This window comes from Pituophis catenifer, unplaced genomic scaffold, assembly GCF_029215685.1.
Source record: "Pituophis catenifer annectens isolate HBS135680 unplaced genomic scaffold, rPitCat1.0.hap2 SCAF_1, whole genome shotgun sequence".
Taxonomy (NCBI): Eukaryota; Metazoa; Chordata; class Lepidosauria; order Squamata; family Colubridae; genus Pituophis; species Pituophis catenifer.
The window spans coordinates 21,965,636-22,107,580 of NW_027256881.1; the positions used below are offsets into that span (position 1 = coordinate 21,965,636).

The 141,945-nt window shown below is 41.8% G+C and overlaps 7 protein-coding genes across 11 annotated transcripts; 3 read left to right on the forward strand and 4 right to left on the reverse strand.

Annotated features, from left to right (window-relative positions):
• Positions 1 to 719: 719 nt before the first annotated feature.
• CAD (carbamoyl-phosphate synthetase 2, aspartate transcarbamylase, and dihydroorotase) lies at positions 720 to 42,471 on the reverse strand. The gene is made up of 44 exons (XM_070932166.1): positions 42,339 to 42,471; positions 40,088 to 40,227; positions 38,744 to 38,873; positions 36,088 to 36,230; positions 35,304 to 35,445; positions 34,714 to 34,885; positions 33,836 to 34,021; positions 32,189 to 32,301; positions 31,833 to 31,975; positions 30,526 to 30,657; positions 29,216 to 29,449; positions 28,279 to 28,500; positions 27,236 to 27,424; positions 26,749 to 26,873; positions 26,296 to 26,429; positions 25,152 to 25,264; positions 24,773 to 25,026; positions 22,899 to 23,145; positions 21,349 to 21,447; positions 19,042 to 19,266; positions 18,146 to 18,328; positions 17,667 to 17,885; positions 16,672 to 16,839; positions 15,921 to 16,103; positions 15,397 to 15,501; positions 13,413 to 13,664; positions 13,140 to 13,221; positions 9,889 to 10,055; positions 9,095 to 9,259; positions 8,716 to 8,847; positions 8,288 to 8,489; positions 7,873 to 8,063; positions 7,091 to 7,231; positions 6,850 to 6,936; positions 6,554 to 6,695; positions 6,387 to 6,431; positions 5,257 to 5,411; positions 5,069 to 5,143; positions 4,766 to 4,978; positions 3,432 to 3,557; positions 3,181 to 3,336; positions 2,981 to 3,082; positions 2,062 to 2,156; positions 720 to 1,319 (listed from the first exon to the last, which is right to left on the reverse strand). The coding sequence occupies exons 1-44, from the start codon at positions 42,421 to 42,423 to the stop codon at positions 1,217 to 1,219; spliced, it is 6,717 nt and encodes a 2,238-aa protein (XP_070788267.1). The 5' UTR covers positions 42,424 to 42,471; the 3' UTR covers positions 720 to 1,216.
• Positions 42,472 to 46,075: 3,604 nt separating this feature from the next.
• Positions 46,076 to 53,557, reverse strand: ATRAID (all-trans retinoic acid induced differentiation factor). Of its 3 annotated transcripts, none has more exons than XM_070946738.1 (8): positions 53,369 to 53,557; positions 53,163 to 53,287; positions 51,438 to 51,509; positions 50,410 to 50,481; positions 49,757 to 49,878; positions 48,039 to 48,139; positions 47,124 to 47,271; positions 46,076 to 46,394 (listed from the first exon to the last, which is right to left on the reverse strand). In XM_070946738.1, the coding sequence occupies exons 1-7, from the start codon at positions 53,459 to 53,461 to the stop codon at positions 47,167 to 47,169; spliced, it is 690 nt and encodes a 229-aa protein (XP_070802839.1). In that variant the 5' UTR covers positions 53,462 to 53,557; the 3' UTR covers positions 46,076 to 46,394; positions 47,124 to 47,166. The 3 variants fall into 3 exon arrangements, with proteins under 3 accessions (XP_070802839.1, XP_070802831.1, XP_070802821.1); XM_070946730.1 differs by having other exon boundaries at positions 46,076 to 46,465; XM_070946720.1 differs by lacking the exon at positions 46,076 to 46,394 and having other exon boundaries at positions 46,479 to 47,271.
• Positions 53,558 to 58,474: 4,917 nt separating this feature from the next.
• On the forward strand, positions 58,475 to 85,614 carry SLC5A6 (solute carrier family 5 member 6). Its single transcript, XM_070946749.1, has 16 exons — positions 58,475 to 58,572; positions 68,413 to 69,019; positions 71,581 to 71,646; positions 73,230 to 73,281; positions 73,532 to 73,599; positions 73,770 to 73,924; positions 74,071 to 74,211; positions 74,578 to 74,707; positions 75,123 to 75,211; positions 75,313 to 75,425; positions 75,526 to 75,593; positions 78,018 to 78,104; positions 79,635 to 79,807; positions 81,706 to 81,809; positions 82,651 to 82,772; positions 84,603 to 85,614. Exons 2-16 carry the CDS (start codon positions 68,690 to 68,692, stop codon positions 84,777 to 84,779), a joined length of 1,875 nt encoding a protein of 624 aa, XP_070802850.1. The 5' UTR covers positions 58,475 to 58,572; positions 68,413 to 68,689; the 3' UTR covers positions 84,780 to 85,614.
• A 6,068-nt stretch (positions 85,615 to 91,682) lies between these two features.
• On the forward strand, positions 91,683 to 96,943 carry PREB (prolactin regulatory element binding). Its single transcript, XM_070946761.1, has 9 exons — positions 91,683 to 91,940; positions 92,807 to 93,014; positions 93,235 to 93,452; positions 93,638 to 93,718; positions 94,991 to 95,115; positions 95,194 to 95,367; positions 95,869 to 95,941; positions 96,220 to 96,370; positions 96,480 to 96,943. The coding sequence occupies exons 1-9, from the start codon at positions 91,806 to 91,808 to the stop codon at positions 96,572 to 96,574; spliced, it is 1,260 nt and encodes a 419-aa protein (XP_070802862.1). The 5' UTR covers positions 91,683 to 91,805; the 3' UTR covers positions 96,575 to 96,943.
• A 2,170-nt stretch (positions 96,944 to 99,113) lies between these two features.
• Positions 99,114 to 110,175, reverse strand: ABHD1 (abhydrolase domain containing 1). The gene is made up of 9 exons (XM_070946776.1): positions 110,001 to 110,175; positions 105,506 to 105,666; positions 105,211 to 105,390; positions 104,998 to 105,043; positions 104,387 to 104,499; positions 100,659 to 100,832; positions 100,460 to 100,508; positions 100,183 to 100,348; positions 99,114 to 100,107 (listed from the first exon to the last, which is right to left on the reverse strand). Exons 1-9 carry the CDS (start codon positions 110,070 to 110,072, stop codon positions 99,869 to 99,871), a joined length of 1,200 nt encoding a protein of 399 aa, XP_070802877.1. The 5' UTR covers positions 110,073 to 110,175; the 3' UTR covers positions 99,114 to 99,868.
• A 6,531-nt stretch (positions 110,176 to 116,706) lies between these two features.
• On the forward strand, positions 116,707 to 124,722 carry CGREF1 (cell growth regulator with EF-hand domain 1). The gene is made up of 5 exons (XM_070946791.1): positions 116,707 to 116,783; positions 116,951 to 117,022; positions 117,779 to 117,849; positions 121,505 to 121,629; positions 124,271 to 124,722. Exons 1-5 carry the CDS (start codon positions 116,707 to 116,709, stop codon positions 124,634 to 124,636), a joined length of 711 nt encoding a protein of 236 aa, XP_070802892.1. The 3' UTR covers positions 124,637 to 124,722.
• A 1,603-nt stretch (positions 124,723 to 126,325) lies between these two features.
• KHK (ketohexokinase) lies at positions 126,326 to 140,057 on the reverse strand. Of its 3 annotated transcripts, none has more exons than XM_070946802.1 (8): positions 139,937 to 140,057; positions 139,319 to 139,435; positions 135,341 to 135,475; positions 129,812 to 129,884; positions 128,637 to 128,783; positions 128,065 to 128,153; positions 126,903 to 127,060; positions 126,326 to 126,662 (listed from the first exon to the last, which is right to left on the reverse strand). In XM_070946802.1, exons 1-8 carry the CDS (start codon positions 140,026 to 140,028, stop codon positions 126,577 to 126,579), a joined length of 897 nt encoding a protein of 298 aa, XP_070802903.1. In that variant the 5' UTR covers positions 140,029 to 140,057; the 3' UTR covers positions 126,326 to 126,576. The 3 variants fall into 3 exon arrangements, with proteins under 3 accessions (XP_070802903.1, XP_070802913.1, XP_070802922.1); XM_070946812.1 differs by lacking the exon at positions 135,341 to 135,475 and adding an exon at positions 135,547 to 135,681; XM_070946821.1 differs by lacking the exon at positions 135,341 to 135,475.
• Positions 140,058 to 141,945: the final 1,888 nt, after the last annotated feature.

The following is a 141,945-nucleotide window of genomic DNA, read 5'->3' on the forward strand; positions in this document are numbered from 1 at the left end:
GTAAAAAAATTTGATTTCACCACTGTGATACAGTTTCAGCTGTTTTCATGCAGTATCATGCGTTCACATGTGTTATCAGGATGGGATTATAATCATCAATAGACTTGATAAATCTTGAAAACTGTCACACCCTTGATACCTGTTCTTGGTTAAAATAGCACACCTTAAGAACCAGTGAGTTTTGTCAGCATGCTGCGTTTCCTTAGCACAGGAACTCAATGGGTAACTGTGGGCCAATTATTCTCTCTTAAACCAGCCCACCCACTCCATATGGTGCAAATAGTTATTGTGGGGAGAAAAGAGAGGAGAGAGAGCTTGGATGCCACCTTGAGTTACTATTTGGAAAACAGCATATGACTGCATCTAATGAATCAATCAGTAATACATTTTCTTCCTGTTTCTTGCATCAGTGAGTCATCAATTGTGATTCTTCTCTTTTTCTACTTATAAGGTAAGGTTATATCCTGTTTGCCCTTCAGGGATCCAATGTGCTGCTGTCCATCCAGCAATGTTTACCTGCCTACCTATCTGCCTGCCTGCCTTTCTTTGCAAGAGTTTCTCGGGGTATGAAAGGGTTACCCTTTCTCCTTTCATTGATTTGCAGTAGGACATGTATTCAGTTTATTTTTGAATAGTCCCCCAAAATACAAGCAATCAGCACAGGTTGTATTCAATACTTTTATTTTTCTTTAAAAAAATCCCAAAGGCGTCAGTTTGGTTCACAGATGAGAAGAATGCTCACATGATAGCCAAGTCTGCTTTCTCAGCCTTGGAAAAACAATTGTAGTGGTATTCTGCATAGCCACTGACAGACAAATAGCCCCCCGCCCCTCCTTTCGCCAATGGATAGGATCCAAATGAGAGGAGCAGCAATTTGAGAGAATTCGGACCGACCAAAAGTAAAACTAAGAACGAGGAATTGTATCGGACAAAGCATCTCCCTAGCACAAATTCCAGAAACAGGGCTGTGGAAGACAAGAACCGAAGAGAAAGAAAAAATTAAGCTACCTTTCCTGAGCTTCTGATTTTTGCTCTGCACTCCTGATGTCCTTGGCAGAAAGCCTGCCCCACCAAGAGTATTATTTGGTCTTTGGTAGCACAAAGTGAGCATAAACCCAGTCAAATAGTATCAACTTGCATATGAGGTGAGACAGCTGACCGAGGGACCAAAATTTAATCCCTCTTCATGTCCAGTCTGGGCTGCAACAGACAAGGATCAGTACCGACCAAGCACGGTGGCCAAGAGTGCCATGCGGATATACATGCCGTTCTCTGCCTGCCGGAAGTAGGCTGCCCGGGGATCCGAATCCACCTCCACGCTAGAAAGAGATGCCAAGATAAGGATTATCATTCACCACCATCAAATTTACAGAAGCTTTCCCTCTCCTCCCATGCCTAGTCTCGTAAAAGAGACCGTTGCTTTATTCAATAAGAATGGTAGTTTGATCAAACAGAAGTGCTTGTTTTTGATAGGACGTTCTGAACTAAGGGTTTTGATGTCCATAACAACCTTAATAACCCAGGAGTTTTAACTTGACCAGAAGTAACATTTTGTTCCACTTTTCAGATGGAGATAAATCAGGGGTGAAATCCAGCAGGTTCTGATAGGTTCTGGACAACCGGTAGCGGAAATTTTGAGTAGTATGGAGAACCGGCAAATACCACCTCTGGCTGGCCCGAATGGGGCAGGAATGGAGATTTTGCAATATCCTTCCCCCAGGAGTGGGGAGGTATGGGGATTTTGCAGTATCCTTCCCCTGGAGTGGGGTGGGAATGGAGATTTTGCAGTATCCTTCCCTTGCCATGCCCACCAAGCCATGCCCACCAAGCCACACCATGCCCACCAAGCAACGCCCACAGAACTGGTAGTAAAAAAAATTTGGATTTCACCACTGAGATAAGTGTGAGCTGCTGCTTACCATTCCCCCAGCATCAAGGATTGAGCCTTTTGTGCATACAGGCTGGGTGGAAAACTCCTGGAAGAAAGTCTTACCCAAGTGTAGCATATTTTGTATTTCAGGAGAACATAAATGAGCTGAGGTAGGATTAGCTCCTTCGCACCTGATTTCATTGACACGGGGCATTGGATGCATCACCACCATCTTCTTCTTGGCCCGGGTCATGATATGCGGTGTCAAGATAAACTGCCCAAAACACTAGAGAGAAAAGACTTGGATGAGTTCTTGGTTGTTAGCAGCTCTATCCCATGCTCAGGGGAACTGCCCATTTCTGCAATGCCACTTTTCAGGTGGTTTCAAAATACTCAGCCCTTGTGTTGCTCCAAGTAGTCAGGATCCAGAAAATGAATTTAGCTAGAGATTCCACATTTTGAGCCCTCAGAAAACATGGGTTCAACCTAGTGGTGGGTTGCCCCCGTTCGCACCAGTTCTATAGAACCAATATAAAACCGGCAGGAGGCTCTGCCCACCGACCCCGATGTCATCAGAACGCTTCTGCGCATGGCCCCGCTGCAAACCCGTAGTAAAGGTAAGTAGAACCCACCCCTGATTCAACCCACTGAAGTGACCAAGCCTAGGATTTGCCAAATTGACATACAAACTAGGCAATTTTGTATGTTTCTCAAATAAATTAAAAAAATAAATGAGGTCTGAAGCAACATAGTAAACTGAAACAAATTAGCCTAGTATGTTTTGTGAATCCAACATGTGTGTCTTTAGCTAAAAAGCAGGATATCTTTCTCAATAAAAGGGCAAGAACAGGATCTTCTCTTTCTTTCTCTTCTACTAGAATATATTCTGATGCTGAGGGGAAACATAGGATCTTGTCGCTGCTGGTTGGGACAACAGACATATCCATATAGAGTTATTTTCTGAGGTTCAGAAAATAATTCTGGGAGCCATTTAATGATAGCTTGTTCAAGAAATGAATGCTGAAATAAACCAGGATTAAGGGCAATGTGTGAATCTAGCCATTTGGTGTAATGACTTGGAGGACAGTTCATCTGGGTGCTTTCACCTACCATCTCATATTCCTGGACTGAAGCAAAGCGCTCCTTCTGGATGCGAGTCATGTAAAGAACATCTGTGTCTGGTAGAGCCTCTTCAATGTTCTCAAACTCCTCCTGGGAAAGAAGAGCATAAGAAGGAAGCAGTCAACATCAAGATCCAAGCAATGGAACCAAGAACCCATGATGGTAAACTCCCCCCTTCCCATCTTCACCTGCTTGATTCCCTTGGAGGCTACGAAGTCGAAGATATCAGAGGGCATGCGCAGGTTGGGTGGAGTGACATAACGCAAGCTGACACGGTACAAGGTCAGAAGGCGGGCGAGGGAGTGGACCGTGCGCCCGTGCTTCAGGTCTCCCACCATGGTGATCTGGAAAAGAGGGAAGAAGGTCATGAGGCTTCCTGATCTGTGGAAAGTAAGCATGCAGACAAAAGTATTGGAAATAAGCCCACAACTTTCCTTACCGTCATGCCGTTGACAGTACCCAACTCTTCACGGATGGTGAAGATGTCCAGCAGACCTTGAGTGGGGTGTTCTCCAACTCCATCACCTGCATTGATCACAGGTTTGCGGCAATGTTTGGCAGCCAACTGGTATAAAATGGGAGGGGAAGAAGCCATTAAAGTGAGCAGCTGATTCATTTCTTTATTCAGTCACTTCATAAATCCTTTGTGGCTTCCATGTATTGTTCTTAACCAGAAACCAGCAAATCTGCCTCAGTGATTCCCAAATATTTTCTTCTGGGAAAACTCAAACTGCCAGGAATCATCTCCCTAAAGTCACAGATGGTGTTTGTTGCGCACTACTACTTTTAAACTCAACCTCAGGTCTCCATATTTTGGTCATGCTATCCAAATTTCCACCCACATCCAGCTACATTCAGCAGGTCAAGCTTCTCCTTTCTTTCCAATATTATAATTTTAATGATTTGGATAAGACTATAGTCCATTGAGACCAAATAATTGATGCAGTTGGCAGAACCATGTTTTCCCTACGACTATATGAATTGTATCTAGAGGAAAAACTATATTTATATTTAGCACAGTGCGTAGAAACAGAGAAATAGATCCTTGCTGCTCACAGATCAGATGATTTATTGGAAGCCAGAAGGTGAGATCAAGCAGTCCAGAGAAGTAAAAACAAAAAACAAAACACAGCTTCTACAGAAGGTGTTTTTGCAGGCATCTTGAGAACCAGATGCTTGAATTTACAATCAATAAAATTGGTCATGGATTTCTGAGGCATACATTTAAAAGTTAAGAAAATGAATGGCCTCTATCATGAAGGCAAAAAAACAAACCCAGGTGAGAAAGGGAAGGGGAGACAGGATTGCTAGTTTCTCTGAACTTGTATCATACCAGGGGTCAGCAACCTGCGGCTCTGGAGCCACATGTGGCTCTTTGAACCCTCTGCTGTGGCTCCCTGTCACTCAAAATATGTGTCACAACTGCCAATGTGCGACACCGCCGGCATACAATTTATTGAGCTATTCAATCCCTGGTAGGCCAACCATGGATAAATCGAAGAAAAGTTTCAGAAGAAAACAGAACTACATATGAAGAAATTCAACTACATAGTTGAAGAAATTCAACTACATATGCTAGTTTTGTGGCTGCTCAAGAAATAGTCAGGCACGGGAAGGATTTTGTGGCTCCTGGTGTTTTCTTTTCTGTGGGAAACGGATCCAAATGGCTCTTTCAGTGTTTACGGTTGCAGACCCCAGTACCATACCATGAACATAACCCACCATCACTTCTTCATCATGCAACCTCTTCTTTAATCCCTTGCCCATCTTTACCTCCACTGCACCTGGCTGGGGGTGCCTCAGAACAACAACGTCAGCATAGCAGGTCATGGTCTGGACTGAGTCTGCCAGAGATTCTCCCTTTTGGCAGGATGAGGTGGCCTCGGAAAAGGGGAGCACAGAGCCACCCAGACGATACATGGCTGCAGAAAATGAGCTGCTGGTACGTGTGCTTGCTTCGTAAAACATAGAGGCCATCACCTTTCCCTGTGCAAACGTAGCTCTGGTTTAGTATTGCTGTTTTTCCTGCCCTCCCCAAATCTCATTCCCATTGTCCCAATTCAATGTTTCCCTCACCTTGAGGATGTCAAGACTGCGCTCTTTTTGCACCAACATGCGCAGATTGTGTGCGACGTTAAACAAATGAGACATCTGAAAAAAAAACAGGAGCACGTTGTGGAGAAGCAGCTTAGGAATTTGAGTACAGGAATTCCATGAGCACAGAGACCAGAATGTAGGAGGGGAAAAAGCTAGTATGCAAATACCTGGCCCTTTGTGAACTGTTTGACTGACAGTATATGTTGCCCCACAAGAGGATGGAGTAATGGTGAGGTTTGAGGATGCGGCAGACTCTGAAGAGATGCTTGCCTGGGTAAGGGGCCAACAAGGTATAATGGGCCATCCTGGACCATGGACAAGTCTGAAGGGATAAAGAAAAGATCAGTACTTCAAGCAGAATATGCAAGAGAAGATGTAAGGGATCTGTCTCTGTCTCTCTTGCCTTTTTCTGATCCTGCTCTATTTTTGGGGTTGTTCCTCTAATTCTTTCCTTTCATAACCTTGCAAGCCTTAATTCTAAGCTATTATCATTCATTAGAGTAACCAGGATAGAAGCGACTGTTTGCCCAAACCCTACATGGGCACAAGTCTCCCGCTAAAAGAAGGAGAGGAATCAATTTTTCGGCTATAGGACAAACACCAGCAGAATAACTCTTTAGAACCTGAACTTTTAAAAAGGCAGAGCCAAATGGTGTTTTGCCTATATTCAGACTAGGTTCAATTAACTGATGCACAAGCAAAGTATAAGAAATAATCAAACCTGAAATATTATTTAAAAATTAAAATGTCAATTTTGAAATTTGATCATGGTGGCTAAACTATCTTTGTCAAATGAGATAGTAGACAGTGGGATACATTTAATGGATTGGCTTCATAAGAAGAGGAATAAGATTGTTTTAACCAGGCCAAGATTAAAAAGATTATTCTAAGTTTATAGAAGATTTCTACTAAATCAATGGTTTTGAACTAGTTTGTCTCTCATTAGTTGATATGCAATGTTGCAGGGATAAAACATACCTTACTGTTATAATCAACATTTAAAAAAAATATTAATGCAATTGGCCCTTAATACCTTGACCTCCCTGCCTCAGAGTCCCATCTGATATAAAATCCAAAGTGGAGTCCCTTTCTGGTCTTGTTGTCTATAGCAACCAATTTTGCCCCTCCCCATTTCTCCTTCAACAAACTTGGCCCATGGAGAAAGGCTGTAAGAGACTGAAATCTACATGGCCATATCTAAATTTAAACAAGCAGCTCTTTCCCTAAGGCTACTTAGAATAAAAAACCTGATTTGAAAATTAAATCACAGAGAGAGGGTATAGCAGAAAGAACTCACCTGGCTCAGGCGCTTTTTTGATAGCTCTTTCTCTGAGATCATCAGCTAGTCAAAGGAAGGGGACAAGAATTACGGACTAACAGAGACAGCTTGCCATGGCTCAGCCCTCCTTCCCTAAACACCTGCCCCAGAAAGGAATCCATTCCAGGTACCCTTTCATCCATCACCTGGCAGCCCAGGATCTGAAGCACGATGGATGCGGGGGGCCAAGTAGAATCGTGCCTCTCCCACTGGAGCAGCTCGCCGAGGACTAGATGCACGGCCACGAAAGATCTCTGTTTGCACAGTGGTATGAGGACGCTCAGGTGTCTGCAAGATGAGAGGAACTGAGCCACAGAAATTTAGGGAATAGTTTCCCTTTTCACTAACAGCATCTCCCAAATTTCCCACCTTTATCCATTTATCCATCTATTCCCAAGCATCCTCCTCCTTTGTCCCTTCTTAGTTGGGCTCCAGTACCTACCTTCAGGATCTCTTTGGCTGGTGGTGGGAGAGGTACTGAGCATGGCCACTTTCGCACATCCTGCCCGTAACCTGGGGATACGAGAACCTACACAACACAAAACGCTCACATCAGTCCTAACCCCTTTGGCATCAAAACTTCATAAAAAGGAGGTAGCCAAAAGGCCCATAGAGGATTCCTTTAATCAGATAAAGGGAATATATTTTTTTCTACACTCATTCCTCAGCTGCTTTGTATTTACCTGTCCGTCAATATAAGCCACTTCTCCACGGAGAATAACACGACGTACAGTCCCCTTCACTCGCATCCCTTCAAAAGGAGTCCACTGGGATTTACTGAAAGCTGTATGGGTTGGCACCAGCCACTCCTGCTCCAGATCCACCTGCCAGAAGATATAACAACTTAGAAAGATCAGCTGCTGGTATTGATGGTGAGAGGTCTATGTCATGGAGTAGGCAGTCATGGCTTTGTGGCCAAAGAAAGCTTTCTAGCAATAGTTTTTCTGACAAAAAAGAGTTAAGGCAAGGATGCCAGTTTGGACAGGATTCTTAAATTCTCTCCTCAAGACCAGGGGTGGGTTGCTATGGGTTTGCCCGGGTTTGGGAGAACCTGTAGCTAACGTTATGGCTCGTTTGGAGAACTGCCAAATCCCACCCCTGGCTGACCCCTCCCACCCTGCCCCCCCCTCCCAGGAGTCTCCATGCGGCCCGTTTTGGATGCGAGGTAAGTGCAGGGCCCGCGCAGAGACTCAGGGAGGGGGGAAAACAGGCTTCCCGGAAGTTCTGGAAGGCTGGAAATGGGGGCCTCCGGAGCCTGGGAGAGGCAGTTTTCGCCCTTCCAGAGGCTTGAGGAAAGCCTCTGGAGCCTGGGAAGGCGAAAATAGTCCCCCACTGTGGTGCAGGAAGCCAACTAGGCCATGCCCACCATGGCCACGCCCACCCAGCAACCAGGCAGAGAACCCGTTGTTGAAATTTTTGAAGCCCACCCCTGCTCAAGACCCTTCTCCCACAACAACAGCCCCACCTCAATGTATGTGTCTTCCTGTACAGGGAGTCCAAATATGCGCCGAGGATTATCATAAAGGCGCTTGACAATGTCTTCCACAGTGAGGCGTCCTTCAGAAACTGCTGTAAGCAACAGAGGCAGCATAGTCTCCAGACCTGGGAAGCCCGGGGGAGGTTCCTTTCCAAGCTTCTCCTCTAATGTGTGTGGAGCTGGAAGTAGAAAAGGAAAGATATGGCAAAGGAAAAGCTTTCATACTGCAGCTGTGCCAACTGGTACTGGGTATAATAGGCAGGCTTGCCTTCCCTGCTTCTAGTCCCACACATTCTTCTGAACTCTCAGAAATAAGAGGATGGGGCTAATAACCATTGAAACCATTTTTGGACATGTCCTGATGCTGAAGCTTTCCAGCAATCTAAACTGAAACCACATTTACCATGGTCTGTAGCAAAGCAGTCAATGGTGTCCAGGTTGTCCCAAAGGGCCTCCATGTCTTCGCGAGTGCCCAACATGGGGCGCACCTGACCCCGGCCTTCCCCAATACGCCTCAGATCTTCCTGGCAGAGAAAGAGGTGATGGGGAGCCACCTCACAGGTCACCTCAATGCCCTTCTGCTTTGCTGCTTTGATGATCAGGATCTGTGAAGAGATGAAATGTTACCCCCGGAATTTTCATCCAGATTCATATCAAGGATTTTAATAAAGATACAGGAAGTCTTGCAAGTCACTTACTAGTCATACCAGAGATTAGGCTCTATTTGGTTGGAAGAAGAAAAATCTTAAAGAGACTTTCTTGTTTTTGGTTCATGGACCTTCCCTAAACTTACACCCTTATTCTTTAAGCTTTTTCACAAAAATTACTTACCTCTTCCTTGCGGGCCACATGGCAGATGTGGACAGGACGCTGGTATAGCTGTGCCACCATCAAAATGGCTGCCACTGTCTGTTTCTCAGCGTGTGCTACAATTGGAAGGTGCTTGGGCCACTTTTCAAAGTGCTGGAGTGGTTTGGAAAGATGAAAGATTAAATACAGTGGATAAATATGCACTAACCTAGGGCAGAGATTGTTTGAATGCCTTCTAATAGCCTACCCATTAAATTATTGAAATATTGGCAGATGGGATAGTAGAAATTCTATTTCAGGGCTGCAGTAAGGGAAGAGAATAAAATCTTCCACATCAACACAATTTCCCCTTTCTTGCTAAGGAAACAAAGCACCAGAGATCGAACAAAATAAAACACACCTCCATCCAGAGAGAAACATTGTCCATCTTGAGGTCAGAGAAAGTGTCATTCAGGTACATCTTTAGACCAGCAGCAGCTCCAGCCACTGGTCCCAGAGAGCCAGCATTGTCAGATGAAGCTCCAACATACAGTGCAAAATCACAGCGGGCTCCAGCCTCAGCCAACTAGAGGTAGGCAAGGATGGAAAAAGAAAAAGTCAGCCTCAAAAGGTGTGACAAGTTTACTCTCCTTTTTAGTATTTAGATTACCAAGGATATACCAAGCTGAGAATTGCCAAACTCAGAACAGCTTCATCTTGACCAGAAGAGCATTCAATAAACACATACATAACAAAATGCGTAACAACAACAAAGTATTCGTCCAAGCAACTATCAGACCATAATTTGAAATGCTTGCTGAGAAATGCATTAAACATTTCCATGCTGAAGTTTTGCTAGTTTTAATGTGACTACAGGTTAAGTCTCCTATATCATGGGAAAGACAACTTTCTTCTAGATGGTATAGGCAACATGATTTTAATAATTAATTCCACTTATAGCAATTAAATTATTTTCTTGACTGGTATTGCCTTTCCATTTGATTGCAAACCGAATTGGTAATATTCCACTAATTTAACAAAAAGAACATCAGAAATAGCAGCAATGTGCACACTGAACAATCTTTCCTAATACAAAGGACAAGTAATAAAGGGCCAGATATCTTTCTTCAGAAGTCTTTTGCTACTCTGGAAACCACTATCAAAAAGTCTCATCTTTCCCTTGCCCCCATTAGTCACAATCTGGGCAGCCCTTACCTTCTGCACTAGGGCAAAAGAACTGGTATCAGTGATAGCAGGTGAGGTATTTGGCATCGCACAAACCATCGTGATGCCGCCAGCTAGAGCAGCAGCTGTACCAGATTTGAAGTCTTCTTTATGGGTGGCTCCCGGTTCTCTCAAGTGCACATGGATATCTATTAGACCTGAAGGAAGAGAAAGAGGAGAAATCAGTGGGGGAAAAGGACTATTCTTGTTTTTGATCACACAGTGATATTATGCTCAAAGCTGCAAACTCCAGTTGACATCAGGAAGGGCATCCGGCCAGTAAATGCTCAGCTCCATCCAGTCGCTCTGACTCTACTCTGAATTAAGGGGATTACAGGGTCATAAAAAGGGAGCATTGTTATGCTCACAGGAAACCATGCGGATGAAAGGCAGGCCTATTTCAGACCCCCTTTAACAGAAGATCGCAAGCCTGAGGATAAACTCCTTTACACAATGCGTGTGCTTTAGAGCACAATAGCTATGTTCACAGATAAATAATAATAATAAACTATGTTACATCTGAACATGCAATACACTGGGTTCCAGGAGCACACTGAATTAAAAAACAGTCAATCTCATTTTAAGCCAAATCTAGCCTATTGTACAAACCCAGATATTTACTATAGAACACTGTAAATGTGAACCCAGAGATCTCACTTTCTCTAAGGTTCACTCCTGAAAACACATGTATAGGGCTGCTGCTTGTATATCCCTACACACATCGTGTGAATGCTGTAGTTCATGTGAAGTGTGTAGTTTCTGTATATCTCATGTCCACAGTATAGGTGTACCCACCCTGAAGCCAAAAATGATTATGGTGCCCTAAGGACCAAAAAAGGAATACTCTGCAGCTCTCAAGGATTGAGAGAGCCGGTTTGGTCTGCAACCTTAAACACTCAAAAGAGCCATTTGGAACAGTTTCCCACAGAAAAGAAAACACCGGGAGCCACAAAACCCTTCCAGTCCCTGGCTATTTCTTGAGCGGCCACAAAACTAGCATATGTAATTGAATTAAACATTCTGTTTTCTTCCGAAACTTTTCTATTCTTGGATTTATCCACGGTTGGCCTACCGGGGGTTGAAAAGCTCAATAAATCGCATACCGGCGGATGTTGCACATTGGTGGTTGTGACACATATTTTGAGTGAAAGGGAGCCACAGCAGAGGGGTGAAAGAGCCACATGCGGCTCCAGAGCCGCTGGTTGCTGACCCCTGGTCTAGTGGTTAAGGTGCCAGAATAGAAAGTGGAAGACTGTGAGTTCAAAGTCCCGCCTTTGCCATGAAAGTCAGCTGGGTGACTTTGGGGCAGTCACTCTCTCCCAACCCAATACACCTCACCAGGTTGTTATAGGGAAAACAGGAGAAGAAAGGTATGTTGGATATGTTCTCCACCTTGAGTTATTTATACAAATAATAAAGGTGGGATACAAATAAATAAATGAAAATAAAGTTGAACAAATTAAATTCTTACACTTTCAACAACTAGGAAAGTCATTTTCTGTTTAACTCCTCTGAGCTCATTCATACCTTTTAATAGGGGAAAATGTGGTTATTTTCAGTCAATCTCTGAAATAGGAATTTCCCATGTAATAAATGAACTCAACCCACAATCAATGGAAAAACCTGTGATAAACTGCATCTGCAGTCAATAGGTAAACCAGTAGGTCCAGTGGTGAAGGCACCAGGCTAGAAACGAGGAAACGGAGTTCTAGTCCCATTTTAGGCATGAAAGCCGGCTTAATGTGGTTTGCTTAATGACTGTGGTGAGGGGTCCTTGGTGCTCTTTCAGCTTGCTTGTTTTTTTGCAGAAGTTTCATTACCCAAATTAGATAATATCATCAGTGCTAGTAAGGGCTCCTTTCTAGCACTGATGATGTTACCTAATTTGGGTAATGAAATGTCTGCAAGAGAACACGCACGTTCAGAGAACACCAAGGATCTCCCATTTCAATCCTGAGCTACAAATATTGTCCTTTATTGGTGGACTGTGGTGACTTACTTTACAACCATTGTAAAAACTGCTGTAAAAATGAGTCTGGTCACATGGTGATTTGACTTACGATCGCAATGACTTATCAAAATGGCAGATACAATTGTGATCGTAAATAGATGACTGCTTGTAGCAAGTTCAGCTTTCTTGTCTATCAAGCTCTGGACCTGAACTCAGCTATAAATCACAGATCCCCGACTTTACATAGTTTAACTATGTTGTTCATCTTGAAGTCGACAGAATCTCTTAGACTCTCATCAATAATATTTATTGCAATTAGTCTGAAGCCATATTAAATAGCTCATAGCTATTTTGTCACCTATCCCCTCTCCTTGGACTCAGGAATCTTTTTTGTAATAGCCTTGCTCTCCATTCTGGTTCTCAGGGGCTGGCAAAGGAACAAATCCTACCTCGCAGGGCTCCAAATTCAATAAGTGAGCCTTTCTAAAAAGGCAAAGATCAAGTTGGAGCTGCTGATATAGTTCTACAGAGAAATTATTGAGTCTGTCATCTGCACCACTATAACTGTCTGGTTTGGTTCTGCAACCCAACAAGACAGACACAGACTTCAGAGGATAATTAGAACTGCAGAAAAAACAATTGCTACCAACCTGCCTTCCATTGAGGACCTGTATACTGCACGAGTCAAAAAGAGGGCTGTGAAAATATTTAGACCCCTCGCATCCTGGACATAAACTGTTTCAACTCCTACCCTCAAAACGATGCTATAGAGCACTGCACACCAGAACAACTAGATACAAGAACAGTTTTTTTCCCGAATGCCATCACTCTGCTAAACAAATAATTCCCTCAACACTGTCAAACTATTTACTAAGTCTGCACTACTATCTGCACTACTATTAATCTTCTTATCATCCCCACCACCCATCTCCTTCCACTTATGACTGTAACCTTATTGCTGGTATCCTTATGATTTATATTGATATTGTTTCCTGATTGCTTATTTGTACCATATGGCTATCATTAAGTGTTGATTCTTGACAAAAGATTCTTGATCTTTTCTTTTTATGTACACTGAGAGCATAAGCACCAAGACAAATTCCTTGTGTGTCCAATCACACTTGGCCAATAAAGAATTCAATTCAATTCAATTCAATTCAATTCAATTCAATTCAATTCAATTCAATTCAATTCAATTCAATTCTATTCTATTCTATTCTATTCTATTCTATTCGCATTCTTTTCTCTAGATAAATCTTCCCCCTATGCAAGTGCTCCAACTTTGATCTACCTGGCAAGCGGATGAGTTTCTGTGAGGTCATACAGTCCACATGCATCTTCAACGGAGGGGGCCCTCCAATTTGCCCGAGAGCCTAATGGAGAACAGAAACAGAGAAAAAGAGAAGGACTCAATCTCTCAGAATAGCAAAGGACATCCCCCATCCAACAGACACACAATGCACACTAGAGATCTGAGCATTCTTCTGAAGCTGAATCCCATGTTTCTCTTCATCACCGCCCAATCCCTCTCCAATTCATCTGGTCATTGCCACCCTTCACAAACCTCAACAAAAAGCTTGGTGCACTTGATGTCTATGATGAGGGGCACTGAGTAGTCAACTGCCAGCCGTCGTGTTCGGTAGCCCTTCGTGACAAATGAAGACAGCCTCCTTCCGCCAGAGTTGCGCATCGATAGATTGATCACTAAATCAAAGTGATTTTCAGCCAAATAATCCAAAATGCTGCGCTGTTGGTTCTCCTTGCATGGCATTTCATTGCCATCTGCCTCTTCAAAATGCCAATCCACAGCCATCACCTGCCACAAAAAGAAATAGCAAGCCGCCCTTTAGCCATCAGGATATACAACACTCAAGACAATGCAAGAGTGCCAGTCATGGTCTTGGCAGATTAGCCCAAACAACTGCAAAATAGAGACGGAGTCATCAGAACCTTTTGTGAGTCACACATTCCATAAGTTATATAATGATGGCTCTGAAGTACAAATGTGAATTAGGCTGGAAGAACCTGCAAAATTGCTTAGACAAAGGGGGCTAAAGCATTTTTAAGGCCAGAATGTTCACATAACATTTGGAAGCAACTCAACCATCCCCCAATTCATTAAACTATGAGAAGGAGGAGATTCAGTATAGACTTATAAGATTCTGTTATTTTATTTTAACTGATCTCAATAGAAGTAGTTTTAGCCTTTTTGTGGAGATGATTTCCTGGTCTGGTCTATCTAGTGGGGCTGACTGTATGTAGCATTGGGTTACATCAGTATCACCTTGTCAAGGTCAATTCTGCCCATCCAGTCTGAACATCACAAAAGGTCTACTGAAAATTTCTCCTTCTTGGGAAATACACGGAACCTACATGAGGCAACAGGCCTTCTCTGAAACAGCCTATATACCAGGTGGAATTCAAATTTTTTTACTACCAGTTCTGTGGGTGTGGCTTGGTGGGCATGGCAGGGGAAGGATACTGCAAAATCTCCGTTCCTACACCACTCTGGGGCCAGCCAAAGGTGGTACTTGCCGGTTCTCTGAACTACTCAAAATTTCTGCTACCGGTTCTCCAGAACCTGTCAGAACCTGATGAATAGCACCCCTGCTATATACTATGGGATGGGTTATGCTTCCCTATGAGGTACATGTAGCATCCTCTCTCCTTGCTTTTCCTTCCACTGTGTGTTTGGTCTTAAATGAATTGCTTAATGTAGGCATTCCACCTTGTATACAAGTTTTGTTCCATTTTGGTATTGCTGTTTGCTTGTTTAATTGTTTTATTTGCTTGCCTTATTGTATGCTGCCCAGAAACTAACAACTGGGGCAGTCTACAAATATTGTAAAAAAATAAACATACTTCCAGAATTCCCAACCAGCATTGTGGGAATGTATTTATTTATCACATTTCTAAGTCACCCAACTTCAGAAGAACTCTGGTTTTAAAGATGAATTAATTATTATTATTATTATTATTATTATTATTATTATTATATTATTATTATTATTATTATATTATTATTATTATTATTATTATTATTATTATTATTATTATTATTATTATTATTTCACCGGCTCAAGGTTGACTCAGCCTTCCCTCCTTCTGAGGTCAGTAAAATGAGGACCCAGATTGTTGGGGGCAATATGTTGACTCTGTAAACCACTTAGAGAGGGCTGTAAAGCACTGTGAAGCGGTATTGTTATTAGCTGCCATGTTTCCCCGAAAATAAGACCCTATCTTATATTTTTTTGAACCCCGAAATAAGCGCTTGGCCTTATTTTCGGGGAGGTCTTATTATTTTGGGGCGTGTGGAGGAAACCAGAGGAAATGAAGGGGACCGGCTGTGCATGTGTTTAAATATTTTCAGGGAGGGCTTATTTTCAGGGCGGGTTTATTTTAGTGCATGCACTCAAAAGCCCGATTGGGCTTATTATCAGGGGATGTCTTATTTTAGGGGAAACAGGGTATTAGCCTAATTTTTAACCTAATTGACCTGCCTTTGTAGCAGAAATACCATGAGGTGTCATGACCATCCATATACCTACCTTAATGCCATGCTCTGTATAAAAATCAGCAGTGCCCAGACTGGCATAGAGATTATAGCCCAAGCCTTCCAGGGTACGCACTGTGGACAGCAACTCACTCTTATTCTAAAAGAGATGTGAATTAAAGAGGCAAGGCACACTTGTTCAGACTTCAGACACATCATAAGCATGTTCGCTCTTGCTATAAGCCACCTTCCCCAATCCTTCCCATTGATTTCTTTGCATTCTTGCAATCTCTGCTCTCTCACCCAGTTCCCAAAATCCAATCTTACCACCATTTATTACAACAAGAATACTTGGGTTATTTTTCATTCCATATAAACCCTTAAAGCAAACCTCAAAATAATCTAGAAGGGTTGTAAGAAACATTACCAGTTGTTCTGCTATTACAACAAAAGCATAGATAGTGGGACATTTAAAATTAGGAATGTTTAACCTGAAAAAAGGCTTGGAGATGGTGACACCAAGAAGACTATTCTGCTTTTCCTCCTGGCAAAAGTCATTACCCTTTCCACCCAACTGACCTTGTAACTCCCAATAGTCAGCAGGATGTTCTTCTTGGGAATCTTGAAGCCAGTGCTCAGCATGGCTTTCAGGTAGGCCTCACAACGATTCTCCCCAAAGCAGGCGACCTCACCTGTGCTGGTCATCTCTACCCCCAGCACCACATCGGCACCTGCCAGTCGTGAGAATGAAAACTGGGGCACCTGAGTAAGAAAACAAGAGAACAAAATTAAACGGTCAAGTCATTCATATCCCAAGCTATGACTGTTCTAAGAAGCATAGAAAAGGTATATCAGGGCTGAAATCTTCACTATCTACTGTATATGAATGTGATTCCCTCTATTAAGCTATTCAGCTGCATAAAAGTAAAGATAAAGATTCCTCTCGCACATATGTGCTTAGTCGTTCCCGACTCTAGGGGGTGGTGCTCATCTCGGTTTCAAAGCCGAAGAGCCAGCGCTGTCTGAAGACGTCTCTGTGGTCATGTGGCCAGCATGACTAAACGCCAGAGGTGGTCCCTATTTTTTCTACTTGCATTTTTGTGCTTTTGAACTGCTAGGTTGGCAGAAGCTGGGACAAGTAATGGAAGCTCACCCTGTTACGCAGCACTGGGGATTTGAATCGCTGAACTGCCGACCTTTCGATCGACAAACTCAGTGTCTTAGCCACTGAGCCACCACGTCCCTCTGGAAAAAGTATATCAGGGCTCAAATCTTCACTGTCTACTGTATGTGTATGTGATTCCCTCTATTAAGCTATTCAGCCACTTACCTTGACACCAACAATGCCTGTGCCTGTCATGAGTCCAACGGACTCCACCTCTTCTCCCATGATCACTTGCGTGGCCAAAGCTACTAGGTCAACACCCAGCGTCTTGGAGACAAACGGAAAGGATCGAGAAACTCGCACATTGCATTCAATCACCTTCAGCTGGTCATGCTGCAGGAAAGAGAAGCAGGTTGGCAGGATGGTTCATGGAGCACCAGCAACGATAAGAGGGTGTTAGCTCCAAATTATACTAGAGACTCTAATCTACATCACATTTTTCACATTAACATTAGAAGATATACAGTACCTTTCAATTAAGTAAGATCAATCTCTGTTATTGTTCAATTAATAAAGAAAAGTGTTCTGACCCAGCTCCCCAAACACGACAAACCCTCTGAAGTTAACTCAAAGATTCCTTTATTAGGAGCCCTGGCAGCCCCGGAAAAAAGTTTCTCTCTCACCGCAGGCTAACAAGTCTGTCCAGCCAGGAGATGAATAGTTGTCTACCACATATTCATCTCCGCCCCCTGCCTTTTATCCCCAGAGCTAGGGTGGGGCTTTGCTAACAGTGGTGACTCTTCCGTCCCAAGGATCGGCCTACAGATTTCCACTGCTCTCCTCTCTTCAGAGGAGAAGGAACTGGGCCCAGCTGTTCCTTCTCTTCCTCATCAGCCACTTCCAGACCTGGGGGTTGTTGACTCTCCATCTGAGGGCTGATGGACGGCCCAGGCTCCGCCTCTCTCTCTCTCTCTCTCTCTCTCTCTCTCTCTCTCTGCCAGCTGCATTTCCTCTTTCCCCTCCGAGCTCTCAGGTTGCCTTGATGCTGACCCTGACTCCCACGCCTCCTCCTCCTCTGATTTGGCTGCTGGAGGGGCTGGCAGCCAACAGGCCACAACCAAAAGTCAAACACACAAACAGCATGTGTGCACACTAGAGCTGAGAAATCTGATTTAGTCATGACTGCTAGACTGACTTCTCACTTCCACTTCCTATATTACCTTGGCAATGAGTTGGAGGTTGAAGGGTCCTGTGACTTGCAGCTCCTGTCCGATGGCGTGCACAATCGTCTTGATCCGCTCCAGTGTCTTGGGTGTAATGTCCTGTGGGGGCGTCACTAGTGTGGCATCCCCTGAATGTACACCAGCATTCTCCACATGCTCGGAAATGGCAATGGCCACCACTTGTCCATCACAGGCCACAGCATCGACATCTATCTCCTGTTGGGAGGAAAGTACGAGAGCCTCAAACACCCTGTCAATAACACCTCCCTTGTGCCTGTCTTCCTGAATGTCAAAGAAAGCAGGGTTTTCCTGATCACACAAAGAGTAAGCCCCTGGGTTGAACAGATGAGCATCATGGGACTGCTTTCAAGGGTGACCTCCCGCTACAGTCCTGTGCTTGTTTTGATCAGCTGAGCCCGTCACATCATCCAAAGTGACTGTTTGGCATGCAAAACCCACCCATCAGCCCTGCCCACCTTGGCCTCTTGGATGAACTTGGAGATAACAACAGGCTGCTCCTTGGAAACAGCAACAGCGTTGCTAAGGAACCTCTCCAGGTCGTTATCCGTGTAAGCCACGTTCATGGCCGCACCGCTAAGCACGTAGGAAGGACGCACCACACAAGGGTATCCCACCTTGCAGCAGAACTGCTTGGCTGACTACAGGGGAGAGATATCAAAGGGTTACAAAGGCTATATCTGGAGCAACAGCCCTTTGGTCTCATCTTTGGCCATTGTTTCCTTTGCCAGTTTCCCAGGATGTACCAGAAATTCCCAGCATCAAATCATCCATATCCTCCCTTCCCTAAAATGTGTAAACAGGTTAGTTCCAATGACCAACAGACTTTAATTTCCTTTCTTACCCTAAAGAGCCTTGGTACTACAGTGGTTTAAAGCACCCTGTTATTAACACAGCTGCCTGCAATTTACTGCTGGTTCGAATCTCTCCAAGGCTCAAGGTTGACTCAGCCTTCCATCCTTTCTAAGGTAGGTTAAATGAGGACCCAGTTTGTGGGGGCAATAAGCTGACTTTGTATAAATATACAAAAGTATGAAGGCTATTGCTTAACGCACTGTAAGCCGCCCTGAGTCTCCGGAGAAGGGCGGCATATAAATCAAATTAAAAAAAAAAAAAAAATGCCAGTCTGCCGTTCATTACATTAGCAATTAGAAAAAAGTAAAACTTCCAAAGAGGTGGACACTGGGAATTTGCTATACTTCCTCATATACTTGCCGTGACAAAACTAGCTCTATAGCTCCTTGACTTTACATGGTTTAAATGGAAAGAGACCTAACTGATGGTGGTCTCACTTTGAGGATTGCCCCCTATTCCCACCCACTCATTCTCTTTAGTTGGAGCACCTTCTATTCACCTCCATATCTGAGAGCTCCTTCCAGAGAGGCTGGCTGATATTGATGGTATCCAGAAGACGGGAGAACTTGAAGCGGTTCTCAGCGGAGTCAATGGCTTCGGGGGAAGTGCCCAGGATCCGGCACTGCTGCCGGTGTAAGGCCATAGCAATATTATTGGGAAGCTGGCCCCCCATGGACAGAATTACACCCTCAGGGTTCTCCAGCTCATAGATATCCATCACCACCTGAAGAGCAAAATTGAGAATGGGGAAGAAAGGTAGGAAAAAGAGGATGCCATATGATACTTCCTGGAGTTGAGGACAGGCTCTGCCCCCTCCCAACATACCATATTTTTCGGAATGTAAGACGCACCTTTCCCCCCCTAAAAGCGGGTGAAAATTTAGGTGTGTCTTATATACCGAATGTAGCCTCACCCACCCACTGGCCCCCACCCTTTGGCCTCTGCCTTCCAGCAGTTACCTCCTTGCTGCAAGCGGAAAGAAACAGCTCCTTTCAGCTTCAGCACAGCCTAATTAGCACAAGCTGATTGGATTGGCCTCCCGACTCTCAGCTGTTTTGTGAGGGCCTCTGCTGCTTGCTGCAAGGAGGTAAATTGCTGGAGCAGATTTTTTTTTCTTGTGCTAATCAAGCTATGCTGAAAACGAAAATGAAAGTAAAGCAAGCTGTTTGCTGCAACGAGGTAAAATTGCTGGGGGGCAAGGCAGATTTCTTTTTCTTGTTTTCCTCACCAAAAAAGGTAGGTGCGTCTTATAGTCTGGTGTGTCTTATACTCCGAAAAATATGGTATCTTTGCTTCAGCTCCAGATACCTTTTTCTTGTGGCAACCAAATAAAGAGACAACTGCTGTCTCCCTTATTCTGTCTGTTTGCTGCACCACACCATCCAGGTAAATTACACTCCATTTAAATTAATCAATCACACAAACTCAGTCCAGTGGTAGCAATAATGGAGTTACTGCCAAGGAAAAAAAAACTTTCTGGTTCTGATTCTACTGTAGACTTTAAATGGGCACCAAATTTGTTTCTGCTTTTATTATATCCTGCCTGAAGGAAAGTTGCCCCAAGTGGCAACTTATAAATAACTTGGAAGGCAACACACATTGACCCTATTTATTGGCCAAAGAACAGAGGCCTGCAAGAATAAAAGACTGCATCTGCTTCCCAGGAAGACGACCATAACAAGGGGAGAAATGGTTAGAGGAAGCTTGCCTTGCCTCTCCCTGCCAGATGTAAAGAGCTCCCCGAGCTTCAGCTGACACTTGGTATATATTGATTCATTAGTCACAATAATTCTGGGCCTATTATTAAAAAAAAAAAATCTGTTCAGGAAAAAACTCAAGGAATTCAAAATGGCCGTTCAGGAAATGCAGTTGATTGCCAATGCATTGCAGACCATTGCTTCCTTGCTTTGAAGCCTATCCTCCTCTTTCTTCTTGAACCTTATTATTTTGAGGCCCTGAGCAGAGCCTGATCCTTTCTGTGGTCGTAAACTGCTTGACAGAATATTCTTGTCTAAAAATCAAGAAAGAGGACAGGTGTAAGAAAAATGCTGGTGTATTTGTGGAAGGGTGGTGGGTTGCTACCGGTTCGGTCCGGATCTTGCGACTTGGTAGTAATGGTGGCAGGAGGCTCCACCCAACCGCCCGGACATCATCACGGATGCTCTGTGCATGCGCAGAAGCACTACACATGAGCAAAGCGAGCACATATGAGCACGCATGCACGCTCCCGTTGCGAACCAGTAGCGAAGGTAAGTGGAACCCACCCCTGGTGGGAATGGGGACATAAGTGCTATCTTCAAGGGAAGAAATGGCCATGTGAGTAATATCTGAAGTAAATGATTTTATTTCCATCATTTCCATTCCCCACACAGCAGCAGACTCAGAATTCACTGATTTGAGATGTGCTGGTAGAATCTTTCATGATCAGCATTAAAGCCCATAGACCACAGGTGTCAAACTCGATTGCATCATGTGATGTATTATGACGTTCTTTGCCTTTGTGGAGCCGGGATGGCCGTGGCCTGCACGCAACGCATCCAGCCTGCCGGCCGCCAGTTTCACAGGCCTGCCATAGACTAAGGTTCCTAGAACATCTCTTAAATATACATAGCTTAAAACTCAATGCTGTCAAGAAAAGATCAATTCATCCTAGAGTTCCCCTATTGTTTAGCAGATACTGCTGTGACTTCTATTTCAAAAGAGAGAGCTGAAAACATACTTCTGATTACCATTCCCATGCCAAGAATCCTTCCCTTTTTAAAAACCAAATCTTAATGCAGCACCAGCCCAACCATATAGGACCCACCTCAAAGGACATTTCATCAAAATAGAGCCGGTCACACATGTCGTAGTCTGTGCTTACTGTCTCCGGGTTGTAGTTCACCATAATGGTTTTGTAGCCCATCTGTTGGAGAAAAGCACATGGAGCTTACATCTCCTGAATTCACACCTATAGCAACATCTGCCTCATTATGGTTTTGGGACTCAACAGGTGATTAGCAATCCACAAATCTGCAGGTATATTCAGTGACCTGCCATTACTTCAGAAGAGTTATCTGGAGCTGATACTTCATGCAGTCATTTGGATGTTGATTGCATGAAACACTCCAGTAGCAGACCACATGGCCGCCTTCTACCACTATCAGACATCCTATCACCCATTTAGAGAAGAGTGATGCAATGATTGTGAATAGCAGAGGAGAAAAGGCATAAGGAGGAACTGAAAGCTCTGAATGATGACATGGGGTGTGGCACGAAGGCAACACAGGCAAAGAACTGGAATGAATTCCTTTATTGGCATGGCCTGGAGAAAAGCTCTCCCACAAACCTAAAGATACTCCAGTCCCAATGCTGTAAACAGAATGACTGCAATCAATCACTCCAGCAGGGCAAGATAATGAGTCCCAGACGGGAAGAATAATCTCAGCAAGACAAGATAGGCACACAGTAGCACAGCAGTAATTCAAACATTCCGGAGGGAATGCCAGGAATGCAGGCCGCAACTCTCAACACCAGATTAATTCAGCGTTTGTGCCTGACAAACGCCCCTCCCAACTGCTTCTCCTTTAAACTCCATCCCCAGGTGTGCCTTGTGAAGGGAATTGGGGCCCTTTCCTTCCTCGTAAGTCACACAACCCACGTTGCTCTCTTCTGCGTTCTTTCCTGCGTGCCCTAGGATGGGGGTGGGGTGGGCCTTGATCTTCATCTGAACGCCCTCTCCTTTGTTCTACCTCTCCCCTGCTCTGCCCAGCCTGACTTTCCCCTTCCCCAGTTTTCTCCACAGCCAACCACTCTCTCGCTCTCTGTCAGCTGTTCGTCTTCCATCTCAGATTCAGACAGGGCATGACACTCTTGTGATAAAAGGCTAACAAGGAAAACTCAGGGGTGAAATGCTCCTGGTTCGGACCGGATCGCTTCCAATAGCAAAAATCCCTGCCCCCTCAGCCCAGCTGAGCCGCGTGATTGTTTTTTTTTTTTACTTTTAAAAGCATTTTTTCTTTGGCCAAAAAAATGCTTTTAAAAGTATAAAAAAAAAAAACACCTCTGTTGATTGTGTGGCTCAGCTGGGATCGTCCGCAAAAAAAAAATGCTTTTAAAAAAAACAAAAGCCTCTGACGATCAGGCAACTCAGCTGGGATCATCAGAGCCTTTTAAAAGCATTTTTTTCACAACCTCTTCAAGAGGTTGTAGAAAAAATGCTTTTAAAAGTTTTTTTTAAAAAAGTTGGCCACGCCCACCCAATCACATTACCCACCACTACCAAGCCACACCCACAGAACAGAATTTACATTTCACCACTAGGAAAACTCCTAACACGGCTAGGAAATGCCTTTGAAAAAGCCTCCAAGCATTCACCTTGCGCAGCTCCTGGATGCACCCAACAGCACACCAGTCAAATTCCACACTGCTGCCAATACGGTAGACACCAGAACCAATGACCATGACATGTGGTTCAAGGAAAGCCAGGTCATGCTCGGTGCCATTGTAGCTGAGATACAGATAGTTGGTCTGGGCTGGCCATTCTGCAGCCACCGTATCAATCTGTTTCACCACTGGTAAAATCTTCAGGTCATGGCGCATCTTCCTCACTGCCAATTCCGTGCTGAAACAAAACAAGCTTTTGTTTTTAACGTTTTCGTGTTTTACAGGTAGTCTTCGACTTACGACCACAATTGAGCCCAAGATTTATGAGTTTGCCCCATTTTACGACCTTTCTTGCCAGAGCTGTTAAGTGAATCATTGCAGTTCTTGAATTAGTAATATGGTTGTTAAATGAAACAGATTTTCCCATTGACTTTGCTTGTCAGAAGGTCGCAAAGGGGGGGTGAGGGGGTCACATGACCCCAGGATCCTGCAAACGTCATGAATTAGTTGCCAAGCATCTGAATTTTGATCATATGACCATGCTGCAACGGTCATAAGTGTATAAATGGTCATAAGTCACTTTATCAGTGATGTTGTAACTTTGGTCACTAAATGAACTGTTGTAAGTTGAGGACTACCTGTAATTTGTTTAGTTTTATAGTTTTAACATGATTTTATCTGTTTTTTGGTCTCTGATAGGGAGCCCTCCAGAGTTGGTTGAAAGATGGGTGGCCATATAAATGTTTAAAATGAATTAAAATAACAAAATAAAATAGCTGTCTTATGTTGAGTCAGGGTACTGGCTCCAAATAACAGATGTTTTCCAGGACTTCTTTCAAACAGACACTGAACTTCAGATTTTACGCACAACTGCTAAATTCAGTTAACGTGATAGCTTATGATGTGAATCACATATTTATGTGAATCAAGCTAAAACAATGGCTGGGTTCTCACAACGTGCTGAATCAAAACTAGCTACCTTATTTTAGCCTGGACTCAGCATATTGTCAGAGAACAAGCTACCAAGGGACTGTTGTCTATTGGCACAGTCAGCATTACAGCTTTTCCCCACATATCTCATCCCTCTTAATGGTCTCCATCCCTACAGCCTGTTCTTAGTAAACAGATGGTATTAATTTGCTTCCAGTTTTTGATGAATGGTTGGGACCACCTAGACCTAGAACCCTTTGGGCAAAAGTGGGATTCAGAAATTTTAGCAACCGGTTCTCTGCCCGGTTACTGGGTGGGCGTGGCCATGGTGGGCGTGGCCTATTCGGCCTCCTGCACCACAGTAGGGAGGGGGATTTTGCCCTCCCCAAGCTCCAGAGGCTTTTCTTGAGCCTCCGGGAGGGTGAAAACAATCTCTCCCGGGCTCCGGAGCCTGGGAACGAGCCTATTTCCAGACTTCTGGAACTTCTGGGAGGCCTGTTTTCTGCCCTCCCCCCCCAGCTCCAGAGGCTTTCCTTGAGCCTCTGGGAGGGCCAAAATGGCCACTCCCAGGCTCCAGAGGCCCTCTGGAGCTGGAAACGGGCCCATTTCCAGACTTCTGGAACTTCCGTGATGCCCATTTTTCACCCTCCCAGAGCCTCCACATGGGCATTGCACTTACCTGGCATCTAAAACGGGCCATGTGGAGACACCTGGGAGAGGAGGGGCCAGCCAGTCCTTGCAACTATCGGTTCGGCGAACCAGATGTAAAATTAGCATCTGGTTCTCCCGAACCAGTCCGAACCGGCTGACTCCCACCCCTGCCTTTGGGTTACTTTTTATTTACTCATACAATAACATAATATAAAACAACAAACAGTCAAGAAGCCAAACCAGTTTAGACAAATGATAAACATGCCGATGCTTTGATCTTGTACCTGAGCACAGCCTGAGCCACCTGCTTATCTGAGAAGCCCAACTGCTTGGCCAGCTTCAGGACATGAGGTGGCATGGACCCCGGCTCTGCCTGGCGATATGATTCCAGGCAGAGTGTATGATCAGTTATGTTTTTCATCTTGTGCAGGAACCAGCGATCAATCTTGGTGAGCTCATAGAGACGCTCAATGGAATAGCCGGCCCGTAGTGCAGCTGCTAACACAAAGATCCGCTTGTCGGTGGGAGTCTCCAGCTCCTGCAGTGATGGGGAGGGAACAGAAAATTGTGGACAGCACAGCCCTGAGCCTTAGTCCAATGGGACTGGGGACAGCAGCTACTGGAAATTCAGCATGTTTTCATCACCTCACCAGGAAGGCCTACCATGTCAGAGACTGGTTTTACTGTGGGATCAAAGCCCACACAATTCTCATCCACCATGCGAAGTGCTTTCTGAAATGCCTCCTCAAAACTCCTTCCAATGGCCATGACCTCACCTGAAAGAATGACAAGAACAGCAGTAAATTTACCCAGGGGAAAATGACTAAGTTTAGATTTTTGTACTAAATAAACAAACAAACAGGGCTTCTTTCAAAGGCAGATAAAATTAGCATGTAGAAAGAAACACGATTCAAGAATGAGGAATGAACAGGCCATAACTCAGGGAATGCCAGGATCACTCAAGCATTGGCATGTCTTTTTTTTTTAGAGACACCCACAACTGTGTCTGCAATATAGTCTCAAATCCATCCTAAATGTTTGTGTGTGTCAAAAAAGGGGAAGTGGCAGAAGTGGTGTCAAAATCAAGTCTTGCCTCTTTTGGATATGCATGTGATATTAACACATGTTTAAAAGGGGCCCAACTGTCTGGGATTTTTGAAGGAAAAACGTAAAAAATAGAACATAATTATCAACCTCAATTTATAGTTGGCAGTGGAAGAACAAAACCAATTTGATAGTATATATTACTACATAAGGTAAAGGTAAAGTTTCCCCTCACACATATGTGCTAGTTGTTCCCAACTCTAGGGGGCGGTGCTCATCTCCGTTTCAAAGCCGAAGAGCCAGCGCTGTCCAAAGATGTCTCCGTGGTCATGTGGTTGGCATGACTAAGCACCAAAGGCGTATGGAACGCTGTTACCTTCCCATCAAAGGTGGTCTCTATTTTTCTACTTGCATTTCAAACTGCTAGGTTGGCAGACGCTGGGACAAGTAACAGGAGCTCACCCCGTTATGCGGCACTAGGGATTTGAACCGCTGAACTGCCGACCTTTCGATCAACAAGCTCAGCGTCTTAGCCATTGAGCCACCAAGCCACCCCGTCCCTTCTATATTACTACATAGGTAAGAAAAGAGGAAACGGAAAAATAGAAGATTGTCAGCTGATGGAACACCCAAATCATGATATCCGAATACCTAGTCTGCTGCCTGAACCACACAAAGCACAAATGAAAATCAAACTTGATTGCAAGGTTGGAGCCTGACTCCAATATGCACTTCTCACCATATTCTTCCTTTCAACACTCACCCACACTCTTCATGGAACTGCCAATCTTAGTGCTCACACGCAGAAACTTGCTGAGGTCCCAGCGTGGAATCTTGACTACACAATAATCAAGGCTGGGTTCAAAGCAGGCTGTGGTGGAATTAGTGACTGAGTTCCTGGGTTGAAGTGAAGGGAAAGAGAAGGCTAAGATGGAGAGCCATGTATCTCTTACTGCATCTATGATCAGCATAGTTGCCGTTCCTTTAGAAAGACTGTATAAGAGATGGCAAGAATCCAAGGTGGCAACAATGCTAAGACACAATTTATCAGTCACATATTTTAAGCAAAATTAAAAATACATAAGGGATTGGCTCCATAAAAGCCGAAACAATATTTAAGCAAATAATCTGTTGACACAGTGGCAGCAATGAGCAGGCAGACCCCTCCCCAGATAGTTCTAGCAAAGCAATGCACCCCAGAGCATGCAGGCATTACCTGAGGATAGGCAACGGGATGCCCAAAGCCAGCTTAGCGGCAACATAGGCCAAGGGGTAGCCAGTAGCCTTGCTTGCCAGAGCTGAACTCCGTGAGAGCCGAGCATTCACCTCTATGATGTAGTACTGTGGGACAGGAAAGAGACAGATGCAGCCCAGCCAATATTTCCACCATCCTTTAGGATAGCAAGCAGAATGAGAAAGTTTCCATATTTCCTGGGAATGAATGATGTCTCAGGACAGAGCATGTGGTTAACAGGCAGAAGGTCCCAGGTTGAGTTGAGCTAGGAAAGATTGCCTTGAAACTCTGGCAAGCCAATCCTAGCCTGTGTTGACAATACTGAATTAGGGGGACCTGATCTGATTGAGCAGAAAGCTGCTGTTAAGCAACTGCCAAGTAAGCTCACAGTGTCAGCATACACTGCTCAACAAGGACAATCAGGCATAGGTTCCCATACATTTGTAATCTCAACCCAAGAGCATCTCACCTGCTCAGACTCAGGATTCAGTGCATACTGAACATTACATTCTCCAATGATCCCCAGGTGACGAACCACTTTGATGGCTGTAGTGCGCAGGAGACTGTATTCCCTGTCATTGAGTGTCTGGCTGGGGGCCACCACTATAGATTCACCAGTGTGGATGCCCAATGGATCCAGATTCTCCATATTGCACACCTGTTCAGGATTGGGAACCGAGAAAGTCAGCTAGATGAGAAGGTGGCCATCATTACTGCTGCAATAACAACCTGCAAATCCATGCCTCCAAGTTCTTAAATCCCAAGTTAGGTCTCGTGCCTCACTAACTATTGTTAAAAGATCCTTCATCATGATCCTGTTTTTTTGTCTTTTCATTTTGCCTTTCACTGAGGCAGTTTACATTTGTTTTTAACTATTCCAGTTAGAAGTTTTTTTTAATCTCTCTGCTCCAAATCAATTCCTTGCATAGATACGATTTGCAATGTGCTTGTTAGCAAATCTAGAGGCTAAGACCTGTCTAGCTACCTTGGACACCCAGCAGCAAATAGCAATCTGCAATCAAAAATTGCCAAGGGACGCAGTGGCTCAGATGCTGAGCTTGTCGATCAAAAGGTCGGCAGTTCAGCGGTTCGAATCCCTAGTGCCGCGTAATGGGGTGAGCTCCTGTTACTTGTTCCAGCTTCTGCCAACCTAGTAGTTCGAAAGCACGTAAAAAACGCAAATAGAAAAATAGGGACCACCTTTGGTGAGAAGGTAACAGTGTTCCGTGCGCCTTTGGCATTTAGTCATGCTGGCCACATGACCACGAAGATGTCTTCGGACAGTACTGGCTCTTCGGCTTTGAAACGGAGATGAGCACCGCCCCCTAGAGTCGGGAATGACTAGCACATATGTGTGAGGGGAACCTTTACCTTTACCTTTAATCAAAAATTTGGCTGCTTAATTTTAATGTAAGAAAGTTTTGCTCATCCTTTTTCTGGCACCCAAAACAAGCTTAAATGTGCCCTTCTGGTGATGAACCTCCCTCTACCCCTTTAACCCAATTGGCTTACCGTGACACAGTTGTCATAGGCATCACGCACCACCTCATACTCAATTTCCTTCCAACCCTTGAGTGACTTGTCCACTAGCACTTGCGAGGTGTGGGCAAAGGCCTGGCTCACCAGTGCCATCAGCTCTTCCCGTCCATTTGCAAACCCAGAGCCCAGCCCGCCCAACGCATAGGCTGAGCGCACAAGCACTGGGTAGCCAAGTCGTTCTGCAGCAACCTGTGCCTGTTGGGAGAAAACATTTAGGAAATCCATTATCCCTAGTGGTGGTGATCAGAAGACATCTCATGCCTTTGGCCAGCAATTCTGGCAGATCCAAGTGGCCAGTATGAGGTTCACTTCAGAAATCCTGATTTCTTTTATCAGAGCCTTGGTGGCACAGTGGACTAAAGTGCTGTTAAATTAGCACTTAAGCTGCCAGCTGCCTGCAATTACTGCGAGTTCAAATCTCACCAGGCTCAAGGTTGACTCAGCCTTCCATTCTTCCGAGGTAGGTAAAATGAGGACCCGGATTGTGGGGGCAATAAAATGACTTTGTATAAAAAAGAACACCGCTTGGGGGGGCCAAAAGCCCTACTAAGCAGGTATATACAAAAGTATGAAGGCTATTGCTTAATGCATTGTAAGCCGCCCTGAGTCTCCGGAGAAGGGCGGCATATAAATCAAACTAATAAATAAATAAATGAATTAATTAATTATCAGTCAGAGAAAGTTCCTAACTATGTTTCACTGAAAAGTGAACCAGATTCTATCCTGCAAATCCAGTCCTCTTCCCATATATTCTTACATGGATTCTTCTATTGTTGGAAAAGAAGCACCATGTTTAAGAGGATGTTTTACTCAAGAGCTGGGTCCACTGGAACCTGAAGGAGAACTCTACCTCCACTGTCTTGGGTTCCCCCAAAAAGAGGTATGGCTATAATTAAGCAGAATGACATACTTGTTCAATGGAGCAGGCAGCCTCACTAGGTGCCACATGTTCCCCTATCTCCTCCATCTTCTCCACAAAGACTTTGCGGTCCTCTGTCATCTCAATAGAGGCCACAGGAGTGCCCAGCACACGCACATTGTAGCGCTCCAGCACCCCAGCCTTAGTCAGTTCCACACCACAGTTGAGTGCTGTCTGTCCTCCAAATGTCAGTAAGATCCCATCTGGGCGCTCGTTCTTTATCACCTGACCATAGAGAAGAAAGTGGAAGACTGAGAATGTCCCCCTCACTCAGTTCCAGTTAGTTCCAGTTCCACTCAGTCCCACCCCTGAATTCGGTAAGGAAAGTAGAGAGGTTTCCCAATCCCCCTAACTGTTCAGGTCAGGGATGAAATGCTCCCGGTTCGGACTGGATCGCCCGATCCGGTAGCGATAGCAGCGGGTGGTTCGGACAACCGGTAGCAAAAATCCCTGGCCTCCCCTATGCCCAGCTGAGCCGCACGATCATCAGAGGCTTTTTTTTTACTTTTAAAAGCATTTTTTCTACAACCTCTTTGGCCGAAGAGGTTGTTAAAAAAATGCTTTTAAAAGGCTCTGACATCCCAGCTGAGTTGCCAGATCATCAGAGGCTTTTTTTTTTTTTACTTTTAAAAGCAATGCTTTTAAAAGTAAAAAAAAAAAGATTGCGCACCACAGCTGATCACCCCCCCCTCTCGTGCGCTGTTCTACTTTCTGCATGCCTCCTTTTGGCATGCACTGTGTGCGCACACCTCGCATTTGGTGCATGGTGCGCATTGCGCATGCGCAGCCAGCGAACCGGTAGTAAACCAGTTCAGATTTCACCACTGGTTTAGGTAGTCCTCGACTTGCAACCACAATTGAGCCCAAAATTTCCATTGCTTAAACAAGGCAGCTAAGTATATTTTGCCCCCGTTTTATGATGCTTTTGCCACAGTTGTTAAGTGAATCATGTGGTCATTAAGAAAAACCTGGCTTTCCCCCACTGACTTTGCTTGTCGGAAGTCAGCTGGGAAGGTTACAAATGTTGATCACACGACCCCAGGACAGTGCAGCTGTCATAATACATGCCAATGTCGGATTCTGATCATGTGACCATGGGGTTGCTGCAACGATCATAAGTGTGAAAATCGGTCAAGAGTCACTTTTTTCAGTGAAGTTGTAACTTCGAATGGTTACTCAACAAAAGGTTGTAAGTTGAGGGCTACCTGTATGTTAGGACATTCATGGTTTCCAAGTAGAATAGGAATATTGAGTGGTAGATGAGCAACAAGGAATCTGGGGGAGGGAAATGGTAAATTCACCTGGGTAACATAGTCAGGAGTAATGGGCAAGAAGTAGACCTTGTCAGCCAAACCTTTGGAGGTCTGAACAGTGGCAATATTTGCGTTGATGAGCACCGTCTGGATATTCTCTTCTCTCAGAGCTTTGATGGCCTGGGAGGGTGGGAAGTGAGATTATGACTGAATAAATTGTCATCCTTGCAACACAACACCAGTCACGTCAAAATATGCACGTAGGCCTGACAATGTAGTAAAGCCACTCACAAGGCAACACCATCAAAACAAAAAATGTATTAACCAGGTCTATTAAAGAGTTAGCAGTTGAATTGGCACACCATGGGAAATTTGGCTAATGTGAATTTGGGCCCAGTGTGTTGGGCAAACTCAGTCCATTTGGTTCCTTTACAGTTACTTTATGGCTAAATATATTATGCAAAACCAGGAAATTAACTGTTGTGAATTCAGTAATCAAGATAAATGTGTGAATACAGTTTTAGAATGAAGACATAGTTCTTTTTTGGGAAACTAATTTGCTGAAATAAACCATGATTAATCCTGACCCATTGTCTTCTCTTTTTTCACTTTCATGATATGAACGGACAACAAATGCCACCAAATTGTTACTGTCTACCCATCTCCTTTTCTTCCCTTTCCTTGTTCCCATTGTTTTCTCCGCCATCTTTGTTTTGTGCTTCTTGTATTGTTACTTTTTAAAAATGTTTTTAACAATTTGTAAACCATCTAAAGTTACTGGGAGTTATGAAACATACATTAAAATAATACTGACTCAATAGGTGGATAAAAAAGCCAGGTCCTATGTAAAACCATAATAATGATAAAAGAAAGCAAATATAGTACTAACAGTAATGGATGCCTTGGGTGCAATCCCAAAATATCTTGAAAACCATCAGCACTGACAAAATCACCATCAGTCAATTACAAAAGACAGATTTACATGGGACAGCTTACATCCTGCTACAATACCTTTAATACCATCAAAATAACTTCTGCCTATCCCAGATCCTTGGGAAGGACTCAAAAGAGGGATAAAAATGTCAGATGCAGTCATCTGGCTGACTGTGCAACTAACTATAATAATAATCCTTGCTTCTCTATGATGCAGCCCAAGGTGAACTGAGATCAGCTATTGCCCTGTATCAGTACAAAAGAAATGATTCCTCCATAACAAAAATACCTGAAGCACACCAGTGACTTTGCCATCAACAAAAGCCCTTAATTCTTTTTGCTTGTGCATATTCCACTCAACCCGCACTCCACTTTGCAATTTTCCCCACTGCCTTTTGACTTCCATTTCCTCACTCACTCACCTGAGAGCCAGAGTAGTCAAACTCACCTGCCTGCCCTATAGAAAGGCCCCCAGAGCCCAGGATGAGCACCTTGTGAGGGCGGGGCAGGTTGATGGCAGGCAGGACTTTTGAATCGTGCAGGCAGTCCTGCAGTCGTTTACACACTAGAGGTGGGAGAGAAGAGAAAGGGATGCCCGGATGATCACTGCAGTAATTTCAGCCCATATGTGGACCCACCAGAGCTTCGACCCTGCCAGGAAACTAGCAAGCACCATATAGAAAGGGCACAACCTGGTGACTATACAGGGCAGCATGGAGGTAAAGCCAGGCCTGTATCTCCAGGCTTGCAGAAGCCAACTCAGTTACAGAGCTCCCACCTGTTTTAGGGCTCTGCCCTCCAGCAACGGTGTCCTGCACTGTCTCCAAGAAGACATCAAAAAGACATTCAAGATCCATCGGCCCCGCATTGTGCTCTGGGTGGAATTGCACACTGGGATCAGACAGGGGGAGAAAACAAGGAGGGAAATGTTACAGGTGCAATCCAAGCCCCTTAAGACAATGCAATGCAATGCAATACCATTCTCTTCAAAGGGACGCGATGGCTCAGTGGCTAAGACGCTGAGCTTGTCGATCGAAAGGTCGGCAGTTCAGGGTTCGAATCCCTAGTGCCGTGTAATGGGGTGAGCTCCCGTTACTTGTCCCAGCGTCTGCCAACCTAGCAGTTCGAAAGCACATAAAAAATGCAAGTAGAAAAATAGGGACCACCTTTGGTGGGAAGGTAAAAGCGTTCCATGTGCCTTTGGCATTGAGTCATGCCAGCCACATGACCACGGAGACGTCTTCGGACAGCGCTGGCTCTTTGGCTTTGAAACGGAGATGAGCACTGCCCCCTGGAGTTGGGAATGACTAACACATATGTGCGAGGGGAACCTTTACATTTACCTTTACCTTACCACTCTCTAGTAGTCTATCAAAATTCTTAGAGCAGCTCTCCTATAAGAAAAACCTACAACAGTTGGGGCTGTTTATTTAGAACAAAGGCAGATAAGGGGAAACATGATGCAAGGCATACCAAAGTGTGCACATTATGAACCCAAGGTGAGAATTCCAAGTCTCAACAGAAGTAAATGAAGGAAGATTTTTGGCTGATAAAAGAACCTGGAATTCTTTGCCATCTGGTGTGGAGACGGTCTTAGATTGGAGAAACTGATGGAGGACTGGGCTACTAATGGCAACTAGATCTGATAGCTACTTCCTGTCTTTGATCTAGTGATTAAGGTGCTAAAGGAGTAGGGGAATCTGAGTTCTAGTCCTGCCTTAGGCACATAAGCCAGCTGGGTGACTTTGGGCCAGTCACACTCACTCAGCCATAGAAAGACAATGGCAAACCACCTTGGAAAACATTGCCTTTAAAACTGCATGTAGTTGCTAGGAGAACTTGACAACACACACACAAATCATAACCAGCACACCCTAAATATCAAATTTTGGGATGCAACAGTGGAGAAGAGAATCACATTCCTCATAATGCTTGGAGCTTCCTGAATGCACCAGCTTGGTCACTATACAATACAGAAGCGTGGAAGAAATGGACCCTTGAGCTGATCCAGAAGGCTCTTCTTAGGTCTTCTGTATGGGTCCATCAAATCAGTGGTGAAATGTAAAATTTGTTATTACCAATTCTGTGGGCATGGCTTGGTAAGGGGTAATGTGACTGGGTGGGCGTGGCCACCTTTTTTTTTTCTTTTAAAAGCATTTTTTTTGGCCAAAGAGGTTGTAGAAAAAATGCTTTTAAAAGTAAAAAAAAAAAAAAAGACTCTGATGATCGCGTGGCTCAGCTGGATGGGTGGGGGGTGGGAACCAGGGATTTTTGCTACTGGTTCTCCAAACCACCCGCTGCCATTGCTACTGGATCGGGAGATCCAGTCCGAACCGGGAGCATTTCACCCCTGCATCAAATCAGAATAAAGAAGGGCGCCCCAACTCACTTGTTTAACCACTCATTTTCTCTTGCTTGCCCTTACCTGAAAAATGGCTTTGACTCGTGCACCAGTCCCTCGTTAGAGTGATCATTTGCATTGGTAAAGAGAGGAGTCCAGCCGGATGGCAAGCTAGCTGGATCTACTGCAAAGCCATGGTTCTGCGATGTGATAAAGCAGCGCTGGGATCCCTCATGCAGGCAAGGCTGGTTGTGTCCACGGTTTCCGTATCTGAGGAGGAATTCGAAGGGGAATAAGGTTTAACTTAGGAGAAAAAAAAATTATTCCTCTGTTTCAAGCTACAGGTAGTCCTCCATATCCACCCAGAATCTCAGTTGTTGGGCGAAGCGATTGTTAAGTGAGAACCACATGACTCTTTTGCTCAATGACTGCCATCTTGGCTGGGCCCAGAATGTTGGCATTCGCTAGCATTTAATGCTGCTGGAGGGGAAAACACTAGCAAACACCAGTGTTTTCAATAAATTTCAGGTCTGGTCTTCCATATGTGTGATGTCATATGACCGGGACAATAAGAGTGCCGGCATGATATTTTACAACAGCCAGACATGCTTTATGTTAAATGACCAGTCATAAGTTGAGGACTACCTAACATTTACTATAGTACTGAAGAATTAGACTGCTCAACATCATTGAAGAGGTATCTATTGGTTATTTAAGAGCTGTGATGGCGAGTGGTTAGAATGCAGTATTGCTGGCTAACTCTGCCCCACAGCCTGCAATTTGATCCTGACAGGCTCAAGGTTGACTCAGCCTTCCCTCCTTCTGAGGTCAGTAAAATGAGGAGCCAGATTGTGGAGGCAATATGCTGATACTATAAACTGCTCAGAGAGTGCTATAAAGCACTATGGAGCAGTATATGCCTAAGTGCTATTGCTATTTCAAATATCCACACAAACACTTACTTCATCTTGTAAGTCTTAGCTCCAATGGCCAAAGCCAGCAGCTGATGACCCAAGCAGATGCCAAAGATGGGCTTTGGAGTTGGCAATTCCAGCACACGGTGCAGACTGGAAATAGTTTCTTGGCAGAATTGTGGATCTCCAGGACCATTGCTAACAAACAACCCGTCAAATTCTGGGGGAAGAAATGAGGTACCAGAAGGCATTATCCATTTATTTATTTCATTTTTATCTTGCCTTTATTACTTTATAAGTAATTCAAGATGGTGGACACATGTAACCCTCCTTCCCCCTCCTCTTTTTCCACACCATTCCAACCCTGTGTGGTGGGTTGGGCTGAGAGCGACTGGCCCAAAGTCAGCCAGTTGGCTTTCACGCGTAAGATGAAACTAGAACTCACAGTCTCCTAGTTTCTAAATCAGCACCTTAAGCACCAGACCAAACTGGTTCTCTTTATGACCTTAACTGTTATTACTTTTCCTCTTGAACTAGCCACTTGGGCTCCACAAGCATGAACATTCTTTGCTCCGAAGCTAAAACAAGCCACCTATCTGGAGCTGTGAACTCCATACTCATCACTCAGTTATGCTTACCCGTACTATCCAGATGATGATCCCAGGGCACCACAGTAACAGCTGCCCCACGAGCACACAGGCACCGGATCTGGTTGTATTTCAGGCCACAGTCAATTGCTGTGATTCTCACAGACCCACCAGGGTTGAACAAGCGAGGTTTCTATGGAGTCATAAGGGAGAAAGTAGGTATGCTGAAGTTTATAGCACAGTGGCCAATAAATCACACTTAATCCTATACCTCTACTGTTAATGATACAGATGAAGCAAGAAAGGAGTGATGGTTTGGAAGATTGTAAACTCTTGGGATAATCCCCTTCCTCCTTAAACCCCTCCAGTCATGCATGGCTTTTCCCCAAACAATGCATATCTAATTTAAATTCCTGTCCAAGTATTGGTACAAAGCAGAGGTGGAATCCTGCAACAATAACAAAACTGATTGGTCTTTATGCTTTTAATTGCTTTTATTACTGTTGTGAACCACCCATAACCTTATAAGTTGTGTGTCTATAGAAACCTTATAATATAATAACTTTTTGGTGCAGAAAGGTTCTATGAAAGAACTGAGCCACTTGGAAGCAGTAGAGTGTATATTTTTAGGCAGCAGGAGGGACCATTGAATCAGAGAACTTCTTCTCAAAAATAATTCATTACAAATAAGATGTTAAATGGACTTTTATTTTTTTCCAAACGCAATAGTTAAAGAAACCCCTCTCCTATTCTGAATGTTATACAGTATCTCCATTGCTGTTGCTTGCCACCTCCAATTTGCTTCGCCCACATTGTCTCTTCCCTTCCAACCTACTTTCAGTGAGACTTCCTTCACCAAGTTCCGTGTGTTTGGATCGTCAAATGGCTGGTGTGAACTATGGACACCCTCTGGTATCAGTTTTCCCAGCATACTCCCTTTTTCCCGGATCCGCTTGGTTAGCGCTCGTGTATCAATTCCTGCAGGAGAAATGAACTGTTAGAAAGGATGGACTATATCAGTAGACTATGTGGTTCTGTGATCACCGGGAGAATTCACAGACAGGATAATCTCTATTTCTATCTATGCTGAGACTACCTTGGGAACTTTGGAACAAACGAACTATCTTCATATTTTGACAGTTATCAATAATGTTGATTCTATCACAGTTTTGCTTCCCTGTATTTCTAATGAAATACAATTATGTGGACAAGTGTTCCATCTAATCTGTTAGATGTCAAGCAAGGGGATCCAGTTTAAGCCTTCACTTAGTCATGGAGTTCAGTGGTTAACTTTGGGTCACTTACTCTTATTCCCAGCAAAAAAAATCAGGAAGAAACCTTTTCCAAATAATAGACGTTATTAAAAGCCATAAGCTTTCATGAGCTGCATCTCACTTCATTGCAGAGTGGCTTCATGGATGCAGGTAATCTATCTCACATGTAACCTGCATCCACAGAGCCAACTTGTCTTCTTCTCCCAATTTAAATCCTATATCAATCAAGTCCCATCTGACGGGAAATGTCAGAAAAGCCTATGTCTTTTAATAGATGTTGGTAATCAGAAAAGGTGCTATTGTACTGCTTCTGATTTTTGTTAGTACAGGTAGTCCTCGACATACAACAGCTCATATAGTGACCATTCAAAGTTACAACAACATTGAAAAAGTGACAGGACCATTTTTCACACTTGGCAAGGGACTCATATTTATGATGGTTGCAGTGTTCTGAAGTCATGTGATCACCTTCTGTGGCCTTCTGACAAGTAATCTCAATGGGGAAGCCTGATCCACTTAATAACCATGTCATAACTTAACAACTGCAGTGATTCACTTAACAACTATGGCAAGAAAGGTCATAAAATGGGGCAAAATTCAATTAAATGTCTCACTCACAATTGGGCCCAATTGTGGTCATAAGTCAAGGCCACCTGTATAGAGTGACACAACTTCTCCTTCAATCTCTCAGAGTAACCTACTTCCCCAGATTGTTGCTGCAAAGATAAATTTTTATCTCTGTAGAGAGAATGGAAGATAACCTTAATGGATATGTGCAGAAGCTGCTGCCTAGGAAAAGGGGGCTGAAGCAATTTTAAGTCCAGAACATCCAGATAACATCTGGAAGCAATTCAGACAGAAGTCTCTCTAATTCACTGAACTAGAAGGAGGAGGATTTCTCAAACTGCATCCAACTCTAAAAGCTATGAATCTTCCAAATGTCAGCAGTCCTCCAGCCAAGGAGTAAATGGCTAAAAGAATCAGTCTGTCCACTCTTGGACTCTTAAGTTTGCAATTATTCACAAAACAGAATTTTAATGAATAGTATTATCTTTTCTAACTTCCTTGAAAATTCATTGTGGGAACCCAATTTGTTTAGTTCATGGTTCAGTGCAATGCGTGAACTTAAAAAAAGTGAGAGATCCAGTAATCATGTGAAAATGTTATGGGAATGTAATCAGTGATTGCATAATGAAGAGTTCATTCATTCATTCATTCACTCAATTTGTATGACTGCCAGCCAGCAATCCTTGGCTGACAGGATCCAGAGCATGCCCATCCTGCCATATCGGATTGGGCAGATAGAAACAACTGAAAAAAAAACAGGATGACCCAGCCCCAATTATGATGGCCTTTAAAGATGACAACTAGCACCCTGAATTGCATCAAAAGCACACTGGCAATGAATGCAGTTCATGAAGTACGAGTTGTTACATGTGCAGAGTAAATAACACCATTTACTACGACTGCTGTTGCATTTAGCAACAGTTGAAGCTTCCAAATGCTGTTGAAAGGCAACCTTAGTTAAACTGTGCTGCAGGAGTCCAGATGGGAAGTTACAACAGCATGAGTGACAATGAGCAGAGACTCCTGATCCAATGTACCACTCAAACATATGCAAAGGCCTTCATAGCCACAGCTGCCACCAGCTCTTTCAGCAGGAGCCATGAGTCCAAGAAGACCCCCCAAGAAGATCAGGTTTTTCTCAGACAATGCTATCCCATTCAGAACCAAAGGTGGAAAATCCCTGAAACTGAAAGGTCCAAATTCACAACAGTCTCGCTTGGTTGAGCTAAAGCCTGTGGTGCCCCATCCAGACTTCACAGCCTCCAGGCACTGGAACAGGATATCCATAGCATCCATTCAGGTGGCTTGGGATAAAATTATAAATCTGGATATCATACTGATGATACTACCTTACCCCAAACTGTCAGATCACCCCACCCAATAGCCCCTCAGGTAGATATTAAATGGGAAGGGAGAAAGGACTGAGCCTTCCAGCACCCCACTATGGCTTTCAAGGAGCACATAAGAGAGATATTGCAACTCAACTTGCATCTCACCAGGTCCTCTAGAGGCAAACCCTAGCACAGGGGTCTCCAACCTTGGCAACTTTAAGACTTGTGGACTTCAACTCCCAGAGTTCCACAAGTCTTAAAGTTGCCAAGGTTGGATACCCCTGCCCTAGCACAAGTCTTTCTGATAGGAAGTGCTTACCTTCCAAACCAGGAATCCCCTTTTCTTTCAGCCAATGATCCAGTGAGCGTGTAGCACTCCAGTGGCTGGGATTTCTAGAACATTCATCGACAATCAGTGCGGCTACATGAATGCTACTAGATTCAAACCACTAGAGGAGGGGAAGCAAAGAGTTAATAAAGAAACATATCTCATCATCACAAGAATTTCCTAATCCCCTTCTATTCAAGTCCCCAAAACACTTTATTTATTTGAAATATGTACATTATATACTGTATTTTTCAGAGTATAAAACACACTAGAATATAAGACGCAGCTTAGTTTTTGGGGAGGAAAATAGGAGAAAAAAAATCTGCCTACCAGGTATTCATCTGGCTAGCGTTCTTAGTCTGGTCAGCTTCAGCACATTAAGTTTGCTGGTTTTTTATCCCCTGCTTGGGGATAAAAAACAGCTTCTAAGGCACAGCTGAGAGGAAACAGCAATGAGAAAAGCAGGCAAAGCGGGGTGGGGGTGAGAGGGAAGATTGCTTCACTCGGCTAGTGCCTAGTTAGGGCTGAAAAAAAGCTTCTAAAGAACAGCTGAAATTGGAGCAAAGCATGGAGATGCTTCAGTGGATGAGCAGGCAAAGCTGGGAAGATCGCTTGCTAGTGCCTCGTTAGCACCTCATTAGGGCTGGAAAAAAGTACATTCGGAGTATAAGACCCACCCAAATTTTCAGCCACTTTTAGGGGGGAAAAGGTGCATTTTATACTCCGAAAAATATGGTATATATATTTATATCCATCATTTGTGTCAACAATTTCATTAGAAGAAATTCTGCAGCTGACTTTCAGCTGTCATTCCCAGAGCCAAAAAATATGTTTCTCTCCTGTTCTTTGAAACTCTCCACAACTTCAGGGATACACGGTAGTTAAGAAAGACTACAAACTGATCTAATTCAGCAAGCAGATTAGAAGTGCATGAACTTCTAATCCAGTTCATTTCATCCAATCAGTTCAAAGGTATCCAATGTGTTTTGATTATTTGGTATGAATCATTAGTCTAATTCAGGACACTGGATTATTCTGGAAAACAATCTAATCTTATCACATATGAATCAAATCAAATCTCTACATCTAAGATGCAGATAACCCAAATTTAGATATGTTGTCTGTCAATTTTATAGCATTGCACTGACAGAGCAGATGAAGTATGTGAACACCAAGCTGGCTATGCCAGAAATTCCTAGAACTCTTCACCTAGGCCAGGATAATTTCTGGCACTTGGTCTCCAGGCATCCAGAAATCAAATCTCAATGCTAAGCAATCTGAAATGTTTATTTTAACATTTAAGAATGGGTTTCTTTCTGCCAATGCTATACTTACCTGGCTGAGACCATATTCATCCAACTCATCTGGAGGAACACCATAATTCCCAATCAGTGGGTACGTCAGTACCAAGATCTGGGATTTATAGGAGGGATCTGTCAGTGCTTCAGGATAACCCACCATGCCAGTCTGGAACACTGTAGATTCCAAGAAACGATACAAATTGGATTAGTGATCCTGGCAAAAACTCATATTGGTTTTGGCAAATGACTCTCCTGCAAACCAGGCCTAAGAACTGAATAATCTTTCTCCAGCCCATTCGTAGTTATTACTTCAGTCCTTTAGCGCTCTGCTGCATCTGGCAAAAGGAGCATTTAAGGGAAAGAAATCAGATGCGACATCAGCAGCCTTTTCAGAAGACTGGATAGAGTGGACTGCTGACCCATCCAAATTTCTCTAGGAAACATCAAAGCAAATGCAGGGATCTATATACGGAGCTCGTCACCTTTTTATCTCTGTTTGCAGTTTACCCAGTGTGGAATCCCAGACCATATCGCTATATTCACTTCTACAGCTGCACAATATTCCCAACATAAAAAAGGCAGAGCCAAGATAAACAATTATCAGCAACTGCTCCATTCTCACAATTTCCACATCCAGAAAACCCATTTTGAACACACAGTCATGATGTTTGTCACATGGAGCAATTCAATACCAGGTTTCTAGTGCCATAGACTTTTCAAAGATGGAGGAACACACTATTACAGAAGCATTAAGAATGCTGCTGCTACTGTTTAGTACAAGAAGGGTTTTTTTTTCACTGAATAAGTTGAATTCTCATGATTGTAAGAACTTGTAGGATACACAGACTTCACAAAGCACCTCTTACCCATTTGGCACTCTCTTCTATCTATGTCTGCTTTTTCCTCATCATATTCCTGATATGAGCTTTCTACTATCAGTACAGCTGTCTCCTTACCAGGAGAGAATGTTCTCCATGCTATAGCTTTTTATTAAAAAGATAGTGGTACATGGGAGGAGCTGCAGCTGGATTAAACTAAAGGCCTAACTAAAACTTAGTCTCTACAAGTATCAATATTGACTATTCTTAGTAAGCAATCTGTCCCGCCAAATAGTGCTGAATTTTTAGCCAATATGAACATTGGCTAGAGTCTAGAGTCTAGATCATGATTGTAGATCAACATTCAAGGGCTTCCAGTTTCTAAATCCATCCATGCAAGACTGCTTTAAGGATTACAACTAAATAAATCATATGATGTGCTCTGACCACTCAAAACTACTACACAAATGTGTATTATTGTGGTTCTGTTGACATTATTGTGAGTCCTATAAAAGCTTGAGTTATCCTCTTGATAGTGACATGTTCTCAGATTCTGGACTTGCCTTCTTCAATAGAAAGGGTATGAGGAGAAGATCCACTTTGATTCACTGGCTTCAACAAGATATTTTATACTTTTTAGCAATCAGCAAACCAGATGTGACTACACTCAGCAATAGAAGAACCATTTTATTGGATGAGAACATTGATCTGTTCTGTCCAGCAGCCTGTGCTCAAAACAGCCAACTAACTGATTCAATGTCTTCTAAAAGTCTGACACAACAGCACACTTTCCTTGTGTTATCCATCACATGGCACTGAGAGGTGTATGTTGCCACTATTCCCAAAGCATAACTGGCATAATTTGAAGCCAGCAAGAGCCTTGATCTTCATGAATTAGCACTTCTCTTTTCTTAAAAGTTTTTTTTTTCCTGGAGGGCCATCATCATCGGGCATAGAATAAGGAGTGACAATTCCTTGTTTGCTCTTTTGAAACCTTTCAGGTGATCATGTTTCAAAAATACCTTGGGAACTATTGGTGTAGGTAAGCAGAAGGATGAACCCAGACAGGATGATACTTTCTAATTTAACTGAATTGGGAATGAGCCTGATCTAGTTCCAAGATCAGCAATGTAACAAGCGGGAGAAAAGTCTAGGGGCCTGACCAGGCAAGAAGAGATGTGGTCTTGTCAGGTCTATTACAGACAGCTGTGCTACCAAGTCTGGGCATGTTTCAAAAGCACTCAAGTAGCCTGAGGCACATTTGGGGATCCAACAACGGTCAAAGGCGCCTGCTGAGCAAATGGGCATAACGACAGAAGACAGAAGACATACCTCGACCTTCTCTACATTAGATGGAGGAGAGAGCACCGCCAGCCTTCCTTTTGCCGGAAAGGCAGAAGTACGACCGGTCAAGCAAAGAGCTTTCCTTCTCTTTCTGCCCCACTTTGGTCCTGCATGGAAACTCACCGACTTCACCTGCAACTGGAGTCCCCACGAGTCCAAAGGGACGCCCACGCAATACCGTCCCATCCTCCAGCACTAGGCTGCCCATAGCTCGCTTTTAACACGTGGAGGACGACGGCGGGATGGGATGGCTCGGAATTCCCGGCGGCGGGGAGCGGGGGTGGGTGGGAAGAGAGCGACAGAGAGACACCGGGAGACAAGAGCGGGAGGAGGAAGGGGGGGAAAGCAGAGGATGCGGCCGGCGCCGGACGCACGAGGGGGAGGTGATGTGGCCGAAAGCGATGAAAAGCGCGTTACCGGGAGGCGGAGCCGAGCGGGTGAAGAAGGGAGGAAATGACCTGTCGAGGGGCGGCGCAGCACGAACCGAGCCGGGCACGTTTTTCTTTCGAGCTCCGCCCTGGTGGGATTCTTCTGCCACCGATTCCCTTTACGGTAGTACCGTACCTGCGCCTCGCCAGGCCAGGTCGGCACGTGCTGTAGAAGGAAAGCGCTTGCAAAAAAGCAAAGCAAAACAAAACAAAAAAATGCATTCGGTGGGCAGATTTTTTTGCCAGCGGGCAGTTGCATTTGGCCCACTCAGATAGTAGTTGCGGGAGGACAAAAGCTACCGATAGAACTGAGATTTTAATTGTGAATGTTTTAACAGCGGCTAGAATTGTTTTTGCTAAAAATTGGAAAGGCGAGGAGATACCTACTGATGATGAAGTTATTAAGAAAATTATGGACTGTGCTGAAATGAGTAAATTGACATTTGAAATTAGAGAACAGGAAGATAAACATTATTTGATTTGGGATTTGTTTTACCAATGGCTAGATAATAAAGCATGGAGAGGAAATATGAAATTAATGTAATGATAAAATATATGAAATGTTTTCTTATGTTAAATAATGGTTATATGAGTATAATAATACAAAGGGATATATAAAACTGTTAAATAAGAGAAATTAAATATTGGTAATTTTGGATATGGGATTGTACACAAAAGAATTTCAACCGATGGACACATTGTCTGTAATTGTATTTGAATGAGGGTGGTTTTATGTTTTGTTTTTGTTTTAAATAAAAAAAATTTAAAAAAAAAAAGCTACAATATAAGAGAATATTTGTAGCTCCGGGTTGAACTGTGGAGTCCTTGATGCTCTCTGAGCTAGCTTGGTTTCTTGCAAGACATTTCATTATCAAACTGTAAGGTAAGCAAAGCACTCATGCTAACACTGGTTATCTGGTTATCTGGTGTCCGCCCATTCACTCTCAGTGACTCTGGGTTGCTTACAAAGAATAAAAACCTAATCTAAAAGAATAAAAAACAATACCCCCACCCCCCTCCATGGGGATGAAATGTTTGCAAGAAAACAACCAAGCTCAGAGAGCATCAAGGACCCCACAGTTCAATACATTAATAGGAACACATTAATTTTCCTTCCCCTATTTTGCCCTTTAACAACAACCCTGTGATGGTGACTGCCCCAAAGTCATCCAGCTGGTTTTTCATGCCTAAAGTGGGACTAGAACTCCAGGCTCCTGGTTTTGATATCCAGGGGGAAACCCATGCAGAGTTCAGTGTTTTACACTCTGTTGAAATTAAAATTGCATTAGTATGTGTAACACTGCTGCTTAAATAAGCTACATGATTAGAGATGGCCCAGTTTCATCAAGTACATAAGGGTTCGACTAGAGTTTACCTCATGATGTCATAATACAGATTGGATCAATTGCCTTCTGTTCAGAGGTAGATTCTGAGCCTGGCCATGTTCCCAGCCAACCAGTATCTTGAGTTGAAACATACATTCACAGAGGTAAGGCTGAATTTTGGGCCTAAAAACATAAAGAGGTTCCCTGTAATCCATTCTTCTAGCTGGGAAAAAGCTTTGTGTCTTATGTAAAGACAAAGGGCAGAATCCTGAAGATGCAGACTAGAAGTTGCTATGCCTAATCTGGGATAAATGATATAAAGCTAAAAGTAATTCTGATATATGTTTGAATTTACCCCCCAGAAATTAGGGCAGATCTACAGAAAATATTTTGTTTCAAGATTCAAATAATTTGTATATAAATAAATGTTTTTAGCTAGGAATCGTTAGATGTTTATTTTTTTTTATGTGTATTAAAAGCCATCTGATTTTTATTTCTCTGTGCAAATGTAAATTCATAATTTAAATGCAGTGTCCCTCAACATAAATTATAGCACTCCAGCACCATCTTGTGGCCTAGCAAGAACTTTGTATTTTTGCAAATAGGATTCACATACTGTTGCTTTTGAAATTGGGAGGTGAGGGGGGGAGACTTAATTTTTTATAAAATTCGTTATCGTCCAAAGAATGGTAGAAGAATGGAAATCTCTATAGCCACCTGTGATTATGCCACAGTGTCAGGAAGCTGTATTATAGAAAATATTTCATTTCAATTTTTTTCCAATTCTTACTTTTATTTGTATAACTCCATAGTAGTTATGGAACAATAACAACCAAGCAGTAATACCAAGGCAAGGAGACAGTAAACTGAGGATCAAAAAAATACCTACTTATCCATTGCCTAGAAAGACCCATCATTTCATAATTTCCCAATTTGTACACTGGTTCCTTTTACCACTATACCAAACTGACTGTCTTAACAATTAGAATGTCAATAAAGGGAAAAGAGGGGGAAATTAGATTTCTAGCTTTTCTGTTTTTGTACTTTCCCTATCAATTACTTTACAGCATTTGTAAATATTTAGAAGCCAGACTGTGATTATATTTACCATGCTGTGTGATATATTGTGTGAATGGAAGCAATTCTTCTTTAAATTTAAACACTATTATGCTGCTAATTTTGTCATTACTGCATATTCTCTGAGTTTAAATTCCCAGTTAAATATTGTCAGGATTATATCTTCTTTCTGGTAAATTTTGGTCAAAATTTATTCTTATCGCTGTGAGCTTATATATATCTCATCAAATTGTTTCTTGTTGGAGTTTTGTGAAATTAATGTCTTTTAAGAAAAGTTTGATTTCAAAGTACATCCAAATGTTCCTAATAGCTGAAATGCAGCTAACCAATTTCTGAAAATGATTAGTAAAATGAAGTATATGAACCTGGTGCACTTTAAAGGCACCATCCATGGTTTGAGCAAGATGGTCTTCCAGAGGTCTAAACCAGCAGGAATCTTCGTTTTGAAGTCTTCTCACAAGGAGAATATACTTGCTGGCTCTTCATTCCGCCACAGTTGTTGGTACTAAAGTATATTCACTTTCATAATTGTAATTGATCTTACCCAGGATACCATTAAATTCTTCCATCTCTTCGATTTCTTGCCATAATTTGACATGGTTATTTGTTATATTTTTCTTGTTGACTTTTCAAAATTGACTACATTATACATCTGACCTTCTCTGTACATACTCAGTGAAACCAAATTCCTTGTTTATCTGAGCACATTCCTAAGCCTCAAAACTGAGCGGATGGAATGTAAAACAATCCAGAGCAGACATGCTATGAAATCTTCTCTGGTTTATTGATTAACTGAAGCCGCTTCTTCCTTACAGTGCTGCTGCCCTGATTATATACATTTCTGCCTAACTCAGCAATCTCCAGAGAGCCAAGATTGGATTTATTTATTTTTGCAAATGGGAAGTAGATGTGGATCAAATCCTTGGAATAATGTGTCCCAAAAATACATATCCCAAGGAAGTTTTATTTAAAAAAAAACAACAGTTTAAATCAGTTATTAAATTGATAAGCTAATGGTTTAATTTAAACAATCATAGTTACTACATGAATCAGCTAATTGTTTAATGAAAACAATGGTTTAAAATAATAACTTTTCAAATACTTGGTATACAGCATTGACATGATTTAAAAGCTTAGGGAATCTTGCACGAACAGAGGACAGTGGGCTGAATAGACATCAGTCTTTTAACAATGAAGGAGAGAAAGAAGCAAAGCTTTCAAGGATGAGTATTGTTCAAACACAGAATCACATTACTAGTTCAACTTTGGCCTGGAATGCAGACAGTTTTTCCAACGGCTTCATGATTTGTAGAAGACATTTGAAGAAACAGGGCAAACTTGCAACCTTTCTGTAACAGGCATGGGGGGAAAGAACAGAGCAGGTGATTTGGAGTAATCGGGTCCCAGAAAAGAGTAAAGGCTAGAGAAAGAAACATGCTTCAGTTATTTATTAAAATAAACCTTTACATTTTAAGGCAGGAAAACAACTGGGTACATTAATGGTAGAATCCAAGAGGTGTCCTGAAGTAACAGGAACAAGGATGGGATTGAGTGTCTCATAAACTCTCTTTTGAACATTCCAGATCCAGAAAAACTTCCCCTGAAAAAGAGCACCCATATACTGCTTCTAACTAGCACTTTTTCTCAGGCTCCCTGCTTCTAATAGTAGAAGAAAGAAATCTGGATTAAGCCCTAAGGAATCAGGAGTCACACAAGCACTGGTTTTTGTCATATCCAGACACAACCCTGATTAGTTGTATTTACTTTATTAGAAATTAAATGTACACTCCAAAGAATATCTAACATCCAATAAGACATTAATTTCCCCCAGTTCTCTTTTTATAGTTTATTGATAGTCCCAATTTGTATGCATTGGCAAAGCAACCAGTCTCGTTGAAAATAATATGTTCCTGTACATTAACTGCTATGGTGTTCTCCCATGTGTCCGAACATGTAACAGAGTGTAACCACTCTGACAGGCTCTAATCCAAAAATTATTTCCCCCAGAAAAATTGGGAACCATCAGTTCCAAAACCAAAGGTAACAACAGACAGCAGATAAGACTTGTAAACTAGCACCTCCTTTGTGCAGCATTGGTGGGCCTAGAGAATGGAGAGGCCACTAAACGGTTTTGGCTTTGTGCCGCTGGGTGATCCAAAGGAAGGTGGAGAGAGTGATAGTGATGGCTCCCAAAGTTCCGAAGAACAGCAGGTATGGAAAATTGCCCTGAAAGGTAAAGGTAAATTAGTAGGCTTTTTCTAATTTGATTAGCTCACAAAGATTCCTTTTCATCAGCCTCAAAGGCTTGAATCAAGTGGGCTCTAGCACAGCTTTTACCAAACTGAAGACCTTGAATGCTGTTGGATGTTAGTGTCCAACAACCTCAGCGAGAAGAAGGCAGTCCTAACACAATGTAATGATTATTCCCAGTTGAAATAATCTATTTCAGTGGTGTTAAGCTCATGGCCTGGGGGCCGGATCTGGCCCACGGGGTGCTTAGATCTGGCTTGTGGGGCTGCCCTGGAAACAGTGAAGGATCGGCCCACGGTGCCTCTGCCAGCAAAATCGGAGCTCGGGAGGGCTGTGGGCAGCCCTCCCGAGCTCTGTTTTCGCTGGCAGAGGATTGCAGGCCATTGCAGCTGAAAATGGAGCATGCGAGGGGCGTGGGTGGCCCTTCCAGGCTCCATTTTTGCTGGCAGAGGGTTGCAGGAGAGTTTCGCAGCCAAAAACGGAGCTCGAGAGCCTGTTTTTGCTGGCAGAGCGCTCGGGCCACCACAGGCGCTCCCAACACGAGTGAAGTTGAACTGGCCACGTCCACCCTGGCCACACCCCCAGGTCAAACACAACCCTGATGCGGCCTTCAATGAAATCCGAGTTTGACACCCCTGATCTATTTCATTAAGAGCTCTTATTTTGCCCAAGAGCCCCATCTCCTTGTACCAGAAGAAAAGCATATGGAGCACAAATCCCATCATAATCAAAGACCAATTTACCTGGCGCAAACATTTATAGCCATGGTATGGATCTACACAGAGGCACTGGGACAAGCCGGGTCCATCAGAAGTACAAAGCGATCCCTCTGGACATACCCAAACTGTAGAGAACGGAGGTGGAGGGGAAAGGGTGAGGATATCCTCTCACTTTTCAAATCTCATTCCACAAACAGCACAATTCACAGCTTCTTGTCTTTAGTTTTCTTTCAGTCTCTTCCACACCATTAATACTTTGCCTTCCATTTGCAGAGCTGACCTTTTTCTGCCCACCTTAAACCTTTCTGCCAAAACCACCTATTTTTATCTTCCTAAGATTCGGGACGTGAGGACCTCGCTGCCCTCACTTCAAGTCTTTTGCCTCCTACTACTATTGATATCTTTTTGTACAAGGTGTGTTTCATGTAGCAAATATTTTGCTCAATCTACTCAGGATTAGGACTAGCCCATAAAACGCTAATGCTAAAATCAGAAGTAGATTCCACTGGAGAAATATGTAGAAAAGCCACCTCCTCCCCCAGCTGCAGTTCATTTCTGAAAAATAAATTTCAGAAATAATAGCTAAGCAAGAACACTGATATCATGCAAAAGAACTTCCTGCTGGATAGTCCTTTGCTGCCCTTAACAGAACTGCCCAAGGCAACTGTGCTGTTTGATAGTAATAATTAAGAGGTATATGTTATCAATGAAGAAATAGAGTAAGATGAAAAAAATCAAAACCTCAACAGCCAAATTCAGAACTCAGATTAATATCATATAGTATTTAGCTACCTCATTGACATCAACATACAAGAGATAGCAGAGTGGAAACATGAAATTTGAGAGTTGCTTCGTGTTTATTTCTGTTTGCCTTCCTGTAGCTATTTCACTGCAGGGGAATTCTAGACTTTGTTCTATGTTTGCAGACTGCAACAAAACATACAGTGGTAAGAGTGACTCACACCTGACTCACAGCTTTACTAATTGATGGTTAGGCTACTGCAATGTAGTAGTTTGTGGGGCTGCCTTTGAACATGACCCAAACTGCAGTGAGTCAAAATACACTGCTCAAAAAAAATAAAGGGAACACAAGCAGAAGACATTCAAGATCGGAATGACTGAAATAGCCTTATTAAATACTTTGTTCGTTACATACAGTAGTTTTGTGTTCCCTTTAGTTGTTTGAGCAGTGTATAAACTACTATATGTAAAGAACAAAGTATTTAATAAGGCTATTTCATTCATTCAGATCTCGGATGTCTTCTGCTTGTGTTCCCTTTATTTTTTTGAGCAGTATATATTGGGTAGGTTTTTAGCAGATAAGAACCATTACTGTAGAATTAACTCCTATTCTTCAGTTACCGCATTGGCTGCTAAGAAGCTTCTAAATCAATCTTCTGGTTTTGACCTTTTAGTACCACCTCCTCCAATATGATTGTGGCTGTCTCTCATGCTCTTCCAGGAAGTGGATATTAATGGTCCCATTCCTAACAGAGTTTCAGTAAGTCTAGCCCTGGGGACAATCATTCTCTGAGGGTCCTCAACCCTGTGGCACACCTCAGAGGTCCAACAGGCAGCCACTCTTCTTTATTGTTTTTTCATAAGACTGAAAATAATTTTGTTGGAGTTTGGAGGTAAACAACTTACTTTTAGGGTCCTCATCACCAATCCCCACCTTTCTCTACCTCTTCTTAGGTGTCTACAGCCCAAGCACACAAGGTCTTGCCTAACTGTATCCATACCAAGTCCCAATGAGCCATTGCAGGAGCTCCTCTGGTTTTGACAGATACGATTGTTCCCTTGGATGGTGATATTTTTCCATACTTCACTGCCTCCAGGACAATCCAGCTTCTGGGGCAAAGCACTGGGGATCAACATAAATTATATCAGAAACAGGCGAGAGGCAGATTCAATAGGATTCCCACCCCCCAAATAAATAGAACCTCAAAACTACATCCCAAATGCATAATGTTGTGAAAATAGCCAAGAAAAGTTGGATTTCTACTGAATCCTTTTAATGAGAATGTGGCAGTAATGCATAATAGGCAAGGTTATGCTACAGTTTCCATCTCCTGGTAAACCTTGCTTGGTAGGCCTTCTCTGTTGTGATGCCCACACCTTATGGAACATTCTCCTCTTATAAGTCAGTTTCATTCCTCCTTATTTTTTGGAAGTCCCTCAAGAGCACCAGTGAGATCTTGAGGTGGCTCTGTTGCTGATCAAATCTCATGTTGCATGTGTGTGTGTTTTATGTATCTTGGTTTGACATGTTTTTATACTTTTTTGCTATATGCTAGCCAGAATCACTTCTTGTGTGGTGGATATTAATTTGATAAATGAACTCAAGTCAGCAGCCTCCACTCATTTTGCATCTGTCATCATTTACAATACTCACAGGGTCTGCAGCTGAGTGAATCCACGGAAGCGGTCTTCAGGGAGACTTTCCAATGGATTGTCAGTTAGATCACTACATTAAGAACAAGAGAATGAAGAGAATACATTCAAGGCCAATGTTGTGCTTCCTCTATGCTGTGAATGATGTTTAGTGTAGTACATCACTCTGATATCATGTCTGCTATAGTGAGACAATTCACATTTAAAAACAAGTATCTCAATCTTGAGGCTTTCCTTCTTTCCAGCTTGAAGACAGATATTACATGTGCAATTTAAATGCCCAAAAACAGAATTAAAACACTTTCCAACAGCTGCTCATACAAAAAGAACACACATTCCATGGCTGTTTACATGATAAATGTAATGCCTGTATGTATCAAAGACTCACATATAAACCATTAACAAGCATCTGAGCACAAATTACTTGCAATTATTGCTGGTATTTCAGAAAGGGAAGTCAGAACCCACAAGCTGACTTTTGTCTCCCCTAGCCTCAGTGTTCAGGATGAATAAAGAACCACAAAGAGTTCTACTATTAAAAAAAAGCCTTTCAGTTCTATGTCTTGTATGGGGACTTATGAACATGATGGTACCAGTAATTCTGTCAGCTGCCACCTTATGCTTGCTTGTGCTTCACTGTGGTGACAGACTGCCATGAATTGAGGGGAGGGGAGATGAGGGCTGGAATGCTTTGGGAAACAAACTTCAGTGTGGTATCTCCATAAGACTGCTGCCTCAAGGTCACCCAGTTGGAGAAAGGAGGGGGCTGCATACCAATCTGTGCTTGAACTGACGGTTAGGAAAACATCTTGCCTGAACCAGATTGGTTACACTGGGGGGAGCAATGAGAGACAGTTAAGGGAGGGAAGAGTAGAGCTTGGGAATTTTGGAATGTGATTTTCAGTTCTGGATTTGCTTTACTACAATACATTTGACCTCTAATAAACTATACCTTTCTCAACAAATGGAGCCAAGGATCATTTCTAATTAGAGGTTTAAACGGTGGCAGGTCCAATGAATTAAACTTACATGACAAAAGCTGTATTCACTTCCTGGAAGCTAGAGCACAGCTGATGCATTGAGCAGTTTCCATAATCCAACCTATAGATGAAGAGAGATAAGCAGTTCTCTTACTTCTAGTGTAAAGGACTGGGTAATTTTTATATTGGGGAGTAATAGAAAACATATTTCACAATAGTTAGGTAAGACATATCACAAACCTCAGTTATCGAATGTTATATTTCTGTTGGTATAACATTTTGTGAACAGATGCAGTAGTCAATTACACTGGTTGACTGAGTTCCCACAACATTTTTGATTCTTTTGGTATATTTATTAATTAAAATGGAACAAAGAAAAAAAACAAAATGCTGAATTCAACAATCCTAACATGCTGCACAAATCCAGATATTGGGTGGGTGACATATCAAATTGCTTGTAAAGGTTGGCTGTTGAGCAGGTATAGGGGAAATATATCAATGTTCTTTATACTCCCAGCATAAAGGAGGAAATATAATGTTCTTTATGTCTCATGGCAGCTATCCCCCCAGTTTTATCCTTCACCAAAGTTCTGATCCTATCTCCTAAATTTTATCCAACGAATGATGTTGGAGAAAAAATATTTCAGGATAATACTGTACCATAAAGTTCATTCATACATTAATGTATTGAATAAATCAACTTGGGAAAATGAAATGATAAATAAAAGGTACACTACTTAACATTTAACTTCAACTCACATTATCCTGTCATCGTAGCCAATACTAAGAGAATGTGGAAATTATCATTCAGATTATAATAACACAGAGATTTTGTTCTAATTAATATTTTTCAGATTACTATCCTAGGAATCATGCATAATGAGGTGCCCAGCAATTCAGGAAAAATAAAATTAGCATACAAGTTCAATAACCATATATTTAGAACTCTCAGTATATTTACTGAGTATATTTACTTTATTTTACAGAAATACATTTCTGTATTTTAACAACATACATTCACAAGACACAACTCTCAGTAAACCTTAACATAATTAAAATCTCATCAACCTCACTCCATTATAATCATTTTAAAGTTAAATTAAAACTAGATGCCCATATAAATGTAATGCCAGAACTGTAAAAGGCAAATACATTTAAGGCAGCATTTTCCATAGAAAGGGAGGACCTGCCTTCTATTTCACATCCCTTACTTCCTGGGAGAATTTTTGCAATGTTGTCATATTTTCTCCCATTTAAATAATATCTAGCTATGTCACTGTTCTCACCATTGAGAAAGAAAGAAGGAAAGATAGAAAGAAGGAAGGAAAGATTGATTTTGAAAACAGCAACAATAGTATTTTTTTTGAAAGCTCATTTTATACGTTCTCATAATATACTTTTGGTTTTTAAAACAAAACAAAACAAAGTAAGCCTCCTTAATCAGATCACGACCTCTTCAGGGCAATGGCACATTTAAAATACATTTCTCGACAATGCTTCTTGGAATCTAAAACCAGATACAATTATCTGGTTTTAGGGCTGCCTTTGGATTGCCTTGTTACCACGGTTAAGCAAAAGATAACGTACTTGGCCTCAAGCACTGTATTACAGAACACATTTTGCTAAACTGCCAGCTTGCGTCAGGCGCTGAATTATTTTCCCCATAAGCGCCGTCCGCGCCGTTGCAATTCCGGGGTGTAACCTGGCTAACTCCAGACGGGGAGGAGCCCGAATAAAGGTTAGAAACAGATCATGTCAGCTCGAATCGACTCACCCCAAAACAATCTTCTTGTCCCTCTCTAAGCAGCAGCGGCCCCGCCGAACCGTACCCACCCGGGAACCGCAGAAAACGGCTGCTGCGGACTCATTTCGCATGGGCCCAGCACAGCAGCCGCAGACCTGAAAGGAAAAGGTAGATGGAAAGCATGAAAGACCCCTCATATATCTCCCCCCTCCCGGACAAGCCGCCTCCGCCTTTACCTGCTCGAAGGTTTCTACTAGGAACCCGGCGAACGAAGGGACGACCAAATACAGGAACAGCTGGGCAACCCAGAGCGAGCTGGGCGCAGCCATGTTGTGTCACATGATCTCAAACTTAGTCACGTGAATCTGAATCAAAACAAGCACGAAAAGCGTGTTATTCTCTCCCAAAGAGACACAATAAGGATACTGTCTCCATGTGCTGCTTAGACAGTAAATTAATTACTTTAAGAATTAAGAGCTGTCTCCTTAAGAGATTGCATTGTGGGAGATGTAGGCACAGATTGCATTATGGGAAATGTAGTACCCATGACATGTTGACCACATCTGTGTGTCTGATTGGCCACTGAGGCTCTCTGCCTGGGTGTAGAATAAAGCCGGAGGAGAGAAACATGCTTTCTGAATATGGGGACAGATCTACTGCTCTTTTACACTAGGAAGTGGGACAGATTATGAATAATCGCATCAATCTCATCTGGTCTGCATTTTTCTCTTATTTAGCCCATTTTTTGAACTTCTTTCTTTTTCTGGCTTCCTTCATGGCACGGGGCAAGATTAAGGCCACTTGACGCCCTAAGCACCACATGGTATCTTTTGGCCCTTCCATTGGTTAACTCAAGACATTAAGATTCACTCAATAAGTGCTGAAAGTGAAATAAGAGATTAAAAATTCAGCTTTATTCCAGGCCATGGGGGAAACAAACAACTCTGTAGTACTCCCCTTTCCTTGGGGCCCCAAGCATTTGCTTATTTTGCTTGATGATTAATAGTCTGCATTCTGAACCTTACTTTCATGATTGTTTTTGAACTGCAGACCCTAGGTCTTGAACATCAGGCTCATATTTTTGGCTTTCTTGCTTCTTCACACGCCTATTAGCTGTAACATATTTTCTGATTACTTGCTTTGAAGAACTTTCATATCCTTTTGAAAAAAATGGGTTGGTTTTAATATTACATAGCTATGGATTTTAGGATTTCCCCTCCTCCACACAGCTGGTTGCTATTTATGAGTCTGAAGGACATTTATATAATCCCTCTTTTAAAACCACCTGAATAGAGACTTCAAGCTCTTGTGTATGTGGAGTTGAGTGTTATACAAAAATTGTTTAGCAAACTTGCATGTCATATTTGAGACGAGGTTAAATGCATGAAGCAAACCATATATTATTTCCAAGAAAATTGTAACTATCTCCTTGGAAAGAATGTGAATAAAGCATAAAGTATAAAATACTAATTAGCCCCAGCACTTAACTCATAGAATTTTTTAAATCATAATAGATTTTGTTTGATTTAGACTCAGTAAATTATATAAACTCAGCCTTTATGATTTGTAAATCACAGTTTATAGCTTAGTATTTTATGTGAACTTAGCTTTAGGTTTATTCAATACATCATGGTTAAATTGAACTTGATTAGAACAAACCATTCTTATTCACTGAAGTCAAAATTACATTTTAATGTACAAGGTTTAACCAGGCTGTTTGTTGTTTTCAGAGATAAATTAGTGGACTGATAATCATTTCCTCAAAGATGTCTCCCTCTCTTAAAAGCCACTGCATTTTATCACCTTGACCTTGAATGCCTATAATAAACTGTTAAAGACACATAATTGCACCAATATACTTTCTAAATTCTCCAGGAACATTCCTTGAAAAAGAGAACACTAAGTCCAAACCAAAGCGCATCTGATATCAATTCACCATTTCATCTCAGTGATCACAGTAGATTTATGAAAAATAATGTTAATTGGTGCATGCTTTTGTTCACTGTGTTAAGCCGTCCACTTGCTCTTGTGACATTTGAGATCTAAGAAATTGCTATCACTTATTCTTGCAATCTAGATTGAAATTCAGCAGTAAATTTGATCCTACAGAAATTTGCTGCAATCAAGCCATAAAATAAATCTAGAAGTTAACACTGAAAATGAATGAAAAATCTCAGTTTTAAAGGATTCAGCAAAGTTTGGACTGTAATTCAAGTAGATTATTTTTACATTCATCTTCAGGATCAAAACATGGAGGAAAGAGTGGTTAAATCAGCCACCACTGGATCTGAAAAACACAAAAACAGTTTGACATTTCATAAAGCAATTCAGAGATGGAAATATGTTAAATATATGGAAATATGTTAAAGATAGCCAATTGTCTGAAATGCTTTATTTTTCAGTTAATATATTCTATTAACTATTTTAGAGAAAATGTATAAATGAAGTGATAAAAAGTTAAATAAAACTTAATCCTATTATGGCTCAATGTGATAGCCTCGTTGATAAGTCTAAGACAGTGACTAGGTTCCCACAACACAGTGAACTACAACCTACCCGACTTCATGCTAGTCTACTGTAGACTAAAAATGTCTAACCTAACCACAGTATGTTTCTAAGAACAAACCACAGTATGTTTCTAAGAACATTCCAACATTGTTCTTAATAAATGTATTGGCACAATCCATCCACTTTGGAATGGCAAATGAAGCAAACAAAATGTTAAAAAGTTATGACATTTATGTAGTTACTTATCAAGCATATCTAAATTATATTAAAGTAACCAAAATATCTTTACAGTCCCCAAGGCAGGTCACAACTTTTAAGCACCCCTAATGTTTGGAAATTGAAAGTTGAAAATGTTGACGTGCCCTAGATGGCATTTACGGTAATTAGTTCTGGCAGTACCTATGATCTAAATTCAGCATATTTCCAGTTTAATAGAAATAGATCTGATAAACAAATAGTTCAACCATTTTTGCAAAAATTAACTGCATGTCACCATCTGAATTTTATCTTGCCCTTTAAAAAAGATAGTCCAAAAATCAAAAATATCAAGCCCTCTTAGATGAAACTAGCTTTCAATCAGCTTTTGAATTTTCTGTTAACTCCACTTGCTGTTGTCTTCTGTTCCGACTTGGAATTAAGGCAACCACCTTCCTCTATATTTCCCTGGTTGCAACCTCTTATAGACTTAATCACTAAGAGTGTAGTCCAAGTCCAGATTTTATTTCCAATTTTCTAATGATGTAAAAGGTCTTAAGATTGTGATTCCTTATTAATAGTGAAGTTCTACAGTGCTAATGAATTCCTACAAACCATTGTTTTTAGGGTCAACAATGTATTGCTGAAATATCAGTTTTGGCAATTCTGGGGAAGGGTTTTTTTAGTACTACTTGGAATAAAACAGACTGTATTTTGGGTGAGCAGCTGCTAAATCTCTTGCCTTTTTAAATGAGTAGGGGGGACAAAAGATGAATATCAGTTTCCACAAGCCACGCCAGTTCATTTAAAATTCAGCAAAAATTCAGCAATTAGTTGTAATATCGGCTAAATGAAGTTTATTTAAATGTAAGTTATTTAACTTATATTAGCAAGCTACCCATTCTTTTGTGCGCAGGAAGAAAGTGAAAGTCAAATATTGAGTTTCACAAGGACCTCGATTAGATGCCATGAGCTTGGATACTCTGTATGAAGACCCAAAGCCATCATCATGCCCAGCATAAGGGGCAGGGAATTCATTTTAGGGAATGAAGTTATTAAAAAACAGTGTCTCCTCAAGTGCAGCCCTTTTCCTTGCAGAATTGAAAAGCAATTATCAATTTTTATGGAAAAAAGGATCTTAATATTCCCAGTGCTCCATAGCCTAGCTAGAGGAAGTCCACACATCTTAAAAATTGCTAAGTTTGAGAAACACTGGTCTAGAATGAGTGAATTAGTTTCCAGCTGTTTTTGGAAATCTGACATGGTTCAGTAAAGTGAATTAGCAAATCTAGATATCTCATTGAGCAATATCTGATTGCTCACCTGCTATAAATGGTTATTAACCTGAAGGTTCTGTAATTTGAAAGTTGGGGTATAAATAGATGTCAGCTGAGGTATTTCACTGTACTTGGCTGAGAAAGACCCTGCTTCACCCTGAGAACCTGTTGGGCTGAAAGACATAATCAGGTTTCTTAAATGGTTACTGTTAAAACTTGGTTATGGCTTAGTGTTGTTGAAAGAAAAAGAAGTCTTTCCCTTTAAGGGTTGTTGGAAGGCAGAGTTTTCCCTTTTCGAATTCAAAACTCCCGGCTGGGAGATTACTTCGAAATGATTGGAGGTCAGCTGCGTGAATGCCGGAATTAGTTGCACAGCGTTCCGAGGCTAGCCTGTTTGAACTATAAGAAAAACCCTTTTTTATATCCTAAAAAGTCTTTTGATTTTGTATGTGACCCTTTATAAAGTCTTTTGAAATTCTTTTGATTTGGCATGTGAATCCTTTGATCTGTGTGTGTGATTGTTTTATGGTGTTTAAATCCTGCTTTTTGTGATTGGGTTCTTCCGTCCTGGATCTGGCAAATAAGTAATTGTTTTATAGTCCAATCTGTTTTTCCTAACCCTTTGTACTTGTTTTTTCCCTATAATTAATCAGTTTGCTATTACTGTGTTTTAGTGAATATCTCCTTTTGTCGTGTGTTTAAAATTCTAATTATTTTGGCTTGATTTCTTTTGCTTTTTGGGTGTTTGCTTTTTTCTGTGTCCCATGCCTGTTTGGGTGTTGCGGGCTGCTGTAATTTTGTCCTTCCTTTGTTGTGGAAAATAAGAGTGGCTTCAGCTTCTTAATCGCTCAGTGACAAAGGTGGGGGCTGAATCTCTGCCTGAGTTTCTGCTTCTATTTTCTTGTAGGGGAATTTTCCTGCCCTTTTAACATCTTTAAATTTCTTTTTCTTTTCCTCGGAGAAGAGTGAACCATAACTTCCAAAGTGTGTTTTGCAAACTCCTCTCATTTAATTCGTTGGCTTTTCAGCGTATTTTGCTTATGTAAAAAATGAGCTCATTTAAGCAAACAGGTTAAGCAAGCTGTGTTTGCTTGCGTTTCAGGATACGTTTGTCCATGGTTAACAGTTTAGGAATTAATACATTCTCTGAGTGTACACGCTTCATGCAACTATAAAGCAACAGGGCTGGTTGGGCTTTCGTAACATGCCGGGCTGAACCCTCTGAGGCTAATCTGTAGTTTAGCGTGCCTGCAGTAGAAACGCAGCCCAGTGCCAGATATTAACATGGCGGTAGGCGGCATGGGCGGCTTGATGTCATCCTGATGCGCGAAGTGGGCGGTGCTTGTCCTTGGGAATGTCAACCCAGCGGTGAAACCTGAAGTGTCGGCAGCAGCAGAGCTGCACGTGGTTACACCGCCGAATTGCGGAGAGGTTACCTCTCATCCATCGCTGGCCTCGTGGTAAGTAGGAGAAACACCTCCCCGGCCAGAAGCTGCTTTTTTAGTGTTAGAGAAAAAGCTTTCCCTGCTACTTCCCTGATTATAGGCAAAGATGCTACACGTGTTTAGGGCTGTTTTTCTTTGAGCGTTTCTCATGAGCAGGGAATTTAAGTATGTCCTCCCCTACCTTTTGCTTCCTCGCACAGGTAGAGAGCCATGGGGAGGGGAGGTTGGGAATTCCATCTAGGTGGGAGGCATTGTTTTCCCGTTCAGCTACAAGGAGCCCCAGGCAAAGTTGGGTAGCAGGTCGCTTTGCTGAAGATATTGTGGACCCCTAAGTGAGAATCTATGCAATTGCCTGGATCCCCTGAGGCTAAAGAAATTATATATGTCATTCCCGTTCTGTGGATTATCTGCCTTTTCTGGCTGGGTGCGCATGGGGTGAGACTGTTAGTATGCCAAACTTTTCCTAAGACACATAAAATACACTTGCCACTAGACATATTCAGATTAGTGCCAATTGTCTCTGCTACATCTGTAACCTGTTTGTCCCTGTAATTGTGTCAACGGGTGTAATTTCTTTAGAGATGAGCACAGAAGCAGATTTCCACATTTGCTTGCAATATCTCTAAAGTAATTTAATTTTAGAGAAGGATATACAGTAAATCAAAGTCATCCAGTGAACTTGTAGGGGAGAAGTTGATTGAGAGTAAGGTTTCAGTGGCCAGCAAGTTTTTTCAAATTCAAACAATATAGAGGAGAAGCTATATGATGTTTGTGTTCAATCATGTGTGACTTTTTGTGACTGGATCAACTTCAGTTTGTTAGAATTACCTGTTAGTAATTGCTTCTTTGAATTCTTGTAAACTCATGTTTGTATCATCAATAAGATCTAGCTACTTATCTCTGACAATTATTTCTGATATTTTTCTGAAATGATAATCTTCTCCCCTGATCCCAAACTTCAGATTGTGTGTCCAAAATATTTAACCTTTAGTTTTATTGTTAATGCTTCCAGCAATCAGCCTGGAATTATTGCATCTGATATGGAATGCCTAGAATCTTGCAAATCTTGAGATATAGCTGAGCCAGATTTTAATTTGGTGGCTAGACTTGTAGCCTAATTTTGACAAACAAAAGGGAGCTTTGGTATCCTCCCCAATGAATTACCATCCTCTTTATATGTGATTTGGAGCTTGCAAGATGACGCTTCCTGGTCAGAGGGCAATTGTGAGAGTGAATCTCTGAGAAGGGACACTCTTATCTAAGTCAGCAAATGATAGAGGTTTCTCAAGAGGAAGCCAGCATATCTCATGCCCTAATTTGTTGACATGTTCAGTGTAGATGGAAAGTTTTGTGCAGAGTGCCCTTGACTAAGAACTTGCAGCTTGTCTCCAGTCGAAGTTCTGTATTTTGGCCTATGTTATCCTTAGAATGGGTGAAAGTAACCTATGAACTTAATTCGATGGGTATCAAGGCAATTAATCTACCGTAATATTGGAGATGCTATGTGACATTAAAGAAGGATGTGGCTATTCCTAGTGTAGTGGACTTATAGCGGTGTGACTGGGCATAGGTTTGGCATTATCGACCTAAAATAGTGTTTATGGCTGTGAGATTAAAAAGTGGGTTTTCTTGGATGAAGGTCAGTTTACTGAGAAGGGCAGTCTGGAGCATCTGCCTTGAAATTCTTCAACTGCACATAAACAAGTTGGCTATGTATCTGGCCACGTGCTGTCTTTGGAAGAAAACCAGTTCTCCATCTCAGAATATGTAATTTAGTAGAGAGCAAAATGATCTAGGGATTTCTTGAAGCAACTTATTTAGAGTAGGGGGATTGAACTTGTACTTGAGGTGCTGCCACTGAGAAAAGGGGATTGACTTTTTCTCCATAGTACCAAAGGCAGGACAAGAAGTAATGGGTGGAAGCTTGTTAAAAAGAGATCAAGCCTAGAAGTAAGGAGAAATTTTATGACCGTGAGAACAATTAATCAATTGAATAGCTTGCCTTTCAGAGTTATGATAGCAATAGTACTTAGACTTATATACCACTTCACCATGTTTTACAGCCCTCTCTAAGCAGTTTACAGAGTCAGCATATTGCCCCCAACAATCTGGGTCCTCATTTTATCCACCTAGGAAGGATGGAAGGTTGTCAACCTTGAAGCCGGTGAGAATTAAACTGCCAAACTGCTGATAGTCGACAGTCAGCAAAATTAGCCTGCAATACTGCATTCTAACCACTGCGCCACCATGCTCCATCACTGGAGGTTTTCAAAAATACTGGGCAACCATTTGACCAGGATGGTATTAAGTCTCATGCCTTGAGCAGGGGGTTGGACTAGAAGATCTCTGATGTTCCTTCCACCCTATGACTAGAATCCTTCCTTAGTGCTTTCTCCTTGATCCTCAAACTTTCAGTCTTTGGTTGGCAAGCCTTAACAAGCCATTGCCTATTTTGCAATTGCCTTAATCTCACTAACTATGCATTCAATATCCCTAGCCAGAATTAGCTACTGATCCTGCTTATTTTCCAGACTTGTTCTTCTCTGTTTAGAATACTTTCCTTCATGATATTTTCCCTCCCCAATTTTGTTTGCAGCATCAAAGCCTGCTGATACTTTCATATAAAGAGAAGAGAAATCAGTTGTGTAAACTAATTTTCTTTTTGTCTTCTCTAAAGGTCTTGCTCATTTAAGAGCTCTTGATGATTGCACAAAGTAAAAGCCCTTTACAGAATAAATCTATTTCTCTGCAGTCTTTCTGACTCTTCATTAATTTCCAAGGGAGTCTATTTTTGGCTAAACTTGAACTGCTAGATCACTGAGGCGATTTGGACCTAAGATTTTTCAAGCTACTAAGCCGTTTCCATTTACTTGGATTTTTTTCTCTATTACTAGCATATTATGCTTCTACTTTCTTTTCTCCACCTTTTGTCATTATAGATTGTATGCCTGCTGGGTCAGGCCTATCTCAGTTTACTTAGCAATTATTAATCATGCCTAGATGAGAATGTACCCAAAGGCCAAAATAACAAAAGATTCAGTTAGCTGTTAACACTTGGTTCATATTCTAAAATGCCAGAAGAACAGGCTACATAAATATTAACTATATTGGAACAATATGGTTATGTTTTTCTTCATTTTGTCATTGCTATGGGGAGGCTTCAGGGTCAGGCAGAGGAATCACTGTTTGTGGTTTTCCACAAAGGATAGGATGGTATCTACTAGTTCTGCAGTCAATTCACTATGACTTTTAACATCCACACTTGGCAAAGCTTGTTTTCTACTGATAGAGACTGGTAGAACAATAGCTGGATGGCAAATTCTGTCTTGTATCCTTAAATGTACTGCAGTCAGACCACGGAAGCCACAGATTCTCTCCCATACAAGGAACCTGTGAAGTTCTTCACAATGTAGTTATAAAAAAGAAATCTGTAGTCTGTCTCTGCCATGTTTGGACTGCTGTACCATTTGGGGCTCAAAATTGCTAAGGCAATTGTCTTATAATTAATGGGCAGAGGCTGTGATTTCAAAGGATGGCAATTACAGATAGTCTTCGATTTACAACAGTTGGTTTAGTGCAGGGGTGGGTTCTACTTACCTTTACTACCGGTTTGTAACGGGGCCGCGTGCGCGCTTGCTTGCTTTGCTCACGTGCATGCGCAGAAGCATTTTTTTTTAAATAAATTTTTATTGAGTATAAATATTAAAAAAGACATAACATTATACACAAACATTTATACAACATATACACAAAAAGATTATGATTTCTTCTTAAGCATTTTTTCAAAGTGACATTCTACAATTCTACTTATAGTATATTTCTTCACCTCTCCTTAATCTAATAACATTTTTTTAAAAATCGGTAATATTTCCCCCTATATTTTTTGTTTATTTCTCATTTTTAACCAATTATACCAATTATTCCATATTTTGTAATAATCTTATTCTTCTCTTTCTTGTATTTCTTTGGTTAACCTATCCATTTCAGCACATTCTAAGATTTTTTCTATTACTTCTGTTTCATTTGGTGTTCTTTCTTGCTTCCAATTTTTTGCGTAAGTTGTTCTTGCAGCTGTTAATATGTGAATTGTGAGATATTTGATATCTTTAGGATATGATTTGTTAAAAATTCCTAATAAAAATGTTTCTGGTTCTTTTTCTATCTGTGTTTCTGTTATTTGTTTCAACCATTTTTTAATGTTAGACCAAAATTTCTTTGCTGCCGGGCAAGTCCACCATAAATGATAGAAGGTCCCTTGTGTCTTTTTACACTTCCAACAGATCGGGCTATTTTTAGGCTGTATTTTTGCCAGTCTGGTTGGAGATATGTGCCACCTATAAAACATTTTCAGTTGGTTTTTCCTTGTATGCCGCTGCTTTCGTTAATTTTAGGTTTACTTGTCAAAGCTTTTCCCATTTTTCCAAAGGTATTGTATGTTTGATGTTTTGAGCCCTTTTAATCATTGTTTCTTTGACTGTCTCTTCTTCCAATTTATAGCGTAGAAGAAATTTGTAGATTCTACTAATTAATTTGTTTTCTGAGTCTAATATAATTTTATCTATTTCTTGTTTTTGGTTATGAATTTCATACGTTTTTATATGTTCTCTGTATTTGGATTGTATTTGAGTGTAAGTCCACCAGTCTATTTCTCTGTGTAAATCTGTCTCCAATTGTTGTTTTGTCTTTAATTTGCCTTGATAGTCAATTATATCTTTATATCTAATTATTTTTGTCTTATCTGTTAAATTTGGGTGTCTAATTGATTCTACCAGCAATAACCAATTTGGTATCTTCATATAATGTTGTTTTTTAATTTTAAGCCAAATTTGTAGTAATGAGTTTCTTATTGTGTGTCTTTTAAAATATGAATGTGTTTTGTATTTTTCATCCCACATAAAGGAGTGCCAGCCAATTTGGAGTTCGTGTCCCTCAATTGTTAAAGTTCTAGAATCCTTTAGTTCTATCCAATCTTTGACCCACGATAGTACTGCTGCTTGATAGTATACCTCCCAGTCAGGGAGTGAGGCGGCTCCTCTATCTTTTGTATCCTGAAGCAGCTTAAATTTTATTCGTGGTCTTTTCCCTTGCCATATAAATTTAGATGTTATTTTATTCAGCTTTTCAAAAAACGATTTATCTATTTTTATTGGGGTAACCTGAAACAAATATAAAAATTTAGGTAGAATAGTCATTTTGATGGCCGAAATTCTTCCTAGGAGTGAGATATGTAAATTTTCCCATTTTTCTAAATCTTTCTTTGTTTGTTCTAGTAGTTTATCATAATTATTTTCTTTAATTGCTGACGTTCTTGTGGATAACCAAATTCCTAGATATTTTATTTTTTTCCTTGTTTGGATTTGTATATTATCTGTCAATTCTTTTTGTTTGAGTTTCCGTAAGGTTTTTTACAATTAGTTTCGATTTACTTTTATTGATTTTTAGCCCGGCCACTTCTCCAGATTCTTCTATTTTTTGGAACAGATTAGGTATAGATTCCATAGGATTTTCTATCAAAAACACTAAGTCATCAGCAAAGGCCTGGGCTTTGTATTCTTCTCTATTGTTCTTTAAATCTTCAATTCCTTGATCTTCTCTAATTTTTTTCAGCAGGATTTCCAATGATAGAATGTACAGTAAGGGAGAGAGTGGGCAGCCTTGTCTGACTCCTTTTGTTATATTAAATTTATCAGTTATGTCATCATAATTATCTTTGCTGATTGGTTGGTATAGATTTCTGTTATAATTTTTCCAAATTTTTCCCCAATTTGCATATTTTGTAATTGTTCAATCATAAATTTCAAATTTTGATTATCGAAAGCTTTTTGGGCGTCAAGAAAAACCAACGCAGAAGCATTTTCATGATGTCAGGGTCAGTGGGTGGAGCCTCCCAGATAAAACAGTACGGGCGGAGAGCTAGGGCGTCTCTGACTTTCTCTCAGCCCCTCTGGAGCCGCCAGTGCTTCACCGGGTGCAAACGAACATGGATACAGTGGATACAGTTTTACTGCCAGTTCTATAGAACCAGTGCGAACCGGGAGCAACCCACCACTGGTTTAGTGACTGTTCAAAGTTACAACGGCACTGAAAAAAAGGACTTATGATGTGTTTTCACAATTATGACCGTTGCAGCATTCCCCATGATCAAAATTTGGATGTTTGGCAGTTGGTTCATATTTATAATGGTTGCGGTGCCCTGGGGTCATGTGATCACCTTCTGACAAGCAAAGTCAGCAGGGAAGTCAGATTCACTTAACAACTGTGTTACTAACTTAACAACTGCAGTGATTCCATTAACAACTGTGGCAAGAAAGATCGTAAAATGGTGCAAAGCTCACTTAACAACATATATTTTGGGCTCCATTGTGGTCATAAGTTGAGGACTACCTGTATCCCCTTCACACTGAGCTCTTGTTTCTCCTGGTCTTTCTTACATTACCTGAGAAGGAAATTTGGGTTATAGGTTAAGCCCTACATTTAAGGCTTTCCTATCTTTGCTTTATACTTTTTTCTGCCTCAAAGTCATTTTTTTCACTGTTTTATCAATCTAGGTTCCTTCAGCAGCTGTTGTCTAAGCCTGGATCAGGCCATGCTTTTGTCTCAATAATGTTGCACGTCGTTCTTCAACATCTCAAGGATTTCTTGCTTGGGTTCCATTTGACTGCATATTTCTTCACTGATGCTGAGGGATTGCTAATGGCTGAGAGAAATCTGCCTGGTTTTTTTTGTAGGTCCCAAGAACCATAAATGACATGAGTTACTTTAGAATACTTTCCTTTATTGTTCTTCACCTATAGACAGAATTTTGCCAGACTAAAGCAATTCTGAATAACTACAGATATAACTGGGAAGCGCTAGAGAGGAACTGTTTTAACCCTCTTTCTGCCAACGCTGCCCTCTTTGCTCTCTGGAATGCACCCCTCCCTCCTGGGAATCCAGATTACATTCCATCACAGTTTTTCTGTCCTTATTCTGCTGAAGGCTTTTTAAAAAAATTCTGGATGTTCCTTTTCTTTCTTGAAATTGAAATCTCTTCCATATTAATGAACTATCAGGTGAAAGTTGGCTGAAGAATAGGCTTTGGAGAATGGCTTCAGACAATCTCCTTCTGCTATCTGGACTCACAGAATAATTCAGAAAAGGTTTTTGTGATGGGATTCATAGAAGAAGCAGTATGGAAGAGAATGTTTATTTTTCCTGCCTGTTGTTAAGGCCTTTTCATCTTCCTCCATCAGAGTAATTTCAGAGCATTAATTGCCATATCTTTACTTTTCCAAGGAAAGTATTTTGTAGGCGCCAAATTACAGCACTCTGCTTATCTGTTTTGAAACTGGAATGATGGATGATGAAATATTTTGCACACCACTGAGGTCAATCATATGTCCCTCAGTGATAAAAGCTAGAGACAAATTGGCTTTTCAAACAGGGCAATTACATTCTTGTCGTTTTTTTACACATTTTTTTATACATAAGATACATTTTCTCGTAGTTATAAAAACTACAGCATACAGTATGCGTATAAAAGTTTTTGACATCTCTTTCTCTGGAACTTATCAGATGAAGTAATTGTGGTAATTGTGTTTCACGGCTATACAGATTGAAGATGGAGGCTCCCATAATTTAATACTTATTCATATTGATTGACGCAGTAGGCTTATACACAATTTATTAATGCTAGTAAAACTTAATTGGATTTTTTTTTTGCTTACAAGGAAAATATTCAGAAAACTAAGAGTATGGAGGGATTACCAGAAGAGAGATGCAGTTGACAAATTTTTATTTATTTGATTTGTTCTTGTCCCATATATGATTCTGGATCGTTTGCAACAATTAAAAGCAACCAAAACAATTAAAATATTAAAATAGAAACAGCAAGCATACAGCATTTTAAAAGCAACGTTAAAAACTCAGTTCAACATAATCACATCAGGTGACTACAACCATAGATGTGGACAAAGGAGATAAGCTGTGTAAACTGTAGAAAAGAAAGGAACAATATTCATGGTTCTTATGCCAACCTTTCTATATTAAAGACTTAGGAGAGATTTATTCATCTGCCTCTAAACTAGAAATAATTTTTATCCTATGCTAACTTTGCCTACAGTATTATTGCTGAACCTGTTTTAATTGTTTATAATTAATTGATCTTCTGAATAAAGGATATATAACAGTGATGGCAAACCTTTTAGACACTGAGTGCCCAAACTGCATGCCCGCGCATGCCTAAACTGAAAGGCGAACGTGCACATGCGCAGACATGCGTATGCACAGACACACATGCATGCGCAGCAGGGACCCGAAGACCAGCTGGCTGGCGGGAGATGGGGCATCCCAACACCTGCAGCATGGCGTTTGCAGAGAAACAAGCTCACGAAAGAAATGCCATGGAGATCTGACCTGAAGCGACAGTGTGCATGCCAGCAGAGAGGGCTCTGCATGCCACCTCTGGCACGTGTGCCATAGGTTCGCCATCACGGATATATAATATAACTTCCTCCATTTCTAGACTACACCCAAGCTCCGAACACAGAAAAGGAATCTGTCAGGAGTAGAAGTCCTAGTTCTGTGATGGCGAACCTATGGCACGCGTGCCACAGGTGGCACATGGAGCCATATCGGTGGGCACGCGAGTGTTGCCCTAGTTCAGCTCCAGCACGCAATCGTGTGCCAGCCAGCTGATTTTCGGGCCTTCCGGGCCCACCGGAAGTTGGGAAACAGGCTGTTTCCAGCCTCCAGAGGCCCTACAGGGGGGTGGGGAAGGCCTGTTTTTCGCTCTCCCCAGGCTCCAGAAGCTTTCTAGGAGCCTGGGGAGACCGAAAACGGTCCCTGGAGGCGCTACAGAGGGCGAAAAAACGGGCCCACCGGGCCCACCATTCCATCACATGCCAAAAGTGTGGGGAGCGTGGGGGGGGTTGTCACATGCACAGGGGTGGAGCCCATTGAATTATGGGTGTAAGCACGTGTGCGTGCAACCCTCCCATGCTCCCCCTGCTTTTGGCACGCGACGGCAAAAAGGTTAGCCATCACTGTCCTAGTTTATCCTTCATACCAGTAGTTCTTTTTTCTAATGGAGAGGGGGTTCACTGTAGGAAAGAATATTTTGTAATGCAAACTCGAATATGCATTTCAAAGTATTATATAGTTCAGGAGGAGACACTCTTGTTTCCTCTGCTTGTGTGAATGAGGCTTGAGAATTGTGTGTGTGAGAGAGAGAAAGGGAGGAAGAGAAAGGAAAGGAGGGAAGGAGGGAGGAAGAAGAAAACATTCAAGGGCAAGGAGCCTTGATTTGATAGGGTTATAACCTCAAGATAGTTATCTCACACATGCAACTAAATGGTACACCAAAATACCAGTTGTCTTAATTGGTCTACTGGATCTATCTTTCAGCATCTGGGTTGCTAGTGTCATAGTTGGCTGCCTTGGTGTGTGTACTGGCATATTTTATTAGGAAAAATGTGTTGAATGTATCTCCTGCTGACTCTTCTGACTGTTGTTTTTGGCTTGCCCAGACTGAGTACTTTGCTCTGACGCCTTCACCCCTGGTGTGCAAGTTGTCAACTCCACCCTGCCTCTGCTGTTGGGAGATGGATGGACCTTTGTGCAAAAGGCCAAAAGTGTTTTTGATTTGAAGGGGTTACAGTTGGTTGCCAGCATTTACCCTGCTTGGAAGCCTGCCAACCCTTGCTAGGTCAAGAAAACTTTCCTTGCTCAGTCCTAGGTTTTGAGACTCTGAGGTGACTGAATGAAGGTCAGAACAGTGCGTAAGCTGAGCTTTTGTTGGCATTTAAGATGAATGTCTCATTGAACATTGTATGCTCTGGCATTCTATTCACTTGCATTTTCTTTTCTTTCCTCCAGATTGGCTCTTCTTGATCATGCCAGCCTCAACAGGATCCCAGACCTAAAGTACTTGCTTGGCACTTTGGTGATGGGCTGCTGTCTGCATTTCCAGCAGTGGACAAAACAGAGCCTGGTGCTCTGGTAGAATTCAGTTTAGCCATTTGACCCATGATGGGTGCTTCTACATTATGAAAAAGAGTTATTAACAAGCTGGACTCTCCAACAGCTGGACTCGCCAACGGTTTCCACCAGCCACTACTTTTTCAAAGGTGTCAGCAATTGTACCACACCAACAATGAAGTTTACTGTGGCAGACTATGCTATTTTTGTGCTGCTGCTAGTCTTCTCTGCAGGGATAGGACTCTTCTATGCACTGAGTGGTGGGAAGCAGCGCACCGTCCAAGAATTTCTACTGGCCAATCGTAGCATGTCCTTCTTACCTCTGGCTTTTTCATTACTTGCCACTTTCCAGTCAGCTGTAGCCATACTTGGTGTCCCCGCTGAAATCTATCGCTTTGGGACTGAATACTGGTTCCTTGGTTGCTCCTATTTTCTGGGCCTTCTTATCCCAGCTCATGTCTTCATCCCAATCTTCTATCGCCTGCGACTTACCAGTACATATGAGGTAAGTGTTGGGCATGGATTCTATGGACGTAGAATATGAGAATTGGTGCCAGCATGTTTAATTATATTGAATTTTTTAGCTTTACAGAAACAAATAATATTTTTAGAGTATTGTAAGCTGCCTCAAGGAGAGAAATGTTTGAAAAGGTAACATACAAGTTAAATGTTTTGGACTGCCTGGGGATGTCAACATAGTGCTTTTCAGTAACTCCCTAAAGCAGTGATGGTGAACCTTTTCGGCACCAAGTGCCCAAACCGGAACATGCGTGCGAAAACTGCAGCCCCAGAAACCCGAAGACCAGCTGGTTGGTGTGTATGCGCATCCAGGCCACCTGTTATTCTGGTTTCCGGTGCGTGCATGTGTGCCAGCCAGCTGGTTTTTGCGTGCACCAGAGCCACGGAAACCTGAAGACCAGCTGGCTGGTGCACATGCACACGCTGGCCACCTGGTCTTCGGGTTCCCGGCATGCACCAGAAACCCATCCTGGAGCGCTGATCTTCGTATTCCCAGGGCTCCGGCATGCGCAAAGGTCAGCTGGACAGCGTGCATGTGCGCATCATAAACCAGAAGAGCAGCTGGCGGTGGCGCATGCACCCACAGAGAGGGCTCTGCGTGCCACCTCTGGCACGTGTGCCATAGGTTCGCCATCACAACCCTATAGTATCCATGTGCTTTTTTGAGATCATACAGTAGTTGCTTTGTGATCCTGAGAAAAGATAGGTTTAGAGGAGTTTAAGGAGTTTCAAATAGATAATGTCCTGCATTCAGACGTTGCATGCTCTGAAGCATCTATGGCAAGATTTATTTAATATAGCAATGACAAATACCATAAATTTATTCCGTTTTATGGCCAAATTACATGTGAAACTTGCCAAACTATAAAATGGGTCTTGATTCTTAAAAAATGATGACAATTTTGCTTCTTCCTAGAACTACTATACCTATAATATATTTGCCATAATTATTAGTGAGAATAAGAATATAAGTTGGTTGCTTTTAAAATGGTTATGATCGTTTTTGGACTTTTGTATTAAGAGTTAGACAATCAGATTCCTGAAATTCATTAAGTGTGAGGCTCTGTTCCCTGAGCCATTATTTTGTATCCAGCTGTGTTCTTTGGTTGGTGGAACTCAGTAATCTTCATTTTTTTTAAAAAAGTAGATCCTACAAGTTTGAAGATTGCTACCTCGAATGTTACTTTGCCTAATATTACAGAACCATAATTGGTTCTTAAACCAAGCAAAGCAGCAGCAGCTCCTCCAGTTTTCCTAGGGCAGGGGTCAGCAACCTGAGCACGCAATTTATTGAGCTTTTCAACCCCCGGTAGGCCAACCATGGATAAATCCAAGAAAAGAAAAGTTTCAGAAGAAAACAGAACATTTAATTCAACTACATATACTAGTTTTGTGGCCGCTCAAGAAATTGTCAGGCACGGGAAGGGTTTTGTGGCTCCCAGTGTTTTCTTTTCTGTAGGAAACGAGTCCAAATGGCTCTTTGAGTGTTTAAGATTGCAGACCCCTGTCCTAGGAAATAGCAGGTTCCGGGCCAAATACTGCAGATTCCCTATTTGCAATGGAGTTTTCTTTATCCCTATTGTCAAAGCAGCTCAAAAGGAAAAAGAAAACAAATATGGACAGGTTTGGGATTGAGTTTATTATTTAAGAACTCATCTTTGGACCCAATGTTTGTACATTTTGCTATTTGACCTCTTGATATGAACAGGCTTGTAGGAAGTTATTTAATTAATTATTTGAAGGTCTATCTGTATGGTTAATAAGAATCAACACTAGCTTGATGGCAGATACCGGTAATCAAAAATGTACCTAATTAAATGATTTATTAAACTGCCTCTCGCAGTTTATGACTCTGGATAGTGTACCTTACAAAAGGGAAAAATTGAAAATTATAGTGTAAAAGCAGCAGTGTAAAAAAACTTTCAGTTCTAGTCTTTTCCTTGCAATCTGTTCTAAGTTGAACACTACTAATTTAATTTTCCCCAAACAAGACATCAATTCATTTGCACATAGCTTTTAAGTTGAATAGCTTTTGTACTTTTCCACTTGCTTTGGATACCATGATGACAGAAAATGTTTAAAATAACTGAAATCCTGATTGAAAACATTGTCTTTAGACTGAAAGCAGAGTTCAGCCTGGGGAAGGATGCCATGGGCTGTATGTCTAAAGACAAACTTACTCCCTTTCCCATCTTCACAAACCTAATCCAAATATAGATACCCTACTATTCTATCCCATCTCCCTCTCCCTCTAGGTAGAGAATATCAAAAGAAGTAAACTGTAATTTGGGTTGGAAGACAAATGTGGAGCAATAGCATCTGCACCAAATGGCAAAATTTTAGCATGGGCTAGGAAGAATGTCAGGAGAAATAGTTATATCCCTTCCCCCAAGAAGTTTAGGCATTTGATCACTGATGAGCACCTGTGTTTTGATCTTACCTTGTTTTCCACGGAGCCAAAGTCTTGACCAAGATAAGTTTATTAGGGTTGCATCTACCTGCCTTTCCACAACTTCATCATTTTGCCTGTTCTGTTTGCCCTCCCAGTATCTGGAGCTGCGTTTCAACAAGGTGGTGAGACTATGTGGAACAGCCACCTTCATCTTCCAGATGGTAAGTACAGAATTTATCTACATTGTTTTTTGGGCAATGAGAACAATATTTTCCTCCTTTTTTGATCTAGGTGCTAGATTTCCTGTCTAAGTGTGTGTTTTGGCTCTTTCCCCCCTCATCTCCTGATTCCTTATTTCTCTCTTCGCTTTGTAAATTCATTTGCATCTCTAACCAAGGATAGGCTTCCTACCCTATTCAAATGACACTCCTGCACATTTTTTGAGTCCAGATATCAAACTTTATTTCCTTGTGACATTTTTGGCTTCATCAAACTCTTTCTGGAGTACCAAGGCCTCATCCTCTTCCTGTTGTCTTATGCTCTACAGTATAGGGAATATGTGGATTCAAATCTGCCTTGCTGTGAAGGTCACTTTGTTTATTTTATTTGTAATCCACCTTCATTATTTTTACAAATAAACAGAGGTGAGGTGAGCAATAAATAAAAGGCGCTATGGTGGTGCAGTGATTAGAATGCAGTATCGCAGGTTAACTCTGCCCACAGCCAGGAGTCCGATCCTGACCGGCTCAAGGTTGACTCAGCCTTCCATTCTTTCGAGGTTGGTAAAATGAGGACCCAGTTTGTTGGAGGCAATAGGCTGACTCTGTAGACCGCTCATAGAGTGCTGTAAAACACTATGGGTTGGTATATACCATATTTTTTGGAGTATAAGACGCACCAGACTATAAGACACACCTACCTTTTTTGGTGAGGAAAATAAGAAAAAGAAATCTGCCTCTGCCTCCCAGCAATTTACCTCCTTGCAGCAAGCAGCAGAGGCCCGTGCAAAACAGCTGAGAGCAAAACAGCTGAGAGTCGGGAGGTCAATCCAATCAACTTGTGCTAAGTAGGCTGTGCTGAAGCAGAAAGGAGCTATTTCTTCTTGCTGCTTGCTGCAAGGAGGTAACTGCTGGGAGGCAGAGGCCAAAGGGTGGGGGCCAGTGGGTGGATGGGGCTACATTCGGTGTATAAGACACACCTAAATTTTCACCCCCTTTTAGGGGGGAAAAAGGTGCATCTTATACTCTGAAAAATACTGTAAGTCTAAGTGGTATTGCTATTGCTAACTTGTAACTGTAGCGCAGCATATGGTTTTTTTAAATCTCTCTTTTATGGCATTTGAAGAATGCTCAAAGTATAATTGTTACGAAATGACAACCATTTTCTGACATTTTGAGGTAGAGAGTAGGTAAACATTACATAGTAAGTCCTTCATAGCATAATTTAACAACTCCTAAAATCTCTCACTAAAATTCTAGGGCAGGTCACTTTTTCAGTCAAATAATTGCACGGCTCTTGTGAGGGCAAAAAGTAAGATTATTTGATGGAAAAATTGCATTAAAGTACATTACACAATAATATATTTTAAATGGTCCCTGCGGTCTGTTTTTCCCTCTCCTCTCTCTAAATCTCAGGGGAAGATACACCTTGAATATTATTTGAATAAAGAACTTATGTAGGTATTGGAAGGAGAAGGCAATAGACATGGGTCTCCTTATTTGTCTTTCCTTCTACCTTCCTCTGACCTGAGGGTCATAGAGCCAGCTGTGGTCCAGCAACATTGGTACTGATTTTGTCCCCATAGGTGATATACATGGGAGTGGTCCTCTATGCCCCAGCCTTGGCTCTCAATGCAGGTGAGTAAAGTGCCACATTCTTGAGGGTCCAATGAGGAACATGATGATCCATTTTCACAATGGGAATTTAGGGTAGGAAGTTCTTCTGAGCTACGAATTTGGGACAAAGATCTGCTCAAAGAAAGCTAGCACTCGTTGACCCAAAAGCCTGGTTTGGCCTCAATGTGAACAGATGAGGAACATTTCTAGCTTGCTGGGAAGAGGCTTTCAGCAATTAGACCCTTCCCTGACAGTTCTTTCTTGGTTGCAGTGACCAATTTTGACATCTGGGCTTCAGTGCTGACCATAGGCATCGTCTGTACCCTCTATACTGCCCTGGTGAGTAATCTCTTGAAGAAAAAGGGATGGGACAGTTTTTCCCCTTATATCACCCCAACTCCTTGCTATTTGTCCTTTGTGAAGATCTAGCTTCTGTGTTGTGAGGATTCCAAATTCTCACTATTTTCATCTTGCTACCCTTATTGACAGCAGATTCTTTCTCTTTGTAGGGTGGACTCAAAGCTGTGATCTGGACAGACGTGTTCCAGACATTTGTCATGTTTGCAGGACAGGTGGCTGTGATTGTAGTGGGTACTATTAAGGTTGGCGGCATAGGTCGTGTTTGGCAGCTGGCTGATGAGAAGGGCAAGATATCAGGCATTGAGTAAGTGAGGGACAAGTTTTCTTTCCTGTTTACAGAGCAGTAACTGAAGAGCACTCATGTTTGTGCTCCCCTAGCTGCAAGCAATTTAGTTCATGTGCATACACATGCCTGATGTTCCTATGACCCTTGACTTTTCTCTTCAATAGTCTGAATCCTGACCCTTTTGAACGACACACCTTTTGGACTCTGGCTTTTGGGGGCGTATTCATGATGTTGGCTCTCTATGGGGTAAACCAGGCTCAAGTCCAACGGTATCTAAGCTCCCGTTCAGAGCGCCAGGCTGTGTTGTGAGTGTGACACTTGTGGGCTACTGGGAGGGTTGGGGAATTACCGTGCTGGGTGTCTCAAGAAGCTCTGTAGATGCTTCGCTTGGCTGAGTATGGAACCAGGACTTGGGATGGGAAGATGATACATTTAGCCAAGAGAAAGCAGATGTTTTTTTTTTTTTTTTTTTAAATTTGATTTATATGCCGCCCTTCTCCGGAGACTCTTTAAGCAATAGCCTTCATTCTTTTGTATATTTTATACAAAGTCAGCTTATTGCCCCCACAAACTGGGTCCTCATTTCACCTACCTTAGAAAGGATGGAAGGCTGAGTTGAAAAGTGTAACTAGTTAAATTAACACTGTCTCTTCTTTTCTTGTTCCCTTTAGGTCCTGCTATGCAGTGTTCCCTTGCCAGCAAATTGTGCTCTGCCTCAGCTGCCTCACTGGCTTAGTCATGTTTGCTTACTACCAAGACCATCAATTGACACAGGAGCAGCTCAACGCTTCACCTGATCAGGTTGACCAAATTCTTACATGTGCACAATTTGGAGCTAGCATGTGCAACAAGGCTTACGTTATTCTCTTACTCAAGCCTTCTTTTCTGCACTTGCTGAAGGGTGTCTTCCTTCCATTCCCATATTCACACATGTGCATGCAGACCTCCAGCCTAACGGGGAAGAGAAAATGTCTTGTTTCACAGAGACTGGCAGAAATCCATGCATGATGAAAAGTGAATGTGTTCACCCTGAAATCTGATGATGGGTAACAGTGATATCTTCAGGTACTTTGCGATGTCCTTTCACTTGTGTGCGCTCCTGGAAACGTTTTGCTTGCTTGCTTTGCATCGCACAATGCCTGTGGCAGTCCTTTGCACCGATCTGATCCTCTGTCCTTTCGTCTTTTTTTCTCACCCGACATCCTCCTTTTTGCAGATGGTCCTCTACTTTGTGATGGATGTGCTTCAAGATGTGCCTGGCTTGCCTGGTCTCTTTGTAGCTTGTCTCTTCAGTGGCTCCCTAAGGTAAGCCCTCCTTTCCTTTTTGGACCTAGGATCTGGGCTTGATGTAAGGGGGCCTGGTTTACATAGTCCTCCTATCTGTCTCAATCCTCTCATCTCAACAGCACCATCTCTTCAGCCTTCAATTCACTGGCAACAGTGACCATGGAGGACCTGATTCGCCCATATGTGGCCAACATTCCTGAGAGTCGTGCCACACTCTACTCCAAATTGTTAGGTGAGTGATGCCTGTCAAAGTGGTCAAATGCAGTCTTAGGGCATCCTCTACTTGCCAGCATTCAGTTTGGCTCCACTGTCTTGATATTTTCTCTTCCCAGCTCTGGCCTATGGTCTTCTCTGCCTGGGCATGGCTTATATCTCCTCCATGATGGGTCCAGTGCTACAGGTAAGGAGTGATCATTAGACAGGAAAGCATGTGGAGAAGAGGTGTCTCCCCAAAAGATAGGTGGCATTATGAATTGTCAGCTTTACAAGGTAGACCCGATCAGGAAGACTAGAATTATGCTTTACTGAGATTAGGCTATAGTAATAGATACATGCAAGTCTGCCTGTATTTTCTCTCTCTTTGTTATAATCCAGGAAGTCAGGAGGGACCCAGTCTTTTTTTTTAATACTTTCTCCCCCACCCCCCACCCCTTAACACCTGCTTCTTCTGCTCTTGTTGTTCTGATGGCTTCTGGATGCCTTCTCCAAGGTCATCTCAATGACTTCAAAGCAGTTCATTGCTTTGAAGGTGTTACAGAAATGTGGTTGTTTCCCTGGGATATGAGATTTTCTGTAGTTTTCTTTTTTGTGAGTGAAGGAAGCCTTTTGTAATTATGGTTCACAGACTGATAAAGGTTACATAATCGGCCATCTGCAAAATTCTCCATTATCAATATGTATATACTTTATTGCAGTCTGTGACCAATCATGGCAAAAAGATATAAAACAATATGAAAGGCATATTTTTTTCATAGATACAAAAATGTAAAATTGACAGCGTTTTTCTTTGTGGTAGCTCTACGAAATTGTAGTTCTTAAACATTTTTAGAATGTTAAAGTTCCAACCTAATAATATAAAGCAAATTAAATCCTCAGAACAGGGTAGAATGTCTGTTAACAAATAATAAAATTAACTAACTCAACAGTAGACAATGCCCCTTTGGAGAGCAAGCTTGCTTTTATAATTTTAAAGGATGTGTTCCTTCTATAGCAACTTGCACTGTATCTGTCCCCATAATCTATCTTTGTTAAGATAACTCCCATTATAATTGAAAAGACCTGTCTCCTCATTGGATCATAAGGCGTAGAAATAAAATTAAAACATCTTCACCTTAATGTACATATGGATAAATTTGTTCTCCAAATAATAGGATTATTGTAATCCTAATCTCTTCTTCTTCTTAAGAAATCTTGATAAAGAGAACTGTGGAAACTGTCTTTGGAAACAATCGCTTTCAGTTTTAGGCATCTGTCAAAGAGTATGATGTTTTTTCTCTGTTGGCCTTCTGTTGTTGGTGATATCATCTGCAGTGTAGAATCAAACTAAACTCTGGCTTCTTCATCAAAAGGATTTTATTGTAATGCAGTCCCAGATCATTATCTCAGAAAGGAGAGAAGCATTTTAGCCCTGTCATCTGCTTTTTTAAAATAATATATTCTTCACTGATTTTTCCTCTTGGATGCTGATAGGCAGTATCTTGTCAAAGTAACAAGTCAATCTTCCAGGCCCCCTTTTTCTTCTCAGAACATAATCCTTGCCCCTCCCTCCCATATTTCTTCTTTTCTTTTGCCTTCCTTTGTTACTTCCTTTTTTATTTTTTCGTTCTCTTTTACTTTTAGTCTTGCTCTTCTTTGCCTTTCGCCCCCCCTTGGCCCTTTCTGGGTTGACATGAAGGACCTAGGGGCTGAACAACTGGCCAGCTACTTGATGCTCTTCATCTTTTTCTTCCTCCTCCTCTGTTGCTATTCCCTGAATTGCCCAACCACATCTTTACAATCTACTTTCTGGCAACTTTGGGAAAGAACTACAGCAGCATGAGCCTATTGCCACATAGCAAGTGCTTGCAAAATCTGTGGCAATTAAAAGGTATGGAGGACTCTATCCCAAAGATATAATGCAAGTGTAGCAAATTACATTGTTTAACATATTTTACAAATTACATTACATACTTTTTTTCAGTGCAGTCACCACAAATTAACTACATTTGTGCCCAGTGTGCCAAATCGATATTTTACCTGGGAAATTATAATTCTGCCTTCTCTGTCTGTGTAGCTGCCACTGTATAAAGATGGTTTCCCAAAATTTGTTAGGGGTAACCCTTAACCAGCAGGGCCATGCTTGAGAGTTCTGAAAATTGAAGTTCCGTGTATTTGGAGGGCACCTAACATGGGGAAGGTTGCTGTATGGACCATAGATGACATCAAATGCACCAAATGCATCTTAATCAAATAGAGCTCTCCGGTGATATTAGTTGCCAGAATTGTCAGGAGGTAAGGAGGGAGTTTATTCTTCCTGATGCCCTATCAAAACATTGTGCATTGAACAATTTTTCTGACTCAGCCATTAGAACTCTGGGCCAGACTGGATTTGCTTATTTTAACAAAAGTATAGCATTTCTGTACTTCAGATACCTTATCATATTTACTGAGGATAAGCAGTAAAGGGAAGCGGTAGCTCAGTTATCTGTGTTTCATGCAATTCCCAGATTCAGTAAGGAGCATCTGCAGGCAGCACTAGATAGACCAATTATCTGATTCAGCAGAAGGCAGTTTTTCATGGGAAAACCCCCAAATCAGACTCCTCCTTTTTTCCCCCTCTTCTAAGGCTGCCATCAGCATCTTTGGCATGGTGGGAGGACCACTGCTGGGACTATTCTGCCTGGGCATGTTCTTTCCTTGTGCCAACTCTGTGGTAAGTGTTGTTATCCCAGCCGCTGGGCAGATCCTCATACCTATGCCCAATGTCAGATTCGGCATACACACGCACATACATGTACCCTTCACCTGGCAATACATCTGATGGAGGATGGTGGCAAGACAGGTTTCTAGTAGTATTGCCAAAGAAACAAGCTTACAGAAGTTCTGACTTTGGTGTGTATTATGCACAAACAACTGATATACTCAGGGAAGTATTTGCTGTTTGCTACTGTTTGCTACTACTCAAAAACGAAGTTAGTATGTGATGCAAAGAAAAAAAGTTGAGTCAGCAATGGGGCAAGAGAAGATCAGTATTCATCTAGCTGGAGTTGGCTTGGATGAAACTGCCCTGTCTCAATGATCTGTGTCATCTTTACAGAGGATGTTCACCTTCTGTCCCAGCTGCTGATCACAGAAGCAAGAGCCTAGAGCAGCCCTATAAAATACAGTTTGTCTGGGAACATTCTATTATTTTTTGTTTGTTTTCAGCTCCTGAAGGGAGAAAAGAGGACAGAAGGCGAATGTCTTTGCTATCTGATTTGGTTATCATTGGTGTTTATTTTTAGTTTTTTTTAACTGTAAAAAATAAACCAGGACTTTGCCAGCCTCCTCAAGGAAACTGATGAAGATGGCTACCCACTACCCACTACGCACGGTCACTCATGCCCTTGTTACTTCCCGATTGGACTATTGTAATGCTCTCTACATGGGGCTCCCCTTGAAGAGCACTCGGAGGCTCCAACTGGTCCAGAATGCTGCCGCGCGGGTGGTTATGGGCACAACTCGTTGTGCCCATGTGACACCCCTCCTGCGCGAGCTGCACTGGCTCCCAGTGGTCTTCCGGGTGCGATTCAAGGTGTTAGTTACCACCTTTAAAGCACTCCATGGCATAGGACTCGGGTACCTCCGAGACCGTCTCCTGCCACCAATAGCCTCCCACCGACCAGTCCGTTCCCACAGAGAGGGTCTCCTCAGGGTGCCGTCAACCAAGTTATGTCGACTGGCGGCGCCCAGGGGGAGGGCCTTCTCTGTGGGAGCCCCATCCCTGTGGAACGAACTGCCCCCGGAAATTCGTAAGATCTCCGACCTCCGGGCGTTTCGCTGCGCACTGAAGACCCTATTATTCCGCCAGGCCGGACTAACAACACAATAGCTTTTAAATTGGGATATTTAAATTTATTGGGGTTTTAAATCTGAGCCACTTTATTTAATTATTTTAAATTTTATATTGTTGTTTTGTTTGTGTTTTTAAACAGGCTGTACACCGCCCTGAGTCCTTCGGGAGAAGGGCGGTATAAAAATAAAATTATTATTATTATTATTATTATTATTATTATTTAACCAGGGCAATTTTTAATTCTTTTGATCATCTGCCACTGTTTCATAGGATTTATTTAGGGATTGCAGTAGATTCAACCTGCTATGGTGGGTGAACCCAGCCAGTTTATGTTCAGACCTTTTGGGGAATAAGCCTTTTTATGCATGTGGAAAAACCCCTCATACTTTACTCCTTGTTTCTCCACAGGGTGCTGTAGTTGGATTAATTGCTGGGCTGGCCATGGCATTTTGGGTGGGCATTGGGAACATGGTTATCAACTACCAGTCTGTGTCTCCTGATCCTACTGTTTTAGCAACTGATGGGAATCTAACTACTGCTGTCATGACAACATTGTTGACCTCAACAACAGCTCCAGAAAGGTAAAACAAGAAAGATGTTCTGTGGTCCAACATCTTCTGGGCTGAAGTAACAGGTTGGGAACATGCTGCAAAGTCCAACTTTCATTCTCAATTCCTGTCAAGTAGGGTATGCCTGACTCCAGGAATCTTAGGTGGTTCACTGCAGAATTCTATATTGTTTTAACTAAGTCTATAGAGATTCTCAGTCATCCAGGTCATAGTTGTCCCAAAGGTGCTTTTTCAGGAGGCAACTGGACTTTCTTGTTTTTTCTTTTGAGGATGTTTCGCTTTTCGGATGAGAAGACGTCCATATTGTTTTGTTAAGATAGTGGTAATAGAACAAGCCTTGCTTTGAGAAGCAATTGTTTAGGACATGTAGGGAAGAGATTCCTCTCCAAAATGTTACTCAATAAGTTTCATCAATGGTCACAGCCTGAACCTACTTGCCTTTTGATCCTTCTCCAAGAGAAAGTTCTCACCTTGCCCTGCTTCATTTTTTTAGCAAGTACTTCAAGTATTGACTTATTCACAATTCAGAACATTATCCAATGTTTGTTTAACTGAAACATTGCCTCCGCAAGATGTTTAGCTGTCCTGTGCTTATGCCGTATAAATTGCAAGACATGTTCCTCTTGGATTTTCAGCAATGCTCTTATTCCTCCCCTAAAATCATGTTTATACTAGTGAATGCTTGAATTTTGATAGGTTCAGACTAGCCCTGACCCTAAACGTATTTGCACTTTACAAAAAGTAACTTTTTTTTTAACTTCTCCAAGCTATGTTTCCACTTTTGGAGGTGCTTGCAAATATTGGATGTTTCTTAATCATTCTCTAGCTAATTCTTTCTAGTTCTTGTTATCATCTCTTTCTCTTCCTATATTTCTTCCTCTCAAGTCCATTTATTAATCTTTTCTTTTCAGTGGATCATTTTTATTATTTTCTTCTATAATTGTTAGGCTGTCCATTTATGAGCAATAATTAAACACTATATAACTTGCTTAGAGAAAGAGCCTTGTGAGCAGCATAGTTCCTGGTTTCAAACCCTCCTTAGCTATTTATTTATAAAGCTTTATAGGCAGCATAATACCAAGATAATAAATCATCAATATGGAATTGCATTTAACAGAATAACAGAACAGAACAATGAAAAGTTCCTTAGGGGGGACTTGTATAAGTGAAAGTATCATGAATTAGGGTTAAACATCTCTTTTACCATCTTTATCATAATTACTATCCACTTACCCTCAGGCTCGAGAGGCCAGAATCAAATGAGGAGATCTGGAAGACAATTGCATTGATCAAACTTTATGGAGGAAAGGCAGCCTTTGACTGCTTTTCTTGTAATATATAAGTGTTAGCGATGGCAATTTTATAAGATCATTGTAAGAATTGGAACATGCTATTAAAAGTTGCAGTTGTCCAGATTAAAGAGTAATCTAATCCAACATCTTGTTTTTCACAATCGCCAACTGAGAAAAGTTCAGCGATAAGATGGACCAGTGGTCTCTCATGTATTTGCTCTGCAATAATTGGTTTCAAAACATTTCTCAACTTGGAGACTGCATCTATCACTTTAGCTAACAGCCACTGATAGATCTGTTCCTTTTGAGCTTCTTTCTCATTTTTTGTTAACTCTATGTGACTTTCATTGAGCATGTTTTCTGCTCCCCTACTGCATTTCTAAATCAACCTGCCTTCTTTGAGCTAATTGCTGCTCAAATGTTTGTTTTGGGACATTAATTCTTGAGGGACAGAAAATCGGGCTGCAATGGAACTGGGAGAATACAGTGATTACTGTATAACCTAAAAGAAGCTTGTGGAACTGCCTCTTTGGGATTCTGGCTTTGTTCCACCACTTAGTCTGAGGAGATGTTTGAATGGAATAGCTCTTGACATGTATTTCTTTGAATTTTTTCTAGGCTGACAGGGTTGCGGAAGTTTTACAATTTATCATACATGTGGTACAGCGCACACAACTCTACCACAGTTATTGTGGTAGGACTGCTAGTCAGTCTTCTCACTGGTATGTAACATGTTTAAATACATAGGATCTAGAACTACCATCCAGAACATAAATAATCCCCAAGTATATATGGCTATACGTATATACATGCAACTTGCATGGAGAGGCCATCAAGAATAGGTCTTGCTGGGAAATTGATCTTGGATATTCAAACATAGCTTGCCATCATTTTACATAGTATCATTACATCTGCAGAGTGGAGAACTTGAAAAGAGTGAGGAAGTATCTCCTTTTATTTCCATGTGTAAACTGCCACAACTGCTTATGAAAAGAAAGGATGCAAATGTCAGGAATAAATAAAATGAATAAAATCAGGTTTTGATATTGGTAAAGATCGAAGTCAAATGTTTACAGTGCTAAGAGATGGCTTAAAAAGCAAAGAAGAAGGGTTTGGTCTTCCAGTCAGTGCACCTCGTTATAGGAAAGCTAATGTCTTCCACCTAGCTGATCTACAACTCCCACAAATTCTTACCATTGGTCATGTCACTGAACCTGATGGGAATAGAAATCGAAAGCATCAAAGGAAACTAGGTTGCCTAAATCTTGTCTTACAAAGTTAGATTGCCTTGGGATAGCATTCTATTTAGTCCTTACCCAGGTGTGAGGGTTATGAGGCCTATGGCAACTCGAGAGCAGGCCTGGAATGCTTTATGAGTTGACACCAGGAATATTAGGGTTCTTTGTTTTCCTTGGTAGGAGATGTAAATCTAAGTTCTGCAAAGAGTTGCTCCCCATTCCTGATAACCTTACTAATGCTACTCCTGGACTCAGCAGGAACTGCCCTACAAGGTTTCTGCTTCCCCTCATATCCCTTGCTAACGCCATCTTTTTTCTCTCACAGGCCCAACACGTGGGAGGGATGTAAATCCCAAAACCATTTTTCTAGTGCTGCCGCGATTACTTTGCTGTTTGCCTGCAAAGTACCACAAAATGCTCCGTTGTGGAGTACGTGACCCTGCAGAGGTGAGATTTAAGTTTGTTAACCCAGAAGACAAGGAACAGTGGCCATTATGGAGGAGCAAATCTTAGTTCCACATTAAGAGAAACATCCTATCATTTAAGCACAATTTGGCAGTCAAATGCTGAGAGAGCATTTAAGCAGAGGCTGGATGGCCACTAATGAGGATTCTGTCATTTCAGATGTTGCATTGAGCAGAGACTTGATTAAAATTAGGCTCAGGGACCCAGGCATTTGGTGTGTTGATGGATACATTTGGAATTTTGAAAACGCTGTGGATGCTCCCAGAAAATGGCTGTCAGTTGGGTTTCCCTACTAGGAAATAAAGTAATTACAAAGCATCAATTTATTAGAATGTGGGCTGTAGAAGTGATGTGCCTGGGATGCCCTCTCCTTTGGAGTCCTGAATACAATGCAGTATTTTTCTTCCACATGACCCCGTTAGTGGACTGAAGGTTAAATAAAGCACTCATTGCAGAAAAGCTTTAGAGCAGGGGTCTCCAACCTTGGCAACTTTAAGACTTGTGGACTTCAACTCCCAGAATTCCTCAGCCAGCTTTGCTGTATGAGGACAAGCAAAGATAATTTTCTGGGAGTTTCCTAAGACAGCTTTTCCCAAAAAAGGGGGTTCTGTCCAAAAATGAATTTTCCTTGGTAGCTTGGACAACATCTCCTGTTCCTCACCTGGTTTCCTTCTTCATTTTTTCTGTGCTCCATTCAGGATAGGCTGTCTCTTCTCCAGCATACTGTAGTGCTCTCCTGATCATGCAGCCTTTCTGTATTGACCATCCCAGCAAACTCTTCTCTTGAATCCTCCAGCAATTCCTATCTCCTCATTTTTGCATTTTTAATTTTAGAACTTTTATTTATTTTTTTATCAATGTATAAAATACAAAGAAAAATAGGAAATTAAGGGAAGGAAAAAGAGTGAAAAGAAAATATGAGGTATAAGGGAAGAAAGAAAAAGGCATTGACTTCTGACTCTATTTAGCACAGTATGATAACATTACCACCTCAACTTTTTACTTTTACACATTAGTATATAAATGGCCATTTCTATAACAACAAATCTATCTAATCGGCAAAATCAACTTTCATTTTTTTTTTCATCACAAGCACAAAGTCCAGAAGTGATATTCAAATAAAAAACTTATATTCTCCTCTTTGAATAGAACAATCAATTTAACCATTACTGCTATATCTTCCTTGCTGTTGAATTAATATATATTTCTATTTGCACTTAATAATCTCTAAATTATCACCATTTATATTAACAAAATTCACTGCATTCTTACAGATTCTTTAACCTTAAAGGGAAAATATTTTTCATCCATTTTAAAACACTAAGCTTTTCTTTAAAAACATATCCAAAATTAAAACATTCTAATATATCTTTTTTTTAACTTTCTCTTAGCATGCATACTTGAAAGTTCACTTTCAGACCAATAAAATTCCAACTAATTCCAATTAACTCATTAAATTTAGATCATTCCCTCCCTCCACCCATCCCAGCAAACTCTTCTCTTGAATCTTCCAGCAATTCCTATTTCCTCAGAGCCTCCTCCTTTCCAGCAAACTCTTTTCGGATCCCGTAACCTCTTGGATTTAGTGGCTGCATACCTCATTGTTTAGTCTCTGCTTGTCTTTAGCTTTGTTTCTTCATATTTGATCAATTCCTGCAATTTCTCTGTGGCAGGGATTTTTAAAATAGTTTTGTACAAGTTGGAGGATGAGGTATGATAGTGCAGTGGGAACGTTACGATACTAGTGTGTTAAAAAGCAGTGTTCCAGAAGCCTTGAGGATAGTTGATCTTTGCTTTCTAATTTTTTTAAAGGATGCTAATTGCTCAGAGCCAACCTCTTTGGGAGTGGAGAAAATCAACAATGGTGTAGCAAATGGATTGACAAAAGGCCTGTCTTTGGGAGTCAATACAGAAGAAGTTGAAGCATCTGAAGGATTCCCCAGGGTAGATGGAACTCATACTTATGTCTTTCAGGAGACTGCCCTGTGAACTGTATGGAACAAAGATACTAGTGGGGAGGCACAGCAGGGATCTGTTCTGATCCAGGTGAGGAATCCTAGAATTCCTGGTACTAAAAACATTCCAACTCCTTGTCGTCTTGGCATATCAACTACTGAATCCTGAGTTCTCTTATAGAACCTTGGATGGTTGTCAGGCCAGTCAGTCTATCCCTTTTGGACAATGTTTGTGGAATGTTTTTTCCAAGCTTTTTCTCCTGCTCTTTCCATCTTATGTGCATGTGCCAATTTCTCTGAGAGATGGCTAGGTACTTCTTCCCCCATTGGACACTTCATGTCCAATGAGCCATGGGTGGGGTTTCCATGGTTTATTGCCCCTATTATCATCATTAAAGTTTAGATCTCTTTTTTCTACCTGTATTTATACCTTTTGTCAGGTGTAAAGTGGGGCTCATCAAAAAAAGCCATTTGACCTTACAATAGGATCAAGCTGCTATTGGGATCCCAGTCCCATCCCTCTGTCCCTTGAAATGTCTTGCAGCATCAAGCTACCAAAGGAAGGGCTGGAACTAGCCAATACAGGCTCTCCACAAGTCCAACCAGCAGGGACAGGAGAGCCTTCATGGATCCATTCCTAAGTCTAGCACTTTTGTGGGGATATTTTGGGAGCATAGGCATTCATATGTTCCTGGTGTTTCTTGCCACAAAAAATGTGACTTCTCTTGTCTTTAAGGCTTTGCCTGAAAGCCAGTTTGTTCTGTTTCTGTACTCTGTAATTTATGTCTGTGAGAAATGTCTATTTTCCTAATAGTTGTCTTTCTGATACTCAGCAATTATTTTTGTGGTTAGTAAAAACGATTATTGTTTATGTTTGTTGCTTCATATTTGCAGTTTGCAAAGTTTGTCATCTCACTTGCCTCCAGCTTTCTCCATCCCCTTTTTTCCATCTCAGGGGGAGGAGTCACTGTGCTTAATAAATACCACAAAGAAGGGCTGCAAGTGAGGTTCTACTACTGCACTCATTTCTATTCTTTGAGCATCACACATATTTTATCTCCTGGTAAGAAATATCTTTTTGAAGCTCTGCACCGAATTAGTGGCATCCATTGCAATGTGGAGAGAAGCTTCCTAGGCAGAATTTCTAAGAAAAGGCAAAGCAGTGAGAATTCTGGATGGATCCATTTCAAGGTGGAAGGACATTGGGAAAGCTGCATCTTTCAGATGCCATGCCTTCCACCGAGACTTCATTCTCTGGAGCTGCCGTAGTTAGTTGAAGAGTTGCCCTTCTGCCCACTTTTTGCATTGCTATGAATGTACCTCAGGACCACTTTATACACTAAATCCTAACAAAACCCAATTGTTATTTTTATATATAACAAACCCATATTATGGCTCAAATGATGGCCTAGTTCACACACAGAATGTTAAGACAATGGCTAAGTTCCCATGGCTTAGTTTAACTTAGCACAATATAGAAACCTAGTCTTTGAATTAGGTGAAAAGCAGTGAAGATGCTTGGATAAATGTGATTTGTTCCAATGAAATGAAGTCAACAGCTGGTCTTTTTGTTGACCTTTCTATTGCTGTAGGCAATGTGAGGGTCATAACTGGATCCTGTACACGAGTGATTGTGTGCTCTAAAGTACTTCCAACAGGATGTTCCAGAATTCTGTATCAATACCTAGAGGACCAGAAGCTGCTAATGCTTCATAATTATAAAATGCTCTTCAAAATGCTCTTCAGTGTTTCAGCTTCAGTAGATCCTGGCTGATTTTGGAAAGCTACCTGGAGTCAGACCTGTTTAATACTTCAGTGGAATACAATCAGGAAATATCAGGACTGTAGATTAAACTGAGAAGTAAAGAAACATACCAGAAAAAAGAATCCTGTGTTATTTGTCCAACTCCAGCTATACTCAGGATTTTAATTTAGATTCTTGCATGGAGCAGAACACTGGATTTAGTGACCTAAAACAATGCTTTCTGACTTATTCTATCCTAGGTTTCAACTATCACAACAATTTAATTTATTCAGCAAAGCTTCAGGCCTCTAGCCTGCCCCTGTAGAATCATTTCTTCTTCACCCATTCCACAGTCCCATGAGTAAGAGTGACTTGACAAACCTATGAGAAAGTAAACGGTGATTTAATCCTGTAAAATAACTTTAGAATGAGAGGATGGAACACTGAAATACAGCAGGGATGGAGTTTCCCTCCCTACAAAAGGTTTTGTCTGCACCTCAGTGAGGTTAGCTTATTAGTGCTGCAATAGGCTGTGGTGCAGCCCAAAATAGATTTACAAATACAGGTTTGGCTGCAGCTCCTTTCCCAAAGATGCTCCATTATTAGTTCTTCATCCTTTTTTCTCCACATCTGAATAATGGAAAGATGAGAGCGCTGGTTGTTTTCTCTCAGAAAACCAAGGAAGACGTGACAACCAGAATTATCAAGAATCCAAAACAATTCACTTAGGTGAAAAAAGCTACAAATATTAGTTTTCTAAGGTGATGATTATTGAAAGATATGGGGAGAGCCAGTATCCCTCAGATTTTGAGGCCAAAATCACTGAGAATTGTAGGGAAAAGTGAGGATTCTTTTTTCTGTGTAACATTAGAAGTTGGGACCATTTAATTATGCTAAATGATGGATATTATCAAGTTGTGGCCTTCAAAATAGGATTAGGCAACCTCATGCTGAAGAATACAGGTAGTCACAGACTTATGACCACAAATGAGCCCATTTCCATTGCTAAGCAAGATGGTTGTTAAGTGAGTTTTGCCCCATTTTACACCTTCCTTGCCACAGTTGTTAAGCACAGTTGTTAAATTAGTAACATGGTTGTTAAGTGAATCTGGCTTCCCCGTTAATCTTTGCTTGTCAGAAGGTCGCAAAAGGTGACTTGGGACACTGCAACTGTCATAAATACATGCCAGCTTCCCAGCGTCCAAATTTTGAACACATGACCATGGTGATGCTGCAATGGTTGTAAGTGTAAAAAACAGTATAACAATTTTTTCCAGTGCTGTTGCCACTTTGAACGGTCACTAAACAAATGGTTGTAAGTCGAGAATTACCTGTATGTTATTCATACTGTTGGAGGCAGCTGGGACACAAACAGTGCAATGCAGTGTTCATACACTGCTTGTGTCTCATACATCTGATTAAGCAATGTGGTGAGATAGTGCCAGGTTAGAAGGCATGACTTTTCATATATTGGTTAGGAATAGTCACTTTTTAAGAACTCTATAAAGAGTCCTGTGAGACTATGGGGGAAAATACATCTCTCTATGAGGGTCCCAGTCTTTGTCCCTTGCAGATGTTTCTTTCCTTCTTGGTCACTAAGGTGGAGAAGAAAGAACAGAGATGTTAGCTGACATTCAGAATATTTATTTATTTATTTATTTATTTGTCATATTTCTATGCCGCCCACTCTCCGAGAACTCTGGGCGGCTTACACCAAAGACAGTATACTAAATAGCATATTGCCCCCAACAATCTGGGTCCTCATTTTACCCACCTCGGAAGGATGGAAAGCTGAGTCAACCTTGAGCCGGTGAGATTTGATCCGCTGATCTGTTGAACTAGCAGTCAGCTGAAGTAACTGCAGTACTGCACTCTAACCACTGCGCCACCTCGGCTCATTTAATCAGACATTCACCATATTTAATCAGGGAATCCAGGATATATTTTTTTAACAAGCAGGTTTCATTTCACAGCCTGAAAAGGTTTGAAAAACTCATTAATAAACTATATTTGAGAAATATGTTATTTTTAAAAATCTTTTATGATTTGCAGAGGAGAATTTTATGTAAGTCTATTAGCATGATTTAGATTAAATGAACTGTATTTTTATACTATGTAGGAATTGAAATTCTTTGAGCTATTTTACAAGGCCCCAAATCAGAGAAATAAAAAATATTGAAATAACACATAATTTATAATTGTTGTATGCATTATAAAGTCTTTCAAAATTTAAAAGGCAAAATAATTTTAGTAAAATAAAACCAGACAAATAATATCCTAAACAAATCTAAGGTTGCTGTATATTACAGCAATGGGTAAATTATTTGCCTGGAACTAAAAACAGATACATAGATTCAACCTTTGAAGGACAGTATTTCACTGAAAAGCTTCCATTTCCAATAAGCTGCCTAGTAATCTGGATTTGCATACAGGGACTTCAGTAATTATCACAGGATGATGAGTATTAGGAATATGTGGAAAATACTATTCATTTAGGATACATAATAATTTTTATAAAATTAACAATTTTAATTGAATCCTGAAATGGACTAAGAACCGATAGAGTTTAATTAGAGTGTCTGATCTTGCTCTTATATTCTGGAGAAACAAGACAAATCTATTTTCACACACAGGAGGAAAAAAAGCCCAGAAACCATCAAATAAGGCAATCAGAATAGTTTATTTTAATGAAACTTTTTAATTTGGAGTTTGTTATGCCCCTTTAGAGAATTGAAATTGCTGTATGAAATAATAATGGGATATAACCATTAGGTATATATAACCTATTGATAATATTGCTGAATATACATATGAAAACACATCCAATTGTTGTGTGTGATAAACCACAGATGTTTTTTTACAGCAAATCAGAACACTTGTATATCTAAAGGATATTTTGTATTGGGAAGGGACAGATGGCTGTGGGCTAAAAACCAAATTTATTCGGTTTGCCAATTTGGTTTAGTGGTTATGGCATAGACTACAAAACAGAAGACCCTGAGTTCAAGTTCTGTCTTAGCCATGAAAGCCAGCTGGGTGACTTTGGATCAGTTACACTGTCTCACACCAAGCCATCTCACAAGGTGGTTGTGAGGAAATTAAGAGGTGGAAGGTTTGCTGCCTTCAGTTATTTGTAAAAAATAATAAAGATGATACAAATAAGTGTTCGGTTACACGAAAATGTCTTGAGGCAATGCTGGTTCCTTCAGCCAAAAAACAGAGATGAGCACCATACTTGAGTTGGACATGACAGATATCTTTTTAACAAAGATAAAAAATCAGTAATTTCTTCTCAGTTAAATTTAGGAATAAATGAGTATATTTGCTACCATCCCACAATGATAAATCCAAAATCAATTTATTTGCATGGCTCTTTGATTAAATACATTTTTCTTTCCCTTTCTTTTCTCACCTTTCAGTCTTACATAAAAACTAATATAAGTTTCATTTAGTGACTCTTTAGGTCACTTTAGAAGATCATTCACTCATTTTTAGCCCAATCTCACAAAATGGTTGTGAAAATGGAGCTCAGATTGAGCTCTGAGAAGAAAGGATATAAATCAAATATACACATTTTTAAAAATGGTCCATTTACTCCAACTGTACTTGGGCCCCACTGATAACCTTGGAGGCTGTTGGCAATCCTGACTGAAGTGGGGTTTTGGAGCTCTCTTTGGGGGGTGCTTTGGGGTTCTTAGGATGGTATTATCTCCTTGGCTCCTTCCATCTCTTGGGTTGTGATTTAAGTGCATCTTTTAAAAAAATTACAATAGCTATTGTAGGAAGTTAGCACTCACCCCTCTCCTAGAAGAATGAAATAGTTTAGGAAATATTTAAAAAAGGCAGAATATTATATTTCCCTGGATGAGAAATGGAGAAACCTGTTTTAAAGACAAAGCTTCCTGCCTCCCCTCCACACACCTTTCTCAATGGGCCATTAAGGCCTCAGCCAAGTTCACTCATTTCCCCCTACCTTTGTCAATGGGCCATCATCTGCAACACAATAGGACCCATCTAGCAACAGAAACTCACCACATGGCAAGACTTAAGCAAGCTTGAGAGACAACCTACTAAGTTAGCTAAGACCACCTGGGAGTTTGACAAACCAATCAGGATACATTTCTTATACTGGAACAAGAAACTCAGAGGTGGGGCCCAATAGAGGGCATAAAACCAAGGCACTCCCAGCATCTGGGGCTTCTTTGTTTTCTACTCAACTCACTCAAACCAGGTGATTATGCTCAGGAACTCAAGCCATGTGATTCCTGTCCACCATTAAACCATCTTTCCAAGCAGTCTCCATGTTTCCAGTGTCTTTTTCCCCACTTGGACCTGAACCCAGATGGACATTTCTTCCAACACTACGTCATCCTAAGGCAGGGGTGGGCAACTGGCCCTTTTACAACTTGTGGACTTCAGCTCCCAGAATTCCTGAGACAGCCAGGCTGTCTCAGGAATTCTGGGAGTTGAAGTCCACAGGTTGTAAAAAGGCCACAGTTGCCCACCCCTGTCCTAAGGTCCAGAAACAAAACTCAAATAAGTATATAGTCTAAATCTGTCATAACATCAGGAAGAAGACTTAAGAGGAAAGATTACATGGAAACACTGCGGAATATTCTCCAAGATTCATTATATATAAACTCACGGCCATACAACAGAAAAGATGCTACTAATTCCACTCATGGGAACGTTTCCTAGTACAGTGAGTAGATGCATTGCACAAAATGCATGATGCGCATGCACAGAAATTAGCATGGCGGTAATTCCAGCAATTGCCCTATCGCTTTAAGACAGTGTTTCTCAACCTTGGTAGCTTGAAGATGGGTGGACTTCAACTCCCAGAAACCCCCAGCCAGCGCTGCTGGCTGGGGGATTCTGGGAGTTGAAGTCCACCCATCTTCAAGCTACCAAGGTTGAGAAACACTGCTTTTAAGAGATCTGAAGCTTCACCTTAGGAAGAAAATGGAGCACAGCTAACATTGCTTCCGCCTCTTAAACACCGCGTGATTTGCCCGGCTTCCGCCCTAACTACAGACGCCCAGCGGCGGCAGCGGCGACGTGGATATTTCTTTTGACTCTTAAAGCGACCGAAGGTTTTCTCGCCGGCCGGTCCTCCTTGTGCCGACGTGTGCTGAGAATTCTGCGCCTGCGCCACGTCAAAGGAGGTCGGATCTGCGCATGCGTGGTCGAGATCAAAGGGCTGTTGTACCGTGAGCTACGCTAGAGAGGAGGGGAGCTGAGGAAAGAACAGCTCAGTGCGGAATTGGCATGAGTTGACCTTTGAACCCCGCTGATCCCGGCTTCGCTGATCCAGTCATGTCCCCTCGTCGGCCGCCCGAGCTCTACCGGGCTCCGTTCCCGCTCTATGCCCTCCGCATACACCGTGAAGCTGGACTAGCGCTGATCGCGGGGGGAGGCGGCGCTGCCAAGACGGGGATCACCAATGGCTTGGTATGGAAACTACGGGAGCAGGGCACCCACCCCTCCTCCTGCCCTCGGATTCGCCTGCTGTGCATTGGCTGGGAGCTCCCCTCCTGCCCCTAGAGCGGCACCCCATCACTCAGTTAGGCGGGGAATGGGGAGGGGTGGTGGTGGTTGCTGCAACTGTCAGAACAAGGTTTGTGCAGCATTGGACGAAGCTGCTTTTTGAAATGCACAGTGTAAATAGTGCATGAAAAAAAAATCATAAACCTGGAAGAGTTAAGCATGCCTCCTTGGTCTGGGCTGGGGCACAGGGAACATTATGGCGCAGCAGACTTAAGTACTGTTAAGTAACACCAGCTGCCTGCAATTACTGCAAGTTCAAATCTCACCAGGCTCAAGGTTGACTCAGCCTTCCATCCTTTCGAGGTAGGTAAAACGAGGACCCGGATTGTGGGGGCAATAAGCTGAGTTTGTATAAAAAAGAACACCGCTTAGGGGGCCCCCAAAAGCCCTACTAAGCAGGTATATACAAAAGTATGTATTGAAGGCTATTGCTTAATACATTGTAAGCCGCCCTGAGTCTCCGGAAAAGGGCGGCATATAAATTGAACCAATAAATAAATAAATAAATAAATATATGGACTCCAAAGGAAAACATGAAAAGGACTACCAAGAGGGAAGAGTGGCTAGGCAGGAACTATGGTTGTCATTTCAGGCAAGGACAAAACCTTGCTTGAAGGAGGGCCCTCTGTGTACCCACTCTTTGGTACAACGATAAGGAAAGACAAATCTTGTCATCCCTGGCAAGATTTGCCCTTGGGTAGATAAGGAAGAAGGCCGTTTTGCAGGGGTAGTTGTGCCTCATCCTTCCTTTCTCTATTTTGTTCCCCAAGCATTTCTTGCAGCTGCACTGGAGAGATGGCAAGTTATCTGCCTCGCTGCTACATGCTCATGACACAGAGACCCGGGCCACCATGACTATGGCGCTGGCAGGAAATTTTATTGCTGCAGGGCAGGATGCTACTTGCCACATCCTGAGTTTCCAGCTCTTTAAATCTGGGCAGAAAACAGGTGGCAGCAGCGGCGATAGTGCTAAAGCAGGTGAGAACCTGACATTTATTTAGCTACAGAACTGAATTCCTAATATATTAAGGCCCAGAACAATAGCAGTCTAAAAACTAATGTAAAAGTGGAAACAGCAATACTTACAAATCTTGCTGATGCTGAAAACGGACAAGATCTGCAGAAGAGAGAGGAAAGTTGGGAGCTGTTGGTCAGAGAGGTTTATGGAATATTTCCTTATGTGCCATTATGCCTTTAGGTGCTGGTGATAAGGATCTACGGAGACGCAAGGCCCCTGTCCCCAATGAGAAAAGCAATGGCAATACACACAGGGAGATGACGGAGGTGGCAGTGGAAACTTTGCGCTGTGTCCAAACAGACACCAGCCCAGATACTCTACAGAAGGCTGTGTGCTTCAGTGATGATCATACCCTTATGGCTACTGGTGGCGTGGATGGTTTCCTGCGAGTCTGGGAGGTACACCTGTATGGGGAGATGAAGAAATGGCCTATTGTGTTGTTGGGGAGCAAGGTTTTGGTCTGGAGCTACAATGGCGGAGAGAGGAAGAGGAAGACTTTTGGGTTGCAAAGCACGTCTTTCGTACATTAGGAGCGTGGACATGGAGGTGATGGTAAATCTCTTCTGTCTTACATCTTCCACAGTTTCCCAGCATGAAGAAAACTCTTGAATTCCAGGCACACAATGGTGAGATAGAGGATATAGCACTGGGTCCTGATAACAAGGTGAGAAGACTGGGATTTATTTGTTCCTACTGCTTATTAAGGGAAGTGATCTAAGGTGCCAATGAAGAAGGCAATATTGCACAATCTTCCCAGATTATATTCCAGCAGGATGAGGGAACGAGAGGAGAGAAGGGTTTGGGAAGAGCAAGTGATAGGGCAGAATTGAAGATGGCCCAAGGAGACAGGGATAGAAGTAGTTTCTGGAGAGATAACGTAGTGGTAGACATTATCAGGACTTAGATAATTTGCACAAATAATAGTTTTTAAAAATCCATTTCTTTTTAAAGGTATTTAATAAAAACTAATTTTTTTCTTTGCTATCTTGAACCTTCCCCACATTTTGCCATTACCTTCAAGTCTGAAAGGATTTCCTAAGGGGTTTAGTAGTGGTAGTGGAATAATAGGATAATTAACAAAAAGCTTGTCACAAGAGGGTAACATATGGCAATCCTCCCCCCACATCCAAAGGGGAAAAAACACTCAAAAAATATTCTTTCTCCAGTTTGCCCAAAGACACCCAGCCAGCTTTCATGTTGATGTGAATCTAGGCAATTATAGATTATTCAGTTAACCGTAGTCAAACAAATAATGGTTAGTGTTATAGATGAATAGCCTTTGCTCAAAAGAGTAATGTGAAAGAGAGTGTGAAGGAATTATGTATCATTCTTCATCTAGGTAAGTTGAATAGCCTTGGAGTAGAGGACCAATGAATTATGTAGCCGCCTCTGACAGTCCACAGCATTTTCTGCTTCTTTCTGGAGTAAGGAAAGGCTAATAGAGAAAAGAGACAGAAGGCACAGAAAGCAAGAAAATGCAGTATTTCCATATTGGAGCATGCTTTCCATTGCACAGAACAGTTTCTGAAATCAAAAGAAATAGCTTTTCAAAAGCAAGGATTGTCAGACCTATCACAAACTCCTTGCTGCTGTGTATGAAATGTGCATACCATTGAAAACTGGGAAGGGATTTCAAATCCAACAGGGACCAGTACAATCAGATTTTTGGTTGCTGCTAGCTTTGATAGTTCCCAGGAAAGATAGAAGGAAGGAAAACATTCAGAGACAAATATGTCAGAACACAGAGCACCCATTAAAGATGCATAAGATGGAGAACAGTTTGACTGTAATGGTCGCTCATATGCAAAAAGCTTGATGAAGCACAGTGGAATAGTTGAAACTCATCTTTGGGTAAAGACTGGCTGGCATTGTTTTTATGGGCCAGATATAGTAATGGTGGTTGGGGACCATGGTTGCTCATATTGCATCTCCCCAGGTGGTGACAGTGGGACGGGATTTCCAGTGTTGTGTGTGGCAACGAGATCAGATGGTGACGGGTCTGCGTTGGAATGAAAATCTTCCAGGCATTCCAGACAAGACCTACCGCTACCAGTCTTGCAAGTAAGGAAAATACATAGACAGTTGGTATGGACCATACATGTGTACTTTCTATTTGGATGTTTCTTCCTTCTTCCACAGGTTTGGTACAGTTGAGGACCAAGCCAAGGCATTGCGACTGTACACAGTGCAGATCCCCTACAAGCGTGAACGACGTCCACTTCCCTGCTACATCACCAAATGGGATGGACATAGTTTCCTGCCCCTGCTCACTCGTCCCTGTGGCAATGAGGTCATCTCATGCCTCTCTGTAAGGTGAGAACTTTGCTTGATTTTCCTGTGTTCCACCTTCACAGAAGAAAGAGAAACTCTGGTTCTGTTTTTCATACATCCTTAACCTAAGGATGCCTAAACAGTGGTTTTCTGCAAGTTTTCTGCACTTGCACTATATTTAACCATATAGACTCGATTTACACAACATGCTAGCTATAGCACGCTTGGGCCACTTGTGGTTCATTGTGTCATACGAACTTGGTCTATACGTTGTAAAATGGTGGTGTTAGATGTGTGCCCGAATAGAAACTGAAGCTCCGTAATAGCAAACTATAGTCTCTCAGATCCATTTCTCCTCTAATGGCCAGTAGGATTAATGGGAAGGGACTTTGCAAACGCCTTGAAGAGTTAGTTTGGGTACTTCAAGACTGGAGCCTGCTTGGCCTTCAGAGGAAATGCTAATCCTCTAAAACACAATTTTCTATGTATTAGTGTACATGAATGTTACGGGGAATGCACATGGCTCTCTTTCTATGCTTTCAGTGAGACAGGCACATTCCTGGGTTTGGGCACTGTCACAGGCTCGGTTGCCATCTTCGTCGCCTTTTCTTTGCAGGTATGAGTTTACCCCTCCAAGATTGTGTATACATAATGCTCAGCTAGCTGGGCCAACCCCAGCACATACAAAGCCTGGTCAAGGCACAAGCCATTGTTGGAGTGAGGGGTGAAGATGTTGATACTTAAGTGTTTCAAACTCATGGTTGGCGTAGGGCTGGTATGCGTACAGTTGCAAGATCTTGCAGCAAGCTCTATAGGGAAAGGAAAGGATTATCTTGACTCCTGAGAGTCACTGGCATGTTACCTCCAATTCTGTGTTTCTTTCTACTTCTCCAGAGGCTGTACTATGTGCGGGAAGCACATGGCATAGTGGTCACTGCTGTGGCCTTTCTGCCTGAGACTCCAGAACTGCTCAAGAGCAACGAGGCAGCCCTGCTAAGTGTGGCAGTTGACAGCCGCTGCCGCCTGCACCAGATTGCCTGCCGGCGTATGTTCAAAGCTGGGATGGTGGATTTAAATGTGGGATGGGAGTCCTGTCCTGCCAATATGGAGTCTCCTACAAACTCTTGGTGATTCAATGTTCTTTCTCTTCCCAGGGAGTTTCCCAATCTGGCTGCTGCTGCTCTTCTGTGCTGGGCTGATTGTGGGCACGGTCCTGTTACTACAGTTGGCCTTCCCAGGGTTCCTCTAATCTTTCTTCATGGTGAGGTTCCTGGAAAGCTTGGACCTTCTCTGCCCTTCCTGTAAGGGACACATCTTCTCCTTTCTAACCTCAGAGACTGGAGAGGGGACCCAGAAGCCAGGGCAATGGTTGCCCTAGTGAAGTGCGTGGTCAGGTGGACTTGGCCAAGCTGGAGGCTGGACCTCACATTGATCAGGTTTTGGCCTTGAGCAGTTCTTGTCTTAAGCCCATCACACTGAATGGGGATGAAGGAACTCTACTCCTCCATTTTTGACTGATCTGTGAGAAACATTCCAGCATTATTTGCTCTGAGCAAAGATTTCCCGTTTAAGCTCAGGGCTTAAACCTTGTATTATTAAACACAATGATGGAGCAGAACTTTTCCTTCCTGCCTGCCTTGTTGGTTACTTCTCCATATCCTTGGGCAGAGTTGGCTTGGGCAGAACTGGAGGTCATAACAATAGAGGGGTTCTTTGGGGCCAGAAGTGAAGGAGGCTGCAGCTGTTCCATGAAGACTCACCAAGAGACTGTCATTTGGAATAGCTCTGCCGTACCAAGTCTAACAGGAATGAAGCTATTTTCTTATTTTTCTGCCATAGCTATGTAAGAGAAGGGGGCGGAGAACATTAGGGATTTGGGGATTCCCTTCCCTCTTCAGCAAGGCTTCAAGAACACCTACAGCTTGACTCCCAAGAATCTCTCTAAAATACTCTGAATGTATACATAGAGCAAAGATGCTTGTGTTTGCGTTCATGCACATGCCTCATCTGTTTACAGTTTGCTTATGTCAGCAAATCATAGCTGTTCTCATGAAAAAACTAGGATTTTCAGCAATTAACGGTCCCTCTGGACATCTGCCTTCAAGCATTCTCCAGTATAGATTTTTCCATGAAGTGTAAATTTATTTCCCTTCTTTTATTAGGTTGATTTCTTATTTTGGGACTTGGAAATATGTCAGCAATATCATATTGTTCAATTATTTTAAATTCCCAGAGTTTATTAGGTCACCACTTTTTCGTAGAAGTGAAAATCATGACTGCTGATACAGTATGCTGGCGCTTGCCAATCAAACAAATGAAAATGGTCACAATCTGAAAATAAGGTTAGGATACATGGTTCTGCATCCTGCCATTTTTAACAGGGAAGCAAGAGAGGGAATTGATCTTCCTTGATAGTCCAGGTACAATGTCTCAGTTGAGTGAGCCATTAACTGAGAAGATGAAATGAACTGGAACTTGAAGTTTCTTGTCCTTAATTGTAGGGAAAGCCTTGGGTCTAGTAGTGCATTTTGTTGGAGTAGCCTTTGAGGATCAGCCATAGTTGGTCTGTTGCTACATGACCTTTATATATATTATTTTTATGGTAGTGGCGATCTTTTTTGGCTGTCTTAACATGTTTAACTAACTAGATGATGACTGCATTAAAATACCATGTGAAATTTTTTAGGGGATTTTTTTTTTGTGCTCAACTTATTTGGCTAGATAATGGTTCAGTATAGGGCAAAACCAGAAGGTTGCTTATTTCAGTCATTGGGATAAGCATGTTATACAACAGTGCATTGAATAATAGCCCTTTGACTTTCATGTCCTTGGTGATGTTTAGTTAGTTCATTATTTTATAACAAATATATTTCTGCATCAAAGGTTTTATGGTGGGGAAAATAGGACCGTTGGGGGAATCTGGATTTGGCAAGATCCCAGTGTCTTTCAGACCGTTTGAAAAGCTCCACCACTCGGTGCCCTAGCTTACACATTACACCATACAGTTTCTTTGGTTTTTCTCTTAGTTTGAAACCAGACATTCGTAGCTTGGTAAATCACAGTTCAGCAACATATTATCTAGAACAATGTGTCTGCAATTAAGTCTACATTTGCCCTGATACATAGCTTGGCTTTGTATAATGATGGTTTGAAATCTTTTTTTTTTTAATTCAGAAGCTACTGAGAGAACGTAACATTGTCTGTTAAGAGGTCGAGTAATCTACCATGGCTTTGTCTGCTAGCAGACGATTTCCAGAGTTTTGTTTGGCAGATCTTTCATTGACCCAATATTTAACAGTTGAATCTACATAGATGGTTCTATAACCATTCTTGCTTGCAGTCATATTTCCTGATTGGGAGGAACTTGAGCAATAAGTACCATATGTATTGTGATATAGTAGTACTATTTTTCTGATCTTCCCTTTCCTGAGTCTGCAACATGCTAGCTGAAAGAAGGGGAAGCAGTAACTTCTCTTTTTTCTCCCCTAAATGACCAGCTTTTATGACTTCATTCTGTTTGTGTCATCTTTTCAATTGTATGATAATGAAATAGCCCAGTTTTTCATCTTATTGGGAAAAATATGTGCTTTTAGATATGAACCGATTTGGTCTAGATACCAAAAGTTATTGTAGAAGATGGCAGCAACTAAACATTGGCTGATCTTGACAGATTGAATGGGGACATGGATGAGACCCCTCCAGGAAATTGCAGTTGCTGGCTAGACCAGGAAATTGAAAAATCACGCCAGAAGAGGGCAGTGGCAAATCACTCTCATTGTGCTGCAGGATTCAAGCTTGACCAAGAGAACTTTATTTTTACCAAAACCAAAATAATGGCCCCTGTCCTAGGGTCTCCTCTCTTGGGGAAGAGTGATCCAGGTTTCATTCAATGGAAGTACTGTAGCTGATTTTTCAGAGGAGGAAAATGACCACACACAGTTAACTGTTCCCCAAGGCAGAAACAGAAAGAGTTCTAGAAGACAGAATTAAAGTATTCCACAAGTTACCTTCCCAACTGCAGCAAACGCTGGTTGGGAGAAATTCAGACTGAAAACGGGGAAGGGAATTGTAGGATAAAGTATCTGGTAACCATCTCCTTTTTTGCAGAGTGCATTCTAAGATGTGGCATCAGGTATAGCTTACAACCCACTATTTTACCTGTGGTTTGCCTAAATTTTTAGCCAAATATTTTTGTAGAGAAAAGCACACAAAACTGTTCTCCACAAGAGAAGTCAGGATGGAGGAATTAAAACAACAGGGAACAGCTGATGTCTTCTTCATAAATGGAACAAACAGCCATATGCCCAAATGCTAGGAAAACAATCCTGTATTCTGCTGATCATCATTACAGCATCTTCATCTGTGGTTGCCATTCATAGCAGCAGATTCTGGCCAGGAGTCCTTTGGGAAAGGAAATGGGTACCCTAAGAGGACGGAAAGGATGTTGTGCATGGTGGTGTGATTAGTTTTGCCTCAGAGGGGTTTCATTTCTCTAAGGGAGATCATATTCACCCTTCTGTATGGTAGACGTTGTGACTCTTGATCATGTGCTGACCATCTTTGTATTTACGTTCTGTCCAAGCTGTTGGCTTCCCATGGCTACTGTTACAGCTGCCAGCTCCTCCTGATGTTTGAAAACAGCATCCATAAACTGACTAAAGACACGGTCCATGTAACTCTGATGGCGAGGTAGGAGTCCTTCTAGGAAGCCAATATGGCCACCTCGTGCAGTCACTAAGAGGGCGACGGTAGGCACCTGCTGTGCTGTCTCTGTGGGGATAGCTGGAAGAAGACGGAACAAATCAGAGCAGGCTCCCTAGTGATCTTTCTCTGCCCCAGAAAAAGTATAAGACTCACCATGTTGAGGAGAGAAAGGGTCATCTGAAGCATTCAGGCACAACACTGGCACTTGTAGGTGACACACCTTCTGGGAAGGACTGGCTTCCTGGTAATACTCCTGGCATGACTTGTAACCAAAGACCACAGACGTATAGCGCTCATCAAATTCACGGATGTTGCGAGCCTGGGAGAGCAACCCAGCGGTGGGGAAGAAGAGAGAGAGAGAGCACATAAGGGTCAAGGCGTGGAGCATAGCTTGGGCCTAGAAAAGGTTGGGAGGGTGGAGTGATGGTACCTTCAGCACATGGTCCACATCCAATCTCCCTTCAATGACCTTCCTATGCCTGGAAGGAAAAGAGTGTTATGATGAGAGACAGAAAGTAGATTTTCTGGAAGGTAGTCGTGATACCTGCCTGAATTGGCAGAACTGGGACTCACCTATCTTAAGTTTTCAATCTTGAGCTAGGCAAGGTCCCATTATAGCATAAACTCACCGTTTGACCAAGTTGCACAGGTTGGTTGTGAGGTACTGGTTGAAGAGGAATTGGTTGAGAGGCCGCTCAAGGGAATGGGATGTCTCAAACGAGTCCCAGCACACTGAGCATGTCATGGCAGCCACCAGTCCAGCTTTCTGTCCCTTTTGCCCCAGATAGTTGAGCACCACGATTCTGTCAAAAGAGAGTCTGAGTGGCTTTGGGCTGGGTTGGGCACAAATGGACATGGTTCCTTCCTTCCTTCCTTCCTATCCCTTCTATGGTTAAATCAAAAGACAGCTGGGAGCCGAGAAAATGCCTACCTGAAGCTTTGCCTTCTCATTCCATTCAGGAGTCATAAATGCTACACTTTCCTAAAGAAATTCCCATCCTGGAATTTATTAAAAGAACATGTTTTGCTGGATCAAAGTTCAAGATAGCTTTCAAGAGACACAGAACTCTTCACAAATGAAAGATGCAAGCTAAAAACTGTTCTTACTGTCCTAGACAGTTTCAAATATCATCCTTTGGAATAGACCCCTTTCCAGCAGAGAAATGAAATCCCTAAGAGATTATTTGGACTGAGAGCTACTTTTAGAGCAGTTATCTGTACTAAGTTTCCACCGGACAGCTTCCCTCAATCTGATGCCCTTCAGAAGTTTCCATTCTCTACAAGCTTCCCAACCAGCTTGGCTTCAAGTACATAATCACCTCTCTTGACTTCCTGGCTATTCATTTAAAAACATTTGAGTCTTAGCTCCTTACTGTTACAAAAACAAGCATTATGAAAACTGCATCTATTTCTAATGGAAAAAAACAAGACAGATTTAAAATATTAAAGTGGCCTAGATACAAATGATGGCATCTTCAGAAGTATATTCAGTTGCTTTTTCAAAATTTTGCAGGCCTCAGGGCCTTTTGTGTAAGCAAGTTAGGGTCAGTGGTAAAGTAGATCCGCAACACCAAAGCTTGCCTTTGACCAAGCAAGTTGCATCTGTGGTTTTCATCTCCAACTAAAAAAGCTGTACATATATATATATATATATATGAAATGCTGCCCAGATGCCTCCTTAAATAGTTAACTAAGAGTAAATGCTTCTCTGAATATAGAAAAGTTTTTACCCTAAGAGGCAACTGTTCCGTAAGAAGATAGTAGACATTTGCAATATCAGAGGCAAGTTCCTATTTTGCATTACTATGTTCTAGAAAAAGTGTGTGCGGTGTCGCTGACTCATATCTACTGCCAACATGACTGAGCAAAGAAGACATCCGGGCTGCCTTTCACCTAGATTTATCAATTAGGAACAGAGTCCTATCTCAAACACTTTGCTTTAGCTCTGTAATTGGTTCCAATATGAAAGAACAGGATGAAACTGATTTGTTCTGTGAGGTTGTTTTCTGGAGCTGTTTCACTGGTTCTCATTAGCCTCTTGGACTCTGAGATAAACAATCAGACAGTCCATGAGCAGCTGGGAAGGAAAAAACAGCCTCCGTGGAGACTTTCATCTCTAGTTTTCCACATAAAGAGTAGGCAGTCTTTGACCTACATGCTGTCAACTTGCAAAGCTTTCAAGTTTCCATGAGCGGGAGGGAAGGAGAACTGATGGAGCTGATTAATTTCCCTAACTGAAACTACATTCCACAGGTGTCCCTCCCCCACCCGCAATCAATAGAAGAGTTTTGGGTTTCACAGCCCGCCAAAGTGGTTAATTGGAGAATGTGATTTATGACATGGCCAGGGAGGAGGGGAGAGACAGGGTCATAGGGGAACGTAAATCTACATGGGATTAGTTCTAACTGCATTCGAATATTGCCAAAATGGTGCTCCTAATAAATGACTGTATTTCTTTTGAAGTTTGGCTCATGGCTCATGAATTAATTAGGGCATCTTTTGGAAACTTCACACATGCAGTCATCCATACTCATCTGTAGCCCACAAAACATTTGCTTTTATTTATTTTTCCCCATGGGAGGGCTAAGGGTTTAAATTAGTGCCACAAATATATCTGCTTTATTCCTCAAAGACTCATGAATCACAATGACATTAGCCTGATCCTTGGAAAGATTAAGGGATAAAATGCCTCTGGTTTAGAACTGATTTTTCTCTCCCATGTGCAGAAAAAAAATCCCCAAATCGATCATTCCTGCTCCATTGTCATTAAATTATAAGCCATAATGGTTGCACATCTGTCCTATAACTGCAGTCTGGCTTCTAGACTACATGGGGTAAGGAAAGGCCATTAAAACTAACCAAAACAACAACAGCCCCCCAGCTTGCTGGGCTCAATCAGTAGGAACATAGTGTGTGAGTGTATTGATACAAAGGAGAATAAGATTTACATTTTCATTGGGAACATTAAATGACTATGCTTTACAGCTTTTTTAAAAAACGAACTTTTTAAAAAAAATTGATTTATATGCCGCCCTTCTCCGGAGACTCAGGGCGGCTTACAGTGCGTTAAGCAATAGCCTTCATGCTTTTGTATATTGTATATTTTATACAAAGTCAGCTTATTGCCCCCACAAACTTTGTTCTGCATTCCTTCCTACCTAATAAAGCGCTTACACCAGTTTATAAAGAATGATGAAATTAAGAAATAAACAGTGCTGCTGAAGTCATTCTCTTGTCCACACCTCACAATTTGTGATGCACTTTGTTCTAAATGGCTTCTCACCTAAAAAAGGGGCTTACAGCAATTTATAAAGGCTGATGAAATCCAGGGAATACAGTGTGGTTGAAGTCATACATTTGCACACGCCTTACAAACAATCAAGGAGTTATGCAAATTATGGGGTAAGAGCATAATCAAACAGCATTTTCCCAAAGGAAAAAAGTAAAACTATCATCAGAAGGTTGGGGGAAAATGCATATCTGTAGGGAAAGCCATATTTAGTAGAGCTTGGTGCCTTATATGAACGTTCAGCTAGGTTGAAGATACAGCAGAATCAAAGCTTTTGTCCTATAATCATTTTAAGGTTATTAGCTTTTGGCTCTGTTGGGGTTGGGTTGGGAAGCGCCCAGTAGGTGTAACAAGTCTTCATGCACACATGGTACCCCTTATTTTAGCAATCTGCAGGAACTCAGGTTACTGAAAATTGTGGTACTAAATATATTGGTGATACAATCTAGGAATGTTTAAGTCCATGAAATAGGTGAAACAAATCACACTGAGGATTGCTCACCCTGATGTAGGGGTGAAATCCAGCAGGTTCTGACAGGTTCTAGAGAACCGGTAGCGGAAATTTTGAGTATTTCGGAGAACCGGCAAATACCACCTCTAACTGGCTCCCGAGTGGGGTGGGAATGGAGATTTTGCAATATCCTTCCCACAGGAGTGGGGAGGGAATGGGGGTTTCCCCTGCCACGCCCACCAAGCCACGCCCACCAAGCCACACCACACCACGCCTACCAAGTCATGCCCACAGAACCAATAGTAAAAAAAATTGGATTTCACCACTGCTCTGACCTCTGTGTGTGAGTATGTGTGTCTGTGTGTGTTTTAGGTGACGCAGATGTGGCCGAAGAATGTGTCACTGGAAATACACTGGTATGTTTGGGTAGAACAACATGATAATGATAGAGATATCATCATATTTAGCACAATATTTTAACTGATTTGATTTTCTATCTTTAAACGAATCTATGATAATGTGAAATACAGAACCAGACTGCCTTCCTGGCATGCTCCTTGGGAGTCATAAAATTATGCTTCCTCATTTCCCCTTCCTTTGCCCAACCTAAGTCTCACCCGCCAAGAGAAATGCCAACTGCCATCAGTGGTGCACAAGGGAACCGGTGCTTGATGTGGTCCACTACCAGTTCCAAGTCTTCAGTATTGGTGGCAGAGAAAGCCCGGTGGGTCTGAAAATAAGAGAGAGGGACATGGATGGGAGACCAAAAAGCAGTCTTGAACAGCAGCAAAGAGCTGCCTCTTCTAAAAGAGAGGCATGTGTTTGCATATAGATTACCTGTAACAGACAAGCCCTGCCCTCCTTTCCCATGTAATTAAAAGGATTTGTACCTATCTCAGCTGCCAACATGTACACAGCAGAGGTGGGTTTCAGCAGGTTCTGACCAGTTCTGGAGAACCAGTAGCGGAAATTTTGAGTAGTTCGGAGAACCGGTAATAAAAATTCTGACTGGCCCCCTGCCCCCATCTATTCTCTCCCTCCCAAGTCCCAGCTGATCGGGAGGAAATGGGGATTTTGCAGTAACCTTCCCCTGCCATGCCCACCAAGCCATGTCCACCAAGCCAAGCCACGCCCATCAAACCACGCCCACAGAACCAATAGTAAAAAAATTTGAAACCCACCACTGGTTCACACAGACAATTTTGTGCTACACTGCAATAATTCTTACCAGCAGCTTTTCTCCTCTGCATCCTCGATTATTAAACACAACAGCCCTGGAAGGGAAAATGGTAAATTTCCATAAGAAGACATCATTTTCTTATTAGCCTTCAAACAGAACTGAACTCCCAAACGAATGTGGCACTTGATCCAAAGTGAAACAAATCCAGTTCTCCAAATTTCAAAACATTGGGTGTTTTGTGTGTGTGTGTGTGATTCTGACCTGTAGCCGTGGCTCTGAGTGCTGCGTACCAAATGCAGAATGTATGTCTCTTGGCTGCTGCCTGTCAAGCCTGGCAAAAACAGTACAATGGGGCAATTTTCTGGGTCAGGATGGGTCCCATCATCAGGATCAGCCCAATCCAAGAACAGCTGCCCTCCATCTGCAGTTTGCAGCAATTCACTGAATGAGATGTAAAAAGATGAGGCAAAATGTGAACACTCAGTGTCATGTCCACTGCCACAACCCAACAATGCCCAGAAGTAGCAATGGCCTCCCTCCTTCATAGTGGACCCACCTGTGGTAGGAGACAAATGGGCAGGATTTGATAAAGACACGGACAATGGTCTGAAGTCGACCTTCAAAGCACCATGGTGTAGGGTAGAATGTCTCCTTCACAATGGGACAATACTTCTCCAAGAAGACCTGGAAAGGCTGACAAGCCACCAGTAGTGGGCGCTGTAAAGGAACGGGTGGAATTACAGACAGTGAACTTGAAAAACAAACTCAAGATGTCCTCTGCTGCCCTTCAGTAGAGCCATTCCTCAACTACTTGGAGAAGGTGCATCACACTGAGGCAACAAGGCAGGGAAGCATTTGCAAATTAGAGGAAAGTCTCTCCCCCCCCCCAAAAGCTTCTCTCAATACCCTGAGAAGCTAATACAAGTGTTATTTTAATTATAAGATATAACAGAGCTTCAAAAAGTACAGTAGAAAGCAACCATATTTATCAAAAGACTGAAATGCCTTTCTCAAGAAGAAAGTCTATAACGGCTGGGACTCTAGCTTCGAAAAACACTGGGAGGGGGATGAATAAGGCAGATAAAATAATGGATAAGGATACATTTTTCTTCCTCTCTCAGAATGCTCAGACCATTATGACCAGAAGCCATCTAATGAGGCTGAGTGGGAAAAGATTTAGAACAGATTTTTTTTAAAAAAGGAAGCACTTCTTCACCCACCGGATAATGGACTTGTGAAATTCATTACCACAGGATTTGGTGATGATAACTAATGGATGGTTTTCAAGGGCAACTGAGTAAATTCATGGAGGGAAGCCTGAAGATTCCTTGGACTGGAAGACTTAGTGTTATCTCAGGGTTGGGGGTTGCCTGCCCTAACCAGTAGCTGCAAATGAATGATGGCTGAGAGAAGTATATCTGCCTCTTTGGCTTGTGAGTATCTTAGAGGCAACTGGTTGGTCACTGTGGAAAACAAACTACCGGATGAAGATGAACATTAGGTCTGATCCATCAGGTTTGTTCTTGTATAATACAGGTATGTGTAGGCAGACAAGATAGCACATCTAGATTACAGTCAAATTACAGTCAAAACCTGAGGAATTATTTTTTAAGGTCATTGTTCTGGCATGTTTCTGGGAGGGAGAAATTGGAGGTAAATTGATCCCTCTGAAGGATATGCCCTAATTTTTCAATCCTAGAACCAAAGCAATGAAGGCACAGGCCAGATTATGCATTAGTCAGAATTTGTAATAGGATCCAAGGATGTTTCTAAGCAGGCAACTCGTCTGTCCTTATACGATAAACAACTACTGTTTCTTAAAATTCAGCCAGTAATGCAAGTGTGAAGTTTCCAAAAGATGCCCTAATTAATTCATGAGGCTCGAGCCAAGTTTCCAAGAGAAATCCAGTCATTTATTAGGAGCAACATTCTGGCAATTACTCAAGTGGAGTCAGCTCTGACCCCATGTAAAAAAAATCCCCCCCCCAATACCCTGTCTCCCCCTTCCTCCCTGGGCATGTCATAAATCACATTCTCCAATGGACCAAGTTGGCAGGCTGTAAAAACCCCACCCCTCCTGCTGACTCCAGTAACCTAGGATACAACCTGGAGAAAGGCATGTATGGAATGTATTTTCAGTTGGGACAACCAAACAGCTCTGTCAGTTCTCCCCCCCCCACCCCTCCTGCTTATGGCAACTTGAAAGCTGGTCTGGAAAGCTTTACAACTTGACAGCAAGGTTCAACTGAATGTAAAACACTGAACTCTGCATGGATATCAAAAACCAGACTGAGAGTTCTAGTTCTACCATATGCATGGTAGTTTTTGGGCCAGTCACTCTTTCTCAGCAAAACTCACCTTGAAGGGGGTGGTTGCAGGGAAAAATAGGAGGAGAAGGGAATATTATGTATGTTTGCCACCTGGAATAGTTTATAAAAATAATAAAGTGGAGATAACTCAAGCCTAGCAAGATGGGAATGGCTGTGGATATTTGGACACTCCGGAGATAAAGTTCTTCCAGCTTTAGTTCTGTATGGGTTTTCACTACCCCAGACAGACCTGCTACGCAATCTGGAGGTTCTCTTGGACTTTTGGCTCCTGGTCAGAAAGCAAGTGGCAGCTGTGGCAAAGAAGGCTTTTTCATACCTTTGAGTGGTATGCCAATTACGCCCTTATCTAGACTAGGAGGCCCTGGTCACAGTAACCCATGCCCTTGTAACCTCTCATTTAGACTACTGTAACATGCTCTACATAGGGCTGCCCCTGAAGAGCATTTGGAAACTCCAACTGGTGCAGAATGCAGCTATGCGGGTAGTAAGTGGTGCCAGATATATCACACATTTAACATCACTTCTGTATGAGCTCCATTGGTTAGTGGTGGGTTTCCAGGTGCAATTCAAGATGCTCGCTGTCACCTTTAAAACCCTACATGACCTAGGACTGGGTTACCTGAGGGATTGCCTTTTTCCAAAAGTCTCTACCCATCCAATTCAATCTAATAGAATGGGAAGATTCCATCAGCCAAAGAATGGTGCCTAGTGGGATCTAGAAAACAGGCTTTTTCCGCAGTGGCCCCTGCTATGTGGATGGTCCTTCCTTCAGAGATTAGAACGGCACCAATCCTGTTAGCCTTTCATAAGACTCTAAAAACTTGGCTTATGTTCCAGAGCGTGAAGTGCTGAATGTGTTCAGGATCCTGTTTCCTGGCTGTATTGCTAACTGGCCCAGTATCTCAATTACTGTATATTTTTATTTTGGATGTTTCTATTGTTTTTATGGTTTTAAAATGTTTTTAGTGTCTTAATAATAACTTTTCAATTGTACGCCTGGGCATAAAAATTGATGCCTGGGCATAAAAATTGAATAAATAAATTTTAAAAAATTATTTCATGGCAGGATTGAGTCATTGGTGAGTTTCACTTACCTGTGCTACCGGTTCGCTCACGCACACGCCACTTCTGCACATGCGCAAGCGTATTTGATGATGTCTGGATGGGTGGGCGGAGCCTCCCACCGCCGCTACTACCAGTTCGCCCGAACTGGGACGAACCGGTAGCAACCCACCACTGGCTTGAGTATGTGAAATTGAGTTTAGCCTTTCTAGTGGAGGCTATCTAGAGCAGGGGTCTCCAAGCCTGGCAACTTTAAGACTTGTGGACTTCAACTCCCAGAGTTCCTCAGCCAGCTTTGCTTAAGGCTTAAGCTTTGCTGGCTGAGGAACTCTTAAAGTTGCCAAGCTTGGAGACCCCTGATCTAAAGTGTCTTGGCTTTTGATGGAGCACTGATCCAGCTGTCCAGGCTAGCATGTTCCCTAGAACCAGTGTGGTGTAATGGTTAAGGTGCTGGACTAGAAATTGGAAGACAGAGAGTTCTAGTCTTCCCTTTGGCCTTGAAACTGTCTGACCAGGCACTCTCTTTCAGGTCCACTTACCACACAGCATGGTTGTTGAGGGGAAAACAGGAGGGATATTATGTATGCTGCCTCCAGTTTTGTTTTTTTTTAATTTGATTTATATGCTGCCCTTCTCCGGAGACTCAGGGCGGCTTACAATGCGTTAAGCAATAGCCTTCATACTTTTTGTATATTTTTACAAAGTCAGCTTATTGCCCCCACAAACTGGGTCCTCAATTTACCTACCTTAGAAAGGATGGAAGGCTGAGTCAACCTTGAGCCTGGCAAGATTCGAACTTACTAATTGCAGACAGCTGGAGTTAAATTACAATGCATTAGTCTGCTGAGCTATCCAGGCTCCTGGACAGTTGTACAAAGTAAAAGCAGAATATAAATTTAAACAAACTCTTTATAATGTCAATTAACCAAGCTGCAAAGGCATCCGCACACTAATTCTTGGCAGCCAAAGCAAAGCACATCTCCACCCATGGGAAGGGTATAATTGCAAACAAACTAAATACCTGGAGGAGGTAGGATAAAAATCAACCAAAAACCAGTTTGTATATATCCCTGAATGAGAAGCATATTCCATAGAAAAAAGAAAACGACATAAAGGCAGTTGTATTATGGACAGAACATGCCAACACTTGGCAATTAGAATGAAGGTGAAAAAACAGGAGTGGGCAGGGGAAAGCAAGAAAGCAGGTAAGGAGTTTCTGTTCCTGATTATTCCTGTAGCAAGAGCAGAAATAGCAACGTATAAGTGCAGAATGCTTCAGTTGAGTGGCTTTCTGGCAATCCTCCATAGGGGCACTCCTGGTAGTAAGGCAGTAGAAAGCAGAAAGGATGGAAACCGGAGTCAGAGAAAGACCAACAGAAAGTGAGAAAAACATCGTGCGAAGTTGGCCACCGAAGTTTCTATGCCCCCTTTCGCGGGTTCCATTTTGGAGTTCGGTGGGAACCCTCTGATAAACTTCAGGGAAATTAAATAAGAGTCATTTTTATTTTCCATCGCCCCGAAGAAAGAAAGACTCAGAAGCCGCTCCGCTCATCGCTTCGCAAACAGGCTCGCCTCGGAACTTTTCCTGCCTCCCCTGACCCATCCCTTAAGGCTTAAGCGTTGCCCAAAGAAGCTGCAGTACCGGTGCTTAAGGCTGACCTTGGGGACGCGCGCCCAATAGTACAGGAGCCAACCGGTGCTGCAGCCCAACAACAGCGACAGTCCCAGCATCGTCTTGACTTTGTCTTCCCTCGTGGGCGGAATCAGGGTCAGCCGGCGGGCAGGCAGGCAGGCAGGCAGGCAAGGAAGGCACAGTTACAGCAAACAAGGAGAATACAAAAGTCAGACACAGTCCTGAAGGGCAGGCCCCGCCCCCTCTGCGACGAGCAGGCGCCTTTGCTCCGTCAGCCGCTTGCAGCCATCTTTGTGATGGGCATTCCCGTTCATCAAACCCGGCACCGGGCGAAAAAGAGGCTGGAACTCGGATCTCCCGTGTCAGACAAGAGATCTGGGTTCAGAAGTGTTTGCTGAGCAGAGCATCCTTGCACTTCTGCCGCCCTTCGTGCCATTTCAGCGTGTCTCTTTCTTTTTTCTGGGGAGGGAAGGGAAAAATCCCCGGCGATCTTTCCTAAGCACTTCCTTGTAAGGGCTAATTTACTTTATTGAATCTACATCCATTAACATCCCGATCGTGTCCGCTCCGGTCTTGCTTTGCATGAAAATGAGTCTAGGAGACAGACCAAATTTCCTGAGATGGTCAGTTGGTGGGGATGAATCGAGAGAATGAGTAGAGAGAAAAAGGAGGAAAAAAATCCCTCTAAGCTAAGGCAATAAAGGGGAGAAAGAGCAGAGGAGAAAGAAAACATTAGGTTACTGAAAAAACGATTGTTAAGAAAGCATTAAACTGACAAGATTGTCCACACCAAGCTAATCGAGGCATCAGGGAAAATAGAAGAGGAATGATAAAGCGTGGGACTTTTAGCGTATGATTTCACTTCCAAGAAAATGAACAGAACTTCTGAAGATTCTGAACACTTTTGTCATATTTGCCAGGTGAAGCTTCGACTTCCACACTAATATATGAGTATAAGATCAAACCTTTGTTTTCATTGCTATTAAATTTATTGATCACAATTAAAGCAATGTAATTGTGCCCATTTCATCCAACACAACCATCCTGTAACAGGAAGAGTAGGCTGACACTGGTGGTTAAGAACATCATACTGAAGTCAGTTGAAGCACTAGGCTAGGGATTGCATTTTGCACATCTTAATTTTGGTTACATAAAACTAAATTAAGCTTGGGGGTGTAGTGTTTATGCAAACCCCCCTCCTAAATAGATTTTACTAATTAGATTAAGTGGCTGTGGGAATCAAGCCATTGATCTGAATTCAAATACTACATTTAGTTATTAAAGACTTTGAAGAAGATCCCTATTCGTCTGTGGTGATCAAAAATCAGAATTTTGCGACTCTTCCCTCTCCTTAATACTATAGAGTGTGGAACAAATTATATGTATGGTTAGAAAAAAGGAATCAAAACAATAATTTGGAATGTTAATTTAATCGGGTTAAAACAAGGAAGTGTAAATTACTGAATAGCGTTAACCTGACAGTGATGATTGTGTAAATAGATACAAATGTAAATATAAGTACGTAGACGAACAATTGAATAAAAATAGAGAATATATATCCATGACGATACAGTAAGCTGTAAAATAATATATGATGTAATATTATGTTTGTTATGTGTTTTTAATGTGTTTTTGTTTTTGTTGTATTTTTCTTTATTTTGTTTTTAAAAGTCAAAAGTTCAATAAAAATTATTTTTTTAAAAAAATCAGAATTTTGGTAGCATCCGATAAAGGAATGAAATTATTTCATTCATTTGATGTTCTGATGATGTACCTGATGAAATGAGCTGCAACTCATGAAAATTTATGCCATTTAATAAAGTTTGTTAGTTGGAAAAGGTCTTACCAAACTTCGTCTGATGTGGTGTTACTAAATTAACCCATTTTCTGGAGCCACATACAGTATGTGGAATAGTAAACTAAATGTGCTGGGTACACATTATTTGCATAGTTATGTACGTACAATTAAACTAATCAAGCGTGGTATATTATGAAAATGTACCTAATTAAGCATGCTGGGCAAACTCAGCCACTAAGAGAATGATGTACTTCAATCTCCTTAGCCAAGACAGATTCAGAATTCTGCCTCTTAACTGTTACTCACACACTGGCTGGGTTCAGCCAAAATGTGAGGTTTCTTGTTTCTAACTTGGTGCATTGGTGTGTTGAAGCAAACAGTTATTGTAATTTATAAACCCAAATAAATGTGAGTTATTCAGTTCAACACAGACAAATAAGTAGCTTGATGTGAACGTGATTGTCAACAATTTCCAGAACCATACAGCAATAAAAAAATTTTAGTGGAACATTTAAGCTTGATAGCTGTATTGTGAGAGAAATGTCAGCCAATTCTGTAAGTTTAGTGAAAAATTCTGCCTTAGTCATCTACCATAAAACTGTTTTTCTTTCTTTCTAAAGTTTCTAAACAGATATTTCTAAGAAACTAATCAGCCTGAAAATAATTAATTTTCTTGGATAATTGCACATTATCCAAGAAAATGCATTTCACATTGCATTTCACATTGCAAACAAAACCTACTCTTTATTTTATTGTAGGAATGAAACCCAATCTTGGAATTTATTCAGCAAATCATTTTGTCATGAAGCTTCCTAAATGTAGATACCGTGTTCTCCTGAAAATAAGACCTGGTCTTATTTTCTTTTGGGCTCCATAATAAGCACTTGGGCTTAGTTTTGGGGATGTCTTATTTGGGAGGTGGATTTGCCCCATGCGCCCCGTACCTACTTACCTGGTCACGCCAGTGGAGCCACTCATGGTAGAACACCATGAGGCTCATCTCGCTGGTGGAGCTGCTTGCGGCAGGGAGCCGCAAGGCTCGCCTCAGTGCTGGAGCCACTCCAGAACGCCACAAGGCTCGCCAGTGGAGCCATTCACGGCAGAACACCGTGAGGCTTTCTGTGAGGCTCGTCTCGCTGGTGGAGCCGCTCGCAGAATGCAGCGCGTGTCCTGACATGAGTGGCTGCCCCGGCGACACAAGCCTCACAGCATTCTGCTGCAAACAGCTCGCCTGGCGAGTCCGAGCCTTGAAGCATTCTGCCGTGAATGGTTCCATCGGCGAGACAAGCCTCACTGTTCTGCCACGAGAAGCTCCATCAGAGCAACAAGGTAAGCAGGTGCGGGGCGCGTGGGACACCTCCCCCTCTGCCTTAGCTTGATTTTTACACCTGTGCTTCACTCCTCCTCCTATAGTCATATATTTTAGGGGTGGGGCTTCTTTTAGACGCAGGCAGTGGTGGGATTCAAGTAATTTAACAACCGGTTCTCTGACCTAATGATTTCTTCCAACAACCAGTTTGCCAAACTGCCCAGAAAGTTAACAACCGGTTCTCCCGAAGTGGTGCGAACTGGCTGAATCCCACCACTGGACGCAGGTGTGAAAATCGGGTTAGGGCTTGTTTTCTGGGTCAGTCGTATTTTGGGGGAAACACGGTAGTTAATGTTTCACCATCTGCCAAAATATGTTTATTTATTACTGATTATGTGCCATCAAAACATTTTATTGCCCACTTTATATAGACTCATTTGGATTTAAATGACTGAACAGAATTTCTTTTCAACAAAATAAAATAAATAAGAATAGAATTAGAAAATGTCACTACATATGTTTTACAATTTGAGCATAGCTGTAAAAATTAAAACTCTAATTGTTATTTAAGTTTAAAATATTTTAATATTCTTTTATTTACATCTGGCCAACTGTGTTTCTGGGGGTAAAAAAGAATTAAGAAAGTAATGCTATCGCACTGTCACTAGATGGAAGCATATCATAAACATAGGGTCATTTTAAAATAGGATTGAATGAGGTAGCCTTTTAACAGAAGAAAGAAATCTCAAGAGTTGCAGGCTAATTGGGAAGGGGGAAAAAAGCAATGACAAACCACTTTGTAGTATTGCCAAGAAAGCCCTGTAGATGGTCCATGCAATCACCAGGAATGATTTGAAGTAGGCAGTTATTCTTTTATTGAATCTGAACCGCCAGATAGCTGTTGGCTTGCTCAATTGTTCCAAATAAGAGGACCTCTGGGAAGTGGCAACAGGGTGATTGGCCATAATTTTATAGAGGACAAAGCATGAGTAACATACTCTCTTCCTACATCATTGCAGGATCACTTCCCATTTTTTCTTTCAAACATTTTAAAAGTTTGTAAAGGAAGGTAATGCAAACCTAAGCTACAGTTAGATAGATGATAACATAGGTAGATAGATGGATAGATTAGATAGATGGATAGATATTGAACTATAGTTTAGGTTTGCATTATATCCCTTTACAAATTTATCTATATCCATATATTTGTAAAGGAATGTAATGTAGTTTAATATACAGTATATAGGGAGATTGAACTATACACTACATATATAGTGTATATAGCATCATCATTATCATCATTTAGCCACTGTCTATCCACTGCACGATGAAAGCCTCTTCCGCCTGTTTCCAACCAATACTGTTCTGAGCTTTCTTTTGCCAATTGGGCCCTCAATACTTGCTGATATTGTCAACCCACCTTGTTTTAGGTCTCTTTAGTAGACTTTTTATCATGTGGGATCCATTTTATGACTGCCTTGGTCCACCTGCCATCAGTTCTTCTTGCTATGTGACCAGCCTGTTTCTCTTTCAATTCTTTTGCTCTCTTGAGGATATCATATACTTTTGTTTCTTCTCTAATCCATGTGGAGGTCTTTCTATCTTGTCCTGTCATGCTGAGCATGTATCTTTCCATGGCTCTTTGTGCCACTTGTAGCTTTTGTATTCATTGTGAGCAGTAGTGAAATCCAAATTTTTTTACTACCGGTTCTTTGGGTGTGGCTTGGTGGGCATGGCAAGGGAAGGATAGTGCAAAATCTCCATTCCCATCCCACTCTGGGACCAGCCAGAGGTGGTATGTGCCAGTTCTCCAAACTACTCAAAATTTCTGCTACCAGTTCTCCGAATTGCTCAAAATTTCTGCTACCAGTTCTCCAGAACCTGTCAGAACCTGCTGGATTTCACCCGATTGTGAGATTAGTGTCCATGTTTCACCCCAAAGGGACTTGCTTCTCCCAAAGGGAAGATATATAGCGTATAGTTCAATCTTTCTCTCCCTCTTCAATATATATTATAGAGCTATAGCTTAGATTTGCATTACATTCCTTTACAAATTTTGTAAGGATGTGGATATGGCATAGGATATGTATGTGTGGGGATTCTGAACACGAGCCAGCCCTCCAGCCCTAACAGCACTATTACTCAAAAATGAAACTTCCTTTCTTCGTTTCATCCACCCACCCGTGGCTCCTTGAGTTCAAAAGCAGAGGAACTGCAAAAGGAAATTTTATCAGTGCTCCTTCTGTAGGGCACTACAGAATACCCCGGAGTGATGATCTCAGGAGCTCTGTGGAACTGGAAAGAAGACGCTCCCCGCAGTTTTCTCCTTCCCCCATCCAGGATTCACGACATGAGATCCTTCTGAAGGCCCTTTGGGAAGAAGAGCGATTCCCTTTGAGGTTCCCAGCGCTTTGTAGATCCTCCCCAGTGAGCGGCTTGCAAAAAGCGCGGGGAGCAACAAAGCAAACCTGCCCTAGAGGAATACTAGATACTCGGAAGGGGGAGAGAGGCGGGAATGAACGTGTCAGCCAGCACCCGCCTTTCCGCCACGTGGCCCCGAGACTGCGGCCGATGGGCACCAACCGGCGGTGCCAAGCGACTGCGCCAGGAGAAGAAAGAGAAGGCCTCTTTCTACGGCCCCCCACCCCCTTCACCTCACCCAAACCCCACACGCGGATCCGCGCTGCCTGGAGGATTTGGTTACTGGAGGAAGAGATCCATGCTCAACGGCGTTGCTCCCTGCTGCTGTGCCACGCCCTGACCCGCAGAGGGTGAGGGCTGCCCTGCAGAATGGGTGTGCAACGGACGAGGGGAGGGAGGATATATGGCATCACCGGACTCTCCGGCCTGAAGTCCTTGAGGGCAGGAGTGGAGGCAAGAGCTGTTGGGCGCTAGGTTTTTTTTCCCCCCCTCGCTGGCTGCGTTCCCTGCAGCTGGAGTACTAGCAGAGGGAAAAGATAGGGAAGATTGTGCCACGTCCACCTGCAGGTCAGACATGCTTTTTAACCATTTCTATCTACTTTAAAGCAAAATGTAGAGAAATTAATGGAGTAAATGACCGGCTCTTCTGCAATCTGTCTCTCTAGTAGCGGGTTAGTTTTCTGTTTGCAGTGAATAACGGAAGAGAACATCCTGGGAAAATGTATTTCCCCTTAGCTGCAGCTAATGTGGTAAAGGGCATGCTAGAATCTGTGGTACAGCTGCACCCCGTCTTCTGACAGGTAATGTGTGGGAGCAGCATGAAAGCTGACCTGGAATGTAGAATAATGTGTGGGAAGGAAGAATGAAATATTGCTTCCCTGCTTGATTCAGGTTAGTAAAAGGTACTAAGGATGTGAATTATGGGCTGACTGTTCTTACAGGCAGCATAGCTGCACTTGGTGGCAAATCGGACCAGACCTGCTTTTCTTCCAGATGGACGGGTCATGATACTGTCTGTCTTGTGTGGCTGGAAACTTTGATTTTGCTAGCCCACAGTGTGCAACAGGATACCATAGTGTTCACGGGGTGCCATAGACATCTCTGTCATTGCAGGGAGCGGTCTCCATTCCAGAGAGATATTGCTACCTCCAGTGTCCTGCAGAACGTGAACTGAAGTGTCTCATCCCTGCCCACCAGGACCAGAATGAAGGGGCTATTTCTAGCAGTTTGGCTCTTCATTGTGCCGGCCAGATGGGCAGCACCAAAGAACAGCAGTGGCAGGTACCACCTAGTTGTAAGGGATGAGGGTTTCTGTGAACACAGAGGTGGATAGGAAACTGTCTCCTAAAGGAGCCTTCAGAGCTGAAAATGGGTCTGCAATCCATTTCCCATTCAGCAGAGGTGATTAGCCATCTTTATACCTGCCCCACTCTTTTTATGTCTTCTAGGCCTGAGATCCTCCACGATTCCATGGATCAACCTATCCTGAATCCTCTGCACCCAAGCCAAGTTTCTCTAAAGTAAGTACATGTCATCCAACAGGTGTGTCTCTCCCAAAATTCAGCCCTTTTGCTACATAAGACAGACTGATATCCAAGAGGTCCAAAATATGGAAGATGGTTGGTTGATTGTCTTTCTGTCCCTTTCCCTTTCCATCCCAGGACATTCCATTTCCATTTTCTCTCTAAAAAAGATTCCATCAGCATATTCAAGTAATTTGTGTATTCCAACTGAACTTGGAGACCTTTTAGATCTGGTTTGCCTTTGCCTTGGCCTTGGCCTACCAACATGTTAATGTTCATAATCAATCAGGCATATACTAGCTGGATTTAAACTACTTACTAGCCTAGGCCAAAATGGGAGCTTGGGAACTTATAGTTTTGCAAGTTGTAGGGCCTCAACTATTATCTTAGGTATTAGGAACACATCATTTATTTATTTATTTGAGCATAGCATGGGGTATGAACACAGCAACTGCATTTTGTTCCTTCAGATTTAGGATTTAGTATGTTGGCTGAACTTGGGGATTAAAAACTTATCTGACTATTTGAAGAGTGTCCTCTCTGCACCATTGAGCCTGGGCAGGTGTCCAAAAAAAAGAAAGGATTGGAGGCCCTAATGATTTTGACTGCCCATCTTCCCACTCACTGATTCCGAGAGCTACATTATTCTCTGTTGCAATGGTTGCTATCTTGTCCTGCAAGTCGATCAATGTTTCTGTGTTGTGGTTTGTTCCATCATGGCAACATAATGTTTGATGGCTTGGTCTGTTCTAGGGTGCTCCAAGACTATCTGGAGAACATTGGGCAGTTGAATGGGGATGCTGCTACCATGACAAGGGAACAGGGTAAGAACTTTACTACGTAATGCATGTTGAGAGGGCAACTGATAGCTCCTCGCTCTAGGAAACGAGAATAATTTTAAGCACACATTTAAAAGTAAGGGTTCCAATGCTAACAATGCAAGAGTTCCCTTTTGAAGTTGGAAAAGGTGTTCCAACAGACAAATATACAAGATTATCTGAGAAAACAACAACACCACATAACAAAAACAACACAAGTTTTGAGTCCACAACAGCTAATTTTACAGATTGAGAGAAACATTGTCAGAGCAAATAAAGAAAGCAAAACAAACACCTTACATAAGGTGCCTGGATATCTTTCACTAAAGAGAAAACATCTTTTGAAATCAGACAGCTTGGCTGCAGAAAAGGTGCAGCTTCTCTTATCAATTTGTCTCCTTAAAATTATTCTGCTCAAAGGCAGAGCTTTTTTTGAGTCAGTAGTTATTTTTCCACCTTCTTTGAAGTTAACCCCTCAAGTTTCATTAAAATGCAAAGGATTATCAATCACCCATTTCCCTCTAAAAAATACCTTTTTGATCACAGCAAGCCTGGCCCTGACAGAGAAATAAAAGGTGGTGGTTTCTTATGCAATAGTTTGAGATTTTATCTGATTCAACGTGGCCATCTCTGATAACGGGTATTTTGCTTTCACTTTTTAATCTTGTGGTCAATCTGAACTCACTCATGCAAAGACTATTATTATGTAGTAAAATTGGAGCCTAACATAAATCTCCAGCTTGCCCCATACAGTTAGATGGCTGAGGTTGTGCTGGATGTTTTCCCTTTCCTCTGTTCTCCTCAAGACAGAAGAAAAACAATCCAGTTTTGTTTTTGGGGTCTCCTTTACATGATTTGCAGAGTACTGGAGACAGTTCAGGGTTTTTAGAACTCCCTTTCCTACGCTTGTTCTTCCAGATAGACCACAGAGATGTCTTCGGATAGTGCTGGCTCTTCGGCTTTGAAACGGAGATGAGCACCACCCCCTAGAGTCGGGAACGACTAGCACATATGTGCAAGGGGAACCTTTACCTTAACCTTTAGCTCTCTTTGGAAATGTATCAGTGGCTAATAAATGTTAGACATGAAACAAATTATTCTAGGCACAGATTTTCTGTGGCAGAGAGTGCCCAGGATCACTGGAATTCAGCAAACCTTATGCAGAGGTACACAGTTTCCTCTCCAGCAATCAGAGATGTTACTGGACATGGACAAAATGAAATGTTCTTGTAACGGGTTATAGGTTTGCTTCTGTTGTTGGTGCTGATACGGATATAAATGCTGCCTTTCAGGATAGATTCATTCTGTTATGCTAAATTTGGAAATTGATGCTTGTGATGTTTACAGCCTGTCTTGCTCCTGTTATGCCAATTAAGCAATAGACAGACAGGCATGGAATATTTCCAGGCATAAATTCCCACTCACGAACCAGCAAGCCCAACTTCGCTTGGCATCAGAAAAGGCTTTTAAACCTCATAGATGGAGTATAAGAACCTGAAAATGTAGTGAACTTCATCTTTTATTTTTTTTAAAGCCCTAGCAGATATCAACAGGAAATGAGCCAAGCTCATTTTAGGATCCAGAGACAATAAGGACATCAGTAAATAAAGGGATTTTAAGCTTCATTAGCTCAAGCAACAGATTTAAAGGCATAATATAAAAAGCATACATACCAAGGAAGATGAAACCCAGATCTCTTACAAACTGAACCATGAGATGGGCAGTAAATACATTTGATATTTAAAAAAAAAAACTTAGCAGGAGCTCCTTCATAACAACAGCAGAGATAGCATGAGGGCTGCCAGTTTCCACGGTACCCAATGCTAGGTTCTTGCAGAAGCTCCCAATGAATAACAACAACCCCAAGGTTTTTTTTAGTACCTGGCATCATGATTTCATGGCTCTGCTGTGATCATGAAACTGCAAGACCTGACCTTGGCTGAGTGGCATATGACTGGGACGGGAACTGAAATTCTGAGATTTTCACAGGTTTGCAGCTATGTGAAGATTCTCTCTTTGATTCAGCAAACAAGAGTGAAAAACAACCAGCTTGGCTCAGAATGAACTCTGCACTTCTAGATTTTTTTTTAATATGAAGGAGAAATCAAAGCATGTTGCTAAACTCCTCAAAATAAGAATGGTCTTCAAACTACTCAAGAGAATCTGGGATTGCACTGTGGGAGAGAAAACTAGATTCCTTAGCCACTCCGCCTCCTAGTGATCAAGGAAAGTGGGGTTTGGTGGGAATATTGTTTAGGAAAAACCATCAGCATTCATAGAATCATTGAGTTGGAAGTGTCTCTGAGGTCCTAGAATCAAAACCCCTTGCTCCATGCAGGAATCCAAATGAAAGCATTCTTATCAGATGACTGTCCAATCTCACAGAAGAATCCCCTCACATCTCTACTGAATTGGAACTACTGTCAGATGCTCTTATTACAGTATTAAGAAGCTCTTGCTGACATTCATTGGGAGTCTGCTGTAATAGGCTGTGAGAATATCCTTGAGGAACAGTGGGAAGAGCCACAACCAAGACAACCGACAGATAAAAGAATCTGAGTCCAAAGAAGAAATGTAATCTGAGAAAACATCTCAGAATTAACCCTTCTTAGTTATCTTATAAATAATGGCAGGGTGGGAGGGACACTTTCAGGCTTGCAAGATTGTGTTACAGGTAGTCCTTGACTTATGGCCACAATTGGGAGCAGAATTTCCATTGCTAAGTAAGGCAGTTGTTGAGTTGTGCCCAATTTTATAACCTTTTTGCTACTGTTAAGTAAATCACTGCAATTGTTAAGTGAAACATGCAGTCAATAAATGAATCCACTTCTTCCCATTGACTTTGTTGTTGGAAGCTGGCTGGGAAGACCACAAAAGACAATCATATGATCCCATGATTTTATTTTATTTATTTATTTATTTGATCAAATTTGTATACCGCCCTACTCCCGAAGGACTCAGGGCGGTGAACAGGCACTAAATAAAACACATAGATAAAAAAGTTAAGAGCAGAATTAAAACCAAATTAAATTTTTGAGCCCAAGACAATTTAAAACATCCCAAAAATTTAGAACAATTTTAAAATTTCAATTTAAATTAAAAAATTAAAAATTAAAAGGGGGGAAAGGTCAGGCCAGGCCGGCTTGCTGAAATAGAAAGCTCTTTAGAGCATGGCGGAAAATGCGCAGGTCCGGGATCCTACGTATCTCCGGGGGGAGCTCATTCCAGATAGTAGGTGCCCCCACAGAGAAGGCCCTCCCCCTGGGTGCCGCCAGTCGACACTGTTTGGTCGACGGCACCCGGAGGAGCCCCTCTCTATGAGAGGGTACCGCAACCATCGTAAATACATGCCAGTTGCCAAGAACTGGTTGTGAGTCACTTTTTTCAGTGCCTTTGCAACTTTGACTGGTCCCTAAACAAAAAGTTGTAAGTCAAGGACTACCTGTACTATAAGCCTTTAATAAAAGTAGCGCTAGTTTTCTAGTCTGGTCTGCTGCAAAGATTGACATCTGCTATGCTTTATCTTAAATCCATTGTTCCACATCCTGCACCCCGATACAATGGAGAATAGCTCCCATCAGTAGCTTCCACTAGGAACAGTGTTGGTCTCTGCTGTTTTTTGGTTCACTATGCATTACTTCTCCATTCTGATTCTTTCTAGCACTCTTACTTCTCTTTGCTCTTCATGACTATGACAAAAGTGGGCACTTGGATGGTCTGGAATTCATGAGACTGTTGAGTGAATTGGTGTCCCAACAGGCAAAAGGACAGCCTGCACCAGACATGGTAGGCACATTTTATTCCTCAGTCCTCAGTCTCTGGTAAGGTTGGCACCAGTGGTGGGTTGCCCCCAGTTCGGACTGGTTCGCAAGAACCAGTAGTAAAACTGGCGGGAGGCCCCGCCCATCGCCCCGGATGTTGTCATCGGTGATCTGCGCATGCGCAGAAGCAAAGCATGTGAGAGAGCAAAATATGCATGCGCATGCGAACCCATTGCAAACCAGTAGTAAAGGTAAGTAGAACCCACCCCTGATTGGCACCTTTGCCAACTCTTTTTTTTAGTAATAATTTTTATTAAACTACAATTAAAGATAAAAACTAATGCAAACTAAAAAAAAAAAGAAAATGTAAAGAAGGAGAAACAAAATAAAAACAAAATTAAAACTATAAGGATATAGAAGAGAACAATAAAAAAATATACTGTATGGACAAATGATTTCCCCCCTTCATCATAACAAGTATAAACAATTTTAGTAAGTTATCATCTTCTCTTAAGATACAATAAATGGTATCTTCCGATATTGATCTCTTACCTATAAACAAATCCTTAAAGCCTCATCATTCATTCCCGGTCCACAAACATCCAAGAAGTCCTACCAGAGTTATTATTTGATTATCTATTTTTTACTTTGATCAAATAAATCAACTGTATGTTCCTTCCTTTTACTTTTAACAATCACCATCTTTAATGCCTTCAAATAGTCTCATAGAACTTGATTTCTTATTATTTTGCTTTGTCACTTCTTACAAAACTATAATAGGTTTCTAGTAAACCTAATATAGCAAAGTTAGTCAAGTCATACTTTTGGTTATGTTATCTGTTTATTCTTTTTAATCATTAAGGTATCAGCTGGTGTCATCTGCATTTCTAGTGCAGCATCTTTTTCCATATCATTTTTGTAGCCTCTCATCTTCAAATCCACTTACAAATCAGTCTCATAATTGTCTGATAAAATTTCTTCCTCTTAAATAACATCTTTAAGTCTACAATGGTAGACATTCTTAAAAGTAACTTTTGGATCCATTATTCACCAGTGTCCCTCAGTATGTCTTGTGTCAAAGTATTGCTCTATTCTAAATTAGTTCATCAAATGTAAATGTTCTTCTCCTTTAATTATAATCTTTAGTTCTTTCTGGGTCCCTCTGTAGTGTCCAGCCTTCAAAGTCCCATCCTATCAAGGGTTATTTAGAATTCAAAATAACAGCATTTTCCCATAAAAAGGTTTGTTATAATTAATTTTAAAATCTTGTATCAAAACTATCTGAACTCTTAGTCCATTTGTGATTTTTCCAAAATTAATGTTCTAATCACCCCTTTGCTGTTTATTCCACATTTTTTAAAGCTTGTATTTAAAACTTTTGTGAAGGATTGAAGGAAACTCACCTGGTGCTATAAAACATGCCAAACTATTGGTTCCTAATAGCTGAAAAGTAGTTAAGTAATTTCCAAACATTATTATAGAAATAAGACTTAATGGACTTTGTGTCCACATAGGCTATATTACAGCTGTGAGCTTGATTGAAATCCCTTAACTCAACCACTCAAGTCATAAGTCAACCATAATATGTCAGTTCCTACATTCTACTTACGAGGAGCAGCTATCTGGATTACAGATAGGCAATCTTATAATCTCTCCTTTATCCAAAGAGACTTCACTGGCCAGAATTTGTTGCTTGGTAACCAATCCCTGCTGCAATGCCATCCACTTCTATTGGGATGACTAGTTCATCATGGATCCTCACCAGAAATCCCCATATTTTTACCAACTCTTGAGTAACACAAGAGTTGCCTCTAGCTGTTCTCACTCTTTGTCTAATTGAACCTTATCTGAATCCCTGTATTCAGTAGATTTTTGTGTGTGTCCATTCTCAGAGATTGCTTGGGCAAGTCCCAGTAGTTTTCTTGGCAAGATTTTTCAGAAGTTCCTTCTTTCCTAGGGCTGAGTGAAAATCACGGGCCCAAGGTCACCCAGAAATCAGATTTCCAGCTTGATGCTTTAACCACTACACCAAACTAGCTCTCTTTCAGTACATAATAAGCTGCATGTCAACTCGCAAAGCATCCCTGGCCTGCTCTTGAGTTGCCATAGGCCAGGGGGGATGGGAAACCAGCGAAATGGCACAGCAGCCAAAGACAGATGCACATTCCACGCTTATCTCTCTCAAGGCTGTATCCCAGGGTTACATACAGCAGAGAGGGGAGTGACCTCTACAACCCGGGAAATTGCTCCGTTGGTGAATGTGATTAATGACACACCCTGGGGGGAGGGGAGAAACAGGGTCATATTGGAGCGTAAATTATGTAGGGTCAGAGCTGGCTTCACTTGGGAATGTGCCACATGAACGTGCCGACATGTAGCTCCTAATAAACAATTGGATTTCTTTTAAAGCTTGGCTCGAGACTCATGATTTAATTAGGGCATCCATAGGAACCCTGACACTGCAAATAGTGTACACCTGTTTCTATTCTAAAAGTATCTTGTTGGCCACGGTAGGAAAAGGAAGCTAAAGTAAACTTGGCCTGATCCAGCTCAGTTTTTTTATCTTTCTTTTGTCTATGGAAGATGTCAGTTACATTGTTCCTTATCTTAAGTTTATATTGATAATTGGAAAGCTTTCTTGATTCCTTCTGCTATTCTCCTTTCAGGTAGTGCCAATGGTGGACAGTATCTTGGAGACTCAGGACTTCAACTGGGATGGTCTATTGGAGCCTTCAGAGTTGTTTCTTCCTCCCCGGCAGGGAGAGAAACCAAACTTCCTTACTGCTGTCAGTGAAGAAGATGGTCCAATCCTGTGGGCACTTCCTAAGCCAAATGAGCCAGCCATTGGCTTCCCAAGTCCCTCCGACCAACAAAGCAATGGAGACTCCCCACCTGCACCAGAAGTTCAGGAACAAGACATGATGGGTGACCAGTTGTGGAGCCTGGAGAAGCATGGGGAAGAGCTCGGCCAGGAAACCGCAGGAGATCCAGATCAACAAGGGAAAGAGATGCCTTCTGCTCCAGGAGATTGAAATACACCCTGTACAGACTTTAGGTGATTAGCCAAGAAATGAGAACTGGAAGCCTCCAGGTCAATTTCAGAAATGGAATGCAGATAATCACCGCTTTCCAAACATTTTCTTCTGTGCAATCTGTTCTGGGTTTCCAAGTCTTCTCTTTACCAAAGCAAAACAGAATAGGACTCCCTGTTCAATCAGCTCTGCACTCTGTTATCTAAAGAGATCCCTTTTCCAGCTTTCAAGGGATACCTACTCCAAATCTAAAACTTGAGAAACAGAAGTCACTAAAAACTTCTCCTAACACAATGGCTCCACTTTCTCCTCAGTGCACCTGAGTACACCATTCAGAGTGACATGGAAACTTCTTCCCTCCCTCCCTCCCCCAGTACCCAGGACCACGCAGCCTTTCCAGGAGGTGAGGCTACATAGGTAGGAAAGATTTCTCTATAAACTGAAAAGCCTGTCTCAGCAGGTTGTCTTCCTGAACAGTTTCTCTCTTCACAGAGCAGGTTTCCGATTCTAGAGGGTCTATTTAGGGTCTTTTGCTCTGCCTTCCTCAAGTAAGAAACTGCTGCACAGAGACAGGAGAGAACTATAATTTCCCAGTCTGGCCAAGGATTTATCTGTGCATTTCAGATTCTGAATGAAATTCTGATCACTCTCTCAGCAGAGAAAAGCCTACCCAACACTGCAGAAGGCATCACATATGTCTTTTGCCATGGCATTTAAATTAAACTCCCCATCTCATAACAGTGACTCTGAAATTAAAACGAAAACCACAACCCATGATTTCCAAGTTTAAACTGGTAAATTCCAATCACGAAAGAGAACACATCAACAACAGCACAACTCACCCAGCCTCCTGGTCCAAATCCTAAGGAAACAGCCAGAGATGCGTATGCTTCTACTACACTTCTGCTTTTTCAAATCTACCAATAAATCATCTTCAAACTGAATATGTTTCTGGACCATATAGGAAGAGGAATCTTAGCGGCTTAGAGAGGCAAGGAAGAACTTCCCTTTCAGGGTTAGGTGAGCTGATAATCCAGGGGTGGGTTCTACTTACTTTTACTACTGGTTTGCAATGGGAGTGTGTGTGCTCCCTTCGCTCGCTCGCACAGGCTTCTGCACATGCACAGAAGCTTCTGCGCATGTGCAGATCACCCATGATGATGTCGTGGCGGGTGGGCCGAGCCTCCCACTGGTTTTACTACCGGTTCTATAGAACCGGACCGAACCGGGAGCAACCTATCACTCTGATAATCATAGTATGTGGCAAAGAGGAAAACTTCAAGGACTGTCCCATCAGAATAATCAACTGGGCAACTACCTGTTTGTACTGTGTTCTCCCTCACATATCTTCAGCAGGAAGAGAAGTAGGCTCAGTTGTGGGGAGGGGTGTTTTGGCTGTTGTTGGGTGGCATGGATTAGCATTCTCCTTTTCTCTGTTAAGATCTTTTAAATCGTTCCCAGCTTTGGTGTATCAAATAGCAACAAGTGCATTAGCAGCATCTTAATTCCATGTCTTCTCTCATTCCTTCTGGCACTCCTGGATCTGGCTGGCTGAGGCACAGCCAATTCCTTTCCTTCGAAGCCCAGCTGTGTATGTGTGTGCGTGCACACGCACACACACACACACACACACACAAACCTTGACTGAAATTCCTTGTGTAATCAACCAGGAGCAATCAGCAGCTTCAAGTATTTTATTTATCTTCTAATGGTTATACAGCGAAACCTTGCTTCCTCCTGGCAAGAGACAGGAGCATCTGAGCCAGCTCAGCCAGACTACATTTGGAATGTGTGGCAGGCAACTTGACATGTCTTCCCACCTGCAGGAGATGCCAGAGGAGCAGTGCCAGTGCCACTAGCAAATAGAACACTACCATGAGAAATACAGTATTAGTCCATGGTCCAGTGAAATACAGCAGGTACAGCTTTCATCATGTTGCTCACACGATCCCATCGTACCCGTGAACCCCACACTTCCGGCCTGCCACCTGGCATCCATAGGTTAATGCTGCAGGAAGTGTTTTTCCTGCCACAGAAAATGAGAGATCAGTTTAGCTTTAGGGCAGACGGGCATAATTGCTGTTCTTTAAAATACAGGAGATGGAAGGATGACGGTCAGGAGTTTCCTCGCCGTTCAGATCTGCTTCTTGATACTATTCGGTAGTGGTTTGTTGTTCAGCTTAAAAGTATTTGTACAGAAGCAATTGCAAAGAGTTCTGCCATTCATGCTATAGCTACAGGAAAATGAGAAGCACCCCGAACTTACCCTTGCTTAGAGCCAGGATCACAGCAGCGTTGAATGTGTCTCCAGCCCCCAGAGTGTCCACAACAGTTTCAGGGGAGAATGCATCTGAATGCACCAGCAGCCCATCTGGTCCCATTGCGTCAGCTCCATATTCAGCCCAAGCACAGATCAAGGTGGCTCTAGAAATGGAATACAGAAACTAACCTATGTAGTGCTTTGGATTCATCAAATGAATAAATCCAAATTACTACACAAGCAGGCAAATGCTTGAATGTATTCCTTGTATGCAATATTCCAAACCAGGAAAAAGTAAAGATGCTTCCAGGTGTTGCAGAAAGGTAGTACATTTTCACCCGTTTGCTCCATAGTATTTTGACGGGGCTGAATCCAAAGCACTGGATAGCACTAATAGAATCTTCCCTCCCTATTAACTTCCATACAGAACATTCTCTGTTCCAGTTATTTGGGACCTCAATAGCAAATCTGAAGGAGTGTAAGTTACTGCTAGAGACTTTGCCATATAACTGGGGAGGCTGACTCTGTTGATTATCCACCCATTCCAATAATGTTCCCGGGCAAGAAGCTGAACCTGTCTGGGCTTTCCTTTTAGCTCTCAAAAGGGAAGTCTGTGCAACTCAGCCTTTGGCCTAAACAGAAAGAAAGAGGATAGAGCTTAAGGAAACACTAGATAGGAAGGTGTGATATAAATTCAATCAATAAAGTATTAAAAGAATTGTGCTTCTGATATCGGATTGCTAACTAAAGCTGCTGCAAAAGATAGTACCCTGGATTGTGCTATCACACACAATAAGCATTTAATCTGATTTGGGGTTATCGGCTTGTAGCACCAATTCAACCATGATCAGTACAGTTCTGCCTTAGCATGGTATGAAGCCAGCCTATTGCAGTTTATTCAACAAGGCCCAGTTATACATGGTTTAGCACAGTCTGTGTGTGACTTCAGTCTGAACTTAGCTGCTAAGAAATATCTCTAAAGTGCTGGAAAAGAGAATCATCTCCAAACCATGACTTGTGATTTGAGCTTTGAGGCTTCTTATATGACCTCTAAACGGCTCCCACTTTTGCCTCTGAGATTCTCTTCAGTCTGCTATTCTTATTTCACACCACCCCTAATAACTGGTGAAGGATCCAGATTTGTCCTTATGTTTTGGTTCCCTCCTACCCTGGTTTCAAACGCCCATAGAGCCCCTTCACAGCCTCAGGAGCCGAGTAGAATCCAAATGTCTTGGCCACATCTTTGCTGACAAAGACCTAGAAGAAGAAAACCACACAAAGTTACCACTTTTTGACTGGGCCTAATGTAGTATCTCTGCATGTTCAGAGTGCCTCAGAGTGCTATGTATGAAGAAAATGACTATGAGTCTCAAGAGCACTGGGGTGTATTCTGGCCAGATGTTTAGAGAATTTCACTTCACAGCTGTAGAAATCCCCCAGGAATATTGCTGTTTACCTCTGTGTGAACACAAAACTCATCTGCAGAAAATCTCTGGAAATGAGTGACTGAAACAGTACTATTGATTCAGAAAGTGAACTCAGAATCCTTAATAAGGATTCTAACAGAGGATGCCAATACATCTTCAGTAGCCACAGGAGGAGGAGGAGATGGCAAAATCTCTCAGATCTATCCTATGAGAGGAATATAACTGATGGGCAAGTTGCTCTTCATCACTGTGCTTGCTTTCTTGACTAGCCATGGTTCCCACCTACATCAAGCCTTTACCTTTGACCCCTTACCACATCTCCGTAGCAAAACAGCTGGTACAATTCTGGCCTGGTCTTTTCCACCTCCACAGATGTGGTCACTCGCTCAGATGGTGGGCAGGTTTGGTTATACTTTTCTACCTGTAGCAGCATTTTAACCTGTTCTGAAGCATTCCTACCCTGGGAGAAAATACTACTATTAGTGACACAATCTGAAATGTCTGGATTTGATATTATTCCTGGAATTATTGATAGCCTTTGTGACTTTAGATGCCTCACCACTTATAGTAGTTGGGCCATTTGTACCTGCTACTTCCAAAATAAATACTCAGCCACTTATGGTTTGGATAGTGGACTGTGGTGTGTTTGATGATCCAAGAAACTAGCGAGTATGAAATACTTTCTTTCTCAACAGTGAATAGGCACAGTTGGTATGTATTTTGAAAGTTTTGCATTAACTGTTCAGCCTATTGCCAGGTTCATCTCAAGTTTCTAGTTTTTTATTATAGGCTATGTTAACATAAAATACTTAACTTGGTTACCTCATTAACCTATTTTCTGAATTCACACAATGCACTGAACCATAAACCAACCAACAAGATAGGTTCACACATAATTTACAGAACAATTTCATAAATCATCACATTGTGGAAACCCATGCTATGTGGTAAACATATGGTCTAATCCTAATCAAGTGTAATCATTTGTCCAGTATATTACTCTTGGTTAGGATTAAATCATTCCTTTGAATTTGTTAAAAGTAGATATGAACACAGCCATAGTTTCTGCTTTTCCTTGCTCTTATTATTGAGTTATTGGCTTCACTGGGTATTTGGATTTTAGTTGTGATTACTATTTACTATATTAGATTACTATTTGTTTTATATTAAAACATCTCAAGTTTTCTTTCAGAGGTACCATTATACTGACTCAAACAAACAAAAATAGCATGCAGAAGATAGAAATTAGGGATAGGAGGGAAGAATGGAAGATTGACCCAAGTACAGAAATAGAGCAAGCCACCCATAGACAAATCCTCAAGAGAGATGGGCACAGTTCAAATTGCTACTGACAATTCACTGCCATGAAACATCACCTGCCTATGTGTGAAAGAGTGTCCACATATTATTGAAGGGTAGTAAGTCTGACCACCACCACCTTATCACATGGACAATTGAGATCAACCCTCTTTCCAGTCAAGGCCTTACCTCCCAATGGATCCACTTGTATTGAGACAGGTCAACTTTTTCAAAATCAGCAGCTGTCACATCTGGCAGATTGCTGCAATTGGGAGAATGGGAAGTGGGAAGAGGAAGACAAAAGTTTAATTAATGCAACAAACTAATTTCTCTTCCATCTTAAATCAGTGAAACGGTAAGCAAATACATACCGGTACATACATACATATTAAATAAAACAGGAAACAAACACCTATTGACTTGTTAAGCTCAAAGTGTATCCTGTGTAGCATCCTGGCTTTTTTTGGCACCAAACCAAATAATCTAGCCAATCCAAAGGGGACAGGAATTGTTTTCTTATTGCTTGTCCCGAGTTTCCAATGAATAAATGTATTACCTCTGAATATGGTGGTTCGGTTATATGCAGAACTGATTTTGCAAGCTTAAAGTTAATTTCACCTCCTACTGGGAGCAATTCCAAAGTACTTTGGAGCTGCTTTGAGCTACACATCCAAAGGCTGCACAGGCAGCCATCCCACGTACGAATGTCTCTACAACTTCATTCCTTTTTCCCTAAATTTGACAAAAAGACATGAAGCAATCTCTTGATAGATGTATCACGTACAATCAGTATGGAATTTATTTACTTTAGAACTGTACCTCGGCATCTAACTGAACCATAATAAACTATAATATGCCAACCTCTTTCTTGGTTTCCATGATAACAATCTGAATTTGGAGCCATTGCTTGAGGTTAAATTGTAATGTACTGAGAATAAAGAAAGCAGACAGTATATACACATAAACTGTGAAATACATTATCATAGAAAACAATGGTGGCCATCAGTCTATACAGTGTTAAAAAATACAAAATAAACATGAGGAAAAAGGCTAATCTCAACTGCTTGCTAAGACTGCAATAATTGCACATGTAGTCCTCAGTAACAGTGAGATTGACCTGCCTACCTTTGTTCTGCGTCTATGGACTGTCCTGGACTGTCCCTCCTTTCCTTAAGCTATTATGGCGGAAAAAGGATGCTTGACTAGAATTGAGTTTGATCCTCCATTCTCAACTTGTTCCTTTTATTTCATAGTTCCCTCACTTTGAAAACATTATCTTAGCACTGACTAGGCTATACTCAGAAGCTTCATCTGGAGATATTCAGCATGGAAACGGATGACATTTAATTCTCAATCCTCATTTTTATGGATTAACTGTACCTGAAATGGATTAGGTTTTAATGATTAACCCACTAGCCTAGGAGACACAGAGACTGCTTTGATCAAAGGCCACAAGTATCACATTCAGAAAGATGACAAACTTGGGCCTTCTGCATGTCCCCAAATAATTAACTAGGCCTTGACACTCTATTGGTAATGAATGGGAGACAGAAAGCTGCACACTTCCCACCACTTGAGAAAAGCTAAGGTAAGGGGTGGGGGGTGTCACATAAGCTTTTGCGTATATTTTTTATTTGTTCTTTAATTCAATTTGTCTAGCCGCCCATCTCAACAAGTGACTCTGAGTAGCAAACAATTTTAAATGAAAAGCAATTTAACACCCAGTTACCCTATGGTAAGATGGGTGGTTAATAAATTTCATAAATAAATTCCCATCACAAATATAAAAACTAAAATACACAGCAGGAAAATATCACAATTAACAGTTCCTAATACAGTCGAGACGAGAGGCTCCAGACACTTGGCTCTCCAAGCCAGACGCAGAACCAGGACTTTAGGGCTTTATGAAAAGCCAGCAAGGCCCTGGAGGGAGAATATAGCCACAATATACAGCTTGGCTGTAGACACAAAACACACTTAATTTGGTCAGATAAGGACCAGTACATAGAAAGAGACAAACTTGGTATAGGTTACCCTCGGTTATTTAATTTATTTTATTTTTGTAGTTGTGCAGACCTAACCTGTACGGATGCTGTTGTTGATTCTTGTATCCCCTCATGACTGATTTGTCCAGCCTACATCTCACCTGCTGTTGTCAAAAGCCCAGGTTCTTTCCTGCTGTGAGCTGGTGGGAGTCACACTTGAAATTTCTCACTCTGTGAGCCAAAAAGCTTCTTGGGGAAGGGGAAGGTCACAAGATGACACAACCATATTTGGGAAGGATAATCAAGGATTAATATTGGCAGTGGTGATTGGCAGCAATCTGGACTAAATCAGCAATTTACCAAGAATTAATAATAAATCAGATTTTAATAGCTCATGCATGGATGCTTTTATTCCTCTCCCATTGGGTGGCACCTCTGGAGGAATTGGAGAGGCATTTTAAGTCCTATTTTGACCTGCTCAAGCAACTCTTATTTTCCCCAATAAATTGAAACAAGAGCTGTATTAATTCCTATGTGGTCCAAGAAATGAAGAATTGGCTATTCTATTTCTTAACAAAGCTATAACCATTACGGATGTGGTCCTGCTCTGAACATAGAGAGGGGAATCTATTCATTTACTGGATGTTGATTCTCTGATGAGGAGGGAGTAGTTTTAATGTTTTTAAAAGAACAAGTCAGGTTCTTTTGGGTATCAAGTTGACCCATAAGTATAACCTAGTCAGGAAAAAAACATGCTAGAAGAAAGCAATGGGAAAGAATTGTTATACTCTTGAGTCTTTACTTTTCAAAATGTTTATTGCTTCAAAAATTATAATAAAAGGTAAGTCAGCCAATGTGACTCTGGATTGCTTGGTTATTCAGCCAGACTATCTATTAGGTGATACCCATTTCTCTCAGGATCAGGAATCTCAATCTGTAAAATGGAATCAAGCTATCAGGCAAAGAAAAGTTCAGGCAATGGCATCCTGCTTACTGCATGCAAAATAGAGTTTCTCCTTACAAACACACAATAAAAACAAGTGACTGTATTTAGAATCGGCTAGCACTAACTTCAGTATGATTCTTTAATGGCTTAGCATATTGTACAAATCCGCTATATTTGGTTAGTTTATAATACAGTGCATTGTGTCAATCCATGGGTTGAAAATAGGTTGATTCAGTAATCTGGTTAAGTGATGCATGAATGTTGTGTAGGTGTTAAAGCCTTGCTAGACAAAAAAGTCAAGTTATTAATATTTGATAACCAGCTTGATAATTATTCCTTATGCACTTTGGAAGTACAAAGTGCTTTTTAATTTATATCCATGTGGCTATCAAGTAATTATGAGATTAATAATTAATATTAGCAAATAATAATTAGTAATAGAGAGGAAGGAAGAAAACATTGTACATATATACAATTCCACCAGGCTATCCTTTATTGTGGTAAGCAACATTACACAAAACTTAGAAAAGAAGTAAGGAATAGTAAGGCAACACTCTTAAAGGCATGAGATTAAGAAAATAAAAGGAATGATAAGTAAATCTAGTTTTCACCAACATCATTCTCAATACCTCTCTAGACCTGCTTTAAATTGACTATTTTCTAAACATTCCATTTATTTTCATGCATATTTTATTTCCACTTCACTGCACTCGGTACTCAACTTTCAACATCATATTTGCTCAAAATTCTATATTGAAGTCCTATTCTTTGTATCTTACAACAAGAAACATATAGTACATTCAGTTTCTGGCACCTACTTCTTTCAATGATCTTTTGAGGGGGGAAAATCTGGTTTGCACATCATTTGTCCACCATAAAGTTGCATTGCATCTGTGAAATTATGCACCCTGATATTACTCATACTTTTTCTAACAGAATTCTACCTAATTCTTACTAATATGTTAACACACTTGTATCTTTTTGCATTGTTCATTCTTGTTATCTTTCCTTTTAGCTAGAGTAACAGTAACAGCATGCTTTCCATCTTAAGGCTCAGTAATAGTCTTCCAACACAATCATCACTGTACAATCATTCCATAGATAAAATAGTTACAATAATCTACAACTACACACTATTTCCCAACATTCTTGCAGGATTAATGACTACTTAATCATTAATATGTTCTTGGACACTAGCTTTTATAGCATACAACTCTCCAAAATACTTTCAAAATTTTCCTAATTATATTTTCATCCCAAATCATTTTATCATTTCAATTTCATAACCACTCACATTGTTGGAAGGTCCTTGTTTAGTTCTCTTTGCTTACTGCACTTCCAAAACAATTATTATTTCCATACAAATTGCTTAATAACATGTCTCTTTTCATTGTAACTGTTCCTTGTTCTCTTCAACTATATTCTTTGTGATTATTTTTCCCCATGCAGCATCTTACTCTCATTCAAATTTTTGAGCAGTCTTTGTCTTATACACATCTATTTCTCATCAGTAGCCTTGTTCATCACTCTGCTAAACATCCTTTTTCATATTTTTCATTTTATACTTCCCATTCTTTATACTGGGCAAGATCTTCAAGCAGATTTTAAACATCATGCCTATAAGCACCTAGCAGGAGTGCAAGAATTAATAGCAGCCAGCATGAGCTTGTCATGAACAAGATTAACCTTATCTCCTTTTCTCACAGAATTACCCCATTTCTCACATTTGCTTAATAGATCTGGCCATCAGGATTCCATCCTCATGATATTCTCATTAATAAAATGGTATAATATGGGCTAGATGACGCAACTATTAACCTGGTAATTACACCCCAGTAGTACTCATAACCAGCTCTCAATCAGCTTGGAGAGTAGTATCAAGTGGAATGCCATGCAGCTATTTCCTGAGGCCTTTACCAATTTTATTAATAACTTGGATGAAAGGGGAGAAAGAGCAGTTTAGAAGATAAAGAAAGATATGAAAATCTAGACAGGCTTGAACCATAAACAAACAATTCAATTTTATGAACCTGCTTCTCCACTGTGTGTGTGCAAGCAGCTAAAATAGGAAGCTAGGAAGGGCCTATTAAACCATTTACGGTAATAGTACAGTATAGTATAGTATAATATAGTATAGTATAGTACAGTACAATACAGAACAGAACAGAACAGAATTCTTTATTGGCCAAGTGTGATTGGACACACAAGAAATTTGTCTTGGTGCATATACTCTCAGAGTACATAAAAGAAAAAAAAACATTCATCAAGAATCATAAGGTACAAAACTTAATGATAGTCATAGGGAAGCAGTCAATATAAATCTTAAGAATACCAGCAACAAGGTTACAGTCATACAGTCATAAGTGGGAGGAGATGAGTGATAGGAACGATGAGAAGATTAATAGTAATGCAGACCTAGTGAATAGTTTGAAGTGTTGAGGGAATTATTTGTTTAGCAGAGTGATGGCATTTGGGGAAAAAAACTGTTCTTGTGTCTAGTTGTTCTGGTGTGCAGTGCTCTATAGCGTCATTTTGAGGGTAGGAGTTGAAACAGTTTATGTCTCTTTATTATACTATTCTAGTATAAACATAGTCCTAGTTATATTCTTTGCAATCTCTTCCTGAAATAAACAGTTGCTGTAGCAGGCCAAATCCTCACCCACCACACACAGTAATCAAGGCCACTTGGTCTCTACTGGGGTGCTGGGGGTCCTTTTGTGTCACCCATTGGTCGGGGGGGGGGGGGAGAATTAGGAGGCAGCAGAGCCGAAGTGGGCCAGGTCTTACGTGTCATAAAGAGTAACTGTCCGAGAACCGTTGCGGCAATTGATGAGGCAGCAGGCACATGGTGTCTCCCCCTGACTCTGCCAGACCAAGTGGGCAACTTCCACTTTGCGCCGTTGGAAGTCAGACAAGATGAAGCTTGGGGCCAGGGAAGAGGAGAGAGAGAGAAAACATTAGACTTCACTGCGAGGAATGTTCAACCTACGCACCTAGCAGCGTGCAGGATCGTGCGGGTGCCTGTGGCTGAGTTGCTGATCACTGTCGAAATGGGAAAGCTGCATGCCAGATGCAAAGCCACATGGGTGAGATCCACCTCATAGCGTCGGAAATCATCGCGGATGAAGCTGGGAGGGCAGAAAACATGAGCATCTTCTTGGGGGTGAGGTTCTCTGTCAGGTGGAATAGAAGGCAGATGCTCCCAAGCTTCTCTTCAAGATAGCAGGGCCATTATGGCCACTTGGCAAAGATTGTCAGTGGGCTAGAAGCTGCGAGGACAGAGGGAGGTAACTGTCTGAAGAAAGCAGCTAAAAAGAACTCTGCAGTTTGGAAGCCGAGAGCTCTGATACCCTCAGTGCTTAGTACTTATTTTAAAAAATCTCATTACATTTACTCTGGAGCTCTGCTCCCTGAAGCATATGCTGCTCTGGAGTCAAGAGACAGAATTTATGCTATAGTAAGCAGACAAAATGGGAATAGAATGGTCCTTGATTTGCCTCAGATCAGTTCCATAAAAAGTCTGTTTCCTGAAAGCAAAATATGATAAATTTAGAGCTTGAGAATATAGACTATCTTCACCAACTTGCTTCACTTCAGGATCTAGCAGATGCATTTACATAATATGCCAAGTTTGCTTCATGATTGCTTTGATTAGTTATTTTGTGGCTTAGTGTGTGTGGGGGTGACCTCATCTGTGTCATTAGTTTGTTTCAATGTATTACGTGAGCCTAAAAGATTAATTCAGTACCCAGATAAAGCATGTTGTGCGAAACTATCCATAAAAATCTGACTCCCAAAAATAATTTAAATAAAATAATCAAAAGTAAGATTATAGTTTTCATGTGTTTCCTATCTAAAAACAGGTAGAAAATTGTGCCATTAATTTCAGTAATCATGGTTGGAATCAACTTCAAGGGCCATAAAAATGAAACTCAGGGAAGACATGAAATTTGCAACTGCAAATTCCACATCTCTCAAACATGGAAAGTTTAGTGTAATATAAAATATAAGGTCAGGTGATAATAAAATTAATAGTCTGTGACTATTTACTTACATAAACACACACACACACATACTTATAGACATACATAATGGCCATTTCTTAGTACTGGGTGCCAGTGATAAGATAATCATGATAGCCTCACTTAGTTAATTAACCATTATCTTTGTTCTTCCAACAGTTTCTGTCCCAGTGCAAGTGTTAATTAACTTAGCAATGCTAGAATAATTCTGTGCAATTGCCAATTACTGACAATCTGGATGGTCATTGTGTTTGTATCGCAAGTAATTTAAGCTTTAATTAAGTCATCAGACCATACGTTTTGCCTTTCCTTAATTGTTTACTCCCTGTTTCTATTTTTTCTATCCACACCTCAGAAAGACTGGTTAATTGAAAGTAATAATTTATACATGAAGTAGAATATAGTTCACAGAAACTTCTATTATACTGCATTTCTTTGCTGTAGTCTTAGGCATGCCTATTTAGGAATAAGAGCTAATTACTCTTTCTTTGAGCAGGCATGTCGGATTACTCTATTATTAACTAAGAATTTTGTAAGACTTATTCATTGTACATAACAATATGATTAGTCTTTAAGTATCACAAGATTCCTTGTTGAAATTAATTATTTTAAGGAAAGAGATTCTTTTGTAAAAATAAGGTAAAGGTTCCACTCGCACATATGTGCTAGTCGTTCCCAACTCTAGGGTGCGGTGCTCATCTCCGTTTCAAAGCCGAAAAGCCAGCACTGTCCGAAGACGTCTCCGTCAGTGGTGGGTGGGTTCCTCCCGGTTCCGCTCGGTTCTGCTGAGCCGGTAGCGGTGACGATATGACGTCATCGAACCGGTTCTGCCCACCCTGCCTCCAGCCCCCCCACCCCCACTTACCTTTTATTTGGCCCCACCCCCAATCTATTGCTGCCTCCTGAGTCCCAGCTGATGGCTAGAGGAAAAAAAACTGTTTAAACTCTTGTGCAGGGCTTCAAAGGGCCGCCCTACAGCTGATCAGTGTTAAAAGAAAACAAATGAGTAGACCGGTGCCTGCAAAAATAAATGGGTAGACCGGTGCCTGCAAAAATAAATGGGTAGACCAATGCCTGCAAAAATACATAAGTAGAGCGGTGCCTGCAAAAATAAATGGGTAGACCAGTGCCTGCAAAAATACATGAGTAGACCAGTGCCTGCAAAAATAAATAGGTAGATCGGTACAGCTCTGCAAGCAGTTAAAAGCCTGGTAGACCAGTACCTCTGCTAAATCCTAAATAATTGTCACGTGATCATAAAGCCACGCCCACAAAATAAGCCACGCCCACAGAACCGGTAGTAAAAAAATTTAGAACCCACCCCTGGTCTCCCTGGTCATGTGGCCGGCATAACTAAACACCAAAAGCGCATGGAACGCTGTTACCTTCCCACCAAAGGTGGTCCCTATTTTTCTACTTGCATTTTTTATGTGCTTTTGAACTGCTAGGTTGGAAGAAGCTGGGACAAGTAACAGGAGCTCACCCCGTTACACGGCACTAGGGATTCAAACCGCTGAACTGCTTCAATTAACAAGCTCAGCGTCTTAGCCACTGAGGCACTGCGTCTTTGTAAAAATAGAACAATATTAATGAAAATAAGTTCTTTTAGAAGCAGAGGCAGAAACATGCCTGGCATCTGTGTTTGAATCTCATGCCAAGTCTGATTTGTTGATCATCTGACTTATCGCCAGCACATGATAGACTTTTATTCCAAGGACATGGCTTGGAACATCCCAGCTTGGAAGAGAAACAAAGTTAAATGAGAAAACAAAAATAAATAAAGACAAAAATCAGGGAGATAGTCAGGAAGATTTTTATCAGGGAGATTTTTGTTAGAGCCAGAAGAAAACTAGTCCACCATCACACTGAAATGAATCCCCTGCAGCTTGATTTGAACCTTATTTGAAATAATAGAAATCATTGAATTAACCCATATTCAGGGTTATACCAGCAACACAATGAACTAGAAGCTAAATGGATTGCATTCATACAACTTGCTGAGCAAGATTTTAAAGTAATTAACTTTAATGTGAATCCATCCCCAAGTCTTTATGTATCTTGGTTTAACATGTTAAATGAACTCTGACATTGTGTGAACTTTATGGTCACTTCATAACAGAGTACATATTAGTATATCAGTGTCTCCTTTCTGTCACAACCAAATAACAGCCCAGTTTAGATTTGCACAACATGTACAGTTTGTTTACCGAATTAATCCAATTCTCTTGATCTGCACAATACTTTAAACTATAAATGACTAGGTTTATTTTTTAAAAAAATTAAGCCACAAAATAGCCCACAAAACTTAGCGTGTTGTGAAAACAGAGTCCATCTATGATGCAAATCCATTACAGCTTTCTCAATTCCAGGCAAGGAGCCACATCAGTGGACAAAGAAAAAAAAAATCTGCAAGACACTTTAGATTGGACACTGAGAAGGAGAAACATTTGTACACTGTTGGGCCAGTCACTTTGTCTCAACCCTAGAAAGGAGGTAATGGCAAACCACTTGCCAAGAAAACTGGAGGTTCTTCTCTAGGCAGTCTCTGGACATGATTGAATTGTGGGGAGGGGGGAGGAGGGAAGTGTAGTAAAATGGGATATACCTGTAAGTGCATAAAATAAGTATGTTTTTCATGGAGACACACACATCTGCCCTTCCCCTTCTGGTTCTCAGTGTGCAGGTGGGGGGGGGTGGGTGGATGTTAGTCACAACCCCCTGTCTGTATTCAGCTGGCACTTACTTTGCAGCATGACCAGGAGCTAACGACCCCATAAAAGCACAAGGGGCTCCCAACAGGGCCAGAATGGTACAGGTGTTGGAGGCGTTCCCTCCACGTTGCCAGCGCTGCGACAAACATCTGGAAAGAAGCACAGCCAACAGCAGCCTCAGCGTCCCGTTCTGACAGGCCCTTTTGGGCAGCCCAAAGTTATCCGGGACTCCGGCAAAGGGACCGAATTGAGCCGCAACATTTCAGGGCTTTGCATTTATGGCAAGTCTCTTCCAAGGAGCCCTCAGATCACGAAACGGACAGAAAGGCTGCTTCGGGACGCAAAGGCAACACTTCCACTCTGCCTCCCCACCCCAGGAACCTGTTCCGCCAGCTACGAGTGTTGTGAGCCCCGGCCGGGGGAATCTGAGCCTCGAAATTTCCCCCAAGTGCAAGCTGGTTCCTGCTTATCACAGGGCTTTGGAATACGGAACTGGACAGAGCGGAAAGCTCTTCTCCTGCGGCACGGACCAGAACGGGTTAGCTGCTAGCACCCCCCCCCCTTTCTTCTCCTCCGCAGTCTGCACCCAGCCGTGTCTCTCATTGCTAGGCCTTTGCTGGGGTGAGATGGGCGGGAAGCAGCAGCGGTACCTGGTGTCCGAATCCTCCTCCGGATAATTGTCCACCACGCTGATTATATCCAGGCACACAAGTCCGATGCACAAAATACGCTTCTCCTCCATGGGTCCAAGTGGGCGTCTTCCTGGGCTCCTGTCACTCTACTCTACGCTGGTCCCAGCCGGGGCTCAGCGCTCTTTCCTCTTCTGCTGATCTCACCCCCAGGATCGGCGGACGCCTCCGCTCGCTCCAGGCACTCGCACAGCCATTGGCAGGAGCGCATGACGGCCGGTTCCGATTGGCTCCCTCCACGGTATGCAAATCAACCCTACCCTTTGGTTCAAAGTGAGTTCTTTCCCTCTTTTTCATAAGGACTTCTCCTCCCAGCCCTGCCGCCCAGGAAGTACGGCTGCCAGTCTGGCGGGAGCCCCGTCCAGTGCCACCTACGTACCCTTTTCATCTTTGGAGCTCAACGTCCCATTGACGCTGAGTTCGGTCCTGAACTCCCGGCGTAGGAAGTAAGGCCGGCCTGAATCGTACCTGCCTATAAAACGGATAGGATAGGACAGGACAGGACAGGACAGGACAGAATTAGAATTTGAATTAGAATTAGAATTAGAATTAGAATTAGAATTAGAATTAGAATTAGAATTAGAAATAGAAATAGAAATAGAAATAGAAATAGAAATAGAAATAGAAATAGAAATAGAAATAGAAATAGAAATAATAGAAATAGAAATAGAAATAGAAGTGATGTCCCAGTGCCTGGAGGCTGTACGGATCTGGATGGGGAGGAACAGGTTCAAGCTCAACCCTTCCAAGACTGAGTGGCTGTGGTTCCCGGCATCCCGATATGGTCAGTTGACTCCATCACTGACTATTGGGGGCGAGTCTTTGGCCCCCACAGAGAGGGCTCGCAATCTGGGAGTCCTCCTGGATACGCAGCTGTCCTTGGAGGAACATCTGACGGCTGTAACCAGGGGGACCTTTTATCAGGTTCGCCTGATCTGCCAGTTGCGGCCCTTTCTTGATCGGGATTCCTTGTGCACAGTCACTCATGCCCTCGTAACCTCTCGCCTTGATTACTGCAATGCTCTCTACATGGGGCTCCCCTTGAGGAGCACCCGGAGGCTCCAACTGGTCCAGAACGCAGCAGCGCGGGTAGTGACGGGAGCAGTGTGGCGCTCCCATGTAACACCGCTCCTGCATGAACTGCACTGGCTCCCGGTGGTCTTCCGGGTGCGCTTCAAGGTGTTGGTTATCACCTTTAAAGCACTCCATGGCATAGGGCCTAGCTATCTTCGAGACCGCCTACTGCCACCGATGACCTCCCACCGACCCGTGCGCTCCCACAGAGAGGGCCTCCTCGGGGTGCCATCAGCCAAACAATGCAGGCTGGTGACCCCCAGGGGGAGGGCCTTCTCTGTGGGGGCACCTACCCTCTGGAATCAGTTGCCCCCTGAGATAAGGAGAATCCATGACCTCAGTGCCTTCCGCCGTGCCCTTAAAACCTTCTTTTTTCAACAAGCCGGGCTGGCTTAATTTCTTTTTAAGGGTTTTTTAATTGTTCTGTTTTGCTTATCGTTTTAATTAATGGGGCCAAATCTATATATATATTTAAATGTGTTTTAATATTTGTATTTGATGTTTTTATCTGGCTGTTCACCGCCCTGAGTCCTCAGGGAGAAGGGCGGTATACAAATTCAAAAATAAAATAAAATAAAATAAAATAAAATAAAATAAATAGAAATAGAGCCTGGTGGCTCAGCAGACTGATAGCATTGCGATTAACACCAGCTGTCTGCAATTACTGTAAGTTCGAATCTCACCAGGCTCAAGGTTGACTCAGCCTTCCATCCTTTCTAAGGTAGGTTAAATGAGGATCCAGTTTGTGGGGGCAATAAGCTGACTTTGTATAATTATACAAAAGTATGAGGGCTATTGCTTAACACATTGTAAGCCACCCTGAGTCTCTGGAGAAGGGTGGCATATAAATCAAATTAAAAAAAAATAATAGAAATAGAAATAGAATTTGAGTCGAG

Bases quoted from the DNA above. Each gene is read 5' to 3' on its own strand.
- CAD (XM_070932166.1), bottom strand. From the start codon at position 42,423: ATGGGCAGCCTAGTGCTGGAGGATGGGACGGTATTGCGTGGGCGTCCC. The intron at 23,146-24,772 runs GTACAAGATCAA...GTTTTGTTTCAG, and splicing joins GTGGCTCAGGCTGTGCTCAG to CACGGAATTGGCAGTGAGGA. The intron at 6,937-7,090 runs GTAAATACAAAG...TGTGTTGTGTAG, and splicing joins TGGCTTATATTGACGGACAG to GTTCTCGTATCCCCAGGTTA.
- ATRAID (XM_070946738.1), bottom strand. From the start codon at position 53,461: ATGGCTGCGCCCAGCTCGCTCTGGGTTGCCCAGCTGTTCCTGTATTTG. The intron at 50,482-51,437 runs GTAAGTTTAATT...TTCTTAATGTAG, and splicing joins GTGAATACAGCTTTTGTCAT to TGATCTAACTGACAATCCAT. The intron at 48,140-49,756 runs GTATGGATACAG...CGTTCTCTACAG, and splicing joins CAATGGCTCATTGGGACTTG to TTTGGGTATGTCCAGAGGGA.
- SLC5A6 (XM_070946749.1), top strand. From the start codon at position 68,690: ATGAAGTTTACTGTGGCAGACTATGCTATTTTTGTGCTGCTGCTAGTC. The intron at 73,282-73,531 runs GTGAGTAAAGTG...TCTTGGTTGCAG, and splicing joins AGCCTTGGCTCTCAATGCAG to TGACCAATTTTGACATCTGG. The intron at 81,810-82,650 runs GTATGTAACATG...TTTCTCTCACAG, and splicing joins GCTAGTCAGTCTTCTCACTG to GCCCAACACGTGGGAGGGAT.
- PREB (XM_070946761.1), top strand. From the start codon at position 91,806: ATGTCCCCTCGTCGGCCGCCCGAGCTCTACCGGGCTCCGTTCCCGCTC. The intron at 93,719-94,990 runs GTGAGAAGACTG...GCATCTCCCCAG, and splicing joins CACTGGGTCCTGATAACAAG to GTGGTGACAGTGGGACGGGA. The intron at 96,371-96,479 runs GTATGTTCAAAG...TTCTCTTCCCAG, and splicing joins GCACCAGATTGCCTGCCGGC to GGAGTTTCCCAATCTGGCTG.
- ABHD1 (XM_070946776.1), bottom strand. From the start codon at position 110,072: ATGCTGGGACTGTCGCTGTTGTTGGGCTGCAGCACCGGTTGGCTCCTG. The intron at 105,044-105,210 runs GTCAGAATCACA...TTTCCCTTCCAG, and splicing joins ACTCAGAGCCACGGCTACAG to GGCTGTTGTGTTTAATAATC. The intron at 100,833-104,386 runs GTGAGACTTAGG...CTCTTTTGACAG, and splicing joins GTTGGCATTTCTCTTGGCGG to AATCGTGGTGCTCAACTATC.
- CGREF1 (XM_070946791.1), top strand. From the start codon at position 116,707: ATGAAGGGGCTATTTCTAGCAGTTTGGCTCTTCATTGTGCCGGCCAGA. The intron at 117,023-117,778 runs GTAAGTACATGT...GGTCTGTTCTAG, and splicing joins CCAAGCCAAGTTTCTCTAAA to GGTGCTCCAAGACTATCTGG. The intron at 121,630-124,270 runs GTAGGCACATTT...TTCTCCTTTCAG, and splicing joins GACAGCCTGCACCAGACATG to GTAGTGCCAATGGTGGACAG.
- KHK (XM_070946802.1), bottom strand. From the start codon at position 140,028: ATGGAGGAGAAGCGTATTTTGTGCATCGGACTTGTGTGCCTGGATATA. The intron at 139,436-139,936 runs GTACCGCTGCTG...GCTTCTTTCCAG, and splicing joins GAGGAGGATTCGGACACCAG to ATGTTTGTCGCAGCGCTGGC. The intron at 128,154-128,636 runs GTAAGGGGTCAA...TTCTTCTTCTAG, and splicing joins TGTTTTGCTACGGAGATGTG to GTCTTTGTCAGCAAAGATGT.